The sequence below is a fragment of the Ambystoma mexicanum genome, chromosome 4p (genome assembly GCF_040938575.1).
Source record: "Ambystoma mexicanum isolate Mex_15411 chromosome 4p, UKY_AmexF1_1, whole genome shotgun sequence".
In the NCBI taxonomy this organism is placed as follows: Eukaryota; Metazoa; Chordata; class Amphibia; order Caudata; family Ambystomatidae; genus Ambystoma; species Ambystoma mexicanum.
The window spans coordinates 1027695534-1027839712 of record NC_090927.1 but is presented as its reverse complement, the minus strand read 5'-3'; positions in this window follow the sequence as shown (position 1 = coordinate 1027839712).

Here is a 144179-nt window from a genome sequence, read left to right as displayed (position 1 = left end):
AAAGGGTTACAGTGTCATCAGTGATGATTTCTATACAGTCTACAAGTTACTTTTCCATTGGTTAGAGAGGGGGTGCACATATAGTTCTGTAAGGGCCGACTCCAAAGGATTGGCTGATGACTTTTGTGATGTCATCTTTGATGTCCTGGGTGTTAGTCTTAGCAATGCACGTAGGTGGCGCGAGTTATGGTTGCTTAGCTTACCATAACGAGTGAATGTCAAGGGATTTTCGGTTTTACTTTGAACCATAACATCCCTTTAAAAAAGTATTTTTGCTGAATATATATATATATATATATATATATACATATATATATATATATATGGCAGTGAACAAAAACAAAGGGGCTACACATGTGATATCATCAGTGATGTCACCAATGACATTTGTGATACCATCTTTCATGTCCTGGGTGTTAGTGTTAGCAGTGCACAGTGGGGGGCCAGGTATGGTTGCTTAGCCTACCATAAATGGCGAATTTCAGGGGTTTTTCGGTTTTACTTTGAACCATAATGGCACGTTTGTAAACTTTTTTTAGTGAATTGCACAGGTTTTTAGTAGGGCAACTTAACCATAACGTCCCCTTAACAAAGTTTTTTTTAGTGAATTTGAGGGGTTTTTAGTAGGGCAACTTAACCATAACGTCCCTTTAACAAAGTTTTTTTTTACTGAATTTCACAGGTTTTTATAAGGGGAACTTAATCATAACATCTTGTTAATAAAGTTTTTTTACTGCATAGACACTTTCATCAAGTGATTTTGGGAGATATGTAGTTTAATTTCCTTACTTTATATACATGTAACATAGAACATAATGAACCCCCTCGGTAATGATATTTGAAAGTCACGGACTGAGCGCCTGTCTGCGGACGGGCGCGGACGAGGTCAACAGTACCCAAACAGTCAGGGGGTATCTGAAATTGTACTATTGTGTTATATGAAAAATGCACAACTTTGAACGAGGACACATAAAGACATTATAAGTACTAATAAATAAATAGGTGAACCTAAACGTCTGAAACAATAACCATGCTTTTAATGACCATGTAGAATGAAATGGATTATACCATAACAAAAAAAGGTATGCCTCCAATGTAATTACCTCACAGAAACTGTGCAGCCAGGAGCGACAGTAGATGCACACAGTACAACGAAGACAAATTACAACAAAATAGTAAGTGAACTTCATTTTCTTATATCTGTGTGTACTTTTTTTGTATGAGGGGCAGAAAAACTAATGTGTTTCTGTTGTTTTGACACAGAAATGTGCAATTCTTTGGAGTGGCTGGAGGAGAATTTTCCGATTGGGGAAATGTCCAAAGACAGCGATAATAATGGTACACACTACTCTACATAAGCAAATTAATGGTCAGTATTTTATGGGCATTTAACATATATATATTTATTTTTAACAGACCAGGTAAAAAAGAAGAAAGGCCAACAAACGACACAGAGGAAGACAGGCTGAAAAGGATAGAAGTGAAAATGGACATAGTAAATGACAATGTTAGTTTAAGGCAATTTGTGGAGGAATATGTGAGAGAAAAAATACAATATCACTGTCCCACCTGTACGTGCCCCCTTTCTCCATTTCCTAGTGAACCATCCCTAAACATTCAAGAAGAAAATAAACATTTTGATGAAACACCCATGCCTTCATCCCCTCACAAATCATCCCCTCCCAACCAGCCCGTGTTAAACCCTAATTCCCCTATATTTGTTTCAGTATCTGCTTCCCCCTGTATTTCTCTTTATTGATGTGTGTGTGTGTGTATTGAAAGTATTTTTTATGTTAGTTGTAGTGGAAGGGTTTGAGGCAAAACATTTTTTTTAAAAAGTGTTAAAATGCCCACAGACAGTGCACCTGTTCGAGCTAGCCGTAAACAATAGAATATGAATGTTGTAACGGCAATACACCTACCCATACCAATGACAACCAAGATGGAACTGATCTTAGAACGCAAGTTCTGCGTAAATGAACAGAATGGGACGTCCTAAGGACATTATACCTCTCCGTACTGCTCACAAACGACATAAAACATGTTCTTAGAACACACCAGGTGTCCGGGTTGTCTGTAAATAACAAAATGGGAGTGTCCTAAGGACACTATACCTGTCCGTACTGTCCGCAGCCAAGATGGAACTGTCCGTAGAAAAGGCGCAATGGCCGGCATGTCCGTAGTGAAACAAAATGGGGGTATCCTAAGGACACTGTATGTGGCCGTACAGTCAGCAGATCATGTATGCACATGCGCACTACACCCATAAGTACTGCGAACATTGCGCCTGTCTGTAACGGTCCGTGTCACTTGTGTCGCACTTTTAATTAGTTTCAGGACCCGAACACTGTCCGCAGAACACCCGCGTGCATGCACACGTCTGTTACTCTGCATTTGCTGTCCAGCGGGCACCCATTTCCCTCGTGGATGTGTTCAGGACATCATCATGTGACCGCACCCACGCTGAGCGTGTGGACTCATTTGCGCAGTTTGTCTGCTTCCGCAACATTTCAAAAGAACTTATACAAACAAGGGAAAATATTTTACAGTATAAAATCACCATTTCACATGTCCCATACAATGGCCCTTCCTTTGAACGTATTGTTTAGAATTTTTGCAATGCTTTTGAGTGATCAATATGGTCACGAGCCGCACCCCTCCACCTCTACAAATGGCCACACCCCCAAGCTCATCTTCATTGTGTTTCTGGCTATAGCAGATTGAGTTGTGCTGCCTTTACTTCTGTAATGAACATTAGCCGACTAATCCTTATGGCATCCATGGCTAGTGTTGCTTCATTAGCGTCAGCACCACCCCCAAACCTTCCACCGCCACCACCTCCCCAAGGGCCTGCAGAGGGATATACAGGTGAGGATGTAGAGAGTGAGGAAGAAGAGAATGAGGTGGAGAAACTGCGCACTACAAGCACTCGCCGTGAGTCATGGGTGTGGCGGATGTTTACCGTTTATGGGAACGTACCAAAAGCATGTGCGAACCAGGTCAGGTGTAACCAGTGCAAGTTGGTGCTGAGTCGCGGGAGACCTAGTTCGTAAAGTTTGGGTATGACAACCATGAAGCAACACCTAACTTCGTTCTACAGTGCGGACATTTGCAAGGTGGTGCCATGTGAAGAACGTAGTAGATTGAGTTCCTCCACAGCATTCTCCGTGTCCGATCCTCTCACCACAAGAGACACTCCTGTGGGGGAGCGCATACCTCCAGCTGCCTCACAAGCCATCCGCGATGCTGTTGACCCTTACCTTTCGAGGGTCACAATATTGTGTGTGTACTGCGATGCAGTACTCTGCAGGGGGATAGTTTTCAAAGTGCTTTTGAGGCTACGGTCACAGAGCACCAGAAGAACTGCTCCCTACCTAAGTAAAGCCCACCCTACATCTTTCTCTCTGCACCTGCCCTTTCTTGTCCCCGTGGTTGGTGTCCCTTCCTTACCCTCCTTTGCCCTCCTCTCCTAGTGTGTCATGTGCTCAAAATCAATAAACTGGAAAACAACAAAAATTAGGAAAAAGGCTCTTTTCAGAACCGCCTTTCTCAGTTTAACAATAGAAATATCAAGTGACCATTGAGGCCCCCGCGTATTTTTCAAAAAGTCTGACGACATGCCAAGTCCGTACAAAGGAAGGCAGAAATAGAGCAAAATGAAAATAAAAGTGTCCAAGGTAAGCATCCATATGTAGCAGAGTTTGTAGAGAACATTGGAACAAAACAGCGAATACAGTCGTTTAGCGAAACAAAGGAAGCTTCAACTACCGAAACTTTACCTCCGCCATCAAAATGTGGCACGAAACACAAAACGCTTCACAAAAAATCGGCTACCAGTACTGCTAAAAATGCTCCTATTAATCCTGATATAGTAACAAGAACCCATAGTAAAAAAAGTATTTTAGCAAAATGTTTCACCACAGAGTCCTTCAGAATCTAAAAAGAAGAGGACCGAAATCATCCTCAACCCTTAAAACCTACCGTAGAAAATTAATCCTAAAAGCTCTCGAGGACAGTGCAATCCTTCTCAAAAGGAAGTTGTTTATATTAGTGTTAAATAGGATGAAACCACTAACAAAACTAAGTACTAAACTACACAAGAAACGTATCAATAAACGGAATGTCAACAAAAATAACTTCTTACATATTTGTGAAGGTGAATGGAGTCACACAACAACCACAGAACCATATTTTAATGAAGAAGCATACAAACAAAATCAAACAAACACAATTGCCATCCATAGCAGTGGACGAGGGTATGAAAAAATCAATAATACCATCACGGAACAAGAAACATTGCTTACAAAAGTATCCCCTGAAAACTCAGAATTACCTCTCAATTCGACTGAACCAGACCGTCCAGTATACAAATGGCTGTGCACGTCAATGTCTGACATTCCTATCAAATCTTTCAATTCTTTACGTCAGTTTCTCAATCAGTAAAGGTAAAGACAAAATTTAAATGAAAGTGCTGCAAAATATGGATATCTGTCCAGTGCGCAAATACACAGGACTTCAAGGACATTCATTAGCTTGCATTTCAAGGCCTATTTGCAAAAGCACCATCCATGATATCAAAAGGATATCAATACATCATTCAAATGTAAGAAATCTAGTTTATAAAATATACTATGCTAAAAGTCCAGCTTTAGAATTAGGCAATTTAAATAACACTCTTCTGCACGGTACACCCAAATAACTACAAGAAGAAATCGAGCGTATCCTGAGAAAATATTTTTGAAGTGAAAGCCACATACAAAATGCAATAGTTTTAGAACAGACTAGCAACAATTCTGCACATAGCAACCTTATATTACAAACATACAAAAAAGAAATGCTCAAATTTAAAAGTGCATCGTCTGAAGTACCAAACCATGTGTGTGTGTGTTGCCGCAGAACGTTTTACAAAAGGAACACAAAAAATATAGACATAACATACAAAATAGAAGACAATGAAGATTCCAAATGGTTTGAATTAGCTCTGTACCTTTTAGCAGAAAACAAATACAAATAAGTGAATTCCTAATTTATTGCAGTTACTGCTCTACAAAACTGGACAAAAACCAAAATCCTTCACATGCAATCACAAATAATTTAGAATTGTTCCCACAACCAAAATCCCTGCAACAACTCAATTTGTATGAGAGCATCATAATTCAAACAGTTCACCCATTTCAAGCAATTGTACGCCTTCAACCAAAAACAACAAAATTACCTCCCTCTGAATTGGTGAAAGGCATTCGTGGCAAAGTAGTTTATTTGCCATTAGATCTAACAGAAAATCTACACACTCTAGGAGTGCAACATCCAATAGAGCACTCTCTAATTGTCTTGGTAAATGGTGTACCAACAAAAGACAAATAAAATTGGCAACTGGTGGACGTACATAAAGTTAGACAAGCCTTGCAATACCTGAAAGATAATAACCAATACTACAAAGAAATAAATATTGAAGAAAGCTTAAGGGAAACAACTGAAATAATTCAAGAGTCATCAGAAACTGGTCAATTTGAACTTTTGGATCCTGCTGCAGTATCCACTCTTTTGACCATTGCACAATTCATCCATTGCATTCTAATGAAAGCATAGATGATGCATGAGAAACTTACCAAATGCGACAAACCAAAGGGTCACCAATGAGCATATGGGAAAAAAGTATAGAAGCATGTGCTTTTCCACTGCTATTTCCTACTGGCAAAGGCGGAAGATACGATGATAGACCCAGTCAGATTACGGCATCAGAATACCGCTCATTACGAATGTATTCGCAAGATCCCAGATTTAGACAAAATTTGGAATACATATTCCACCTATTCTTTGAAAATGTACTAGCAACCCTATGTTACGGAGTTGCACACATTTTGAAATCTGGAACCCACTTTCAAAATATGTCAGCTACGCAATTAATACACAAAGTACAAGAAGAAGATGTGGTTTTACAATCAAGTATAAGAAATTGGTTTGCAAACATGCGTAGTACAAAAGAACACTGGTTCCGACGGCATGGAGACGTACGTTGTATGATCAGAAACCTTTGACCACCAACTTGGTTTGTTACACTAAGTTGTGCAGAATATGCATGGGAAGATTTACATGAGTTCCTACGCATATCAAACAACAACAAAAACAACATAGATATATTAACACCTGGAGAACTTTGCTCTCTAGATCCAGTTAATCTGTCAAGATATTTCCATCATTATTTCATTGCTATGCTACACTTTATTTGTAATAAAACTGTTCCTCCCCTCAGAGAAGTGCAACGCTTCTTTTGGAGAAAAGAATATCAAGCGAGAGGAGCAACACATATTCACATGCTTTTATGTATCAAAGTTGCACCTAAATTTGGCCACGACAGTGATGCCACCATTTTGCAGTTCATCCAAAAATATGTCACTTGTGAAATCCCTTCACAACGGACACATAGGGCCTCATTACGACCCAGGCGGTAAGTTACCGCCTGGGCCGTGACTTTACCACCATGGCGTAAACTATGTTTACGCCATGGTGGTTGGCGGACTTACCGCCCCATTCCGACCTTGGCGGGGCAGTAAGTCCCCAATCCCCATTTACCCTTCCCCATTCCCATTTTTGCCCCATAGGGCATAATGGGAGTGGGGAAGGCGTTAATTACGCCACCGTAAATTACGGTGGCGTAATTAACTCCATGGTCCCTTAGCGCCATGGATTTTAACACCTGCTAAAAGCAGGTGTTAAATCCGCCATGGCGCTAAGGGACCTCGTACTCAGGCGGTAAGGGTCGGCGCTGTTTACGGCGCCGTAAACCCCTTACCGCCTGAGTTGTAATGAGGGCCATAGTGACTTGCATGGACAGATTTTAAAATTTCAAAGACACAAATGTGGAAAATATTGTTGTCGCAAATACAAAATCAAAGGGAAATACTACACCAAATGCCGCTTTGGTTTCCCTAGACCAGTTACAGAAACAGGTGAAGTGAACAACTTCATGTCTTCAGTTCGACATAGTGTTAAAGGTAAATCACCTAAGAACACGTATTACATAAAAATAACAGAAGAATCAAAATATATCAATGAACACAATACAATCATTGCCCTCTTATGGAATGCAAACATAGATGGGCAATACATTGCAGACAATTCCACTGCAGTTGCGCTAATAGTGCCATGGTTACCGCATACCGTCTAATGAGGCCCCATGTGTCACTATGAAGAAGGTATAGAAGACTTAACTATACTACAAGCAAAACTTAACAAAGATCAGCGCACCATTTTTGAAGAAGTAACAAAACAAATTGCACATGGTGTATAACATAAAAATAAAGAATGTACCTGCCAAAATTACAAACCTATACTGCTGTATGTGAGTGGTGAAGCTGGGTCAGGAAAAACATTCTTAATCAAAATCATCAGCAAGTTCCTTCAACAACTGACAAACAACAAACTGACAGCTGTTGTAACTGCCCCCACAGGTTTAGCTGCCTACAACATAGGCAGGGAAACACATTATCGTTTTCGGAGATGTTCTACAATTGACACCAGTAAAAGGTGATCCTAGTTTTAAAACCTTAGGGCACAAACTCTGCTATAAAACTGTTGGCAGCATAGGAAATATCAACCTTTGGCAACCTTTCCAATACAGAGAATTAACGTAAAACATGCAGCAATCTGCAGCTCTCACTTATGCCAACATATTAAAAAGTATTAGAGTTGGTGTATTATCTCAAGAAGCACAAGAAATATTGAAAAACCGGCACATTCATGCACTTTATGGCGATAATGCATGTGCTACTGATGTTATGGAACAATTGGTGCACAAAAATGTCAATTGTATGGCCTTAATGCCAACTCTTGCAAGCTGTTTCAAATTCAATGAAACAATGTTAAAAAAAGAAATGTAACCAATAATGGAAATTTGCACCACAGACAAACTAGATGTACATGGTATGACACTACCCATGTGTGAGCAAGCCACGACAAGACTAAATACCTTAGAAAATTCAATCTCCAACACAGCTGGGTTGGAAAAAATATTAAAATTATCCTTAAATTGTAGAGTAATGCTTAAACGTAACCTTGACGTGGAGCAAGGGCTAGTTAATGAGGCACTGGGTACAGTTGTTGGCTTTCAAACATACCCACGTGACAACAACATTCAGTTTGTCAAAATTCGCTTTGACAAACTTTCAGAAGTGTAAAGGATAGGGCGCTCAACTGCTCGATTCCTTCTCTTCAAAGACATGTATGTACAGAGAGAACAATTTTCTCTAACGCTTGCATATGCAGTCAAAATTAGTAAATCCCAAGGTCTTACCCTAGACAAAGCATTGATAGATATAGGAAACACAGTCTTTAAAGAAGGCATGAGCTACGTAGCACTATCACGCTTACATACACTTGACAGTCTATTTCTAATCAACTTTGATGCAAGTAAACTGAACGCTGATATTCCTTGCATTTTAAAATACAATAGACTGCGTTCACTGTACACCCCCCATCTGCAACAATATCCTGTTACAGAAAAAGTAAAACGTGGTAAAAGAAAACTAATTCAAACAGAAATGCAACGCAATCTGATGGCAAATCCTTCAAAGAAAACGAAAGAAGCTAAAACCTCATCAATTACCACAAGCAAAGAAGAACCTATTAGGGAAAGTAAATCAGGTACTTCTTCAAAGAAGGAACAAAAACTCAGAAGAAAGCACTCAGAGACAGAACTAGCTGGTCCATTCAAATTTGCAAATGAAACTGGTGTAAGTTGCTATGCAAATGTAGCAATTAATATACTATTTCAATTGCCATCAATTGTTAACAATATTTACGTACACAGTACAGACCAATTGTGTTTGTAAATGTTAATCCTTCATAGAAATGCAACAGTGTTCACGTAATAAGACAAGAATTGGACTACTGTGCTGGAATGGTGAGATTCACTATAAACTCACAATAAGATCCACAAGCATTTCTAATGTACTTACTACAAGTACTGGAAAACAAAAACATACCTATAAATTAAATCTTCCAGATTTCATACATGTGGAAACATAAATGCACTCTCTGTAACAATGTGATACAGGAACAAATCCCAAATGAGCGATTTTTGTATGTATCCATACTTAATTGTGAATCCATTCCATTTCAGCAACTTGTACAGAATGCAAACCATGGCAGATTATCTACTATGTGCAATTCAGACAATCGTTGGACCTTACTGATACAAACACATAGTAACTACATAATTCTTATACTTCTATGTTATAATGCAGATGGTACCAAAAACAACTGCAATCTGACTGGATTCACACACAATCAAATGTCACTTGGAAAGAAAACCTTTACAACAATAGGCATAATCTACCACGCAGGAGCTACAACCAATGCAGGTGACTACACTGCACATTAAAAAGAAATGTGGATGGTTCGAATGCAATGATAGCACCATTACTCTAAAGCAGAGATTGCAGCTAATCTTACAAATGCATACTTAATCTTCTTAAAGCCAAAATTTAATAACTAATTTGTGCTTCAACATTACCAAAAAATTAAGTAAAAGTCTATAAAGAGTTAGAATACGCCAACAGGTATCTAACGGCCCAAGAGTGTATAACAACCACACAGATAAATGAATACCACAGATCCGTAACAACAAATGCACAGTTAGAATACACCAACAGGTATCTAACTGTTGTTAAAAATCTGCAATAAGGCAACATAGATAACATTAATCAGAAAGAACAAGGAAACACTCAAAGAAAACAAAGAAATAGTTTGTAGCATAGCAAATAAAGTTTTTTTTTAATCCAACAAGGATTTTTTTCCCCCCGGACCCAAGGATTTGAAAAACAAACACAGAAACTGAGCAAAATGCACAGTACACTGGTTTGTAAACTAAATATGAGTGTAAGAATAAAGCTAAACTGTCTATTGTACGATGTAATAAGTCTTCCTAAAATACAAACACTAACATGCTCTTTTCTTTTATCACAGAAACTAAAAAAGGATATTTCCACCAAGTACTAAAGTCAAGTAAGAAATATATGGATTCTGAACAAAGTAAACAGTAAGTATAATTACAGTCATGTCATACATATTTGAATCTACACGTCTAATCTATGGCAGTAATATGGTGTAGTGCTGTAGGCTGGGCCTAGAGTCTTGAATGTATAACCTACCACCTACACCCTAGGCCAGGCAACCAAGACTATAGGTCCTACCCACAACCATTGCAGCATATCAAAACCATTGTGCTTGTAATTTCACTACTTATAACTTTACTCTTGGGTACATGGTCTGCAGCCATGCACCTAAGACGCTAGGTCGTGCACGCAACCACCGCACCACAGCACACCCATGTTCACTTATAACCTCACTGCTTATGACTTCAGTCTTGGGTGCATGGCCTTTGGCCATGCACCCGAGACTCTGGGTCCTGGCCAGAACCACCACAGCATATCGCACCCATTGTGACTTCAACTTCACTACGTATAAAGTTGGGTTTGGGAGCATGGCCTTCGGTAGTGTGTAATTTTTGTTCGCAAGGAAGGTAAAAATGGTAAAAATGAGCTATGGACAGTCGCGGTTTACCTAATTGTTCGTAAATACACAAACTGGGGGTGTCCTCAGGATGCTGTCCGTATTGTACTCTGTCTAGTTGAATGTGTTCTAAGAACACTCGCGGTGTCCGGAAATGGTTGCAATTTGAGAACGTTGTTTGTATTGTTCGTTGTCAGGGTGAAAGTGTTTTAAGACCACTCCTTTTGTCCGCTAATAGTACAATTTCCTATGGGCGTCAACCGACTTTTTGTCCACTAAAGAAACGATAAATCCGGCTGGTGTGCGCCGACATTATGTGATAATCCTATGACTGGCGCTATTGACCTGGCTGACTTGCTTTTGCGACACTAAATCATATCTCCCGCCCCTAAGCCTGATATTATCAAAGCATTCATATTCCCCGTCTCTCTCTGTGACGTTACAGGGTGCGTCATCAAATGCGCCCAGTCCTCTCCAGTCCTAAGTGACTTTACACAGAACCCGGAAGACAACACATATTATGTCACAACACAGCGCGCCACAATTCGGAATATGAAACAGTGATTTATAAGCAAACAGCAAGATTGTACATTTTGTAAAGTACATTTATTTGACATCAAATGTTTAGAGAATATTCAGCAATTTGCATTTGTCTTTGTTGTCGATCCGTAAAAGTTCATGTTGCGGCACGCAATGTTCCTTTGCGGTACAGAGGGTGTTAGATCAGCTTACAACTCAGTGCGCCACAATTCGGAATATGAAACTGTGGTTTAAAAGTAAACAGCAGGATTGTACATTTGGTAAAGCGCATTTATTTCACATGAAATGTTTAGTGAATATTCAGCGATTTGCTATTGTCTCTGCTGTCGATCAGCAAAAGTTTATTTGGAGCCACGCGTTGTTCCTTTGCGGTAGATAGGCTGTTGGTTTATGATAAAAGCAGTAAATGGTCACTCTGATAATCAGAAGGTTGCTCCAAAAACGAGCCATTAGACCACCCTATTGGTTGGTATGTTGTTTGTAGCCGCTAGTACTGCGTAAGGGCATATTGGTCCTTGGCGATTGTCCCATAAAATGGTGAGGGTCATGAAGTTGTATATTTGGACCTGCACCTGGCAGTTGAAGACCCCATCCGCTGGAGTCTGTAAATCGTGGCATAGACAAAATGGGGCCACATACCTGTTTTAAAAAACATAAATTAGTCTCACTAGCCGATCGTCATTAAAAATCATCATTTTATTTATTAGGGCGTGAAACTATTTGCTATCGAAGATAGTGCAACAGAGTACGTTAATAATAAAATAATAATATTTTCCAATTCATACAGCGCTAAGAACCGTGAGGTATTTAAGCGGTGCTTATTATTAACCACGGTGTGTGGTGCTCATTTATCGACCACGGAAGGATGAAAGGCTGAGTTTGGCCTTGCCGGGATTCGAACTTGCGTTAGCAAGCTGTGCACGGATGTCAAAGCGAGTGTTGTACTCGCTGTGCCACTTGACAGGCTACAGTGAAGTGGCACAGCGAGTAGAGCGCTTGACCGCCTATAGACCGGTTACATTATTTATATTAACCCACCCTGTGTCGTCTGCCTTTTTCAGAGCCCTCTAAACAACTGGGGATCAATTCGGCGGTGATAGTGCGCGGTAGAAAACATTATGCCACTTTCAACGAACAAGTTCAACTTGAGCGGTCTTTATTGCTACGCTATTGTAATTATATTTGGTATAAAATAATCTAAAGGGTTACTTACAGTACAATTGCAATTTCCATTGTCTACGAGTGGTACAGTCCCAAAATACGACTCTGCGTGTGCCAACGATCTTTCGCATAGTGATATAATATATAAAAGTGGTTTTGTTTCATAAATTTCATCCTTATCTTCCCTTACGTTTTAGCAACACTCCTTCAAGAGAAGTCTTTCATCACAATCTCTGTCTGTCAAGGTCAAAACACAATACAACCTTATAGTCCGCTTCGTGAGCCTCTCCGGTGCCTGAGAAAAAAATGGAAGCAGCTGACCTTCACTGTGAACGAGCATAAATTCTTACTTTGCAACATTCTGTGTAAAGCCATCTGTGAGAAGTTGGTTTTTGCATGCCATGTTTGTATATTGATTGCGTGATATTAAAAAAAGTTTGTTTAAGGGATGTTATGGTTCTAAGTACAGCCGAAAGACCCCTGAACATCACAAGTTATGGTAAGCTATGAAAAATAACTCGCGCCACCACAGTGCACTGCTAAGACTAACACCCAGGACATCAAAGATGACATCGCAAATGTCATTGATGAAATCACTGATGACATCACATGTGTATGTACTTTTCATGGAATTTGTGTACTAGGGATTTTTATTATAATGTTTCGAAAAAAGTGTCAAGGATATTGCAATAAATATCATACCGTTATTAGCGCTTTGAACGATGCATTGATATAAATAGCATTGTATTATGGGATTCTATCTAGTATACTGAGCTACTAATGGAGAAACATAGCATTGTGTGCAGAGTACAAGATGAAAGTATAATATTTGTAATGTTAATATGTTGAATAATGAAATGATAATTGTCCTGAAATGTTCGAAAATTCACAAAATGGGGGTGTTCTGAGGACGTTATTCGTATTGTGTGATTGCTTAGCTGTATGCAATGAGGGAATGGCACAGAGAGTAAAGTGGACGCCGTCCGCGGACACCGCGGCTGTTCGTGGACAGGGCGTGCTACATCCGGGTTTTTCCAGGAAATCCAACATGAAAAGTGTTGAAAGAGACTGTGTGTGGTGAAAATGGCAGAAGTGGAGAAAGTCAGGGTGTTGGTGCTCGGAGATTTGTTTGTGCATGGTTTACATCAGTACGCTGAATGCAGGCATGTTGCAAAAAACTTTGATGTGAAAGGAGTGGAGGTGGTGTGGAGCACTGTGCCTGATTGCAATGTATAGGGAATTGTACAAGTTTGTGAGGATATGGCCACAATGAACAGTCAGCATGTGGTAGTTTTGCACTAAGGTGCTTTCCATTTGGGCAACGTCAGTGCCCCTACTTTGTTGGCTGATTTGGAACGCTTGGTTCAAGCCATAATGAAGATCCTTCCAAATGCGAAAGTAATTTTTTCTGGATTACTCCCTAGGGCAATATAGGACAATAGTTCAGTTTTTTGTCCTCAGCAAAACATTGCTAGGTGTGTCATCAACCGAGGCATGTGTGCCTTCATGCTTAGAGCTGGTATGTTCTTCTGTAACAATGAGAATATTGATGCCAGTAATGCTGTTAATTTTAAAGAAGATGGCATTTCTTTATCTTTTACGGGAAATGCCTTTCTATTTTGGAATGTAAGGGTTGCTTTGGAGAAGGTTATGTAAAGATTTTAGGAGTAAAGTAAGAAAAAAAACAAGAAAAAAATACAAAATAACAGGTGTCTGTCAGAGCCAACTTCAAAGGGGAAATGGGGCAAACTATTTAAATTTACATTCACCACGCTCAGATTTTCGATGTGTCCGTGGACATGGCGGTAGTCCGCGGACATGAAAATCACTACGAGGGGGTTAGTATGTTCTATCTTACATGTATATGAAGTCAGGAATATTATGGTTAAGTTGCGCTACTAAAAACCTATGAAATTCAGTAAAGAAAACTTTGTTAAAGGGACGTTATGGTTAAGTTGCGCTACTAAAAACCTATGAAAACATTTGTTAAAGGGACGTTATGGTTCAAAGTAAAACTGAAAAACCCCTGAAATTCGGCAATTATGGTAAGATAAGCAACCATAACTCGCGCCGCCACCGTGCACTGCTAACACTAACACCCAGGACATCAAAGATGACATCCAAATCAATTGCACAGTCCTCGGGCCGATGTGGAGGCAATTTGGCATGCAACTGTTCCTGAAACACTTCTGTAAAGGTGGAGCAATAGCTGGGAAGAGCATGAATACCAATGTGATGATTAGTGAAAATCTTTACTGGCTGAAGATCTTCCCTGCCTTCCACAGGAAGACAGTTTGTGGTACAGAATGAGGAATGTAAACTCAACTGGTTTTCAGTCCAATTGACCCAGGGGTTGTGTTTGCGAAGCCACGTGATGCCCAGGATGATAGGGAAGTGTGCAGCCCTGATGATGTCAAACCTCAAAATCTTAGAATGTTGATAGATTCTCATGGAAAGATCTTCTGTGGTATGTGTCAAAGGGCCTGAAGAGAGAGGGGACCCGTCTACTCCTTCAACCTTTTGCCCCTCCTTGCGGGCGATCCGACTTAGCCCTTGCTTATCGGCCCATAAAGTGCAAATAAAGTTGCCTGCGGCACCACAATCCAATAGGGCTAAGGTTTCCACCTGTTTTCCCTTTAAGTCTAGGATCACTGGAAGTACCATAAGTCTGGAGTCTTCTCGGAAATCAGGAGAGGAAATGGATAAGGAAACATAGGGACGTTGAGAAGAGCTTGGTAACCCTCGGACACCAGTCCCTATTTGTGCCGAGGGAGCTTGTTTCCCGACCTCCTACTTGGTAGTTCAGTGCAGTCCTTGAGAAGATGTTGATCGGAACCACAATATGCGCACAGACCCTTCTCTCTTCTTCACCTTCTCTCTGCCGCGGATAAAGGGGCCATGGTGGCACCGATCTGCATTGGTTCATCTGAGGTTGTCACTGAGGAATGACCCAGGAGAGAGTGCAGAAAGGAGTCCGAGGAGGACCCGGAACCTCTCTGTTTGCGTCGCTCTAACCTTTGTTCTTGAAGCCGTTATTATATGTGAAGAGCGGCAGCTAACAAGCCCGCAAAAGTGGGTGAGCGAGGAGATCTGGCCAGTTCATCCTTGATCTCTTCCTTTAAACCCCTCCAAAAAATGGCGTACTGCGCTGTCTCAGGCCATCCTGCTCCGGCTGCTAGGGTCTTGAACGAAGAGATATATGACAGGACTTCTAAATTTCCCTGTCTGACGTCCAGTAGATCTTCACAGGCCGTGAAAGACAATTCAGGGCGTTCAAAAGTCTGCTTAAGTAGATTCCGAAACCCTACATAATCCTGAAGGATAGCATCGCCGCTAGTAACCAATGGAGTAGCCCAAGTTAGTGCATTTCCAGTCATGTTAGAAATTAGAAATCCAACCTTGGCCTGGTCCGTTACGAAAGTACGTGGCCTGAAGGTGAAATATACCGTGCGTGCTTCCAAAAATTCTTTCACCTTATTTGGAGAGCCGTCGAATTTACCTGAGGAAAGTGCCATGGGTGGTAGTTCTGGCGGTGAGGGTTCTCTTGCTGTTACCATTTGCTTGAGGAGCGCGTTTTCTGTCTTTTTATCCCCTGTAATTCTTGGGACATGGCTTGAAAGGCTTTCCATAATTCCTGGACTTGCTCTTCAGCTGACATCTTTTTACTCTTTGGTGTTGCAATCTGTGCTATCTTGATTCCCTTAGTTCCCTTTGTTCCCTCCTCCTTCCCTCCTTCTGCACTCTCCTCACCTGAGCTGCCAGAATTGTTGTTCGTAGACTGTAGATTCCGACTGGCCAGGTAATCCTTCTCCCTTCTTGGATGAATGTGCTTGTCACGGAAGGAAGCCACAGTTACCGCTAGGAAACAGCAGTTCCGTGGCCCCTTTTCCGGAATCAAGCCAGAGGAAGGGAACAACCCAATCGGGAAGAAAAAATCCTTCGTAGTACTTGAGTTCACTTCTTTTTCCTCTCCGTAGGCGTCGGTGAAGGCAGAGCAGAACGTGAACGAGCAGGATGACTTGAAGGTCGGGCAGCACCTCTGAAGAAGGCAATGAAGGAAAACAGCGCTGGCAGTAGGAACCTCCAGAAGGCAAGCCGAGGACGGGTGAGACCGCCAGTAGCTCCGAAAGAGGGAGCCGAATCTGGTAAGAAAGGAAGCGAGGACAGTAAAAGTCCGGGGAAGTACAGCCAGGAGGCAGAGAGAAAGGAGAAAGAAACAGGTAAGAAGGAGAAAGGTAGGTCCGGAGAAAATAAAGAACCGGACCTAACGAAAAACACTGAAGAACGCTCAAAGGAAAGCATCAGAAAAACACTTAGCGGAAAGAGCGAAGCGGTGGACAGTGGAGCGAGGAAAGGCTGAACCCAAGCAAGGAGAGCCAAGCCTCGGAAGCGCATAAACCAGGAAGAGAGACTTCCGTAGTGGGTTGCAACGCAGAGTCTGCTGGGAAAGAGGAAGTATTTAAACTCCCCATCAGGCACCGCCCACAAGAATGGCCGAGAATGATGACCATAGAGAGAGGACTAAAACACACCACCCCTGTGCCACCACCTGTAGCGCAGAAGAATCTGCCAATCGCGGCGGCGGCGGATGACAATCTCCCTGTGTTGAATCATTATGTGCACACATAGTTCCATTATTATCTCCCAATCAGAGTCACTGAACAGCTCTTCGTCAGTAACGTCTTGCAGCGCTATGTTTGGGTCTATATGCAACACTGTTCTTCACTCACATCCATGCGTGTCCAGTCCTATTGCCACAATACATTTGGCTGATACCTGCACCCCCTGTAGGTCAACTGAGAGGAAAGTGCCGGGCATAATTTCTGTGCTTACCACGGGGCAAAAAACGCAATTGGATGGCACCCTCCATTCTTTCCATGTTATTTTAGGCACCACTCTAGCTAAAACCTGTATCCCATAGATGAACATGTTGATGCCCATGGGCACCCCTCGCACCGCAACTTCATTTGTCATGGTACTGATCATCAATACTGTTCTTATTGGACATACCCCTGGGGTGGAACACACTACTCCTCATTCTGTAAATGAGAGGGTCATGTTAAGCTTGCTAAGGAGGTCCCTCCCCAGCAAATTTATGGGAAAATCTTGGTGGTATAACAGGGGTGCCCGCACCGTTTTTCCTTCCACCGTTATATCCACATTTGTTGTGCAGGGAACCTTCATAATTGCCCCAGAAAATCCCTGTGTTTCCAAATTCCAGTCCTAGAGAGGAAACCAGCCTTCCATAAGGCATGATTTTTCCGCTCCTGAGTCCGCCACGAAGATGAACTGCTTGTTTCCTATCTCCCCCCCCACGAGTGGTTCCTCTTCTGGATGTACAGTAGTAGATAGGAATGGACACGCAAGTACTCTTTGTGGGATGTCCTAATCTGGGTATGTGTTTGATCCTGGGACGGAGAAAATGCTTTCTGCAATCACTGCTGTTCCGCGGAATGGCGCAGGTGCACCATTGGTGGTGGCAGCAAAAATATTTGGGTGGGCGTTCCCCATGGTGTTTTGGCGAGCTACTTGGGGCTGAATGCTCTGCTGTGGCACTTGTGGTCTTTGTTGAATTGTTGTGTTCCTTGCTAGTAATCATTATAATATTGCTCCTGTTGTTTGTGACCACCCGTTGGCAATCCATAAGGGCTGCCCAGATGAGGGTGACCAAATTGTTGTTCATTTCCAGTGGGCGGGGGCCCTTGATAATATTCCTTGTGTCAGCTGCAGTATTCCCTTGAAAAATGTTGCCTTCTCCCACAATTCCAGCATGACCCTTGGCCCCCTCCCCAGGCCCTTTGTCATACAAAACCCCTACCTCCTTGACCTGCGAACCACCCTCTCTGCCCCCTTTATCCACCTTGTCCTCTTGTAGGCCTTACCTGCCATTAGGGACCCTCGTATTGCTCCTCGCCAGCCCATTGTTCCTGCCCGTTTGCGAACTAGATTGGTGGCATCCTTGCCAGTGAACCTCCTGACCCCTCCTCTCGGTCTCCCTGTCTCTCAGTGGGAAGGGTTGCTGTAACCGCAGTAACCTTCACCAGTTTATTCTGTAGAAGCTTGGCCTTGTCTGCCAGCCTCCTCGGTGCAATTTCTTTTTCTCTTTCTTTGATCTTCCTACAGTAGTGTACTATAATGCACTCATCTTCCAGCCCGCTAGATGCATTTCTGGACGGGAGTGGGGATGGTGTTGGCCCACCTGACAAGATCGATGGCACCTCCCCTCCTCCAAGATGCATTTGGCCTCTGCCACATAATGCTCTTAATCGTGTCAACTCCGTCTGTGTTGAGGCAAGTTGCCTTTCTAAATCACCAGTGAGGTGTGCAAGGTTTAGTGGAGGGGCACTTGTGGGTCTGTACAACCCACTAGGATCCTTTGGAGGCAGGGCTGTCACTGCGGGAGTGGAGGGTGCACTTGATGCAGGCAAATAAGATGGGTTACTATATCCCGCAGTTGGCCTAGTTCACAGTGGGTAAAGCCTAGTGAGTTCTTCGTCCCCTGTTTTGACAATTTTCCCCTCAGCTCCTTCTACCCCTCCCCTGCTGGCACTGGTGCCGTTTCAGACAACACTTCCTTATCTGTACCGCTGGTAGGGGATGTTTCCTCAAACATCCTGCAGAGGTCTAATACTTCGCATCTATTTTGAAGTTGCTTTCCCTGATACTTTGCTAATAGGTGGGTTGTCACAAGATCTAATATTCGTTTGTCAAATGACCCTCCTTCCGACCATACTTGGGATGATCCCTCCCCCTTTATCTTGGTGAGCTACTGTTCATGGTATTTCTGAATGTTCTCACTGTACAGGGGCTGGTGCTGGCAAATATGGGCCAATGGTGTAAATCTCCCCATGGCTCCCCTCTTCACTTTTGGGTCCACTCGTGCATGTGTTGTGCGTCAAAGATATAGTTGAGAAATACTTTTGTTTAGCGTATAACACTTCGAGAAACACTGTGCATGTTGCAGTAAAAAACCCTTTCACTTACACCTTCTTGATTCCACCTAATCAAAGACAAACTTTATACTGATTCAATATATACCACTTACACATATACTTATTAGACGTACCAACACAATTGACTTCAATGACATTTAACATATAACATAGAATTGCTTGGTTTCTAGCTATACTCCCACCCTGTCCTAGTTCATACTATCATATTCTTCCCCCCACTCACTCTCCCTGCCTCCCTTCCCTGAGCCCCTTCGGGCTGACCTCTAAAAGAGTTATGCGCACAAAAAAAAAGAATTTACTAATATCTCCCGAGTCTAGTCACTACACAAGACTCCTACATTGTTTCTATTTTATCTCCACTTATTTTCTAGCACTGGTCGAGACAATGCTACACAGCGCCGCCTTCCATCCCCTTTTAGAGCTAGGTTCCCATACTCTTCCCGTATTCCGTTACTTCTGTATTCACAACCTAATGGCCATATAAAGGAACAAAAAGAAAAAGCCTACCAATTACATTCGCACAAGCCCTAGGCTCTAAATCTGACTCCACACTATTCTCTCAGCGTTACCCTCAGACCCGTTACCTTTTTAAACTTCCCTATTTTGAGATTCTCGCAACCAATACTCACGTTTCCAGGGTAATCTGAGAGCCTCCATTCACGGTCTATCCACAATTGGGGCCGCACCCCAACCAAGCCGTGACCCGCACTGGTGATCAGTCGGGTATTTGAAATGGCCGGGACCCTTGGAGCCTCTCTTTGTGCGTGCACTGGTCAGCCGCAGGAGGCAATGGTTTTGCTAAGGGGCATCGAGGATCTCGCCGCACAACAGTCTACAAGTTACATTTCCATTGGTTAGGCAGGGGGTACACATATAGTTCTGTAAGGGCTGGTTCCACGGGATTGGCTGATGACTTGGCAGGAGGATGGGTATCACGTGGTCCAACTGGGCCGATCCGTGCGAGATGAAGGTTGGGTTGGGTCCGGAGAGGCAGCGGGTGCTCGTTAAAGTAATCTAGACACATATCCTAGACATGCAGTAAATAATGATCATCACTGTACCTTTAAAGTATGTATTACAGGCCTATAAATTGTACTCATGTGTTTGCACTATCCCACTTTGGGTCATTAGCGAGTTGAAGGGTGTGGGGGTCTTGCCCCTGAGGTAACCTGTGGGGGTCGGGATTGATAGCTGTCAGATATAGCATATCAGAGCAGGAAGGGGGTGGAGTGACACATGTTAGTTTAGGACAGAATATACTGTGACAGGTGGTCAGCAATGAAAGGTCACACTTCTGGTACATCAACAGAATAGCTTTGGAGGGGCACAAGGTTGAACAGGCAGTAATTTTCCAACAGCGGGGGTGAGAGGTGCAGAAGTAGGTTTGTTGACATGGTTGATCTACAAGTCATGGTTCGGCCCGGTCACACACATGACAGTGATCTCAGAGGAAGAAATGAAATGAATACATTGTTTGTTTGCAACATCGTGTCTCAGAGCATCCGAGAGAAAGGGACTTGGGAGGCACAGGCACGGGAGGAAAGAGGTGGGGGCTGTCAGTGCTCGCTGGGTGCGTGGCACTGCTGAGGGGAGAGGACACTTCACAATACCAGAATGCGGCCTTGTCCAAAGATGGAGTCAAGGGTACACAAAATGGAGTCCAAGTGTGTCTTGCAATAGCCCCACCTCTAGATATGCCAGGGCCCTGTCCCCTATGGCCGCAAAAGGGCAAGGAAGGCATCCCCCCACTAGTGCAAGAGCAAGTCGTCCCTTTCGCATAGAATGTATGGGAGGCTCAACCGACCCCTTCCTTCCTTACACAGTGTGAAGTACAATGTGGGCATAAGTGTCATTCTGTGTAATGTGCATATTTTTATTTTTACGATAAAAAAAGATTAAAAAGTAATTAAGTCTCATATTTATTTCGCATTCAGTCCCTTTCATTTGACATGCTTAGGGAGATGCAGCTGTCTGGTAAGAAATATCTCACAGTAAATTAGCTGCTGTGAGCTTTTTATCTAGAGAGATTGAATGAATGTGCAGTATTTCAATTGCATGCTTTAAAATTGTTGAAACTCAGCCAAAAGGGAGTAGTGTGGTATTGTACATAAGGTACCACAGGAGGGCATGAGCCATCTATCCAGTGTGTATCAAGTCAAGTATTTTGTTTGTTGTTAGTGACCCTGACAAAAATAATTATTAGTCAATATTCTGAAATCAGTCTCACCACTATAAAAATACCACCATTAAAAAAATACCACAAAGTAATAGCTATAACCCTAAAATATATCCAATATATGTGGTGTGTTGTCCATTGGGAAACTTTGAAACAGTTAGTGGAAGTGGCCTTTCATTCTAAACCATAACCATATTGTGCACTCATTAAATTAGAACGTGAGGTAGTGCAGTACTGTGTGCTCATTTGACTCACATATGCCATGTCCCACATCCATGCTGAGTTTTCTGAATCGTCAAATTATCTCGAGGCATTTTGGTCCTCAGAAAATGTGACAATATGGAAAGATAGAATTAACACAGAGGTAGAGCAGGAGGCATTTGATGAAGGAAGCATTGTGCAGGTGTGCCTCCTTTGGCTATTCCGAGCACCAGAACGCAATTAGGAGAAAAGCTGCATCATCAGACTATGTGCAGAACTGTGGTACCTCCCACACAGGTCCATAAAGATGCAAGCGAATGACAGTGAAGTTATAAGCAAGTTACAATGCAGTTTGGACAATGAATGTGATCAGATGCAGAAGTTAAAAGCGGAAATTAAAACAGAGGGAGCTAGTCACGCAATTGAAAGCAAAATACAGCAATCTGGCTTCTCAATTACTCGGAGAGAGAAACAATTTAATGAGAGGGAGCAAGAATTAACCCACTCAAAAGCAATTTTAGATTAAACAAGACAAGATACAGATGATTCTATTTTGAAAATACAAGCCCTTAGAGAAGATGGCAAAGAGAATGCCATGCTATCGAACAAGATATATTTAAATTACTGGAAGAACATGACAAAAAGGCCAAAGCGCTTATTCAGTATCAGATACAAATAAATGAATTGCAAGCAATATTCAATAAGGTCAGGGATGATAATTCTGATCTCTGTCATGAGAAAGAACAGCTTCATGGACAGTACAAGAACTTAGAAGAGCAAATATGTATTCTTAAGTCTCAGGAAAGGCAATAAGGCACTGCATTCAATGGAACTGAACTCAATGACAGCTATGGCAAAGGAAACAATGTAGCAACAGCTGTCCGTGTGGCCAGACCTAGTTATGGTGGGTTCTGAATCACTGACAAATATTCACATGCATTCCTGCCCACAAGAGAACAGAAATGAGCGACAAAATGACACACACCAGAATGCACCATGTAGTCCTATAAAAATGATGAAATCCATCAAGACTTTAATTAAACCATTCAAAAAGGGAGGTGAGTGTTGCATGAAAGACCATTGAGAAACTGTTCACGATATATTAAAAGCCCTCCAAATACCTTGGGAACAATACAGACAGTACTTTTACCTAACCCTAGATTCAGCAGCTGCTAGTGGCATTCGTGGTCTCAATGAACAGGAAAAGGGTCATGGGCAGACTTTGAGAAAGAGGTTTCACATCAATTCTCACCTTACCAGTCTATAAAGTATGCCAAAAAAGCATCTTATTTTATGACCGCAAAGCCAAATATGTCCCCTTGCCAATACCTTCAAAATTTGAAAATAACATTTTCACGCTTTGATGTGGCCTTTAAACCTAACTCTGTAGAATTTAAGACTGCATACTTTTATGGACTTCAAAAAGAAATTGTATCCCAGTTAATTTGTGCATTTGACAGGGAAACGGTCAGGCTTTTTTCAAAACTTATTTTTTTCCACGGAAGCTGCTGAACCCCCACAGCCCCCTATGAATGCTGACCTCTCTACTGATAATTAACAGTGTAGCTGTTAGCATTCCCAAGGGAAAGGGGGAAAATGGGACAAAATAACAAACTCCAGGTCTTGTTCTGATTCTTGAAGCCACTCAACCTATTGGGGGAAAAACAATATAAACAATATTTTGTTTACTAACCTTTAGTTGTTCCAAACTCTATTTCCCCTTCAAAATTGCATCCCAGATTAAAGAAGAAACACTTCACCATACCTGATATCCTCTTCTCTATACTTGAGGATTACATTTCTTACTGTGAAATATTCTGAAAGTCACTAAATAGTGTCTCTCCTGTTTTAAAACTCCTTACTGGAAGACTGCTGAACAATGTTCTTGAAGTAGTCAAGTATAAACTCCTTCTGATAAAAACAATTATTATGCAGTTCCAAAAGAAAAAAGGTTGCTCCCTAATTCAGATTGAAAACTTTCTGAAAAGTATTTGTAAGATCTTCTTCAAACTTGTTGTTTATATAAAAATGAAGTAAGATAAATATAATTTTCTTCTTTACTCAAAATCGGAGAAAAATCTCTTCTGCGCATGCACAAATTTCTAATTTCCTCCTTATGGATGTTTGCACGTTTATAAACAATTCACCTTGCCGAGAAGCGTCTTTAGTTTAATACACATGCGCGGCAGGAAAACAGTTTTCAATCATAAAATATTTTACTTGAAGTATTTGGCGTCCGCATAATAAATAGACTTGCCGGGAAACGTTCTTGGATTTATACGCATGCGCGGAAGACTACTGTTTTCAGTATTAAGATGTTTCCTTTAGTCTTTGCGCCTGTGTAGAAAAATAGTCTTGCCAGGAAGCGTAATTGGATTAATACGCATGCGCGACAGAATACTGTTGCGGGAAGTGTCTTTAGTTTTATCATGCATGCGTGTGTAGAAATACTGTCATCCGACTGCAGCAGGTGATTCCCATTGAATGAAGAACACACGCATAAGTTAGGATGTTAGTTTAACGTACCGAACAAACAAATCGTTTTCAGCATGAGTCTTCAATACTTTAACCTAACACGCTGTCACTTGCGCAGACAGCGTAATACTTCTAAACTGAAAACCGAACGAAAAGGAGCACAAATAAACACACTGCGCTCTGAATATATGTTAAACTACTTCTCATAATACCGTAACATTAACGAAAAGCCATTAACTAAAAAAGAAAAAACGAACGCGCACGCATTACAGCACAAGTATTTAACGCAATGCGGTTAATAAGAGAAAGGTTTAAATCCAAATGATGAACGCTCTCAGAAATACTTTCTTTCCTCTAAGAATTAGATTTTGAATGTAAACATAAAACTGAAAATAGAATTAACACAGGAGGTTATAATCTTTTCAATAAAATGAGCTGATGAAGTAAAATAAAGTCACTTAGCTTGCTTCTTTCTTCATAAAATGATCTCAGGAATGATTCCAAAACTCTCCAACCAAACTCCAAAATTCTGATGATTCAATTTTAGTAAAGGCCCAATAGTTAATCTCAAAATGTACCAGCTCTTCTGCTGGGCTGCTGACAATGAAAGGCAGTTTAGAATGTTCTAACAATGCCGTTTCTGAACTTCTGACCAATCAGGAATGTTGCTTGAAATCACCATCTTGGCTTGGGAATTTCTCCACACTCTGTACTTCAAGGTTAAGACCCAAACCATTTAGCATATTAAACACACATATACTTCCCCACAATCAACCACAGCTCCTGAAACCTGGTACCCACAATCAACCACAGCTCCTGAAACCTGACAGAAACCCACTAGAATGGATAATTGAACAGGGGACCAAACTGTATGAAGTGATATTTAGTCAGAGAGAGGATGGGCCTCAGCAGTAGGAGACAAGAACAAAGTCTAAAGAACCCACGCCAGCGATTCTGGAGGGAAAATCTTTAAAGATGCTGCTAGAATCAGCCCAACCTCAGGCAAGAAACAACATGACATCTAGCCAAAGGGGCATGCTTCGTAAGAAGACATTACCCCAAATTCCTATGTTCCACTCCATTGATCCCAGCAATAAGAATTCTTACATTAGCCCTAGATATTTGGGTTATTCTCCCAGAGTGGGATTTTGCCACGATTTAGCAGACCTAAATAACAATCCAAATCAAATGTACAATGGTTCATACCAGACACTATGTGCTCAGAGTAGATTTTACCATAATACAATGGTATGTGTCCACCAAGAAAGACCAAGATATGTGGATAGATTAATTGAAAATGGAAACCAGCATAGGGGACAATTGCCACCAAATGAAAGACAAAATATGAATGATGTCTCTCGTCAATATAACCAACCAATACCAGCATTCGACCATGGTCAAAGGATGGTCACTCTGCGTTCTCCACCACCTGTTTCACATGAATTCCGAAGCAACACAAATAGAAATCAATCTCCTGAGAGGTACCAGAACCGGTCTAATCAGTGTGAATTTAATCATTACCGGCCCAGGCCACAAAGAGAGGAATTCAGAGACATGGACAGGTTTCAATGCTTAGAGGCCCAAGTCAAAATGATGTCTGAACAGATAGGAAAGTTATGTGCAGTTCAAAAGCAACAGACATGTCAAGGTACAGAATGTCATAGGAGTGATCTTGTGCATGCTAACAATAAGTGACTATTTAATTATCTCTGCACTGATGAAAACACATATGCCTATGAATTACCTTTGAATAACGGTTCTGAATTGTTTATTGATTTAAAAATAAGAAAACAATCTAATGAAAGTGAGACAGGGAATATCAACACACACACAAAAGGAGTAGGGTTCAATTTAGAGTTGAACCAGACTATTCCAGTGTGTGAAAAAGAACAAAAGGGGGAAATGAACAAGTAAAACCCAAAGAGCAGAGAAGCAGATTTAAAAAAAAAGCATACAATGTGAAAATACAACACAAGACGAAGAGTTAGGATCAACAGATAGACTATCCTTACTTGGTACTGTTGATACCCATGCAGAGGAATCAGTAACTCAAAAGGAGGGTGCAGGTCAGTCCCCTGAGGAGTATTTTGAACCATGGATATTCCAAGGGACAGAAATGACAGGCTCCATGCAATACACAGATAAGTGTCATGCGTCAGAAGTTGACAGGCTGTCATGTGACACTTGTTAAAATACCCAGTCAAAAGGTTGCAGTGCAGAAATAACTGGTGAGGACCCAGACAATGAGAAAAGCGTAATAAGAAATTGGGGTGTGAACACTTGTGGTCCAAAGTCAGAGGGGCAGTCAGCAGCTCACTCCAAATGGGTTATGAGCCCAGGAGAATGGACAAAGACATTGAAAATAAAATTGGCAAATAGAAGGGTATGATGTCATTTCATATGCTCATTTGCCTAGCAAAGAGTAAAAAAGAGCTAAGGAAAGGACGTCCTGAAATCAGAAAACATTCACACTTTTTATGTGTACTAGAAGAGGTTGAAGATAGCTACTATGCTCCTAATACAATTTAATGTAATGCATTTGCAATGATTGATAGAGGTACCCAAGCAACAATAATGTCAAAAGAACTAGTGAAAAGTATAAATGTAGGGAGATCCCCACAAAATCACATAAAGGTGAGACAAAACGAAGGCCCTGTTCACAATTTCAATGGAGAAAAAATACCTATTGAAGGTGTCACTGAGGTTGACATAAAGATACAGAGGCAACGGATGAGACAGGAATTGTTGATCACATCCATTAATTAAACCTTTTCTCATAGGGACAAATTGCCTGAAGAGGTTGTTGCCCCTCATTGATGGGGTCATTGAGTATTGTGGTCCTCAGCTAAAAAGCTATTGTGACCCAAGAAAATAATGACACAAAGTAACAGTTTAAAAGAATGCCACACTGTTGCTAAATCAGAAAGTGCAGTGGAGGTATAGCTTCTGAATGTCTGTGTGCCTAGCGTTACTGTCATTCCCATGTGTCAGGATGAACTTTGAGGAGAAAAAGTGAAGCAGTCTTCGGAGATTTATTTGGACCACAAGAAAAAATGGCAAACAGAAATAGATGAAAACAAATTGCATTTTTATCTAAATGATGAAAAACACACACCAAATGTCACTCCAGAGATAAATAAAGAAAAGCACATTTCAACCATGTCAGAAATACACATGGGAGATTGGCAGCCATGTATTCCTATCCATGTAAATGGGCATTCTAAAATGATTGAAGCCACTTTGGCACTTGAACATGAAAGGAGTTTCATTAATGAAAAGGTACTCCGGCAAATAATTGACAGGGAGGATGTCCCAAGGTTCAGAATAAAGAATCAATACATTTTTGGCCTAGATGACCCCAAGTTGGGACAAAGAATTGTGGGAAGATGCATGTTAAAGATTACAATAGGCCCTAAGACTATTCATCACAATCTGTGGATCGTGTGTGGGACACAAGGCACGTTCTATTTGGGAAATGACATCATGCACAGGATGTGTATGGTATTAGACTTTCTAAATCAAAAGATATTTAACCCTTTGGCCCTTTTAATGCAGTAACTCTTTATTGTATGAATTGGGATGCAGAATTTACTCTTACAGTAATGTAAGAAGAAAAAGAAAAATAGAGGAAATTTGCATAATATTGTTGTAAAGGACTGTTTTATTTGGCATTTTCATCGTGCGGCCATTTTTTTAGCTTTTTAATACCTGGAGCTGCATTGCTATTTTGAAAGCACTCTTTTTTTCCTACTATTGCTGCTTATTTGACTGTTTTTGGCCCTTCCAAGATGGCCATCATGGTTTTCTTTGTTGTGTAGGCAGCCTGTGCTGAATCATCTCTCCCTGTGCTGCACTCCAATTGGTTGCTGAGTGTTTACTTCCATCCAATCAGGGACCGGTAGGCTTCAGCCGTCCCTCTCAGCAAAGTCCCACTTCCAAGGCCCACTTCCAACGCCCCTGTCTGCTCCCTGTCCGCTTCCGGAACGCTAATTGGGGTCCTCCCTGCACTTTAACCACAATGATGCTGCCACCTCACTCCTCTAAGAAATCCGGACTGCCTTGACTTTGCCACCTCCAGAACTATGGGTTAGTTCCCTCCTTATGGACTCACTTCTACTGCCTTTGACTGTCACTGTTCTTTCTGCTTGTTGCTCCCATGTTGTCATCCTGCTGCACAGTGCTTCCTAAAACCCTTTGCTAACATCCAATTCCAAGATTGAAAAATTCAAATCTTGCTGTTTTTGCTTTGTACTAAAAAGTCAAATCTTGCTGTTTTTGCTTTGTGCTAAAAAGTCGTATCTTGCTGCCCATTGCGAAATTCTCTGTATTTTGCTTGTATACTGTTTCTTCTCTGTAACTTGCCAGCCCAGTGACCTCCCCACTCTCTTTTGTCTCACACCTACCTGCCTTAGCCCCACCAGTTTCTCCATCCTCTCCTTACTTCCACCCCAATGGCGCTTTCTGTTTCTCCTATCTTCTCCAACTGCTTCTCCATTGGCTATCCTTCCCTTCTCACTAAGTCTGGTAGGAAGAAGTTCAAAAAGGATATCTTGGCCTCTAAACCTGGTCTTCCTATCGCCGACACCTACTCCATTGCTTCTGCCAGACAGACCCTTACCAACATCCTCTTTGTCGTTCCTTCGCTAGATCTATGGACTCCTCATATGGTCTCTGTGCTCTGCCGTATCTCCTCCTTTCCCATTAATGGTGGCACTCGCTGGGAAGTTCTCATGGCTTCCTTCGACTCCTCTAAAGTCATAATTAATGTCTACCTAAATGGCACTGTCATGGTCCAAGGCCCTCAGGCCAATCTCCTCCTCTTTGATAGGCGCTTCCCTCGCCTCATCAATTTCCTTTCATCTCCTGCTGTCCCCTCCTCTCCCCCCTTGGCTACCTTGCCCTCGCTCTCCTCCTCCTCTGCCCCTCCGAGGGCTCTTTCTCCTCCACAGGGCATACCTCTGAACTGTACCCCTCCCCAAAAGGTCTTTAAGGCTGACAACCTTCTTCATATTGCCACTCTCAACTCTCGCTCTGCTGTCAAACACTCCTGTGACATCTGCCACCTCCTTGAAGAACTAGACCTTGATGTCCTTGGTCTTACTGACACATGGTTCACAGCCAGCTCAGTCACGAGCTTTGACACTCTCCTCCTTGATGGCTGCAAGATCCTCTCAGCACCCAGATCCTCCCGGTCCGGTGGGGGGGTAGCCCTGATCTTTACTGAGTGGATTCCTGCCTCTATCATTCCCACTCAGACCTACTTCTCTTTTGAATGCCTTGTTTGTAGGCTTTCTCTCTCACCTACCCATTCTCTTACTGTGGTTACCATCTACCGGCCTCCTGGTCAAATCACCTAATTTCTCTCTGAGTGAGCAGACCTCTCCTCCTCCCTCCTGGCCTCTACCACACAACACCTCCTCCTTGGTGACCTAAATATACATTTAGACTCTCCTTGCTCCTCCTCTGTACTCTTCCGTGACCTCTGCGACTCCCTCTCCCTGTCCATCCTCCCCACTGACCCGACTCACTCTGCAGGGCACACACTCGATGTCTTGATCTCCTCTGACTGCCCCCTCTCCATCCCTCTGACCACTCCTCTCTCCTGGAGCGATCACTCCCTCCTCTCATCTAATCTCTCACTCTCTTCCCCCCAAGCCAAGCCTACCACAACACTGCCACTTACCTTCTCGGACATCCGGCCCATGAAGCGTGTGCCAGTTGAGGCTTTGCAGCCACTTTCTTTCCACCCCTCCACCTTTGGCTGTCTCTCATCCTGATACAGCCCTGTCTCTGCTCTACTCTTCAATTTCTGATACGCTTGATGCTCTTGCCCCTGTCACGAGGATCTGTTTGAAGTACAAAGCCAAGTGCATTTCCTGGTATGACTCTGACCTAGCTACACTTAAACGTAAGTGTAGAGCAGCTGAGAGGAAATGGAGGACTTCCTGTTCATCCTCTCACAAACTGGCCTGTTGCCTGCTACAAAGGCAATACAAACTCTCTGTCTTCACCAAGAAGAGAGTCCACATTCAAGCTCGTGTCCCTGCGGCATCAAACAACTCAGCCAAACTCTTTAAAATCTGCAAGGAGCTGGCCAACCCTGCTGCAGTCTCTACCCCTCCTGTTGCCTCCCAGGCTCTTTGCAATGCCCTTGCCTCTCACTTCATTTCAAAAACCCAGGACATCCTGTCCACCATCTCCACCCACACTCCTCCTCTTCCCTCTCCATCTGTGCTTGCTGACCCTCCTTTAGCCGCCCTCCCACCATCCTTCTCGTCCTTTCCTCTTTTCACCCCTGACGAGGTTGCTAGACAAGTCCGATCTATGAAAGCCTCTTCAAAACAGGTTCATCCCTGTTCCTCTAAAACCATCAAGGACCACATTGACACCCACGCTCCGGCCCTTGCTGATTTTTGCAACCACTCCTTTGCCTCTGCATGCTTCCCCTCTCCTCTGAAGCACTCCTTTGTGCATCCTCTTCTCAAGAAACCCACAGCTGATCCTCCTTGTCCAGCTAATTATCGGCCAATTTCCATTACTCCCTTTCTTGGCAAACTCCTGGAAAAGATGGCCCTCTCTCAGCTTAACCTTCATTCCAATTCTGTTGGCTGTCTCCATGACCACCAGTCTGGCTTCAGAGCTGCCAGAAGCATGGAAACTGCTCTCCTAAACATCTGTGAAGATCTGCTCACCAATCTTGACTCTAACATTCCATCTGTCATCGATCTCTCTTCTGCCTTCGACGCGGTCAACCATACCATCCTGCTCAACCGGCTCTGTGAAAAGCTGGGTATCACTGATCAGGCTCTGGCCTGGCTGACCTCTTTCCTCTCAGATCGACCCTCCCAGGTCCAACTTGGTTCCTTCCTTTCATCTATCTTCCTCTCTACTTGTGGTGTTCCCCAGGGGTCTAACCTCTCGCCCTGGCTTTTCAACCAATACCTGGCAACTCTCACCCACTGCATTGCCATTTTCTGCTCAAATTTCCAGTGCTACACTGAGGACACTCAACTCATTTTCAAGCTGCCCTCTGCCACCTCCTCTCCCTCTCTCATCTCTGATTGCCTAACTGCCATTCAAGATTGGTGTGCCGCCAATGATCTTTGTCTGAATGCCAGCAAGACGGAGATCTAGCTCATCGGCACACCTTCACCATCCTTTCCCCTCACTCTCTGGCCGGTCTCCCTTGGCCCTCCTCCTACCCCCACCTGCGAGGCTAAGAACCTCGGGGTCATCTTTGACTCCACCCTTTCCTTCTCCGCCCACATCTCTGAGGTCTCTAAAAAGTCGAATTTCTGACTGCACCTCCTCAGAGGTACTCTGCCTTTCCTCTCCTTCCCCCAGAAGCTCATGGTATCTCAAGCTCTGGTTCTCTCTAGCTTGGACTATTGTAACAGCCTCTTTCAAAATCTACCTGCCTCTACTCTCCGCCCTCTGCAACTAATCCAGAACAGGACTGCGAGACTTGTCCTTGGCCTCAAACCCTGGGATCGTATCTCTCCAGCTCTGAAATCTCTCCACTGGCTCGCAGTGGATGCAAGGATTAAATTCAAAACCCTCTGCATTGTCCACAAGGCTTCCTGAGGCCTGGGTCCAAAATACCTTCAGCTATCCCTCCACAAATACCTCCCCTCTCGAGCTCTTCACTCCTCTACCTCCAACTCACTCAGGGTCAGTCGTTTTTCTAAGAAACGAGCTGGGGGTAGATCTCTGTCTTCGACTGGGGCCTCCCTCTGGAACAGCCTCCCTGCCACTCTAAAACTTGAGGAGAACCATCTCCGGTTCCGGAAGCACCTCAAGACCTTCCTCTTTTCTTCCGCCTTCGCTCCCCCTCTCCCCTGCTGATCTGTTCTCTCTTGGCACAATGCACCTGGCCACCCTCTGTCTTTTCGGCCCAGGTAGCTGCTCATCTTGCCACCCTCCCGCACTGCCTCCGGGCCACCCCTTGCACTGGGGTCTGTGTCTGTACCCATACAGCCTTTTTCTTCCTGCACTTATCAGACCTACCCTGTCTGCTGCCTTAAACCTAGCACTTGCAAATTGCTGGCTGCATTACCACTGTTTGTTGCCTTTATTATTTATTTATTGTTATTTATCTGTTTCTCCTCTGCTTCGCACTTTCCACCTCTCCCCCCTTCCATGCACTTTTCCCCTCCCCCCTCTCCCATGCACTTGCGCGTTCTTAATGTCACTGGTCCTAGTAGGATGGCTGTTTTGTTCTCCCCTGTTCCCCTCCCTTGCCTTGTCGCGCTCTGAAACACTTTTGTACGAGCGCGATAGAAATAAAATATAAATCAATCAATCAATCAATAAGACCGACTCAGGAAGTTGGCAAACATGACTGCTTTTAATATCAATTTTCTAAAACAGGGAGTACACCAGACATCACGGATGTCTCATAGCATATCTCTCAACATTTTACAAGAAAAAATACACATTTATAGCAAAAACTAATCATCATTGACGTCATGCTATGTGACAAACTAAGAGAACTTATCTCGGATTGTGGTTGGCCTACGAGGAATATCTAGGAATACTTTCTATGGGAGAAAGGATTATACTTGGGTCTCAATAGTCAGGTGGACAACTATGCCCATCCCTAGTCCAAGTCGTCTTCATTGTAACCAAATGCACATCATTCCATTGGGTCTCAAACCATAGGGCCCTTTACTATGTCACCCTCTATAATTGGTTGGCATGCTTGTACCCTTCTGGAATATTCCGCTCCCTAGTAACACCCAAGCTGGTACCCCAGGTGCTTCTGGGTGGACTTGATCATGCCTTTCCACCCAATTAAACCATCATCCACCATCACTCTTGCTGTCTGCCATTCGAATTGTCTTTGAATTTGGCCTTGCAAAGTATCCCTACGTCTGAGAATAGAAGGGAGTGTGAGCACATTCTTATCTTCAGTCTCGGTGAAGCTTGCCAAAAGTGTATTTCCATCTACCCCATGTGACAGGAGATCATGTTTTAGCTCCTTCTTCGTATTTAATACTATTAAATGAATAAAACTTTGGCACTCATAGTGTTTTTCCATTGCCCCTCAAACTAACTTGGAGCTAGAAACAGTTCCATTAGGCTCTTCAACATATGCTTCATGCAAACTGCAAAGACACTGCAGTCACATAGCCCAAACTGCTGGCTCCACAATGCACAATAATAATATCTGGATGTTTAAAGAGAGCCATACGCTCACAGAATGTAAATAAGCTATCCCACTTTATCCCACAAACTACATACCAGGAAACTTCCACTTCTCCCAATCCAATAGTAGCTGAGATGCCTCAAGATTCAGTATATGGATCCAATGCTTCAATGAATGGCTCCAAGAATCTCCCACCATCTACAAACTCTGCTTCCTTAAAGCCATAGCGTCTTTGCTGCACACAACAAAAAAGGAGTTGCTACCCTGTTCTACAGGAGTTCTTCCTGTACACCACAACCATGAAAGCTGATAGGCTATTCCCTTGATGTCTGCGGACATGTATGACTGTCTGCAATCTCTGCAGTCCCCTTTCCATGCCAGGCATCCTTAAAGGAGCCAGATGACACGCTGATGTCTGCAGACTACCGCAGTCTCCACGGACACGGTAGCACAGGGCAGCCCTTCTACCCTTTTACTTTTATGTGTGTAACACTCCCTTTTTGTCTGCCTTCAGTCACACATCCATCCACCAATCACATCCAAAATCTCTAGATATCACCCTGTCATCTCAGTTCAACACTTCAGATTTACATTTCAACTCTCAGAGTAAATGCCTCCTGTTACGCAGAGCCACCTGCATCAAAAACTTCTGTGTAACGCTTTAAGATTTCTATTTGCAGATACCAAAACATCTGCATCTAACAAGACATAGTATAGGTATGCTTATAATTTGAAAAGTATTTTCTTTCAAATACACTTTTACAAATATATATGTATATACAGGTTTCCCAACACTTAACTTGTAATCTGCTTCTCAATAAGCATATTTTCTTTTTTAACCACTCTATCAAATGCCATGCGTTGCAGCACTATGCGCCTGCTCACAACATCTGCTTTTCCTTTCTTTTAGAAAAGGTTACACACAGTGCTCCTGGAAATGCACATATGCATTTTTTTTTACTTTCAACAAAATGCTCCTAAAAAGAAATATTTTTAAACGCCCAGGATTTTCCATGTTTTATTCCATATAAATGTCATAGTTTACAACCTTTCTCATTACATCCCTTATAGTGCCACTTTTCTCCACCTGCTCACACATATGTGTACACTGCCAAAGTTTCTATATAGAACATGTCACCTTGCATATAAAGTACTGTTCTTTCCAAACAAATATTATAAAACACCAGACACTGCTCCAACAACAATCTGCCATTGCATTACCACTAGGCTACAGTTTCCCTATTCTTTAAAAACACATTACACATATCTTGCGCCACAAACACAGCATGTCTCTTATCAAAATCACCAGCACAAAACTAAAGCAGATATGCTTCTTTTTTACACACCCATTTTTACCTGTTCCTCACAATGTCCTAACACCACTAGTCATAGTCAATTTCATCTAGGCACATAGTTAAAACGATTTACTACACCACACATAAAACAACTTTATCAACTAATTTTCCCAACAACTCCTCCTACCTTAATAAACAACAACCAATCTTACTAAAAGTACTTTATCACATATACCCACTAACTTTCTTTTACAATTACTCAGAAAGTTGACAGCCATATCTACTAAAGAAAGAACACTCTTCACACCCTACAAAGTAAGTACATTAATATAGCATGTTTATCTATCTAATTGTAACAGTGTACGTTCACTATACATCAGCCTACAGTATTTGTTTGTACTCAACAACATTATATTTCACACTTGCTCATTATCTTGCAACATTCACACTCTTTGTATTTCCATCTAAACATTGTTCTTTACTCAATACACCACCCATGCCTTACTACCTAACAACACATTCATCTCTCATCAACTTATATACCACACTTTATCTTCCTTACTATTCCATACCCCCACTCACATGAGCTCCTAATTCCAACCCAACAACTTTCAAACTTATTACATTCCAAATCACTAACACACATTTGCACACATACAAACACTTTCTCACCCCTTTTCGATTACACCCAAAACATCCTCATACCTATGCAATACATCATACCATTATAACAACCACTGTTTTACTCAAAACATCATGTCTGTACTTATTCACTCACATCACTACTCCCTTATACACTAACCCAACTCATCACTCATGCACAGCCTCTTACTCTTACAACCTTCCCAACCACACCTATCATCCCACTGCACAATCACACAAAACTCTATTCATCTATACCATCACCCCCACACACCCATGCATAAAACAGGCACAACTTTCGAACACAAACTTTCTTTCTTTCCAGAATGCCTACTAAAACACCAACTCCATAGAAAACAAAGATAAGATAGAGCACATAAAAATAAAAACAAGCCATATAGTAATCCACCTCTAAAACAATGTATATAAAACATTAAAACAAAACAGCTAGTATCCTCAGTCAACAAAACTAAACCAGCCACCACTAAAAAAACTAAAAGTAAAAAATAGATGTACACACAAAAGCAGACCTACTAAAGAACCTAACATTATATCAACCAATGTTAACGTAGCCACTGTAAAGCAATACTAAGCATGTATATTACAAAAAAAAGTAGAGTTCTTAACAATCCTATAAAGACAGCTATAAAGTCACAATCTACCCTTAAAAACGACCTCAGAAAACAAATCCTCAAAGCACTAATTGACAGTGCAAAGAGAGAGTTGTTTATATTAATTTTAAACAGAATGAAACCACTAACTAAATAAATCAATATATTACATAAAGTAATTCTAAACATATGCAATGTCAATATCGATACCTTTTCAAATGGAGAGAAGTTGCATTCACTTAAGAGACTGGAAAATGGAAGGTACTTAGTGACCAAGTAGCTCAGCGGCAACGTGCTCGCTTTGGAAGCAAGATGACACGGAGCAACACAGGTTCGTTCACCAGATCCACGCTTAGACACCTCTGGGTATTAAGCGCGTTATAAATAACCTATCATATAATAATGTTTTCCAAGCAGAAAAACGTGTGGACAAACTACGAAGGAAAAGTGCCTCTTCACTCTCCAGAAAAAAGTCTTTAGGTGTTCAAAAGTCTTTAGGAGTTCAAGACTTAGATGCATGTTTCAGAAGGCAGAACCAGACCCTTCCACAAGACGCATGAGGTTTCCTTCGAAGCCAGTAATGTCAAAATTACATCTTCAAAAACAGAAGTCCTGACATCCAGAGAAGGCCATTTGGTGGAAGACTCTCTCACTTTTTCAGAAATGGGAATGGTAGTCTGCACATGCCTGGGCACTTCAGACTGTTTAATGGGGATACCAAATAGTCCCCCCAGTGCAATCAAGACCATACGGTCTAATGGCCATGTCAAGAGTGATCTGGGAACTGCTAGACAAAATGGTGATTGTGAGGGTGCCTCAAGATCAGCAGAGCCAAGGGTTCTAGTCTGTGGTGTTTCTGGTCACAAAACCCTCAGGGAAATTCAGATTGATATTGGATCTAAAATCCATCAATATGCATGTAAATGGGGGGTTAAGATGGAAACCCTACACAAATGTATACATCTAGCAGTGAAAGAGAAATGCTGGTGTCACTATATCTACAGGATGCCTACTACTATGTGGCAATCAAGTCGACCAAACAGACATTTCTAAGATTTGCTGTAGGGGAAGTCATTATCAATTTCAGGTTGTTCACTTTGGGGTGAAGACAGTGCCAAGGGTCTATAGGAAGTTAGTTTCTGCATTGGTGTCTGACCTCTATCTGGAGGGGATTGTCATGACCCACACTCTGAAGACCCCCTGGCCAACCTATGGGCCAGGGAGAGTCTTGATTCCTGCCCCCACTAAACCCAAGAAATTGCAGCATAGGCCTTTTGAATATGTACTTGTGCTTGGGAACTACTTTTCATTAATGCCAGTCATGTGGAGGCATCCTCACAACCTGGCTCCTCGAAACCAGGCTTCCAGTGTTGTATTTTTGGGTGTGGTACCATGGGGACTATTTTACCTGGACTTCATTCTTGAAGCTATTTAAACCACACCCAAATAGACTGACATGCTTCGCGTTAGTTTACATTACTGCAACGTAACACTCACCGTGTTCAGCTTCAGCCACGAACCTCGTAAGGACAGCACCTGCAAAGGAAAAGAGAAGACATTGTGAGAAAAAGACAGCAGTTTACCTGAACCTCATCACCAGCGGTCCGCAGCTCTTCCGACCATCATCCTGGAACCAGCGCTCCCCCGGATTGACGGACCTGTAATAGAGAAGAAACAAGGCATTAGACATTGTAAAATTAACGAACTGTCCCTTAAGGCTTACCTCGCCGGCCGCTCCTCAATCAGCATCACGACGGAAATTCCATACTCCGGGCGAGTACCGCGACCTGTGGAGAGGAAAAGATAACAGGATAGCAAAGGCAAGGCATCTTAAGCGCAGCGCATAGCGCCTACTCACCGCATCAAGGTGCTCCAAAAACGCCCATACTTACCGGCGAAACACAGGTTCCGCCTTGCCACATATTGGACTTCCGCGTACCTAGGAAGAAAAAGACATTGTTTAAAAGGCTTGCAAGAACTGCAATATTCACAGCAATAAGACCTACCTGAAAGACTCAAGACGGGCTGGCATCAGTGAACTAACTCGATCGCCATTGCCCACCAAGCTCAACATACCGCTGCCAAGACAGCAGGACGGAGAACCCGCCAACATCTAAAACAAGGTGAGGAGAAGTCCAGAAGGGTCGCTGACCTACATAGAGACGGGAGGCTGTTTACCCCGGTTGCCCAGTCCTGAACATAGCTTACCTGTATTCCAGGCAGAATTCTCCCACTGGTCGCATCTGGGCATCACAAGGAGGGACATCTGAACCCCAACTGCTGAGTGGCGCCCCCGTGGAACCAGGTGAGCGTAACAGGGATTCAGATATTGCCCTAACTACACAATTGGTTGATCAGGGCAGACCGTAGGGTGGACAGCACAATCTCACCTCCTCCACGTGTGCAGAGCTTTTCAAGATTAATTGTGTCTGATAAATTAGCTGAAATTTCATCTGAAGGTTTGATCTTCATAGGGGCATAATTCTGCAGCAGACCAGGTGAAGTATTTCTTCATCAGGAAAGAGCTATTCGCCTTCAGGCGGTTCTGGACAAAATTCTGAAAAAAAGATTGGACTTCGGCACAAGATCTTCTGATGATTCAGGGTTTCATAGTATCTTGTGTCTTCTTCATGTGTTGGACTAGTCTTCAACTCAGGCCCCCGGTCTCCCATCTCCTAGTTCATTGTCTATCTTCATCCACAATGTACGATTCCCTAATTCTGGTGATGCAGGAACCGAGAAAATGACTGGGTGGATGGCTGTCATGGGAAATCAAAGAAAAGGTATTGCCCAGGAAACTCCCATAAAGACCATTCTTACCACAGATGCCATCAGCCTGGGTTTGGGGTCTACTCCGAATTCTATTTTGTTTCTGGAAAAATTGATCCGGGAGAGTCTAGTCAGATTCACCAGTTGGAGGGAATGTTCTGCCATTGGCAGGGCTCTAAGGGAATTCTACTGGGAAACAAGGGGCCTGACTGTGCTGGTCAGGATAGACAACTACATGGCCATGGCATATATTAGCCACCAGGAGTGGGATCGGGATTGTCTTCCTTGAATTCCTTGGAGTTAAGTTCCTTGGCAGAGAATCATCTAAATATCCTAGAAGTAGTTCACATACAGGGGATGGAGTATAACAAGGCAGATTGTTTCGGCAGAGTAATCCCCCAACCTGAGGGGTTATCTCTATCAGAGAGGACTTTCTCACAGATCTGTTGAAGATTCGGGAGTCCATTATAGACCAGTCCGTCTTCTCAACTTCAGTAAAAGTCGACATATTCTGCTCTTAGTTTCACAAAATGGAGCCTGAAGTATGTATGGATTGAACCTGTAATACCCATGGGTGTTGCTCTATGCCCTTCTCTTAATCCCCCTTATTCCAAGGGTGATACAGAAGATGGGAGAGTAGGTTGACAGTGTTTCTTGTGATCCCCTATCGACCTGAGAAGAGATGGTTTCTTGCTCTATTGTTCTCCGTCCTTTCAAGGACCCCAAGGCAGACAAAGCATAAGCTTGGTGCGCCATTGACATGAGGAAAATTGACCTTGAGTACATTGATAGGACTGAGGTCTATAGGTAAAATGACAGTCTTTTGGTGACATTTGGTGCTGTTGGGGCAGGAGGCTGGAAGGCTTCAGTGGTGACATTCAGCTGTTGGATCAAAACTGTTTTTAGTTCAATGGTATATAAGCCATCTGGATTGCCCATGACCCATCATGATCGACTAGAGGGATGGCAGTTTCTTAGCAGATGCTCAGGGTGTTCCTGCACAAGAGATATGTAAGGCATCCATGTGGGTAGAACCAAATACGCTCAGAAGACACTATAGACTGAACGTGGGTAACCCCTGTGTGGCTCCTTTGCAGAGGGGGGTTCTCCCGGTTGGAACAGAGTAATTTCCTCTAGTGTTATATTAATGTGTGTGGTGATGGGATGCAGCAACACTCAATATCAAATGGGTGTCTTATTGAGTCCATTTCATGATGTACACCTTGAGTACATCACAAAGGTAAGTACCTGGATGAAGAAGATTGATGTGCAGGTACCCTTCATTACTCCTAGTCGTACTCTTCCTCATCACAGTACTGACAACCCTCCTCGCCCACCCTGAGTGCGGAAGGTCCCGTGATCTGGAATGGAAATTTGCAACTAAGGATTATGGGCATGTGGAAAGTATCATACCTAAAAGAAGAAAAAAGGTTCCTGTGAGGGAGGCAAGTCCTCATGGGTAAGTAATGTGAAGAGGTTGAGTAGGACTGGAGTAAGGAAGATTAATGGTAAGTAATTTGAGCATTATTTTATGCCACAGAACATTTCTCTGTTTCAACAGGATGCACAAGAAACTACATTTCTCATTGACAAAGCTTGATTTCGCATTGATGGCATTCGTGTTTTTAGAATTTCTTGTTTGTTTCAATGCTTTTCAGTACGCTGCGCACATAGCCTATACCTTTTGACCCCTATTAGTGAAGCTAGACATAAGAAATTGGAGGAAAAGAAATGTTTTTTTGTAAGCTTCATCTCAGACTATTGCCACGAGCGGCCACCTTCACATGCACACATCCACTGCATCTGATCCCAAGGTTGCCTCAACATGTCTCCTCAACTCCTCTTAATCAGCTTGGGTAAATGTCAAGGCGTTCGGTCTCACAGTGGCTGGACAGGCTATGATATAAAAAGGTGACGCTGCCCTCTCAGATCTGTACTAAACGTCCTCCGAGCTTTGGTTTTAATACCTCTCTCATTCCTCTGCAGTGTTTGCATTTTGATCCGCAGCGAATGACGTTTTCTTTGTACCTTGCACTGAAATGTGCATGAAGCTTAATTTGAAAGCCATGTCCTCTCTGCCGCTACTAATAGAAACATTTATAAGATTCAAATTCAGGTGCCTTCGTTTTGATTGTTCTCATATTCTTATTATGCTGTAACTGTCTGGCATTTTTTGTGTACGCAATGTTCTAGCAAACCACGTCAACAATACCTGGGGCTTTTAATGGTTGCTGAATGAAAGCCATCAATAATAGTGACTTTTAGAGACAAAGGAGAATAATGGAAACATATGCAGACAACAGAAACCTGAAAATTAGTCAATCAAATATAAATGTTGGTTTTCTTCTCCACGGAAAGACAAAAATGTCCAACGACTGGCTAATAATATATCGCTTGAACAAGCTTACTTTTTCATTTTTAATTGATTGCTGGTTCACCAAGGTCAACGACATTAAAGTGATGTTACTAATGATATCATTGCTGAAATATTATGCATTTGCATAGTTGGTGACGTCAGTAATAGAATTGATCACTTTGTTGATGTACTGTGACATGTGATCTTGGTGATTTAAGATTGTGTGACTGGTTTGCATTTCACGTTTCCAACCATCGGGAGCACGTTAAGTGAAACTTAAGCGCAGCTGCAATCTTTTGCTCTCTAGATGTTTTGGACTAAGAATCCCATGACCCCTCAACATTCATTATGCTGGCTAAGGATGATGGAAGTTGTATTCCATAACATATGGGGAGCCAAAGTTTGCAGACCCCCTTAACCATTCCGCTTAACATTATTTCCATTCACTTGTTACAACATCAACAACTCGTTATGCACTGAAATGGACACAAATGATATGTACAGCAATTGTGTTTACATGACATGGAAGTTCGGTTCCTGAGCAGAGCCTATAATTTCAACATTATTTTCAACTCTTTTTTTTAAATAATTCGCTAAAATATTTATAAAGACCTTTAACCTTAAAATTACATTAACTGGGGTTTTAACATGAATTTCAGTTATGTCGCGTTTATACTGCATCAAATCACTACTGCCGTAGTATTAGAGCGTTTGGGTGTGTTTTTTGAGTGGCGCATTGTGCCCCTGCCTGTGTTATCCAGACACACAAAGCGGGAAAGAGATTCTATGAACACAGGGAGGGCAGGATGCAGCAGGGTAGCTTGACACTCCTGTTAGTTGTGCCATGGTTCTGTAAAAGGGAGAAGGTGGATACGTCCTTAAGAGTTGTGATAATTGGGTTGTGTTTCCCAGCAAATTTGAAGAATTGAAAGTTGGTACACAATACAATGTTGGATGAATGAGGGCCAGAGAGGGTGCCTGGGCAACACTGGAAATGTGGTGGCTCATTTACCCGGGCTTCTCTATGCATAATACCCAATGCCACATTCCAGAATGTTTATTCTGGAATGACACAGCGTTGTGCCTTTCACGGAACTAGGCTATCAAATCACAGTAGGCATAGCTATCTATAGTGACAATATTTAACCTGAGCTTCCTATGCAGGATGTGTTCATTGGAGTATGGAAAAGGCGGTGGTGGATGTGCAACCAATCAAGGTCGGGATAAAAGGTCTGTCATGGTAAGCTACCATGATTTGACTGTTACCATAAGGCTATGACAGACTTTGTACAGCAATGCCACCCACACTTGTGTATAGGCACGTTATAAATGTCATATCATATCATTATCATATCATATCATATCAAATCACACAATGGAGGAGCAGTTAGGCAAGCGTTCATGTCACAAGCCAGGCAAGCATGAATACCAGTGCACCTCAAAATGTGCACTGAGGAGCCAGACAAACTGGTGAGAATGGGTGCATTTGCCATGTTCACAACTGTGAGGAACTGTCATCTTGTTATTGGACAGTAAAATGATGCGGGTAGTTCCATCTCCAAAAGGGAAATCTGCTGATCAGATTCCCCTTTCGTCAGCTCCACGCCAAAAGCATGGTATGTATCCGTAGCCTGCTGCATTAGTATCCTGAGTTGCTACCACTGGTACTGAGCAGGTCCACAGGTCACAGATGCCCATGTGACAGCGACAGTGACAGAAAATTCTGTGCCGCACAAGGGTGGCATTTAAGATATGCACCCTCTACCCAAACAATGATGATAAATAGCCCATGATGGTGGCAGGATAATCTCTAAAATAATGCTTTAGCTGAGTTTAGGCATAGTGCATCATACTACTTATGATCACGGCTGCCACATTTCAAGGTATATTGCACATGTGCCAGCACCTTTGAGTCAGCTATGCTGTGGAAGGTGTTATTTATTCTGGTCAGCCAGGTGAAGCCCACCAAATGGCAGGACAGGAACATGGAGGGCCAAGCCTCCTCTTTAATCTCTTTGTGAGGGCAGGTGACACCCTCTGCCTGAGACAGCCACACAGTAGGCAGCTGTCCTCGATGTGGGGATCAAAGTGGCAAACCTATTCAAAAAGAGTAGCCTCACACCAGGTAGCTCTCTAAAGGTCTTTGTTCTTAGTAAGAAGGGAAGGGGGCAGGATAATGATAAGCAAGATGGCTCTGGTCAATGGTAGCAGACTTCAACCATCTTGATTCTCACTGTCCCTTTCTCTCTTTCCTGTCCCCTCCCCTTGCTATGGAGAAAAGCTCTTTGGGTGTGACATCAAAAGGGCAAAGTCTGCTATGTTCAAGGTAAGGGATTGGACCACTAAAGCAGTCTAGCTTCAGCCCAATCACCTGAGGACCTTGACCTTCAAAAGAAACGATATCCCACCTCTTCGACCGATTTACTCAATTTGTCTTGGATCCTTTAATGCTACAGAATTGTTTTGAAGATCTCACTTTTCTTGCTTTGGAAGTTTACACTTTCCAAAGTCTTCAGCCTGCGGTGAATAAGGAATCATCCAAAACAGAAGAACGATCCGTTCCCTATACACTCCCAGTGTACATCAGGAGTGACCTCTACTGTGGATCAGGACCTACAACTCAGCACCAGAATCTCCTGAGCTGGGAGAGTGGATCCTGAACTGAACCACCCTATTCTCGAGTCCCCCTGAGTGTGCCTCACAGCAAATGGAGGACCAGACCAGCCGGAGCTCCCTGTCCTACCCACCAAACTCATCTCTCCATGTTCACTACACCTGGAAAAAGAGGGAAGTCACTGGTGCTAGTTGATACACTCCTCCACCACTTCGAACTTGTTTGCACTTTAAACCAGAATGACGCAGCATAGTGTCCTAGCTAAAGTTAATCACCTGCTAGGCCTAAAGTGACTGCTCAATGCCGGCACCTGAACCAAATCACTGGAGAGTCACACACTGATTCTCACAAGGGGTTACAACCACAGCTCGAACCAGCCAGTCCTTCAACTGCCGCCTCATCGATTGCACATCAAAGCACCCATGATCACCAGTTCGAGGTCCGTCGCCTGCCAACTGGAACCACTGGAGTGTCACTCATTGACCCTTCCTGCCTGCTAAAGCCAGACTCAGCCCGGCCAACCGTGTTGCTGTGGCCGCCTCTACCTGCAACTTTGAGGGCCACACCTCTACCACATAAAGCACCCGATTCCGCCCCTACTGGACACCTGCTAGCTGTTTGAGCCCACATGATCCAACATGCCCAAACTGAACTTGTTCCACTCACATCTTAATTCAACACTGGGTCTGACTGTGTCATCCCACCAAGAACTGAATCCAGGTACTGTTGACTCTAAAGTGCCCCCTCGGTCCACTTGGACCCTAGAGACTGGTTAGGTCATTATCACTCCTGTTTTCAAACAATATATCCATTTTGTGGCTTTTGAGTTACATACCACCCATGGAACTATGCTCAGAATATTACATCCTCCAGTCACTTCAGGGTTTTTGTACAATTCGTTCTACATGCAGATGGTGTGTTTGATTAAAGTATATATATATATATATATATATATATATATATATATATATATATATATATATATATATATATTACACAGCCCGGGTAATTATGGTTAAGTTGCTGTTTTCCACAGGAAGAGCACTTTTTGGGTGGCTTATAACTTCGCTACCCCTGGATGAATCCTCACCAAACTTTGCAAACAAGTATATGGGCCACTCTGAATTTCTTTGCAAAGTTTGGTGAGGATTCGTCTAGGGGGGAAAGATTATAGATGGGGTCCCAAAACTTATTTTTTTCCCATAGACTAAATGGGGGAATCTGTGGCTTCACCCTTATTTTCATATGTACTTGGGTTGTATTTCTGCTCCTGTACTTATTCATGTACCTTACCCCATTCCATCATGGCCACCAGTGTATCTACTTGGAGCCATCAGCCTACAGAGCTAATCCACAGAGTAATAGGACTGCTCTTGTCTGTATTTCTATCAGTCAACCCTTTCTCCCCTGACGTGATCAAGCGCTCAGTGTAGAGTGAAACACATGTTTTGCAGGTCGTGCACCATGGCGTCCTGCCTCTGTTTGTCTTTGTGTTGCTGCTGCTTGTTGTGCTTAATATTTTGTACAACTCTTTTTTTGAAACATTAAAAACATCTGTATTTACAACACAGTGTTTTCAAGCTTTTGTCCGTGAATGTGGAGTTTGCCATTTGTGCCTGGCCTGCGGGAGTGCGGTTCGCCTTTTCCTCCTTTCCTCCTCCTCCTTGCTGGCACATGTGCAATATATATATATATATTACACATCCACTGTAGTGGCTATATAGTTATGGTTAAGCTGCTGTTTCCATAGGAAGAGCACTTTTTGGGTGGCTTATAACTTCGCTCCCCCTGGACGAATCCTCACCAAACTTTGCAAAAAAGTATATGGGCCACACTGAATTTTTTTGTAAAGCTTGGTGAGGATTTGTCTATTGGTGGAACTGTTATAGGGAGGGTCCCAAAATGTGGACGGACTTTCACCAAATATGCGGCAGGAGCTTAGTCCCGAAAGTGTGCTTTTGTAAATTTGGTGCCAATCCGTCCAGTAGTTTTCTTCAAAACGACCAAAAAGTAGGTCTAAAAAAATTAGTGATATCTATGTCCGCTCCGTGGTTACACTTCCATGTTCACTCCGCGGACAAGATACTGATTGGCTAAGGGGCTGGCGTCATGACCGCGGACACGTGACGTCTCTGCCGATTGGTTGCAGAGAGCCGTGATGAGCATCAGAATGTGTGGATGCGCCCGACATCTTGGATCCGAAGACAGCGCGATCGCCAACAGAGGCGAAATGTTGTTTCGGAAACTGTTTTGCTCTCCTACATTGCTTGGGGAGGTTCAGAGAGTAAGAGATGGGCGGAATACTGTACTTGTTTGGGCGGCAGGTATTAATGATGTATTCTCTATGCCCACCTTGTTCGGGATGTTTGTAGGTGCAGAAAATGAGGGGTTTAATAAGGGTAGTATTTCAGTCCGCGCTGTGCACAGGCACCTTGAAACTGTTCTAAGGACACGCGTGGTGTTAGCGACCATTAAAATTGAGAACATGTCGTCATTACATTATTTTTTCCTATGGGTGTGCTATTGACTAGTACGTTGCCATGGTTGTGACATCCTGCAGTGGTTGTGGCCAGGGCCTAGAGTCTTGGATGCATGGCCGTAGGCCATAGGCCGAAGGCCATACTTCCAAGACTGTAGGCCCTGGCCACAACCACCGCAGCATTTCACAGCAATGGATACACCTGTAGTATTGATTATCGATTAGATGGTTGTGGGGAGTGTGTACAGTCTTGGGTGCATGGCCGAAGGACATGCACCCAAGAACAAAGTTAAAAGCACTGGAGATATATGCCATTGCACACCACACATTGTAATATCTATGGACATACAGCTAGGAGTCTAGCCTCTGGCCAGAACAAGAGAAGCATACCACACCTATTGATACAACTGTACTTCAGCACATCACTCAGGTGGTTGTGGGCAGGATGTAGTTTGGGTGCATGGCTGCAGGCCGTAGGCCATACGCCATACTCCTAAAACTCTAGGCCCTGGCCACACCCATTGCAGCATATTAGAAAGGCACGTTATAGGCTGTGTTGTTATGGTGAAGTTGCTGTTTCTATAGGAAGAGCACTTTTTGGTTGCCTTATAACTGCGCTCCCCTTGGACGAATCCTCATCAAAGTTTGTAAAAATAAATATATCGGACACTCTAAATTTCTTTGGAAAGTTTGGTGATGTTTAGTGCAGGGGGAAATTATAAAGGGGGGTTCTCAAAACGCCTCTTTTCCCTTTAGACTGAATGGGGGAAAAAGTTTGTGCCCGAGAACATGTGGCGCTTTCCCTGACTGGTTGTGGAACAGCGTAAAGTATGTTAGCTTTCTTCGGTGCCCCCGCTGTCTTTTATTCATGTTTTGGTGTACGCGGACATCACCAGAAACACATACAAAACAAGACAGCATTGCACGTGTCACACTTCTGTAATACTATTTCAGAAGGTGTCCTTTGAGGGAGGTAGGTTGGGATGTGGGAGCACAAACTGAAAAAGTGGCGTTTTCTTGTCACCAAAGTCATATGTTTAAATGGAGGTTAGTGCTCACTGTACCACTACCAATTAGTGCGTGCAGGTTAAAATGTTTTTGGAATTATATTGCCGTCAGACTGGGTCCTAAGTTTTGAAAACTAAGGCCACCATCTGCACTCTTTGCTGGAAACAGCGATTCTGGAGGTGTATGGGAGTAGCGGTTTTCATAATTGGATTTCAATATGTTGATACAAAGTAAGAATGTATTTGGCTTCTGAGTGAAGGGCGCATGAGTTGCTTTTTTGGTTGGATGCTCAATACGCCCGCGTATCCGAGTTTATGTATAAGGGGCAATTGTTTTTTGACCTTCAGTGAAAGGGAAAGCTTTGAAGAAATTCACGGAATGAAAGGGTCGAAAAAAATATCAATTGATAAGGTTATGTTTCAAAAAAGTTTGTCAGGGACATGCACTATCAGTCCACGAAGATTCTTCGATGCAAACACATTGGTGTCTGACTTGCAGAAAAAGAATGGAGGCAGTAAATATTATATAACTTTACTTTTACCCACTGTACAGCGAACCGCGCTTTATTTTTACATTACCGAAAATCTAATTGTGCCAATATAACTGACGTATTATCTTTCTGCGCTGTTACATTTTTCCTGTAATATTGCAAAGAGTGCACAGGTTCGGCTTTTTTGTATCAGTTTGCACGTTCTTTTCGTCTTGTTTGCAATCACAAGACATCATTTTTTTTAATTGTTCATTAATTTTGCTTTCATAACTGCATTATCGTCTTCCTGTGTAGTTGGCATTTTTTTTTCTCTTATTTTTTTTCTCTTATGGTGCATGCAGAATCTCGGCGTTTGTAGCCTTTTACTATAGGTACACATGGTCATTAGTAACATTTCAGTAAAATGACATGTTTGACCAGTTACATTTGTGTATTACTTTTAAAAAATGTTTTGTCTTTTTTAAAAAAAATTGGAAGAGGTTGGTTATTGACACGTATTTTCTGTAACATTTCCCGCCCAGGTACATATTGCCATACTGTCCATGCCATGTTTTCCAGATACCGAGTGAGGGCTTTTTCGGCCGGCAAATACAACTGCTCGTGAGCGGTTGCCTGTCCATAACAAATATGTGGGATGACACCCTAAGCCCGCTTTGTCTGTACACTGAACTTGCTATTCGGAGCAACATCACATCATTTATGGTGCTGTAGGCTCAAGCTCATGGCGCCTTCTTGGAAATCTCTGTGTAAACAAAGCGGCTGCTTTAGCCAAGAACCCAACATTTTTGTATGGGAAAAAACCAACGTGTTCCTCATCTTTAACATTTGGTCTCTGACAGTTTGTTGTAAAATAAACCTACTTTACGAACTCTAAAATGTTCACGTTTTCTTTTACAGTCCAGTCTATTATTTCGAAATGTAAGTTATTAGGTTGTACGTCGCTGTATGTTTATTTACAGGTTCTGCGTCACGTCACGTACTTGTGCTTTTTGCAGCCTACCATGGAAAGGGAAGAGGGACTATGTATGAAATAACCGCCGTCCCTTTCTATGGTGGCCATCTTGAAAAAGGATTTTCTTTTGTAATCCGACCCGCCAAAGCCGCCCCGGTTTGTAACAAGTAATCCTCCTTTTTAGTAGCACACGTTAGTGCTTTGCAAATTTGGACTATTACTCGCAAAGATAATTGTGTCTATGTATTTTATTGAGAAATATGCAATAATTGGAGTGTATGCAATTATTTTTTTAATGTTATTTACACTGTGAAAGGTCGCTATTAACGCATTATTAACTTTGTTTACAGGTGGCTTTATTTTTTGGTATGGCAGGTTATAAGGCAATTTGCAAACGGCAATGAGCAAAGAGGCAACAAATGGTAATATGGGTCGGTAGATGTACGGCGACAACTTTTGTGCGTTTGTTATTTGCAAGGTAGCTGCACTGTTTCTCATGCTTCTTCATCACAGCAATGCTGCTGTTTCTTAGGGAGGAAGGATGCCTGATGTGATTTTCAGATAAGTACAACTTTTGCTAAAGATATATAATGTGTAGAGCATTGGTAATCGCTGCATACCAAAACGTGCCTAACGCAATATAAAATCTATTTCTACACTGTCCACGAGGCATAGATCTTACTGTTAATTGTGTACTGATTCTGGGACATCGCTGCATACCAATACGTGTTGGCATTCTGTAAGGGAAATGTTGAAGTTGGACGTTCCTACATCAATATAAAATCTATTTCCACACTGTCCACGAGCCATAGATTGTACTGTTAAGGGTGTACTGATTCTGGGACATGTCACCGTGCTGTACACCCGCATATTGTCATGTGGCATTCTTCGCAAGGTGTATACTGTTTAGGAAAAGACCCTTGCTAAAGGAACGTTATGGTTACGTTGCCCTACTGAAAATCTGTGACATTAAGTACAACATTTTTTTATTAACAAGACGTTATACTTAAATTGACCTACTAAAAACCCGTAAATTCACCAAATAAAACTTTGTTAAGGGGACGTTATGGTTAAGTTGCACTACTAAAAACCTATGCAATTCACTAAAAACACTTTACAAACGTGCCATTATGGTTGAAAGTAAAACCAAAAACCCCCTGAAATTCGCCAGTTATGGTAGGCTAAGCAACCATACCTGCCCTCAACACTGTGCACTACTAACACTAACACCCAGGACCTGAAAGATGGCATCACAAATGTCATTGATGACTTCACTGATGATATCACATGTGTAGCCCCTTTGTTTTTGTTCACTGCCATATATATATTTCAGTAAAAAAAAACTTTGTAAAAGGCACGTTATGGTTCAAAGTAAAACCAAAAAACCCTTGGCATTCACTAGTTATGGTAAGCTAAGCAACCATAACTCATACCACCTACGTGCATTGCTAAGACTAACACCCAGAACATCAAAGATGACATCACAAATGTCATTAACTTGTAACCATAACGTCCTTTTAACAATGTTTTTTTACTGAATTTCATAGATTTTTATTAGTGCAACTTTACCATAACGTCCCTTTAACAAAGTTTTTTCATTGAATTTCATAGGTTTTTATTAGTGCAACTTAACCATAACGTCCCTTTAACAAAGTTTTTTCATTGAATTTCATAGGTTTTTATTAGTCCAACTTAACCATAACATCCCTTTAACAACATTTTTTCAGTGAATTTCATAGGTTTTTACCAGTGCATGCTATTTTCCTATAACTTACTAATATCATATTTATCAAATATAACAATATTTGTGTCCAATTTACATAGCGTCACGTTAAAACTCTGCCATTTCCCATCTGCTAGAATCATTGTGAACACTTCTATGCACTTTTTGCAATTATTTCAACTAGTTTTGCATCCGTAGATATCTACGAACATCTGACTTCATTGCGGACCTTCCGGACAGTGCCACATGACCATATGCTGGCCCCCGGCATGATGACGTGTCCAACAACCCGTCTGCACTTCACGATAAGATCCGTCCTTCACGGACAGTTTGGAACTGCATTTTCTACTGATCTAGGAATTTTCAACTTCAAAATGTACTCATTAACTTAATCATAACGTCCCTTTAACAAAGTTTTTTTCACTGAATTTCATATGTTTTTAGTAGCGCAACTTAACCATAACATCCCTTTAACAAAGTTTTTTCACTGAATTTCATAGGTTTTTAGTAGCGCAACTTAAACATAACGTCCCTTTAACAAAGTTTTTTCACTAAATTTCATGTTTTTAGTAGCACAACTTAACCATAACGTCCCTTTAACAAAGTTTTTTCACTGAATTTCATAGGTTTTAGTAGCGCAACTTAACAATAATAACTTTGACTTTATGTACATGTAATATGGAACATACTGAACCTCTTCTACTGAACTTGATGTCCGCGAACTCTTTTAATGTCCGCAGACATGTTCGGAGAACAGTACCACTACCTAAAAACTCTGGGGGGGTATGTTTGATTGTTATAGCATAACATAGGAACATTTACAAATTCAAAAAGCAACACACATACACATTATATGTAGTAATAGATAAGAAATGTAACCCATATATATAACACACTAACCATTCATTTAAATACAATATGTTCTAAAATGGAATATACCAGAAGAAGATAAATTGGCTTCCAACATAATTACCTCACAGACACTACAGAACTAAGAACAAGACCAGACCTATACAGTACTTAGAACATATTTTACCTGAAATAGTAAGTGTACTTTATTTAACTCATATATTTATAAGCTTTCTGTATTAGATACAAAACAATATAATATCTTTTTTTTTCTCACAGAGATGTCTAGTACTCTGGAATGGCTGGAGGAGCATTTCCCACATGAGGAAATGTCACAAAATAGTGAAACTAATGGTAAACACTTTACAATATAAAGCATTTAATCATTATTATTTTATATACATTTAACATATATATATATATTGTTTTGCACAAAGCATACCAAAATAGAAAATACCTCTGAAGAAGCTGTTATGGAAAACACGCTTGACAGCATAAAAGAAAAAGATGATTTATTGTTGACCAATTTTAATAATTTGAAAACTTTTGTTGAAGATCATTTTAAAACAAAAACGTCATACCATTGCCCCACATGTACTTGTCCCCCCTCACCATATCCCAGTCAATTATCCCCAAACCCTCTCCATAACCCAAAACGTTTTGATGAGACTTCCATCCCTTCTTCATCTGATACCAATCATGTTGAAACCCCTAATTCTCCTGATTTTGTTTCCGTTTCTGCCTCACCTTCTCTGTAATAAATTATTAATATATGTTAAATAAAGTTACATTTTGATATAGAGTTGTAATTAGTTTCCGTTTAAAAAACAAAAAAAACAATGTAGGTGTCCACGGACAACGCGGGTGTTCTGAAATGTTCGTAAATAAACGAAAATTGAGCTGTCCTGAAGAAAACTATACATGTCCGTACTGTCCGCTCAGCAAGTTGAAACTGTTCTAAGAACACAATTGGTGTCCTGAAATGTTCGTAAATAAATGAAAATGGAGGTGTCCTGAAGAACAGTATACCTGTCTGTACTGTAGGCTATCAAGTTGAAACTGTTCCTAGAACACAATTGGTGTCCTGAAATGTTCATAAATAAACAAAAATGGAGGTGTGACGCACTTTTAATTACTTCAGGACCCGAACATTGTCTGTAGAACATCAACGTGCATGAGCAAACCAATGTCTGTGCATTTGGTGTCCTGCGGACAGCCGCTTCCTTCGTGAACATGTTTGCGAAGCGATCATGTGACCGCGCCCACGCTGATCGCGTGTTCTGAATGCGGACACTGTTCGTGTCCCCGAACAATTTAAAAGTACATTTTCAAGTAATCCACAATATTTTTCCATAAAAACTCACCATGGCACAAGTCCCACATAGTAATCCTGAGTTTCTACATACTTTTTGAAACTTTTTGAACCTTTTTTTGTGTTCGATCTGTCCGCGGACAGCGCGCATGTCCGCAAACTGCTTACAAGCACCCCTATAAAAAACCACACCCTAGAGCTTATTCTCATTGTGTTTCTGCCTTTTGCACAGAGCACAGCAAATTTTGCTGCCAACTGCGAACTGCAGATTTCCATCTCATCTTTGATGGCATCCATGGCTGCACTACTGGCACCTTGTGATGCACCTGCTTCAGCACCACCCCCACCCCCTCCACCACCACCACCTCCCCAAGGGCCTGAAGAGGGGAACAGGAGTGAGGATGCAGAGGAGGAAGAGGAGGATGAGGAGAATGAGGTAGAGGAAATCCCTACTACCCGCACTAGGCATGAGTCTTGGGTGTGGCGGTTGTTTACCATTCATGGGAATGGTCCTAAGGCTCATGCAAACCGAGTCACCTGCAAAGAGTGCAAAATGATGCTCAGTCGCGGGAGGCACGGTTCGTACAGCTCTGGGACCACTACCATGAAGCGACACCTGAGGTAATTTCACTCTGGGGCTATTCGCAAGGTTGTACCTTGCAAAGAACTTAGTAGGTTGATTTCCTCTACTTCATCCTCTGGTTCTGCTCCTGTCATGACAAGGACCACCTCTGTGGGACAGCGTCTTCCTCAGGCTGCCTCACAGGCCATACAGAATTCTGATGACCCTTACCTTTCGAGGGTCACAGTTGTATGTATGTACTGTGACACAGTATTCTGCAGGGGGGGGCGACTTTGCAGTGCTTTTGAGACTATCGTCTCAGAGCATGAGAAGACCTGTTCACTACCCAAATAAAACCCACTCTACATCTTCCTCTCTCAGCTCACCCTTTCTTATCCCTGTGGTTGGTGTCCCCCCTTTACCCTCCTTTCCCCTTCTCTCCTAGTGTGTCGTGTATAAAAAAATAAATAAATAAATAAATAAATAAGGCTCTTTTCAGAGCCGCCTTTCACAGTTAAAAAATAGAAGTGAAAATAAATGAAGCAGGGCCCTTTGTATTTTTTAGAAGACCGTGGACAGTTCACGGACATCAAAAAAATTGGGTTGATACCCTATCATAACCATTGCAATTTTCTCTGGTAGGAAGTGGTGGCTCTGAAAAGAGCCTTTGGGAGGTGTTTGTATGTCGAAAATTATAAATACTTAACACCTACTTCAAAATGGATGCTGTAAATCTAAAAAAGGTTGTAATGCATTTTGTATATTTGTCAAAAAAATCTGATTGCCAGCATAAGTAAGATGGACTCATCTCTGCGAAAAATGTATGTACTACGAAACATAATATTTTCATTATGAAAAGAGGACATGCCAAAATCTCTTAGAAAGGCAAATACAGCCTTATTAACATTGCGCCTTGCTTTTTCCATTTGTGGACCATATGAAGAAGAACAAAGCCACATTTGTCTCTGTGCAATCCGTGAAAATATTACTTGAGAATTAGGAAACATGTCCATGACCTTCCCAAGACCTTCTTTCATAGAAAGTTGCAAAGAAATTCCAGACACGTGTCCTAAACTGTTCCCTCCACAATGAATTACAATTATGTCTGGATGTTGCTCTGTCTCCAAAGTAGCACAAAGAGGTAGCAAGTCCAACCACTTCATTCCACGTACTCCATGCCAGTGTACTTCCACATGTAGAAATCCAAGATCTACAGCTACTCCACAGCTTTCTGCATGCACCTTCAACCAATGTATCCATGAATCTCCCAAAATCCAAACAATCTGTTTTCTGAAATACACAGCCATAGCTATCTCTCTCCTGGCACAACACACCCACTAAACTTTCCTGACCAATCCCTTTCAGTGCTCATTCTCATTTGCATGACTTCTGAACCCAAAAATCCCCGGAAGTAACACCCGATGGCCGCGAACTACCGCCATGTCCGCTGACATATTGTAACATGAACAGCCCTTCTACCATTTCCACTTAACTTTCTGTGACATTCCCTCATTGGATGTAGCTAAGAAGTCACATTACCATCCACCAATCACATTCAAGACCTCTACATCTAACTGCATCATCATAGATCAGCACTGCAAATGTACTGTGAATCTCTCTGAGTACAACAGGCTGATTCATGGAAGTTGTGCGCCGAAAAACGGGGATTTGTGCGCCAATTCTGCCCGCAAATCCCCATTTGTTAAACAGGGATTTGCGGGCAGAATGACGCACAAATCCCCGTTTTTTGGCGCACAACTTCCATGAATCAGCCCCTATGTGTCATATCATTGGCAAGCAACATCTATAAGAAATACTGTACAAGTCTCCAAGATTTCTACTTGCAGCTCCATGCATATCCAAATGCATGAACACAAACTACAGGTATGCATATTTTCTGTACAATACATGAACACATTTTCAAACTGACTTAATATTTTTGTTTTATTTCTTTATTTATTAAATTACTTAAATTTAAGCATGACATTGAGGCACTATTACCTGGAAGAGCTTAGTTACAGAAATAGTGGTATTCAGTGGTACATTATGAATTTCACAAACATAGTAAAGATATTTTGTTTGCTAAAGTTAGTAATTACAATACAATTTGTTCATTAAGAATATATCATATGTATTGGACTTGTGCGATGTATATTATGTAAATAAGATATTTTAATGGTTTTGAGGAAGGCGCTAAGGATTTCAATTAAAAAAATCAATGTCTAAATTAAAAACAGTGCAATATACAAACAAAATTACTAATTTGTTTCTTTTACAATTGCAGTGAAGACCATTCTCCTGAAAAGAGGCAACTGAATTTGAAGAACAAAGAAGAACTAAGAAGTAACCTGTTCATTTTAGAAAAAAAAGTAAGTAGAATATCACAATAATATTTGTATTATTACTGAAACACACTGTAAAGTTAGTTCATGCTATTTCTGTGTCTAAAAATAGAGATTGTGCACCATTCTGTCCAAAAAAAACCATGTCTTAAACAGCGATTTACAGACAGAATGGCCCACAAATTCCTATTTTTGGACACACAAATTACCCAACTCAACCGCTACAATTTGGATATTATACAAAAAACAACTGTTTTAATTGTATATATCAGATTTACTATTTGTACTTCTCCACAACACTAGCTTACTTTTTTCTGGCATCTGAACCCCAGTTTAGTAGCATATAAATTCAAGAATACCCATCCCTACTAGTTGTAGTTCCCAATGCACAATCACACACCATTACATACATCTTTATCAACTTACTCAAACACTCATGCACACAGCACACATACACTGCAGAACACCCCGACCCATACCTTCTTTATTTTTTTCAAAAGACCCTAAAGAATGCCCACCAAAAGTCAAGTCCGTAGAAAGCAACGCAGAAGTAGAGCAAATGAAAATAAAAGTGTCCAACATAAGCATGCATATCTAGCGGAATTTGTAAAAAAAAGTTGAAACAAAACAGCTAATACAGTCATTTAGTGAAACAAAAGAAGTTTCAAGTGGAAAAACTTTGCCTCCTCTATCAAAATGTAAAACAAACCAGAAAACAATTAACAAAAAATCAGCTATCACTACAGATAAAACTGCTTCTATAAATCTTGATAAAGTTCAAAGTAAGCATACCAAGAAAAGTATTTTAGCCAAAATGTTCCATCAAAATCTTATAAAAACAGGAGAGAAACCAGGTTCATCCCTTAAAACCTATCGTAGGAAATTAATCTTAGAAGCATTGATAGATAGTGCAATTCTTCTCAAAAGAAAGTTATTTATTTCAGTGTTAAACAAAATGTAACCACTAACAGAACTAATAACTAAATTACAAAAAAGACTTCTGAATAAACTAAATGTCAACGGAAAGAACTTCTTAAGTATCTGCGGAGGTGAATGGAATCACACTACGAGCACAGAACCATATTTTAATGAAGAAGCGTACAAACAAAAGCAAACAAATACAATTGCCCTACATAGCAGTCGCCAAGGTTATGAAAAAGTGAATAATACCATAATGGAACAAGAAGTACTCCTTACAAAGTATGCCCTGAAAACTTAGAATTACCCCTCCATTCAACTGAATCAGAACATCTAGTGTACAAATGGCCATGCACGTCAATGTGTAACATTCCCAAATAATTTTTCAAGTCTTTACGCCAATTCCTCAATCAATATGTAAAAAGTAAACACAAAATCAAAATTAAACTACTGCAAAATATGGATACCTGTCCAGTGCACAAGTACACAGGACTACAAGGACATTCATTGGCCTGCATTCCAGGACCTACTTGTAAAACCACCTTCCATGATATCAAAAGGATATCAACACATCATTCAACTATAAGAAATCTAGTTTATAAACTGTACTATGCTAAAAGTCCTGCTTTAGCACTAGCAAATTTAAATAACATTCTTCTACATGGTACAGCAAAAGACCTACTTGAAGAAATTGACCATATACAGAAAAAATATTTTGGAAGTGAAAGCCACTTACATAATTAAATAGCTTTAAACCAAATTAGCAAACATTCTACACATGGCAACCTTTTACTAAAGACATACAAAAAAGAAATACTAAAATTTAAAAGTACATCAGCTGAAGTACCAAACCATGCGTGTGTAGGTTGCCGCAGAACTTTTTATAAAAGTAACATAAAAACTGTAGACCTATCATACAAAATAGAAGACAATGACGATTCTAAATGGTTTGAATTAGCTCTCTACCTTGTAGCAGAAAACAAATACGAAATAACTGACCCCTCAATACTTTGCAGTTACTGCACTACAAAACTTGACAACAACCAAACTCCTTCACGTGCTATCACAAATAATTTGGAATTATACCCACTACCAAAACCCCTACAACAACTTAATTTATATGAGAGCATCATAATTCAAACAGTGCACCCATTTCAAGCAATAATACGCCTTCAACCAAAAACAGCAAAATTACCTCCCTCTGAATTGGTAAAAGGCATTCGTAGAAAAGTAGTTTATTTACCATTAGATATAAAAGAAAATGTGCATATTCTAGGAGTTCAACTTCCAATTCAGCAATCTTTAATTATCTTAGTAAATGGAGTACCTACAAAAGACAAAACAATATGGCAACAGCTGGTAGATTTACATAAAGTTAGACATGCCTTGCAATATCTTAAAGAGAATAATTAATATTACAAAGAAATTAATATTGAAGAAAACTTGAAGGATACAACTGAAATAATTCAAGAAACACAAGAAGCTGGTCAATTTGAGCTCCTAGATCCTGCTACAATATCCAATACTTTAGACCATTATATAATTCATCCTTTACACTCTAATGACACCGTAGAAGATGCACTGGAAACGTACCAAATGCGTCAAACAAAAGGATCACCAATCAGCATATGGGAAAAAGGTATAGAAGCACGTGCTTTTCCTCTACTCTTTCCTACAGGCAAAGGAGGAAGGTATGATGATAGACCTATTCAAATATCAGCTTCAGAATACCGCTCATTACGGATGTATTCTGAAGATCCCAGATTTAGACAAAATGTGGAATACATATTCCACCTACTCTTTGAAAGTGAACTAGCAACTTTATGTTACGGAGTTGCACACATATTAAAATCAGGATCACACTTTCAAAATATGACAGCTACACAATTATTACAAAAAGTGCAACAAAAGGATGAGGTTTTACAATCAAATATTACAAATCTATTAGCAAATATGCGTGGTACTAAAGAGTACTGGTTTCGACGTCATGGAGATGTACGTTGATCAGAAACCTTGGGCCACCGACTTGGTTTGTTGCATTAAGTTGTGCAGAATATGCATGGGAAGATTTACATGATTTCCTATGCATATCAAACAAAAACAAAACAAACATAGATATACTAACACCTGGAGAACTTTGTTCTTTGGATCCTGTTAATGTTTCAAGATATTTTCACCATCGCTTCATTGCTATGCTACATTTTATTTGTAATAAAACTTTTCCTCCCCTTGGAGAAGTGCAACACTTCTTTTGGAGCAAAGAATACCAAGCCAGAGGAGCACCAGATATACACATGCTTTTATGGATTAAAGATGCTCCTAAATTTGGTCAAGACAGTGATGCCACTGTTTTACAGTTTTTTGAAAAATATGTCACTTGTGAAATTCCATTGGAAGCAACAAATAGTGATCTTCATGCACACATTTTACAATTTCAAAGACACAAATGTGGCAAATACTGTTGTCGCAAATACAAAAAGAAAGGGAAATACTACACCAAATGCCAATTTGGTTTCCCTAGACCAGTTACAAATACAGGTCGAGTGAACAACCTCATGTCTTCAGTTAGACATAGTGTTAAAGGTAAGTCACCTAAAAATACATATTATGTAAAAAGAAAAGAAGAAGAAAAATATATCAATGATTACAATGCAATCATTGCCCACTTATGGAATGCAAACATAGATGTGCAGTACATTGCAGATAATTCTACTGTAGTTACACGATATGTCACAGCATACTTAACCAAAGCAGAAAAGACAGAGCTCCAAGACCTCTGGAAAGACCTGTCATCAGATAAAACAGTGTCTCAGAAATTATATAGTTTGGGCATAAAAATGCTCTCCCATAGATAATGTGGATCATATGAAGCAGCTGATCGTTTAACTGGTACTGCATTGTATGGTAAATCTGAAAATATAGTATGGCTAAGTCTTGGTCCAGCTAAATCTAGAAAAAGAGTTCTAAAATCCTACGAAGATATAGAAACAATAGCTAAATGTGATCCCAACAGCCAAGACATTTTAAAAAACAATTTATTGGACACATACTACCCAAACAGAAGTAATACTTTGGAAACCATATGTCTATACCACATAGCCCAAAACTACATATACAAAAATAATATAAAACCTGATGAAAAAAAAGGTAAATACAGAGTGACAAACTGTGAAGGCAGCTTAGTTAAACTCACTAAACCAAATTTAATGAATCATATCAAATTGTCATTAAAGACTCCTCAACATAAAGTAGTATATTATATGTCCCTGCTGCAACTCTTTAAACCATGGAGAAAAGAAGAAGAAAAACTAGATAGCTATGACTCATATGAAGATGCTTTCAAAGCAAATTAAAGCACTATAACTGATGTAAACTTTACACAGTACAAAGCAATGTTGCACAATGAACAGCAACATGAAGAAGAACTCCATTCCCAACTAGATAAAGAAACTCCTGACAGTAGTCAACCTTCTGTAACAGGAAGCCAAGAACCACTGGGAGAACCACTAATAATACATGAGGCAGAATTAGACATGATAGAAGTAGAAAACACCATGTGTCAGTATGAAGATAAAGAAGACTTAACTATACTACAATCAAAACTAAACAATGAGCAGCGTAGCATTTTTCAAGAAGTAACAAAACAAATTGCACATGGTGTACAACATGAAAATGAAGAATGTTCCTGCCATATTTATAAACTTATACTACTGTACGTCAGTGGTGAAGCTGGTTCTGACAAAACATTCCTAATCAAAATCATCAGTTAGGTCATTCAACAATTGACAAACAACAAACTGTCAGCTGTTGTCACTGCCCCAACAGGTTTAGCTGCCTACAACATAGGTGGTGTCACGTTACGCCGATTACTAGTATTGCCAGTAGAACACCAGAACAAATTAGACTATTACAAATTTTCTGCAGAAGCTGCAATGGAACTACGCAGAGTATTGAAACAAATGAAAATGCCACTAATAGATGAAGTGAGCATGGTCTCCAACCTAATGTTGGCTTTGATTCACCTCAGATTACAAGAAGTACTCAAAACAAACTATGAAGAGCTCTTTGCAGGAAAACACATTATTGTTTTCGGAGATCTTCTTCAATTGACACCAGTAAAAGGTGAGCCTATTTTTAAAACATTAGGACACAAACTCTGCTGTAATACTGTTGGCAGCATTGGAAATGTCAACCTTTGGCAACATTTCCAATGCAGAGAATTAACAGAAAACATGCAGCAATCTGCAGATCTCACTTATGCCAACATCTTAAAAAGTATCAGAGTTAGTATACTTTCTAAAGAAGCAGAAGCAATATTGAAAACCCGGCACATTAATGCACTTTATGGCGATAATGCATGTGCTACAGATGTTATGGAACAATTAGCCCACAAAAATGTCAATTGTATGGCCTTAATGCCAACTCTTGCAAGCTGTTTCAAAATCAATGAAATAATGTTAAGTAAAGAAATGCAACCAATAATGGAAATTAATGCCACAGACAAACTAGATGTACATGGTATGACACTACCTATGTGTGACCAAGCCACAACAAGACTAAATAGTTTAGAAAAATCAATCTCAAACACAGCAGGCTTAGAAAAGATATTAAAAGTATCCTTAAATTGCAGAGTAATGCTTAAATGTAACCTTGTCGTGGACCAAGGACTAGTTAATGGAGCACTGAGTACAGTTGTTGGCTTTCAAACATACCCACGTGACAACAAAATTCAGTTTGTCAATATTCTCTTTGACAAACTTTCAGAAGTAAAAAGGATAGGATGCTCAACAGCTCGATTCCTTCTCTTCAAAGACATGTATGTACGCAGAGAACAATTTTCTCTAACTCTTGCATACGCAGTCACAATTCATAAATCACAAGGTCTTACCCTAGACAAAGCAATGATAGATATTGGTAACACAGTCTTTAAAGAAGGCATTACCTACGTAGCACTATCACGCTTACGTACACTTGACAGTCTATTTCTAATCAACTTTGATGCAAGTAAAGTAAACGCTGATATTCCTTGCATTTTAGAATACAATAGACTTCGCTCACTATACACCCCCCATCTAAACACATATTCTGTTCCACAAAAAGTAAAATGTTATAAAAGAAAAATAAATCAAACAGAAATGCAACAGGATGTCACTGGAAATCCTCCAAAGAGAGTAAAAGAAACTAATACCTCATCAAATACCACAAGCAAAAAAGAATCAATTAGGGAAAGTAAACCAGGTACTTCTTCAAAGAAGGAAGACAAACTCCAAAAAAAGCAGTCAGATACAGAACTACCTGGTCCATTTAAACTCTCAAATATAGTTGGTGTAAGTTGCTACGCAAATGTAGCAATGAATATTCTATTTCATTTACCACCGATTGTTGACAACATTTACTTACACAGTACAGACCCATTGGGTTTGCAAATGTTAGTACTTCACAGAAATGCAGCAAATGATCCTGATAACACATATATTGTTTATGGAATAAGACAACAATTGGACGACTGTGCTGGAATGGTGAAATTCACTATAAACTCACAGGAAGATCCACAAGAATTTCTAATGTACTGGAAACCAAAAACCTACCTATAAATGAAATCTTAAAGATTTCATATATGTGGAAACATACATGCATGCACTCTCTAAAACAATGTGACAGAAGAACAAATCCCCAACGCTTTGTATATATATATCAATACCTAATTGTGAATCCATTCCATTTCAGCAACTTGTACAAAATGCAAACCATGGTAGATTATGTTCTACCTGCAATTCAGATAATCACTCCACGTTACTAATACAAACACATAGTAAATACGTAATACTAATGCTTCTATGTTACAATGCAGATGGTACCAAAAACAACTGCAAGCTGACTGGATTCACACATGGTCAAATATCACTTGGTAAGAAAACCTTCACAACAATAGGTATAATCTACCACGCAGGAGCCACAACCAATTCAGGGCACTACACTGCATATATAAAAAAGAAATGTGGATGGTTTCAATGTAATGATAGTACCATTACTCTAAAGCAGAGATTACCAGCAAATCTTACAAACACTTATTTAATGTTCTTGAAACCAAAATTTGATAAATAAACTGTACTTAAACCCTAAGTAAACTTGTAGTAAAACAATGTAAACTGTTAGAATATTCCAAAAGCTATCTAACTGCCCAAAGATTTTACAACAGCTAATCAGATAAATGAATACCAGCAAATTAGAGCAACAAATAGACAGTTAGAATATGCCAATTGGTATCTAACTGTCCCAATATTTAACAATATCCAAACAGATAAATCAATACCACTAAAATATATAAGAAAAATAGGCAGTTAGAATACACCTACTGGTATCTAACTGCTCCAAAATTTTATAATATCCAAACAAATAAATAATATGTTACTGCTCCAAAAAAATGCAACAAGCCAATGTATAAAGCATTACCCAGAAACAAAAAGTGAACACTGAAAACAAACAAACAAATAAACTGTAGCATAACAGAAAAAGGTTTTTTTTTAATCCAACATGGATTTTTTTTTCTCCCACAGACCCAATGATTTTAGCAACGAACACAGAAACTGAGCAAATTGCACAGTACTCTGGTTTCTAATCTACTAAATATGAGGGTCCAAAAAATAATGTTGATTATACAATGTAATAAGTCATTACAAAATACTAATACTAACATGCTATTTTCTTTTATCACAGAAATTAACAAAAAATACATGTACTCCAGTTACTAAACCAAACAGTAATGATATTATACACTCTATGCCCTGGCCACAGCCATCACAGCATATCACACCCATAGTATCTTATAACTTTGTTCCTTATAAATTTGTTTTTGACCCAAAGTTATAAGCAACTATAAGTGTGATATGCTGCAGTGGTGTTGGCCAGGGCATAGAGTGTTGGGTGCATGGCCATGCACCCAACACTCTATGCCCTGGCCAAAACCACCGCAGCATATCACACCTATAGAGTCAAACATTTCAACTATGGCCTATGGAAACTTTTAATGTCCGCGGACATTATGAGTGTTCTTAGAACACTTTCAACTTGCCAGCGAACAATACGGACAGCATCTTCAGGACACCCCCTACGAACATTTCAGGACAACGTGAGAGTTCTTAGAACACTTCCAACTTGACAACGAACAATACGGACAGCGTCCTCAGAGCACCCCCATTTTGTTTATTTACGGACATTTCAGGACACTGTGAGAGTTCTTAGAACACTTCCAACTTGACAATGAACAATACGTACAGCGTCCTCAGAACACCCCCATTTTGTTTATTTGCAAACATTTCAGGACACCACGAGTGTTCTTAGAACACAATCAACTTGACAAAGAACACCATGGACAGCGTCCTCAGAACACCCCCATTTTGTTTATTTGCGAACATTTCAGGACACCGCGAGAGTTCTTAGAACACATTCAACTTGCCAGAGAACAATACGGACAGCGTCCTCAGGACAGACAGCGTCATCAGAACACCCCCTACGAACATTTCAGGACACCACGAGTGTTCTTAGAACACATTTATCTTGCTATCTAACAATACGGACAGTGTCTTCAGAACACCCCCTATGAACATTTTAGGACACCGCAAGTGTTCTTAGAACACATTCAACTTGCCATCGAACAATACGGACAGCATCTGCAGGACACCCCCTACGAACATTTCAGGACAACGCAAGTGTTCTTAGAACACTTTCGACTTCACAACTAACAATACAGACAGCGTCCTCAGGACACCCACATTTTGTTTATTTGCGAACATTTCAGGACACCGCGAGTGTTCTTAGAACACATTCAACTTGCCAGAGAAGAATACCGACAGCGTCCTCAGGATGAACAGCGTCATCAGAACACCCCCTTCGAACATTTCCGGACACCACGAGTGTTCTTAGAACACATTCAACTTGCTATCGAACAATACGGACAGCGTCTTCAGAACACCCCCTACGAACATTTCAGGACACCGCGAGTGTTCTTAGAACACATTCAACTTGCCATCGAACAATACGGACAGCGTCTTCAGGACACCCCCTACGAACATTTGAGGACAACGCGAGAGTTCTTCGAACACTTTCAACTTCACAATGAACAATACGGACAGCGTCTTCAGGACACCCCCATTTTGTTTATTTGCGAACATTTCAGGACACCGCGAGTGTTCTTAGAACACATTCAACTTCACAACGAACAATACGGACAGCGTCCTCAGAACACCCCCATTTTGTTTATTTGCAAACATTTAAGGACACCGTGAGAGTTCTTAGAACACATTCAACTTGCCAGAGAACAATACGGACAGCATCCCAAGGACACCCCCATTTTGTTTATTTACAAACATTTCCAGACACCGCAAGTGTTCTTAGAACAGTTTCAGCTTGCTTACGAACAAAACGGACACATATTGAGTACTCAGAACACCCCCCATTCAGTTTATTTAGAACATTTCAGAGCACTCGTGATGTCCGCAGTCAAATCGAACACAACAAGAACGTCTACCACATGAAAAAACACAACTTTCAACCTATCTCATACTCTCCCAACCTCCCCAAACACTCCTACACACCAACACACTCTACAAAATACAAATTTTGAACCAAGTTTCACTGCGCTGTCCGCGGACGTCCGCTAATCCAAGATGGCGGACGCCACCGAAAATCTGACGCGCTTCACGCTCCACACCGTCCAATCAGCGAACACGTTGCATGTCCGCGGACATGACGTAAGCTGATCGGCCAATCAGGACACTGTCCAGGGAGCGAACAGGGAAGTGTGTCCGCGGACTGAACACCGATATAACTAATTTGTTGTGACCCACTTTTTGGTCATTTTTTAAAAAACTACTGGACGGCTTTTCACCAAATCTGCAAAAGCATGCTTTCAGGACCAAGCCGCTGCTCCTGGTCCGAATTTGGTGAAAATATAATATATATATGTATATATATATATATTACACGGGCCACGGTAGTGGCCGTGTAGTTATGGTTAAGTTGCTAAACCCATAGGAAGAGCACTTTTTGGACGTGTTATAACTTCGCTCCCCCAGACGAATCTTCACCAAATTTTGCAAAAAACAGTATATGGCCCACTCTGATTTTTTTTTTGCAATGTTTGGTGAGGTTTGGTCAAAGGGGGGGCAAAGTTTGAGGGGGGGTCCCAAAATATATTTTTTTACCATAGACATAATGGGAAAACATTTCTGTCGTGCCCAGAGCCCAAACCAATGGATGTATTTTCACCCAATTTGCGGCAACAAAACATAAGGCAAAAAAATGAGTGATATCTATGTCCACTCTGCGGACACACTTCCCTGTTCTCTGCACGGACAGGACACTGATTGGATAATCGGCTTGCGTCATGTCTGCGGACACGTGACATGTTGTATGATTGGCTGGGATGAGGCATGAGGTGCGTCAGATTGTTTTGATGCACCTGCCATATTGGATGCGCGGACATGCGGTGGAAGTGAGCATAAATCCAATTTTGGGGAGTGTGTTGGTGTGTAAGAGTGCTTGGAGAGGGTGGGGGAGTAAGAGATGGGTCAAATGCTGTATTTGTTTAGGTGGGAGAAGGCTGTAATGTGTTTGCGATGTCCACGGTCACTGTGGTTGTCCGCGAACATACCAACACTCGGACATACTAAGACTGGGCACATTACTGGCTATTTTACTTTGGTATGATGTTGGTTTTGGGTTGTTAGAAGAGCATTGGGTGAAGAGGATATGTATTGAAGAGTTTGCACATTGGTTGTTATTATTTTTTAGAATGTTAATTCAAGTGAACAGGTTTGAGGTGGATGTATTATGTTATTGGGTTGTGGTCATTTGGTAGGTTTTTGTTTCTATGGGTGTGTTATGCTGCGGTGGTTGTGGCCAGGGCCTAAAGTCCTGGGTGCATGGCCGAAGGCCGTAGGCCATACGACATGCACTCAAGACTGTAGGGCCTGATCATAACCACCGCAGCATAACTCTACAATGCTACCAAACATTTTGATTGTGGTATGTGGGCTGCTTAGGGGATATGTTTTCAAAAATGCGAGTACTGATTTCTGTGGTGCTTGGAGATTGGAGAGTCTGAAATAAAGTAAGGGTTGCAAGGAAGGACCTGGTGCTTGTGTTGCAGACTGAAGGGAATTGAGGAGATGTTGTATGTCTTGCTTTACAACAATGAACATAGTTGTAGATGATGTGATAGATATGACTGCACCTGTGCATAGTTGAATGCTGTTGTGAAATCTAGAACGGAATGGGCAAGAGAGCTGTCTAGATTGGAAGAACAGTTTTAGAGGCAGTGGTGTTGTTTGAGCTGGGAGCCTTTGAAATTATATCTGCTATCTGTCTGCATAAATAAAGATGCATGTACTAATCCTGGCTGCGTGTAATTTTATAACACACTAGAAAGCCTTTTCCCATAATAATACTGTTATTTCTCCCATCTTTTAACATGAAATGACACATTGTTAGATAGATGTGTGTGTTGTGTGTGATTACTAATATAGTCATGTGTAAAGGAAGTTGAAATAATAGAATGTATGTGAAATATGCAGAATGCCAGAAATGATAGAATAAATGAAGAAAATAATAGTTTGCACATTGCATTTAATAATAAAATAACATGGGTAAATAAAAATTTGGAGAGCAGACAACTTTGCTAGTGACACTTGATCATAGCAGATGGGAGAAATGACAGTAAGCTTGTTTTACGGGTTGCACAGGGTAAGTGGCGGTTACTCTGTTTATATGCATTTATAGATGCAATATACATGTACCATACATGCCAATCCTCCCGATTTCAGCGCAAGACTCCCGATTTTTCCGTGGAAAATATTTTTATTTTTTTCACGTTCTCCCGATGAAAATACATCTTTGCCAATGCATTCTTATGACGCAAGTGTTGTCTCCCGATTTTTCTGAGGAAATGTCCCTTCCAGGTGGGTCTGAATGTTGCCATCTATGATGTACTGTGCAATAAATAGTCATACCTGTACTTTGTGTTCATGCATGTGGATGTGCATGAATCTGCAAGTAGAAATGTTGGAGAATTTACTAGTAGTTGCTGTAGGTGCTTTGCAGTTACAGCGCAATTCTACTCGGAGTGATCAACAGTACATCTAAAGTGCTGAATTGTGATGATGGAGTTAGATGTAGAGGTCTTGCATGTGACTGGTTGTGTGACTTCTTAACAGTAGCCAATGAGGGAATGGTGCAGAGAGTGAATTGGAAAGGGTAGAAGGGCTGCCCCAGTGCTACTTACGTGCTCCACGGACAGTGTGGCTATTCACAGACAGGACATGCACACCCAGGGCTTCCAAGCATGAAGTGGGAGTGTATTTTCAGGATTAGCCAATCAGGCATTGAGGTTCTACTTCGTATTGAGAGAGGCTGTGTCTAGTGAAGATGGCGGAGGTGGAAAAAGTCAGGGTGGTGGTGCTTGGAGATATGTTTGGGAATGGTTTTGAGCAGTATGCTAAATCTAGGAATGTGGCTAACCATTTTGACACAAAAGGAGTGGAAGTGGTGTGGTGCACTGTGCCTGGTTTTCATTTTCAGGCAATGCTATAAGTTTGTCAGGATATGGCAAGGTATTATAGTCCACATGTGTTTTTTCTGTACTGTGGTGCTTTGCATTTGGGCTATGCCAGTGCCCCTACTTTGTTGCAATTTCTGCAAAACTTGGTTCAGGCAGTCATGAAAGTGCTTCCAAATGTGAAGGTTATTTTTTCTGCTTTGGTACCTAGGGCATTATGGGACAATAGTTCTGTTTTTAGTCCTCAGCAAATGTTGGTAGGTGCTTAATCAACCGAGGCATGTTTGCTTTTATGACGAGAGCTGGCATGTTCTTTTGCAACAATGAGAACATTGACTCTGGTAATGTTGATTACTTTAAAGAAGATGGCATGTCTTTATATTTTATGGGAAATGACATGTTGTTTTGGAACATAAGGGTTGCTTTGGAGAAGCTAATGTGAAGATTTCTGGAGAAAAATAAGGAAAAAAACAAAAAGAAATACAAATTAAAAGGTGTTTCTGAAGCATCTGCAAAAAAACAAAAAAAAGGCTCTTATTAGAGCCAACCTCAATGGGGTACACTATTTACATTTTAATTCCCCACACTCACATTTTTCGTTTTGTCCACGGACACCACGGTTGTCCGTGGACAGCGCGTATTACATGCTGGATTTTTGAGGTTGATAGGGATGCAAATGAGACGTAGCACAACACGGGATTGCTCAATAGGGTTTACTGGGTGTGATGTGTGAGCAGATAGTTTGTTAGAAAGTCTTTTTCCTGAGAGCAGAGGAAATAGATATGGCTGTGTGTTTCATAAAGCAGATTGTCTGGATTTTGGGAGATTTGTGGATAAATTGTTTGGAGGTGCATGCAGATCGCTGCAGAGTTGCTGTACATCTTGGATTCCCTCATGTGGAAGTGTCCTGGCATGGAGTGCTTGGAATGAAGTTGCTGAATTTGGTACCTCTTTGTGCTTCTTTGGTGACACAGTGTCATCCAGACATTATTATTATTCATTGTGGGGGGAACAGTTTAGGACATGTGTCTGGAATCTTTTCTTTTTAGAAAGACACTTTTGTGGGTTGCGCTTCTGGTATAGACATAGTAATCACAAATTCTGTTGTTTATCCATACATTTTGTTTGTTCTTTTATATATTCTTGCTCATATTTACATTACACAATTGTCAATTTCTTGCATTAGCTTTCATGCAATTCCAATTTAGATGTGTCCCATTTGCATTAATTTTCATGCAACTCTGTTTTTTCAATTCATAAACTTATCGATCTTTTCAATTTATTTCAAAATGCATTGAATTCCTTATATTAAATTTCTCTCTTTGTCTCATTTTCATTATTTTCATGCAACTCTGGTTTTTCAATTCACAAACTTGTCATTTATTTCAAAATGCATTGACTTCCTTGTATTAAATTTCTCTCAACACGTGTTTCCCCACGGTATATGCTTGTGGTTCCTCAGGAGAGATGCTAAAGAAAAAGTATGAAAAAAGGAATAGAAAAAATCAATAGATGGATCCAAGTAAATAATTAAGGTTTTGGGGTGGGAGAATAGATTTATAAAATGTTTTGTTTACTCACCTAAATTGAAATGATTTCTTATTCTGCATGTAGTTACATAGTTTCTTCCTGAGATCTTTAAGTATATATATCCATTTGTGTTTCTCTTATTTTTCTTTTTAGCTTTTATTCAAAGATATTCAGAGTACTTATATCTGAAAAAGGTTTAAGGCAAAAAATATGAACCATACTTAAAGTCTATATACTTTGAGTGTTGTATTTTGCTTGAAGTTTAAATACTACTTTAGCAACACCAAAATTATCATGAGTGTCATTTTCTTTCTAATATTACTGCTATTCATCTCAGGTGACAAAGTTTCTGTAGTCTCCTAATCTGACTCACTATTTTCAGGAGGTTAAAGAAATTGTCAACCATTTCCTAACTGTTCTTGATTAGAATTACCTTTTGCTTCTTGGTTGTTCCTTGGTTCGATTGCCTTCGGAGCATGCCAGGATCCGCACTATTTTGTTGTCTAATTTCCTTTGTTTATATAGCCTATAGTTAAAGGCTGGTTGCTTTGGCTACTTTGGAGCAATCCTTCTTTTACATTCAATCTTGTTATAATGTCAAGGGGATTATAATTTGGAGAACTATGTTCTATTTCATCAGTGATTTCAGGCGGAGGTAAAAAGAAGTATTTCAGTTGACCAGAATTATTTTATATTCATAAATACAGATATTTTATATCCATAAATATAAATAAAATAATTAAAAAATGGTGAAATAATAGGTGAAAAAGATAAGTGAAAGGAAAGGTTAAAAAACAATGCGATTTTAAAGAAAAGAAAAATAAGGGATAATGATACAATGTGATGTGCGAAAGTCCATAAATCTCAGGCTAAATAATGTGAACCTCAGTGAAATAAAAAATATTTTTTCTCAGTTTGACTGTAAAGACAAAAGCAGTTAGGTGAGCCAATATAGATAGACATTCACAATATGATCTTTTGCTACATTCATAAATGAACTATTTCTCTCCAGATACAATCAATATAGATATACAGTGTGCACATTTAAGACATTTTAGAGCAGAGTTTTTCACTTTTATAGCCAATAGGCCATCTCATTTTCTGAATTTAGGCCAGAGTGGTACGAGTCCAGATTACATATATATTTCGCTTCTTTCCTTCTTAACTGGAGTTCTCTGTTTCCTCCTCTTTCCGGGGTGTCAACTCTTTCTAGGTCAAGAAATGTAATTTTTTTTATTTCAGTTATTTGCTGTTCTTGATTAAAATGTATTGCCATCCGATATCTTATATCATTATTTTGGATGGCTCTCAGATGTTCTTGAAGTCTGATTTTCAATGATCTGATGGTGCTTCCAACATATCTTTTCCCACAGGCACAAGTGATAATATAGATTACATATTTCATATTGCAGTTGATGTACTTTTTAATCTTTTGCGATCTTCCATTTGGTAGCATGATTTCCTTTGTTCCATTTTCAGAGTACAGATTGCACAATTGCACAATTTTCACAGCTGTGGGATCTTGTTGGTGCCGGCTATTTAGGAATTGACTCAGACTTTCAGTTCTGTCTTCTTTAAGATGTCTTGGACTGATTTTTTGTTTCAGAGTTGGTGCTCTTCAATAGATTATCCTTGGTTTGACTTCTATGCTTTGTTTAATGGTTTCATCAGTTAGTAAAGTATTCTAAAGTTTTTTCAGGAGCGTATTTAGAACAAATGCTCCACTATTATACGTGGTGAGAAAGTCTACTTTTGTCTCTGTATTTTTCAATTTTGGTTGGTCTATTAACAAATTTGTTCTTGGTATTTTTTCTGCTTTTCTTATTGCTCTATCCACTTCTTCTGTTTTGTAGCCTCTCTTCAAAAACTTTTCTTTGAGATTTAACACATGTTCCTCATATTTGTCTTTAGAGCTGTAGTTCTGTTTTGTTCTCAATATTTCCCCGTAGGGTATGTTTTTAATTATGTGTCTGGCATGGTTACTTTCAGCATGTAAAACCTTATTTACTGCAGTAGGTTTGATATAAAGATCTGTCAATATTTCTTCTCCATCTGTATAGATTTGTAAATCCAAAAACTCAATGCTCTCTGAGCTTATTTTATCTGTGGATTTGATGTTATAATTATTTGTGTTCAAATACTTTATATATTCTTGCAGTTTGTACTTATCGCCATTCAATATCATTAATACATCGTCAATGTATCAAACCCAGTATACAATATATCTTTCTTTGAATGCTGAGTGTTGCCACGCATGATTAATCTCAAAATGTCCAGTGAACAAGTTGGCGTAAGGGGCGCACATTTTGCCCCCATCGCCGTACCCTGCTCTTGTCTGTAAATAGTTTTGTTGAACATGAAAATATTGTTTGTTAGTGCAAAATGTAACATTTCCAGAATCATTTTATTTTGTTTCAGAAATTATATTGACCTAGATTTAAATAAATAAAAATCTGTTGTTTCCATCCCTTTGAGGTGCTCTATAGTGGTGTAAAGACACACCACATCGAGAGTCACAAAGAGAACATTTCTTTCCCAAGGTATTTCTTCCATTTGTTGTATGACATGTTTGCTGTCTCTCAAGTATGATGCCAGGCTTGTTGTGGGAGGCTGTAAATAGAGATCTATGTATTGAGAGGCTCTCTCCGTTAGTGAGCCTCTCCCGTTTATTATGGGTCTGCATGATGGAAAGTCATCACATTTTTTATGAATTTTTGGTAAAAAATATATGATGGGCATTAGTGTTGTCTAAATAGTTGTATTCTCTTTCTGAGAGTAGGCCCATTTTGTTCCCAGTTCTTGATCATTAAATGCCATTGTGTCTGAAGTTCTTTCACAGGATTCTTTTGAAGTATTGAATAACAATTGGTATCACTCAGATGTTTGTTTCCTTCTGCTATGTAATCTTTTTTTTGCATGAGGACAATATTTCCCCCTTTATCCGCTGATTTGGTTACCCATTGTTGATTTCTTGCAAGAGATTTTATAGCTTTGGATTCCATTAAAGAGAGGTTATGTTTGAATTTGGAGGATTTATTTTTGAGGTACTTTCGTCTTAAATCTTCACTCACCAATTTTTGAAAAATGTCAATAACATTATTTTCTTCCATTCTTGGTATGAATTCGATTTAAGTTTTAAGTTTGATTCTTCCATTTGAAAGGGATTAATATTCTGCTCTTCCATAAACATTTCTGTTGCATAGTTTTCCTCTGTAAGGTTCATAATGTTGAGAGTCCCTTCTACAATTTCCACTGTAAGTGGTGAAATATCTTGTTCCTTCTTTTTTCTTTTTTGTTTGTAGATTCAACAAAATATTTTTTTAATTTTAATTTCCTGCAGAATTTGAACAAATCCACTTGTGTTTGAAAATAATCTGCTTTGTTTGCCTTTATTAGGTACTGTGTTGGGTGTTTTGTCTATTTGTTGTCCTGTTAAATTCAGTAGAAGATTCACTTAGTCTCTTTTCCTTGCGATCGGGTTTGCATACCTTTTTGTTGTCCTTCTTTGTTTTTGTGTTCCTCCTCTTTTTCCTCTCTTGTTTTTGGAAAATTGGATGATGTACTTTCGTTTACGTTGGATCTCTTACCTTTTATATTTATCATCCCTTGTTGAAAGTTTGACGTTGTAATTGTTTTGTGTCGACGAAATTCCTCTAAAAAATTAAATTGTTGCGTTTTATTGGATGTACTTGGTAATTCTTCAGTTTCGTTTTCCACTTCACTTTTGTTTCTGTATCTGATGATTGTGTTGTTGATGATTGTGATATGATACCTTTACTGGCTGTTGAATATATTTTTGATATTGGTCTGATTTTACCTTTAATATCATATTTCCTCTGATACATATACACTCTTTTTTGTAGTCGATTTCATCTCTTAGAAAAGCTTTCTGTTTTTTGGATTTTAATTCTTCAGTAAATTTTGTTAGATAATCATCTAGAATCTGATCATTTTTAAATGTTATTTCTGGAAGATTAAATTTTTCAATTGTCTCTTTCAGTTCTTTCTAGTGCTTTCTCATGTACTAACGCTGAATGATTAATGATTCTAATCATCATGTCCGTGGAGATCTCTGTATGGAGTGTTTCCCAGTCCTGTAATGCTTCTGCATCCTCTTCCTCAAAAGACGGGAAGATACAGATCTGAAGACGTCGTGGTATTCTTGCTAAGTCCATGTACAGAGAAATTTTTGCCTGTATTGCGCAGAGCAAATGTGGCTGTGTTCTTCTTCATTTGGTCCACAATTGGAGAAAGCAAGGTGCAATGTTAACAAGGCTGTCTGTTCCTTATTGAGAGATGTTGGTATGTCCTCTTTTCACAATGAAAACATTATGCTTCGTAGTACACACATTTTTCTCAGAGATGGAGTACATCTTACTTATGCCGGCAATCAGAATATTCTGCGAAATATACAAAATGCATTGCAACCTTTTTTGGAATTACAGCAATCCATTCCGCAGTAGGTGTTGACCATTTGAAGTTTTCAAAACACAAAATGAACACCACAAAAAAGCTATTTTTAGAGCCACCACTTCCTCCCAGCGAAAAAAGTGCAATGGTTGTGACAGGGCAGCACCGCAAAGATTTTAGAGGTTTGCGGACATCTGTGATGTTCCCGAACATTTCGAACACCAAGAAAGGGCTCCAAAAATTCAAAAACATATGCAGATCGCCAGGGACATAGTGTGGGACATGTACAAGGGTGAACATTCCCAGGAAAATACCTTGGATTGCTGAGAAAAACACTTTTTAGGTGTCCGGGGGCCTGGACAGTGTTTGTTACGCTTAACGCGGGTATGGTCACATGATGACGTCGCGGACACATTGGTGAATGGGACGGTTGTCCGTAGGACACCAAATGAGCTGGGTGGGGTCTATGCATGCGTGCAAGTGTTCTACGGACAGTGTTCCCGTCCCCGAACAAAACAAATGTGCGTCAGAACTTTGTGGGCAGGGGTACGGGCTATGTGTTCTATGGACATATTCATTCTGGTTATGGACATTACGAACAGGGGAAATGTTCTTAGGACACTTTATTTTGCATAGATACGAACATGCGGACATTTTTAGTGTTCTGCGGACATCCCCATTTTGACTACGGCCAATTTCGAACAGGTATAGTGTCCTTAGGACACCCCCATTTTGGTTAATTACGGACAGGCAAACATCTTGTGTGTCCTAAGGACACCTCCATTTTGATTGCCAACCATACAAACAGGTATAGGGTCCTAAGAACACCCCCATTTTGGTTAATTATGGACAGGCGGACTTCTTGTGTGTCCTAAGGACCCCTCCATTTTGATTGCCAACAATATGAACAGGTATAGTGTCCTTAGGACACCCCCATTTTGGATAATTGAGGACATCCCAGACAGCTGCGCTGTCCGCGGACTCCCTAACTGCCTTTTAAAAAAAAATAAGATAGAGGAATACACTAACAACACACTTAATATTTTATAATTGTATAAAAGTATAAAAATTATGAAAGAGAAGGGGAAGCAGACACTGATACAAAAACGGGGGAATTAGGGGTTTGGACATGGTGGTAGCGGAGGAAGAGATTGAAGTCTCATTGTAAAGTTTTTCTAGCTGGGGAGTTTTTGGGGATGGTTGGTTGGGACATGGAGAGGGGGTGCAGGTATATGTGGGACAGTGATGTTTAATGTTTTCTTCTATATGGTTCTCCACAAAGTTTTTTTATAAGAATGACATTTTTCATTAAGAGATCAATTTTTAGCTCCATTCGCTGCAGAGCATTTTCTAATGTCCCTCTTGGTATATTATGTTTAATGTCTGTATGGACTGTTAAAAAAAAACAAATTGCTAAGTACACATAAAGTAATGATTATTAATTAGCGTATGTAGAGAAGTGTAGTGTCTACAATTAGTATCACTGTCTTCACTCATTTCATCTCGTGGAAAATGTTCTTCCAGCCATTCCAAAGTACTAGATATTTCTGTGTAAAAAAAATATTAGTTTTAGTGTATCTAATACAGAAAATGTATAAATATATACAATAAATGTAGTGTATTCACTAGTTTCTTGCTATGTTTTGCTGTTACTGCTGAGTAGGTGTCCTGCTGATTTTTGCTGTGCAATTTCTGTGAGGTAATTCTGTAGGAGGCATATGTATTGTGTGTTTTGGTATATTCCACTATGTTGCTTATGCTATGTTATTGGACTGTTAGTGTCTTACATACAAAATGTCACTTCTTATTTATTATTGAATGTCATTTATTTATTTGCTGCTTTTTGAACATGTTGAGTGTTATTTTTGGATGATATAACAATGTAAGATACCCCCTGAGTTTGTGGGTAGTGTTCATGTTGTCCGAGTACGTCCGCGAACAGGCACATGGTCCGTGGATATCAGATGCACTAGCACAGGTGGGGGGTTCAGTATGTTCTATGTTGTATGTATATAAACTAAGGGCATACTAGTAAACATTTATCACATTTACATTATCTTTATATGTAGATTCAGTGAAAAAACTTTGTTACATGAATATTATGGTTGAGTTGCACTAATAAAAACCTATCAAATTCAATGAAAAAGCTTTGTTAAAGGGATGTTATAGTTATGTTGTGCAACTAGAAACCTATGCAATTCAGTAAAAAGATGTTGTTAAAAGGATATTATGGTTACAAGTAAAATCGAAAAACCCCAGAAATTCGCCAGTTATGGTAAGCTAAGCAACCATAACTCGCACCACAACCCTGCAATTCTAAGACTAACACACAGGACATCAAAGATGACATCACAAATATCATTGAGGACATCACTGGACATCAAGGGACACAATTGAGAAGACCTTTGTCCTGTTGAAGGCATGGTTCTGTTGCCATCACCGCTCAGAGAGGCGGGGGATGGCTGATTTACAGGCCTTTGAAAGTTGGCAAGATAGGCCTGGCCTGTGCCATGTTGCACAACATGTGCATCAGGCAGAACATTCCCCTGCCCCCGGACATGGACATGCCTCCGGGACGATGACGATGACAGCAAAGTGGATGCAGATGCAGACATGCAAATCCACAGTCACAAGGATGATAGGGATGGTTGTGTAGCCTGGCAGGAACTAATACAGAATTACTTCTAAGCACACAGCACCAGCACATTAAACAGGCCACACACTGCATGTGACATTGCACTAAAACAAATCACCCCAAAAAAAAAATGAATGTCTGGACACCAATTATAATGCAGAACCATGTGAATGTATGTATGTACAAAGATCAAGTAAAGTGCGGCCCACCACCCCTTCCCCAACTATCCCTCCCCAGCAGCCCCTTCCAACTTTCCCCCCACACCACCCTCCCAAATATCCCTCAACAACCACCTCCCCAACACCCCTTCCCCAACTAACCCTCCCCAACACATCAAGCCCTCAACACCCATTAGTGAGCTACAGTGTCACTGCACATGTGCACCTGGATCACTTTCGTGCCTTTTTTCCACATGAGCTACCCTTCTGTGGTGAGGCTGACAGGTGCAGGGATCTCTGCCTCGGGCTGCTTTGTTGAGCGCAAGCAAGTGTGTGCTTGCAGAGGGTATGGATGTTAGACTTATGTTCATTCCATCAAATTGATTGATTGATTGATATTTTATTTCTATTGCGCTTATACACAAGTGTTTCAGAGTGCGACCAGGCAGGGAAAGTGAACAGGGGAGAACAAAAACAACTATCTTATTAGGTCCAGTGACATTGAGAACGTGCAAGTGCAGGGTAGAGGGAGAAGGGGGAGAAGTGCATGGAAAGGGGAACAAAAGGAGAGTGAGGACCGAGAAGGAAAAAAAACAAAAATAATAATAAAATAATAAATAAAAAGGCAACAAACAATGGGAGTGCAGCCTGCAAGTGGCAAGTGCTGGGTTTATGGCAGAAGGCTGTGTAGGTCTGAAAGTGCAGGAAGAAAAGGGAAGGGCTGTATGGGTACAGATACAGACCCAGTGCAGGGGGTGGCCCGGAGGCAGTGCGTGAGGGTGGCAAGATAAGCAGTTACCTGGGCCCAGAGGACAGAGAGTGGCCAGGTGCATGGTGCCGAGGGAGAGCAGAATCAACAGGGGAGAGGGGAGGAGAAGGCAGGAGCAAAGAGGAAGGTTTTGAGGTGCTTCCGGAACCAGAGATGGTTCTCCTCAGGTCTTAGAGTGGCAGGGAGGCTGTTCCAGAGGGAGGCCCCAGCCGAAGACAGAGATCTACCCCCAACTTGTTTCTTTGAGAAACAACTGACCCTGAGGGAGTTAGAGGTAGAGGAGCTGAGTGCTCGAGATGGGAGGTATTTGCGGAGGGATAGCTGAATGCATGTTGGACCCAGGCCCCAGAAAGCCTTGTGGACAATGCAGAGGGTTTAATGCACGCTTTGCAACTTGTTTGTCCCACATATGTTAGCCCGCAAGGACATTTGATTGCGTATATCACGTTCTAGATGTTGCAAGTAGCATAGTCTCTTAATTTTATCTTTTCTCCCGTTCTGGAGTGGGTTATAGCATCACCTTTAATTACGTTGTCAGCTATTGCATGACAAGCATGGATGTGTCTCTGGGTTTTTGCATATGTCCAGTTGCGTCCTAACAAGAAGGTTGTTTAAATTACTGTATCTTTGAAATGCAAAAATTGGTTTATCAAGAAAAAGGTTTTGCAAATTGCTATCACAGGTGAGTAGCGGCCAGTGTTTGAGTATTGTTTGATTTTGGTTGATTGAATGCTATACTTGCTTACAAATACCATTGGTCTTTCATTGTTCATATTTCCTGTCTTTGGTGTCAATAATGTTTGTCGATCTTTGGTATTGACTTTAATTTTGGCTTCTGTCAATTCAGGTTCTTGGTATCCTCTTCCTTGAAATTTGTTCTTCATTTTTGTGAATTCAGTTTCCCATTCTCTTTCTGTATTTACAATTTACAATCCTTTTTACACTTTTGATTGTTGATGGTGGATGAAAGCTCATTCTTGTTTCTATCAACTGGTTTGTGGTATATATCAGTTTCAAATCCTGGTACTATATGTGTTATTTGTACATCTAGAAAATGCAGTCCTGGGTTGCCAATTTCTGAATTAAACTGTATTCTAGTGTCAAGCATGTTGTGTTAGGCAGAATTACATGAGGTACCCTTTTGGAAAACTACACACAATTAAGGCTACAGGTATAAGCACAATCTCACCTTTTGTACAAGCCTGTACAACACAGTTATGTGGTAGCAGTGGCTGAGCAGCCAGACATATCTCAAGAGGGGTGTGAGCAGACAGAAGACTGGGAAAAAACTCAGCCAGGTCGTGGGGAAGTCGAAATGGGTAGAGCCCCCAGGTCTATCCAGTCAAGCACTTGATAGCTGCTTAAAGAATGCCACAGCAGAATTAAGAGTTTTTTTACTCTTGATCTGCCACCATAGGGTTCAGTAGGCATGTGCACAGAGGAATAGCAAGACCTAAATCCCCTTCACCAACCCGTGCAAGTTGGTGAAATCTGAATCTGAAATACATATCAGCTCATACTGCAAGTCCTAACTTCCCAAAGGATTGGCTCTCATACTGAAGCCACACCAGAGAAAGCAGGGGAAGGCCATCCAGGGGGAGAGACCCTAACCAAGTCTAGATCATTGAGGGAGATTAGGGCCTATCAGAAAAACACTAACCTGGAAGGAGGGACTATAAGATAACACCACAACCTCTTAGTTCTGTTACATGGCATTTTTGAATTTCGAATTTTATTGATATACTTATAGCCAATCTTGGCTTTGTATAACATGGAGCACAATACATCAAATTTATACCAATTTTAAAATAGGTTTAAAATACATATTCAATCACATCACATTGGTACAGTGCCTGAAATGGATAAAGTGCACTATGCGAGACAATTAAAAATCTTAATAATTTTCAAATAAAATGAGACTATAAAATATATCAAATTGATACCATTGCCTATGAGAAAAGTCTCCCAGATACCAGCTAAATTATTCAGATCTACTAAATTACAATAAGATTTCATATATTTAAAGCAAAGAAATATCAAACTTTTGCATGTTATGATCAAATGCTGGAGTGATTTTGTCGCATTAATACCACACAATCGACAACATTGTTGTTCGTGGCTAAGGCCCATCCATGCACCCTTTGTCTCTAATGCTTCTGAGACATTAAATTTCATTATTATTAGTATATCCTGGGAGTTATGAATTAAATACTGTTTGCTAACACATTTTGAATTTTGTAGGAAAGGTTCTTACACTAGGGTAAGCCTTAAAATACTTAGGTGTATGCGTACACATAGCTCTCATAGAGAAATAAGTACCGCTATATGTCTTAGCAGTTAAGGCATTCAAATATCTCTCATAGCCGTAGCTACTAAGTTCCGCTTTTAGCTTGGATTTCAACCTTAACTTTGGTAAGGGATTGGTATAGTCCACCGTCCATTGCATATAGAGATAGTGGAAGGTACGTAGTAGGCCATATGGTTGTATGCCCTCCAAACTCATCAGCGCTTGAACATAGGGTACAAGGATAGTCTCAGTCTGAAGAAAACACAAGTCATGAAATAACATAACCGATTGGCAAATATAGGCTTCATTTACTCCGGTGAGTTCCATTTCTAAATAGATATATTCGATAGAAATACTCTGTGGGAGTCTCAGTAATTTAGGTAACATTTTAGCCTTAGAGGCAACTAGACGTTTACCATACTTATGGCCCCAGATTGCAATGGCGTACATTAGTCTTGCTCATACTTTTGCCGTATACAGCATCAATATTGCCTTAACCGAATGGCCAATGTTTTTTCCAATGTATATACTTAGTGCATTATTTGCTATTGTACAGCGATCTTTAACATTCACCCATTGTGCTTCCCAGTTCAAACTCTGATCTATAATAATACCTAGGTATTTATATGATGTTACTTGTTCTAACCTGGTGTCATTTATTTCCCATATGTACTTCTTTGGATGTTTATTTACCGGGAAGACCATTATTTTACTTTTGGTTATATTTATACCAAGCCCATTAACTCTAGAATAGTTAGCCAGGGTGTCTAACATATTTTGCAGTCCTTTAGGTGTGTAATCCAAAATTAGTAGGTCGTCGGCATATGCCAACCAGCCCATAACCACTGAGCTTATTTTGATGGGATTAGCTACAGTGGTTGCAAAAGCTTCCTGCATATCTGCCAAGTAAAGATTAAACAGTATTGCAGCAAATATGCAACCCTGTTTTACTCCAATACTTGTTGTCATTAGCCCTGACAGTCGCCCCTTAGCGTCGAGTCGAATACGGACATTTGTGTCGCTGTACAATAGCATCAGCATTTTAAAAGACCCTGTGGTATCTCCCAATCACTCAATTTCCGCCAAAGTCGGTTAAGCAAGACCGTATCAAAGGCAGCTGAGAAATCCATGTATGCCCCATAGATATTCAATTCTCTATTGTCTCTTCCATGATCTATTGCAGAAATAAATTGTGGGTGGTGCTAGACTTTGCCCAAAACCCAATTTGATTTAAAGGCAATATTTTCTTTACAGTAATCCAGGTGTTAAGCTCAGTTAGCAATACACATGCAAACATTTTTGAGGATATATCCAACATTGCTAACATGCGGAAATTCAATGGGTTATCCCAAGCAACTTTTTTATGTACTACCAATATATGACTCGTATGCCATGATTGTGGTACTTCTCCAAGTTCACCTATATGAGTAAACAATAAGTGTAAAGCTGCTGCCCAAGCAGAAGGAGCTTGTTTGAATAACACATTACAACTTCCGTCTGGACCAGCTGCTCGTGAGTTATTTAACTTTTCAATAATAACTATGATGTCCAATACTGATGCCTTGCATTCCCATTTCACCTCAGGGATTGGAAAGGTCACACCATCTTGTTCCTCACGTGCAAGTGTGTTCTTCTGGGATGCAATTAATTGGAAGATCTCTTTGCTTCCCATAATATTTGCCAGATGTCAGTGGTATTATTCGATTGGACTAGATGGGCAATCTGTTTCCATTTCTCAATCTCACATTCCCGTTTATGTTTCCTCAACCAGTTTCTGTATTTCTTCTTTGTATTTTTTATTAGTGTAACCACTGTGGTTTGGGGAGGTATACATTTATTTTGGGATATAATGGATTTCATCTCCAATCTCATCAACTTTTTGGCTTGGGCTATCAATTTATCATGGCCGTCTCTTAACAGCATTTTCTTGTTTGACCTCTCAGCACTTGACTTGTATTTGCGAACATCAATCCATTGCAGTTGAATATTACTCATCAACATTGAGTAATTTTCTAATGTATTCGAGTAATGAGTCGGAGTAGAAGAGCCTGCAATTATAAATTGTGGGACTAATTCCATTGCAACCCTATTTGCTTTTTCTACATTCCGGGGATGCCATTGAATTCTATTCTGTGCCTCATTTAGATATAATTCACCATTAGCATCATGTTCTGCATTTGGTAGACATAGAGTAGGAAATTAAAATAATACGCAAAGCGGAAGGTGATCACTCTCTTCACGTCCGACGATGCACAGATCTTTTATATATTTCATGCACTTGGCATTTGCAAACACATAATCAATTGTAGTTGCTGAGTGGCCTTCAATCCGCGTGTATGCTTTCCCTGCATCACTTGGTGTTAGACCATTTAATTGGACTAAGTTGTATGGTGCTAAGCACAATTCCCACATAAGACCTTGTTTATTAACTTTGCCCTCTTTGACTGCAGCAGATTTTTGAACTTTTAAAATATCATTGTGTTTCTCCAACTGGTCAACAGTTGCATTGAAATCCCCAACCAACAATGTCGGATAGTATTTACTACATCTCTTCAAAAGAGATTTCACAACTTTCGTGTTAGCTTTAGTCATACTCATGCTTGGAGGATCATAGATATTTATTAATGCGAAAGATAAGTTATCATAGGTTAACTTTGTAGCAAGAACATTTGGTGTAGATTGAGGTAGCTTTGTAATCATCCAGACTGATTTCACTGTTATTAAGAGGCCACCTTTAGGCCTCCCCCTAGGGCCCTGAGTTGCCACTTGATGGACAGTACTACGACCATCTAGTTGCACTTCATAAATTAGCCATGTTTCCTGGAGCGCTACTATGGTAAGAAGTTCTAAATTAGAGATTAAATCTTCGCCACTAAAGGTGTTTCCAATGATCCTTGTCATTGGCGAACTGCTGCAAAATGGGCTTTGCTGGCAGGGGGTAACCATTGCCAATAGCCTTCTGGTATTTGGGCTAGGTCTTCATCAGTGACACATTGGCCATCTTTGCTATTATTATTATAGCTGCTAACGTTTTTCAAAATAGCATGAGGCAGGAAGTCCTTTAAAGGACATACTTCTGGTTCTTTTACTTGCTTATTTGACTTTACTCGAGCTACAGGATTAACGTGAGACCTCGAGTTGTTCCCTACTAATTGGGTGGCTCGATGTTTGATGCTAGGGATTTTTGCCACAATTGTACTATAGACAAGACAAAGGAGATCTTCTTCAAACCTCATGACAAAATTCATTGTAGATACAGCTCCAAAACATATATTAGTGATATACTTATTACTAACTACCTTTTGGTCTACTAAGCGTATGTCTTTTAAGGTGATCATTCTGAGAGGCACAATCGTGTGCAATACTTGTAAGACAGTTTTCCTATTTAGGGGCATTTGGGCTGATTCATTCGAGATTCGTTTGATACGTATAGCTTGCAGCATTTCCCCTTTATTGTCCGCTGTGGCTAAACATTGTCGAATTCCTCTCTTATCAACTTCATCTTTCTCAATAATCCAGGTGTCAGGAATAATCGATTGAGAGGCTAGAACAACCACTTGCTGCTTCTTAGTGCTGGCCTCTTTGGCTGCAACATTGTGCGATGCTATGTATTGTGTCACTTCCTTATTTGCTGAAGAAGGTGACTTTGTGATATCCACGATTTCCATATTACTATTTGCCTCATCTAGAATCCGTGCCCTAACTTCTATGGCTACAGGTGAAACAGTTAGATGATCATTAACATCTTTATTCTTATCTTTATTTGTGGGTACTTGTTTTTTCCCTTCCCACTATTTTTTTTGTTTTCTTAGTTTCAGATTGTGGCTATACATAAACGCTTGGTGTATTGGACCCAACCCTTTTTTTACTTTAGGCCCGTTTCTTAATTTCTTGTCCACAACCTTAATTTCATCAACTTGGGGGACATTTGCTACTGCTGTTTCAATAATTGTACTTGCATTAAATGTGCTTATCACCTTAGCAATGCCATTAGGTTGCAGTTTTCTAAAGCTTTGATGAATTAATAAAGATTGAACATCTATTTTAGTTTCTAGTAACTCACATTTGGCTATTAATGTTTTTAGTAGGTTTTCAAAGGCATTAAACATGTCATCTGATGTCATACTGCGATTACATTCCAATTCCAATAGAGTTTCTTGGTCATCTTTTTGCGCTAATGAATGATTAAAAAATGCCATATTCCGCGCTAATAGTTCCCCCTTCGGTTTGGGTAGTGTAAAGTCAAATGTGAGTGGTGGCACCATGTCGCTACAAATCATAGCATCAACAGAATGTTCTGGGCTTACCAAAGATTTATCATCGCAGTATTTCATTAGACCCAAGATATTCGATGCCCATCTCTTCTAATTTTGAGGGTGAAAGGTCAATGGTATTAACACTGCCAGAAACATCATTATGAACGATGACATTTGCTACTGTTTGATTACCTAAATCATTTGTGGATACTTTATCTATGTGATTACCTTAGGCACATACGGTGTAGCAGTTGGATCTAGATCAAATTAACAATCTTGTTTTGCCCTGTGCCAACTTCACATTCATCAGTTAAACAAGAAGCTGCAGTAGATGGCACTGGTACACTTAGTATATCGTTTAGCAGCTTTGCACTAACGCATCCCAAATTGCCAATTATGTCTTCAACCAAGACTACCTTTGCCAAGTGGATTGCATCTTCAGCTATGGGCTCAGCCTTCTCAGAGACAGATGTGAAAGATGTAATGGACGAAGTCTTCGAAAAGAATGCAGTCATTTGTTTATTCACTTTAGGCAATTTCATGGGATGGCCAATCACCTTTGGTATAGAAATGCGTCTATTTCTAAGCGTTTTATGGAGCTCGAGCTCTTTCTCAAAATTCTCCATAGCATTGCAGTTAGCACTGTTGACTTCTAAACCACAGAACCGCTGAAATAGAATGATTACTACAGCGATTACAATGGCAATTAATCTTACTTTGTTGTATATTCACCACACAAAAACAAAGCAATTACCGTCCAAATAGATTATTCAAACCCTCTCTTTAAACAAAAACATCACAGTGACCAGTGACAAGCACATTCACCATTGGTTTTGTCACTGATAACCAACTGCCAAAATATCAAGAAAAGGGTGGTTACAACGCTATTTTCAGCGCCCACAACTTCGTAGTAATTCGTTAATATAACATTTTCCAAACATTCACGTTACACCATATTCACAGAAGAATATTGCATCTGCAATTACTTACACTCAGACATCAGCAATTCACTGTTTAACACCACAGATGCTCACACACAGCGAACGTGACTACTGTCAAAAACTATTTTCAGTACAAATACCAACCAGTACTAAAACCATGCGCGGTAATGCGCACTGACTTTATGTTAATACAAGACTATTCATGAATTCTACACTTACTCAGATCTCTTCTGCACTTCACTGTATCGGCAGAAACAGCAACAGGAGCCATTTTCAAGTTGTTTTAACACAGGCAGGCAGGCTTTGGCTTTGGCAGAAGCAGAGCTTAAATCACAACTCGCTCGATGCAGTGGTCGAAGTGTACGAAAAGACGTAGTGGAGCTATGTTCCCTTTTGGCCTGCCCCCACTCCCCACAAACCCCATCGCCACGTCCCCTCCCACATACAATACATCCCCCCAAACACTTGAACCTGCTGTTTAAGGGAAAGTTTCGTACAGTGCACTGAAAGTGCAAGTTTCAACTTCTTCCTACACTTTTATTTTAAAACGAAACCATTGCAGAACGGTTTATTTTTAAAATAAAAGTATAGGAGCTGTAAAAGCTAATTAAAGAAAGTAGAGGAGCACCACTCCCGACCGCTCCCGCTCACTTAGACCACTGGCTCGATCCGCCTTTTAAAGGTGAGCACTGCAGACTTACATACGCTCACAAAAACAAGCTACAATCTAGTATTGAAGTTCAAAACTGCAGGGGGTCAAGGAAGTTGTGCGCGAGTGAGCACAAACTAGGCAGACAATGCCACAAGTTACGGAAGTTAGCCTCAAAGGTTTGTACTGCTGTTCTGCAACGCTGCAAGCAGCCAACAGCTAACAGACCACTTCTGGACCACTTCCATGGAGCGCGCGCGCGCAGGAGCACACGCTCTGGTCAATTTGAAGGTTTCTGGGAAAGTGAGCGCAGCCTAACAAAAAATAGTTAAAAGTGGGTTTTAATACACTATAAATGTTGCTTATCACCAACAATTACTTCTCATTAGCAACACTAGGTGTATTAGTCCATTAGAAGTCCATTAATTGGAGACTGTCATCCATAGGCATACCAAGATCAGCAGAGCGCAACAGAGATTCCCAACAGCTAACAGACCACTTCCGGACCACTTCCTTGGAGCGCGCGCGCAGGATCGCGCGCTCTGGTCAATTTGAAGGTTTCTGGGAAAGTGGGTGGAGCCAAGATCAGTAGAGCACAACAGAGCTTCCCAACAGCTAACAGGCTACTTCTGGACCACTTCCTTGGAGCGCGCGTGCAGGAGCGTGCGTTCTGGTCAATTTGAAGGTTTCTGGGAAAGTGGGCGGAGCCAAGATCAGCAGAGCACACAGAGCTTCCCAACAGCTAACAGACCACTTCACAACCACTTCCTTGGAGCACACATTTTCCTTCCAGAGTTCAGAGGGAGAGGAAGGCGGAGGGAGAGGAAGGCGATTCCTATACCTCGGCCTAATGAGTCACCATCAGGAGGTACACGAAAACACCACCCTTATCAATGAGAAGTTAAAAAAAAGTGGAACTACCCAAGAACTGACTTCTTTGTAAACATGTCAGTAAGCGATAAGAAAAAGCACATTCTGGTTCCTATGTCCTTACCAAGAAGAGTCTGACAGTGGTGTCAGCAGTGGGATTAAGAGCTCCATCAAAGCCCTTGTTAGGACTGCAACAAGGGGCAACAAGGGGCAGAACCTGCTTCAACAACTGCTGCAGATACAGAATAAGGGAAGACAACTAATAATATCCAAGCCATATTGCAAAGTCATACTTAGACTAGCTCATACACTCGGACATCAATTGGCCAAAATAAAATAGCAGAACATTTTGCAGAGATGTTATTGCCCAGGGTACTGTACCAAAATGAACCGATTTTGTGAAACCTGTCTGATAGAATCAAAATGGCCCAATGCTGCTGTGGATTCAGATTTCTTTTTAGATTCAAAACTCGTGGATTTATTGTCAATATAAGTTTTAACTCAGCTAAGTTTCACCATTCGATTTAACACCTGATTGTACAATACCGCCTTAAAAATATCAATGACAAATATAGATGTCACAAAAAGGTTACACAGAAAAATGTAATTGCACAATTATTTTATTTAATATGCATTCCCCATTAGTAATGTGTTCCCGTGTGCAATGTGGTGTGGTTGCTTTCTAGCAAATGCATTCAAGTGAAATAGAAGCTAGGGTAAATTGCATCAGATCAGCAGGGTTGGGTTTAGGGAAGTTTGTTATCAATTTAGAACATGCAAAATTTGTATTTATTTATACAACCTAGCAACATGGTTTTGTGTTTGTCTAAAAGAATACTTAGAATCCCACCCTCTTCACTTTACAGAATGAGAATGTCTTTTACATGGCCCTTCCCTTTCTGCACTGCGGCATGAGCAATGTTTGAATGTTAATTTACATGTTCATAATATTCTATGGCGTGGAAGTGGCTCAGCTACGCTCAGTTTTCTCCCAATGTGTCTCTTTTAAAATGACGAGACATTCAGATGTCTTGGTGTATTAAGGGGGTAATTCATAGAATCCAGCGCACAAGTGGCGCACGCGGCTAGCGCACAGTGTGCGCGTGTGACAGTCTGCACCAGCCGCGTGCGCTAAAATACATTTCTGGGGAGTTTCACACGCGATTGGCCCTGTGCGAGCGGGGTACGTGTATTACTGGGGTGCACGGGAAGTTTCACACGCGATTGGCCCTGTGCGAGTGGGGTACATGTATTACTAGGATTTGCAGGAAGTCTCATACGTGATTGGCCCTGTGCGAGCGGGCTACGTGTATTACTGGGGTTCGCGGGAAGTTTCACACGCAATGGGCCCTGTGCGAGCGGGGTACGTGTATTACTGGGTTTGCGGGAAGTTTCACATGCGATTGGCCTTGTGCGAGCGGTGTACGTGTATTACTGGGGTTCACAGGGAGTTTCACATGTGATTGGCCCTGTGTGAGCGAGGGTACGTGTATTTCGGGGGTGCGCGTGAAGTTTCACACGTGATTTTGCTCTCAGAGCGGGGTACGTGTATTTCGGGGGTGCGCGTGAAGTTTCACACGCAATTTCGCTGTCAGAGCGGGATATGTGTATCCAGTGGGTTTCGCGGGGAGTCCCACACGTGAATTGGCAGTGTGGGTCCTCCCAGGTGTCCCCTCTACCCCCTCCATGGCCCCTGCAGGCAGCCCACACCACAGGGGACTACCCTGCACCCTGGTCATGTCCCGCAGGCAGCCCATCCACCATGGGCATGCCCCCCAGCCAAGCCACATGTCACCTTGCAATATGATCACCAACTCATGTCCCCAAGCACCCCCACCCCCCAGCAGTGAGGGGCACCTGCCAGCAGGCCCCCACTCATGTCCCCCACCACCCCTACCCCCCAGCAGCGAGGGGCTCCTGCCAGCAGGCCCCCACTCATGTCCCCCAGCACCCCCACCCACCCAGCAGTGAGGGGCACCTGCCAGCAGGCCCCCACTCATGTCCCCCAGCACCCCCACCCCCCAGCAGTGAGGGGCACCTGCCAGCAGGCCCCCACTCATGTCCCACTTATGTCCCCCTGCACCCCGCCCCCAGCAGTGAGGGGCACCTGCCAGCAGGCCCCCACTCATGTCCCACAGCACCCCCACCCCCCAGCAGTGAGGGGCACCTGCCAGCAGGCCCCCACTCAAGTCCCCCTGCATCCCCACCCCCCAGCAGTGAGGGGCACCTACCAGCAGGCCCCCACTCATGTCCCACTCATGTCCCCCAGCACCCCCACCCCCCAGCAGTGATGGGCACCTACCAGCAGGCCCCCACTCATGTCCCCCTGCACCCCCACCCCCCAGCAGTGAGGGGCACCTGCCAGCAGGCCCCCACACATGTCCCCCAGCACCCCCACCCCCCAGCAGTGAGGGACACCTGCCAGCAGGCCCCCAATCATGTCCCAATCATGTCCCCCTGCAGCCCCACCCCCCAGCAGTGAGGGGCACCTGCCAGCAGGCCCCCACTCATGCCCCCCCAGATGACATAAAGATGCACAATCATGGCCCACTTCTACACCAAAATACCACAGCACGCCACCCCATTCTTGAGACACAATGATTTCCCAATCCACCCCACACTGACATGCCTATCTCAAGACACAAGCCAAAAGTCAACTATGTACATCAACACATGTCCGTCTCACACACACACACTGGTTGGCATTGATTGTGTAAACCCACATTTTCACATGCATTAACCCAATGAGCGAATCCCACACATGGAAGTAAAATATCAAAATGTATTATGTACAAAAATAAAGCAATGAAATGAAAGCATAACAGAATAGCAAACATGAAATGAAAAGCATGTGCAAAAGATGAGTAAATGAAAAGTATAACCAATCCAAAGAAATCCGAAAGAAAAATAATCCAAACTCTCCCTCCACCAACGCAAATCCAAAGGAAACGTAAAAAGAAAAATCCATTAATCCATGGGGAAATCAAAAGAAAAAGTTCAAAATAATCCATTGTCCAACTATGTACAATCCATTGTCAAGGATCCATGAGCCCAACGAAAGAAATCAAACCTACCTAAGAAATTACCTAAGAAATAAACTATATACAAATGTGTGGGGCATAGTCCATTCACCCCAAATCAAAGGAAAAGGAAAAGGAAACCTAATATGCACTAAAACTATTTACAATGGCGGCGGGCTAGTCCGACGGCTCACTTCCCGATTTCCCGGGCCAGGGCATCATCGAACTTCTGCTCGATGTCCCTGAGGCGGTCCTCGTCCATGGCCCTGAGGGTTCGCTGGGACGATGACATGTGAACCTCCAACTCCCTGCGAATTGCCTAGAGGCACTCGGCCCGCCTCAGAGCCCTCCGCATGGAGTTCTCCGCCCTGACCATTGTGGCCCAACCGCTGCTACACGGAAGACACTTCCAATCCTGGGTCCTCCTGCCCTCTGGCCGATGCATGCCCCTCCGATGTTGAAGGCCCCGAGCCATCATGGCTCCCACCTAGTTGCTGCTGCTGCTGTGCCTGTGCCTGTGCCCTGGCTCTTTCTGCCTGCACGTCCTTTCTGGCTGGGGTGCAGTTGTTGAGGTGGCCATCCCTGCTGGACGTCCGACTCCCGACTGTGGCAGGGATGTGTCCTCCACCAGCCTGGCCGCAGGGTCAGAGGCAGCTCCACAGGGTACCCAGGTGATACATGGGTGGGAAGGTGGCATGGGGGGTTCAGGCGAGGAGGGGGTCGGAACAAGGTGCAGCATACGGAGGAATCCGGCCCTGGTGACCCGTCCCAGTAGGTCAATGCGGTCAACGAGGCATTCAAGATGACGTGCAGTGCCTTCACGAAAACACTGCAGGTCACCTCGCATGCCCCCGTTGACGCAACGCCATCCCACTCAGGACAGGCTCAACCCGGCCCCGGATAGCCACGTCTGCAGGGAGAGGAAGGCCAGTTGTTGTAAGTGGATCCCCTCCCTGAACGGGTCTGGACGTAGGCATCCCTGCTGGTGCGGGATGATGCAGTCACAGGATCGGGGACAGGATTACACAAAGGCACCTCTGCGGCAGCCTGTGCTGCCTCCTGTCCCTGCCCCTGCACTGCACCACTAGCACCAGTGGAATCCCCACCTCCAGACCTCGTGTCTGTCCCTTCCATGGCCTCCTCCTCCACCAAATCCCCCACCAACCTGGATGACTCTGTGCCATCTTCCTCCTGTGGGATCTCAGCTGTCCCTTCTGCTGCCGAGGAGTCCAACTCCGACCTCCACCTCTTGGACCTACCCTCGGCTGCTGTGGCCTGGGACGCGGCACCGGACTCCTCACTCCCTGACGAGATGACAACCTGGGAAGGGAGCCGGGCCTTGCATCTCCAGCTGGCGGTGCGATCCCTGCTGCCTTGCTCCACAGCACCCTCTCTGCCCTCTTCATCAGTTGACGCTGCAGACAGGGAGAGATAGGACACAGGCACCAGAGCACTGTACAATGGACTGATACACACATGACAGTTGCACACGAGTGGCAGTGTCAAACTTCAGACATGGCATCACAATCCCCAACACACATGTCATTTCAACTCACACACATGAGCAAGTCCACAGCAATATCGCACCAGGCAGCACCATCCATACACATACAACAGCATGAGCAGCCGAAGGTGAGCCTGACATCACATGAAACACGGAGAGTACACAAGACATGCACACACGCCACCACACTTACATGCATGTGGACATCTCCACCAACTGTCACAGTGATGAGATCGCCATCCATGTCACATCTGGCATTCAGCCTTCTACATATCAGTGTCACATGCATCCATGTTGCATCACAGTTGCACACTTGTCAAATACACACACATGCACATGTACACAGTGCAGATACATGCAGCTGGAACCAACATCCATGTGTGACACCACAACCATGCCAACATACATACACAGTAATTCAAACATGTGTGCTCCCACATCTGGCATTTGGCCTGCATGCTTACCCACACATACAGCATCCATGTCTCTCACACATAAGAGGACTCACATGTGTCAGCCTCACGCCCCTGTACATACACATCCATACATGGCCCTACAAAAACACATGTGCAACCTGCACACTACTGGCACACCACGACACGCACAGCGTCCAATCAGTATGCATGTACACTTACCGATCGATTCCATATGGGTCTGCCTCTCAAGGTCCTGGACGTGGATCACTGGGCATATGCGTTCGAGGACCCTCATTTGGTGGTCGGACAGGTGGCCCCGGCATCCGCTGCCTTCAAGAGGTGCCGGAGCAAAAACAAAGAGGTGATGGCTGGAAGGTTTAGACTGAATCTTAACCACTGGCATTGCTCGGGGCAACCCTCCAGACCATCGTTCTTCGCCTGCCAAGCCATTACAGAAGGGGAAAGATCATATGCAAATCAGGCTTGGCCCCACCCCAAAAGGGGAAGTCAAGCCCAAACTGCTAGGTCACATCCCTTCTGCACGAGACCACAAGCATCCCCAAACATGTTTCACCCTTGTTGGGGCTCATCAGTGAGGAGTAGCTTGGGTCTCTAGGCCCAGCAGGCACGGGACCCACATATGGGCATACCCGTCCCACTCGGGGTGACAAAGCAAAAACAAAGAGGTGATGGCTGGAAGGTTTAGACTGAATCTTAACCACTGGCATTGCTCGGGGCAACCCTCCAGACCATCGTTCTTCGCCTGCCAAGCCATTACAGAAGGGGAAAGACCATATGCAAATCAGGCTTGGCCCCACCCCAAAAGGGGAAGTCAAGCCCGAACTGCTAGGTCACATCCCTTCTGCACGAGACCACAAGCATCCCCAAACATGTTTCACCCTTGTTGGGGCTCATCAGTGAGGAGTAGCTTGGGTCTCTAGGCCCAGCAGGCACGGGACCCACGTCTGGGCATACCCGTCCCACTCGGGGTGACAAAGCAAAAACAAAGAGGTGATGGCTGGAAGGTTTAGACTGAATCTTAACCACTGGCATTGCTCGGGGCAACCCTCCAGACCATCGTTCTTCGCCTGCCAAGCCATTACAGAAGGGGAAAGACCATATGCAAATCAGGCTTGGCCCCACCCCAAAAGGGGAAGTCAAGCCCGAACTGCTAGGTCACATCCCTTCTGCACGAGACCACAAGCATCCCGAAACATGTTTCACCCTTGTTGGGGCTCATCAGTGAGGAGTAGCTTGGGTCTCTAGGCCCAGCAGGCACGGGACCCACGTCTGGGCATACCCGTCCCACTCGGGGTGACAAAGCAAAAACAAAGAGGTGATGGCTGGAAGGTTTAGACTGAGTCTTAACCACTGGCATTGCTCGGGGCAACCCTCCAGACCATCGTTCTTCGCCTGCCAAGCCATTACAGAAGGGGAAAGACCATATGCAAATCAGGCTTGGCCCCACCCCAAAAGGGGAAGTCAAGCCCGAACTGCTAGGTCACATCCCTTCTGCACGAGACCACAAGCATCCCCAAACATGTTTCACCCTTGTTGGGGCTCATCAGTGAGGAGTAGCTTGGGTCTCTAGGCCCAGCAGGCACGGGACCCACGTCTGGGCATACCCGTCCCACTCGGGGTGACAAAGCAAAAACAAAGAGGTGATGGCTGGAAGGTTTAGACTGAATCTTAACCACTGGCATTGCTCGGGGCAACCCTCCAGACCATCGTTCTTCGCCTGCCAAGCCATTACAGAAGGGGAAAGACCATATGCAAATCAGGCTTGGCCCCACCCCAAAAGGGGAAGTCAAGCCCGAACTGCTAGGTCACATCCCTTCTGCACGAGACCACAAGCATCCCCAAACATGTTTCACCCTTGTTGGGGCTCATCAGTGAGGAGTAGCTTGGGTCTCTAGGCCCAGCAGGCACGGGACCCACGTCTGGGCATACCCGTCCCACTCGGGGTGACAAAGCAAAAACAAAGAGGTGATGGCTGGAAGGTTTAGACTGAATCTTAACCACTGGCATTGCTCGGGGCAACCCTCCAGACCATCGTTCTTCGCCTGCCAAGCCATTACAGAAGGGGAAAGACCATATGCAAATCAGGCTTGGCCCCACCCCAAAAGGGGAAGTCAAGCCCGAACTGCTAGGTCACATCCCTTCTGCACGAGACCACAAGCAAGCCCAGAGCAATGCCAGAGGTCAAGATTTGTTCTAAAGCTTCCAGCCATCAACTCTTTTGTTTTGCTATTGTCACCCCGAGTGGGAAGGGTATGCCCAGACGTGGGTCCCTTGCCTGCTGGGCCTAGAGACCCAAGCTACTCCTCACTGATGACGCCCGACAAGGCTGAAACATGTCTGGGGATGCTTGTGGTCTCGTGCAGAAGGGATGTGACCTAGCAGTTCGGGCTGGACTACCCCTTTGGGGGTGAGACCAAGCCTGATTTGCATATGTTTTTTTCCCTTTTGTAATGGCTTGGCAGGCGAAGAACGATGGTCTGGAGGGTTGCCCAGAGCAATGCCAGAGGTCAAGATTTGTTCTAAACCTTCCAGCCATCAACTCTTTTGTTTTGCTATTGTCACCCCGAGTGGGAAGGGTATGCCCAGACGTGGGTCCCTTGCCTGCTGGGCCTAGATACCCAAGCTACTCCTCACTGATGATGCCCGACAAGGCTGAAACATGTCTGGGGATGCTTGTGGTCTCGTGCAGAAGGGATGTGACCTAGCAGTTCGGGCTGGACTACCCCTTTGGGGGTGAGACCAAGCCTGATTTGCATATGTTTTTTTCCCCTTTTGTAATGGCTTGGCAGGCGAAGAACGATGGTCTGGAGGGTTGCCCAGAGCAATGCCAGAGGTCAAGATTTGTTCTAAACCTTCCAGCCATCAACTCTTTTGTTTTGCTATTGTCACCCCGAGTGGGAAGGGTATGCCCAGACGTGGGTCCCTTGCCTGCTGGGCCTAGAGACCCAAGCTACTCCTCACTGATGACGCCCGACAAGGCTGAAACATGTCTGGGGATGCTTGTGGTCTCGTGCAGAAGGGATGTGACCTAGCAGTTCGGGCTGGACTACCCCTTTGGGGGTGATACCAAGCCTGATTTGCATATGTTTTTTTCCCCTTTTGTAATGGCTTGGCAGGCGAAGAACGATGGTCTGGAGGGTTGCCCAGAGCAATGCCAGAGGTCAAGATTTGTTCTAAACCTTCCAGCCATCAACTCTTTTGTTTTGCTATTGTCACCCCGAGTGGGAAGGGTATGCCGAGACGTGGGTCCCTTGCCTGCTGGGCCTAGAGACCCAAGCTACTCCTCACTGATGACGCCCGACAAGGCTGAAACATGTCTGGGGATGCTTGTGGTCTCGTGCAGAAGGGATGTGACCTAGCAGTTCGGGCTGGACTACCCCTTTGGGGGTGAGACCAAGCCTGATTTGCATATGTTTTTTTCCCCTTTTGTAATGGCTTGGCAGGCGAAGAACGATGGTCTGGAGGGTTGCCCAGAGCAATGCCAGAGGTCAAGATTTGTTCTAAACCTTCCAGCCATCAACTCTTTTGTTTTGCTATTCAAGAGGTGCCGGGCCTTGTCGAGGGTCCTGGACCTGAAGTCCTCCCAGCGCTACTTGACATGTTTGATGTCGCAGAATGACACCCCCTCCTCATTGATGGCAGTCACGATGTCCATCCAGATCCTAGTCCGTCCTTCATTGTCGGCACGCAAACTTCCAAAGAGGGCATCATACTGCCCCAGGACTTGCTCCACCAGGACACCAACTTCCCTGGCAGTGAAGCTGGTGGCCCTCTGCCTCTCTGGCTGGGGGTTGCCAGTGGTGCCAGATGGTGGTGTGCCTGACATGGCAACCCCAGAGGCAGGTGTGGGTGGGCAACTGGGTCCTGGGGCTGGGCTGTGGAGCGATGGTATCCCAGTCAGGAGTCTTCAGTTCCAGCAGGGGGTGGTCACAGCAACTGCACCCCTGCAGATGGCTGATGTGCAGGCAACAAATAGCAGTGCACGTGGGCAGCAGGTAGGCTGGCAGCAGCAGATGGCTGGTGGGAGCATTCTCGGGGCTCTGGGGGCAGTAATTCGGCCTTCTGGACAGGAGCGTGGACTTCCGTGTGTTGTTGCGTGGCCAGCTTGATACGGAGTGATTTGGCACGTGAAAAAATTACACGTCTGTGTGTAAATCGAGGAAAGGCCCTTAGCACGTAAGCGCGTCCGTGACATTACGCGCATGGGCGTTTCCCTCTTGACATGGGCATAGTGGTTCAGCGCGCGTGAAAAAACTGCACGTCAGCGTGTGAATGCGTGTAATCCGAGGAAAGGGCCTACGCGTAAGTGACGTGACGCGCGCGGGCGTTTCCCTCAGCACGAGTTAAAGGTGAGCGGGGCCAGCAGTTCGCTGTACGTGCCTTTCGTGGAGACTGACGTGTGTTGCTGCTTTGTGTTGTTTCGCGCGCCATCACAACTTCACAGCGGATTGAGGACGTATCTCTTCTTTTGGCGGGGGTATTGGCTACGCGTGTTTTTCATTATCACCCTAGTCAGACGGTGAGTCGCACACGCTATTTTTCCCACTGCAGGTGCCCCTGTGTATCGCACCTGTTTTCGAGGTCATAGTAGCCTGCGTGTCCCACGCGTATGCGTTTTTCGTGCTACTGGGTGCCACCGCTTACTGCGGGAGGTTGATTCCACGCACGTAGGCTGCAGGGTTGCATGTACGGTTTTACTGCAGTTTTGGGGTGCCTGAGTGTTGCGTGACCCGTCACTACATCACCGGGGTCACATACAGCCTTGCAGGTGTAGGGGGGCTGTTAACATCTTGCATCCCACCCCCTTTACCCCAATTGTCCAGGACAATTGTGGTGTACACCTCCCATTGGCACTCCTCCATCTGTGCCGGCACTACTCCATCTGTGCCATGGTTGGGAGGCCACCAAAGGTGAGGGGCGCCTCAGCTGGGCGTCCTCCTCGTGGCGGGCGTGGTCAGGGACGTGGCCGGGGTGACCAGGGAGTAGGGCGACTCCAGGGTGTCCAGGGTGGGCGCAGAGGGGGAAGAGGCAGGTGTGCGCCACTTGAGCACGATGTTGTGCCATGTGTCGGTGCAGTCATGCCACCACCCCCTGTGGTTCCGCGAGATGCAGCTTCTGCATCTGGCACTGGCGCCCGTGTGAACCGGCAGTCTGTTTCATCGACTGCCACGGGCTCAAGGGTAGTGGTAGCTGCAGGTGCAGCTGTGGACACCACCACCCAGGCTCAGGGTCTGCCATTGCAGGCTGCGCTGGCACTTGAAGAGCCCTTGGAAGATTTCCAACAGGCCAGGAGGGAAACCATAGGTGCACGCAGGGCTGCCCTGACCAAGACATGTGTCCCTGGGGCAGTAATGTCATCTGCTGCCCGAAGAGCCGGGTGTTGGCAAGTGCAGGGGCAGATGCAGCCAACAACACCCCGGTTGTGAGTCTGCCAACCAGGACAGTCGCAGTCAATGACCCTGCCACAGTGGATGTTGCTGTGCAGGGTCCATTAGAGGGCACCCAGCTGCCACTGACGCAAGTCAGGCCTTTGGTCGTCCCTCCACCTGCCACTCCCTTGGCTCAATCCACCGGTGCTACTGGCCATAGTGATCAGGGCGGCATTTGCCAGTCAGGGTCTGCGCCCCAATCCAAGAGGAGGAAGGCTGCACCTGCAGCACAGGCTAGGACCCCACACACAGCCACGGCCTCCAGCACGTCGAGGAAGAAGCCTTTCTGCAACCAGGAACTGGACTACCTCGTGGACTACGTGCTGGGCCACAGCCGTGACATGCTAGTGGGTCCTAATTGTCAGACTATGGCTGCCCACCGTGATACCCACTGGAAGCAAGCTGCGGAACATGGGAGTGCATCGTCCATGAGGTGCGCACGGCGCAAGAGTGCAAAAAGCGTTGGAATGACCTCAAACTCAGCGCTAAGGCTAAGCGTGCCTCAAATTACAACTTGACTCTGGTGACTGGCAGTGGGTCTGCACCTGAGGAGGAAGACCTCACTCCGCATCAGTCACTCGTTGCAGAGTTCATACCATCTGAATCGGTCGATGGAGTGGGAGAGATGCCGGACTTTGATGCCCAGTCCAGTGAGTGATGTTGCGTGTTTGTTGTGGACATGTGTGTTTTACTTGTGTGATGTGTTGTGCATGACTGCCACTACATGTCACGTGTACATGGTTCTGATGTGCAAGTAATGCAATGCTTCCCTGATGCATGTCTGCTCTACTGGATGGTGGACATGTGGAGTGGACGGGGACTGTCTGCATCACCCCTATTGCACCCCACTCACATGCTGGTCACCAGGATGCCCCTCAAGTCCATGTTCCAGCTCACTGGCCCTTCTGCATGTAGCGTGGGGTGACCTTCCTCTCAGCCCAGGGACTATGTCATAGCATGACTGACGTGCATGTGTCCTCTGCCTGCATGTGGGTACTCCATGTAGGCATGCTCCCTTGCCCCTCCACCCCCCTCTGCACCCCAATTCCACCTTAACACTGGTATGGTTCAATTTTGCCGTTGAGTACTTCCCTGTTCATGCGTCCTGTGTACATGCTAACTTCCAGCAGCCAATCTGCCAGACATATGCTTTGTGCTTGATAAAGGGTGTCTCACTTGGACTGTGCAGAGGTCAGATGCCCCGCAGGGACATGAGTGCCCATTCATGCTCCATGTGTATTCCACTCATGCCCCTATGTGTCCTTGACTAGATGATCATTGTAGTAGGAGTCTAGGGGGACCTACATTGCATGGCATTTCATCAGCCTTCCCATTTCCACTGTGGCTCAGTCCTGCGTCGCACACATGTTTAGGGTGTGACAGTCTGTGTGGGTCACAGGCCTCAGCCTGTTTAATGGCCAATGACTCTGTCCAACTGGTGTAGTGTCTTCTTCACACGTGGGTGTACTCTGGAGGTTTCATCAATTGTCCTGCTTACTGACCCATCATCATTTGCTGTGTTGTCACTTGACTCACATGATGGAGTTTATGCTAGTCTACACTGTCTGTCAATACACAGGTCTATGGTCAGCCTTTTGATACCATGCTAGTCATCCCTGCATTTGCACCTGGGGGGAGGGGTCATTTGCTTGTAGCCATGCTAGCCATTGAATGCACATTGCACGTGATGGCTGAAGTTGACCTTGCACTGCCTTCACATTTGCAGATACACATCATGAAGTTCTTGTACATGTAGACCGTGAGTAACGTACAAAATTGCTGCACTGCATCGACCCACTTCTGTGCAAAATGACACCATTCTACATGCCTAATCACATAAGCAGTGTCAAGTTGACCCAGCATGCATGGCAGGTTCTCTTTTGTGTGTGACATGTCTGCTTGATGTGTTTGTTGTCTGTGTGATGTCTATGTGTGTGTGTGTGTTGTGTGCTTCTAACATGTGTAGTGACCTTTTTTCTCTCTACTTTTCAGATGATGACACAATGGAGCCAGAGGATGTTGTTGTCATGCCAGGCACAGGGTTGTTATCACTACAGCAACCCGGCACAAGTGGGGGTCGTGGGGTGGTAGGCTACGAAAACCCACAAAAGCTACAGTCCATCTTGTCTCTGGCTGGCAATGAGTCCAGCACTGATGACCACTCTGACGTCCATGTCGAGTTGGATGAGCATCAGTTCCATATGTCAGGGGTGAGTGATTCTGATGTGGGCACTCCTCTGTCTGCTACACCTGCGCTGAGGGGTCAAACAGTCTTGGAACCTCCGCCTGTGGTGGATCGGGACGCAGGGTCACCCTCCACACCAGTCACTGAAGTGCCTGGGCCATCACGTCGACGGGGGCATGTAGTCGTGCAGCCGCGGGCGGTGCCAACACAACAAGGACACCCAGTCCTTGGGTCCCACAGGGATCAAGCCCAGCAACGTGGTCGCCGCGTGCAACCGCTGTATACTGAGTGGGAGCAAGACATGACTGCCAATTCTGAACGCCAGGGGGCAGCAATGGAGAACATTGCTGTGAGCGTGGAGCGTGTGGCCCAATACGTGCTCCCCCCTGCTTGGCAGGTGCTTCTCCAGCAACAGGCAGCACGGTCCAGAGCCCGCTCGCTCAGGCTGGGCATGGCAGCCTCAGACAGGGCACGCCAGGCTGAGATGGTGTCTTTGCGTCAAGCAATTGCTGCTCACGCATAGGCACACATGGAGGCCCTGAGGGAGGAGTATGCTTCCCTCAGATCCACTCTATGTGTCCTTATGATGTCCCAGAGGGAGCGGGCAGAGGAGAGGTTTGCACAGCTTGAGCGTACCATCTCGGCTGAGCTACGTGCTTGCTGGGAGGTGCAATAGTTGTCCAGCCAGGCCTTGCAGGAGGAACTCCATGTTACACGTGTAACCTTGTAAGAGGAAGCACGCGTATCACGTGAGGTCCTGCATGCAGACCTACGTGTGATCGCCGCACAGAACCAGGCTCACCCATCCGGCAGACTTGGTGCCGACAAGGGGCAAGCTGAAGCTAGGTGTGTTCAGGCTCCTGTGCCACATCCTCCTTTCCAGGAAGACAGGAAGAGCCAGACTCGGACGACAATCTATCTCCCACATAGGTCGAGCTGTGCAGGCGTTGAGCAAATGGAGTTTTTTTTTCCTCAACATCATTGCATGTGGGTGTTGAGCAGCACCCTGTACCTCCCCCCTCCTGGGTGCCTCCTCCCCGGGTTGTATGTGGCCATTTTTGATTTTTCTTTTAGTTTAGTTAGTTAAGTTTCTATTTGATAGTTAGTTTAATTAGGTAATGTAGGTTTTTCATAGTTAGTGTAATTAGTTAATATAGTTTAAAATTGCTTGTCTATTGTGCTTTCATGTGACAGTGTGGTGCTTTGTGGCTTTTGAAAGCATCCACTGTCTGTCCCAGCTGGGCCCTTCAAGCTTGTCTTATGTATGTGTTTGCAGCTTGAGGTCCTTGACTCACATATGCCACTCCTGCTTCCCTTATCCATGGGCTCGCAAGGATGGTTCGGTGGAACAGCCTATTACACACAGGCTTTGGACTGTCATATCTGTGTCATGTCTGCTGCTGTCGAACTTGTGTTAACACCCCTAGTGGGGATGATAGGGGTGTTATTGACCACTGTTATTCTTTTGCTAGATGGGGGGTTTCATGATTCATGTGTACATTAATTGCTATGCATTGTGTAGTACGTTTCTTATCTTTACTGTACTTGTGCTTGTTGCAATTCATGCCGTAGATAGTGTGTTCCACACTTTGCCTGTGAAAGACGGACTGATGGTGTGATTTCTGATGTACGTCTCTGACATGATCCAGTCATGAAATGCCTGAAGAGACACACACAGATGAATTTAAAGCATTAATCATGTGTTTCATGCCCTTTCTGCAGTGGGATGAGCCTCCAGACTACCTTTGCCAGCAGACATGGGCCATTGGATGTCTGCAAGCTGGACACGTTTGGTGGTGCCGACATACGCATGTGTGCGCAAGCAGAGGCACAGGGATTGCGCTCATACATCGGAAAACAGCTGACATGTTTCAAGGGACTCCAGGCAAGGTGAGAAGCACAGGGGGGCCACAACACAGCAAACCTTCCACCTGGCCAGTTGCACATGCATGCTTATTAGCAGCACTGACGGTGAGCTTGGACAAATATTGGTGTTGAAGAGTATAATCCAGCTGAGATTTGTTGGTGGACTAATGGCTAGTTGATGTGAAAGTTGTCTGGGGCACCTGCAGGGGCAGTGGCACATACCCTACGGTCCACCATGGTCCATTGAGGCATTTGTATTAGCCATGTAGTGTTGCGAGACATGGAAAGAAGCAGCTCACACGGATAGACAGCAAGGGACAGACTCGTGTGCAGTGCATTTCATTTCCATGTCGAATTTGACACATGCACTACCTACTTTATTTCGATCATGGTGGAACACGGCTTGTTCTGAAGTCATACCTTGCTATATGCGTCTGGATGCTTACCAAGGGAACATTGCATGTTGTGTAAATCGTGACACATTGGTCTTCCATTTGCCACGCACCCACCGGCGCCTGACTTACTGCATTGACTGTGTATGAACCATCACAGGGGTAATGTTACGTATGGGTACGAAGCATCCACACCAGATTGTTTGTTTGTAGAGTAGTTTGTTAGTTTGGGGCATATATGATGGTGTGTTTGTGTGTTATGAGCACGCACAGATTAGTAACTGTGGCTCTCTTTGCAGCATTGAACTGCTCCTGTTACCGGACCTGTGAGTGCGCAGACAGGAGGCCAGCACTCACCCCAGAGATAAGTTTCTCTTTGTCTTCCATTTGAGTAATTTGTTGCTATGTGCATGATGATCAATTTTGGTGTACTTGTGTATGTGTTAATGTGAGTAGTACAGTTTTGTGCATTTCCTACTTTCCATTGTGTCAATCCTACTCCCCTCTCCTGCCCCGCATTCCAGTTATCCAGTATAGCAATGCCTGTCCCGACTGCATATCCCTGTCCCTCCTTCCCCACAGGGTCTCAGAGGCCTGTGTGAGTTTGACCTTGCAGGCACCCAGACCACAGTGGGGGTGGTTGGTTCGTGCCACTCCTGCGCCTGTACACGGGAGCTGTGACAGTACACATCAGTTCGTGGTGCATCATTCTGTGTTATGTACCACACATGGTACACATCCTGTTGTGACATTGTTTTACTGTGCTACCTTGGTTGTTACGTCATTGTGGTAGTACTTCAAGTCATCTACTGGAGGCTATTCTGGTTTGTTTTGCTGCCTGCAGGCTTTTTGCTTGACTTCTGTGTTGGCCTGTTTTGAGTTCTCTTTGATGTGGTGTTTTTGCAAGTCAGGGTGGCCTATGAGGGTGCTGGACGGTTTTTGCACACAAGGTGGGGGATGGTGACAAAGGGGAAGGGTGATCCTGTGGCCAGGTGAAAATCAAGGATGAAGGCTACATAACCCAGGTGCAGTTGTTCAGTGGGTCATGGTGATTTGTGAGGGAGGGGGGGTGTTTTGTTGTTGACAGTTGCCTTGCCCTACAGTGTGATGCACACCCTGACATTGTAATTGCAGTATCCTATGTACATGATGTATTCTGCTGATCAATGCCTGTTCATGTGTTGTGTTTACCTTTCAGGTGTGAGGGAATAGTTGTGGCTTGACATGCTGGGGTGTACACATGGTGAATGTTTACATGTGATGTGTGGAGGAAACTGATGGTCACTTGACTGCACATGCATATATTGAGTGCATGTCCCTACTGACCCACACATTCGCACTATGATCCACTACATGTACAACCACTCTTCCATGTACACATGTACACTCAGTTTGCCTTCTGGTGCCCACTGCGTCCCTGCAGCACATGGTATATGACCAATTGTGGATCCTGTACATGCGTAATTTGCTTTTTGATGTAGTTTATCGCTTAGATTTGATGCTCAGGGTGTGCGTCACACACAATGGCTGTTCACTATGCTGTGCGCTGAGCAATGTGTTGCAGGAGGTGGGCACGGCACACAGAAGTTGCAGTGTTGATTTTGCAATGCACAATGTGCATGTAGACAGGCATTCATTGTTATGTTACAACTACAACTGTTGGAATGCATTTGGGTATGACTTCTTTTGGGTGGGAGGTTGTTGGTCAGTCATTTCATCTGATTCCATGTCAGGCATCATTGTGTGATGCCACTTTACATTTTTCACATGTCAATATGTACCTTATTGGTACTGTGTTGGTGTATAGCTATTGCTTACCATGTCATGTTGTGGTTTCAGAGGGTTTGGGTGACATACCAGTGATAGGCTTGGCCTGTTTTGCAGGTCTGTGTGATTCATACCTTGCATGTGTGCCTTTTGGTCACACAGGATTGCTTATGTTTAAGTAGCTAGGGATGCACACAATGTGGCACTTCCATGGCAACATTCTCAGGGTGGTAAGGTTGTGACAGTTGACTGTCTCTTTGTCATCATCGATTGTCACCTGGTATATGCCAGGCCTGTGTGCACTCCACAGGGGTGGGAGTTTAGGTGAAAAATGTGGCCACAAGCTGGGTCTGGGCTTCCTCGCCACGTACCCTGTCCCCTCCCATGGGCAGCGCCTGTGCCTGTGGTTGGGGATGTGGGGGCACCACCATTTCCACCGGTACGCCCTGCCGTGTTGCAACATTGTGCAGGACACATGCTGCCACAATGACCCTGCACACTACTGGGGGTGCATAGAGTAGCTGCCCGCCAGAACGGTCAAGGGAGCGGAAGCGTGACTTGAACACTCCGAATGTGCGCTCCACTATGGCCCTGGTTGCAATATGGGCAGCGTTGTATCTTACCTGGGGTGGTGTGGTGGGGTTCCGGATTGGCGTCATCATGTGGTTGCTCAGAGGGTAGGCACTGTCCCCTGGAGAGTTGATGATTGTTGTGATTATTGGGGTTTGTGTATTTGTGTGTGTGACATGCATGCATGTGCACAGGCATTTGTACTCACCTAGGAGCCATGTTTCGCCATGCTGCCCAGCTTCCAGGGCCCGGCTCAGGGCGGACATTCTGTATATGAAACTGTCATGGGTGGAGCCAGGGTAGTTTGCATAGACAGAGGTGATGATTCCCTTTGCTTCACATACCACCTGCATGTTGATGGAATGCTAGTGCTTGCGGTTTCGGTAGATGTGCTCAGTGGCCCTAGGTGGACGTAGGGCCACATGGGTGCAATCTATGGCACCAAGCACTTTGGGGAAGTGTGCCACCCTGTAAAAGTCCTGGACAACGGACTGCCTTTCTGCGGGTGTTCTGGGCATGTATATGTGCTTGCGGACTGAGGGGCGCGCTGTCTTGATTGCCAAGACCTGGTGTAGGCAGCGTGACTGCGTGGCCTGTGAGACCCCCCCCCACTATGGTAGGAGTCCACTGAAATGACCCAGTGGCCAAAAAATGCAGGACATTGAGCATCTTCTCCAAGGGGGTCAATGCTTGGGAGCAGAGGGTGGTGGATGTAAGTTCATCTTCCCACTCCCTGACCAGGTCTAGGATGATACGAGGTGGAAACCTATACCTGCCGCAGACCTGGTCGTCAGTCATCCCAAAAAGGCTTGTCTGGGGGGAAAAAATGCGTGCCCTGTCTATTCTCCTCCTCCTGCGGTGTCCCACGATCAGTGCTGCGACAAGTGGGGCATTCATCGTAGCGGTATATACGTGTTTGTTGTTTGCGCGCACTTTTATACTGTGCCCTGGGACGCTTCCGCCTGCCTTCCTGTGGCGGACGCATTGACGCCTATGTGGTCTTTTGCCTTGCGCAGGTTTCCCGTATTCTAATCCATGAATACGGGTTGTTCGTGTGTGTGTGGGCGTTCCGTGTAGTTCCCTGCAGTACTTCCCCAGTTACGCCTTCTTTTTCACGTGTTATTCCCCATTCCGCATGTTACACCCACTGTTCTGCCCACTTTTGTTGTGTGCGCCGCGCTATGTGCGCTTTCGCTGTGTGCGTAGCACACGCCGTTTGATGACGTGTGCGCCACGCACAGATTTGGCGCACAACCAGTAGTAAACACGCGCAGCACCTTCCTTGAATCGCACACGTGCGCGTGCGCTTGCTTTCTCATGCTTGCGCCACCTTGTGCCTGCTTGCGCTGGGATTTCCGGCGCACGTTTGTTCCATGAATCGGCCCCTAAATCTCTTCCAGGCTATGGAGCATGCACATCAGTTCATATCCCCATTTGTTGACTAAACCTGTACAAACATGGGATTGCATTTACTTAGCTAGGGTTTACAAACTTTAGCTTGCACTGCTCAGAAGCATGCTATTTGTTCTAAAGTGTGCACTCAGCACAGTAAGATGCTATTTGTTCTCATATAAATCATGTCTCACTTGGGTTTGAATCTAGTGATAAGTAAATGTGCATTTACTACTGAAATGCCTGGCATTCTTTTTTAATCAGTCTTTTAATGGTTCTTCTCCCAGTTCCACCTGCTCCAGTTCCACTTGTTCCAGGGGCTTAGCAGATACATAATTCTAGAGGACATATATTTAAATATATTTGGGGATTTGTAATCACACCTTTGGATTATTTATTTATTTATTTATTGTGCATTTGTAAGGCACTTATACATCAAGTCAATTGTGTTTCAAAGCGCCCACAGGGCAACGGGGAGGGCACATGGCAATGAAAGGCAAATATAATAACAATGAAGAGAAAGAAAGAGGCGGTCCTACTAGGCCTTGTGAGCATTCAGAATGTGCAAGTACAGAGAGAGAGAGAGAGAGAGAGAGAGAGAGAGAGAGAGAGAGAGAGAGAGAGAGAGGGAGGGATGGAGGTAAGTGGCTGGCAGAGATTGCTTGGTATCAGGGGTCAGCTGCCAGTAATTAGGTTAGTTTTAGTTTAGCTTATTATTTGTAGAGCGAACCAAAACCTGAGGTATCTGGGCGCTTGAGCATAGTTGATTGTTACAGGAACATGAACAAAGAAAATGCAGACCTATAGCTAATTGACAGGTGTTACAAATTGGTCAAACATGCCTGCGTCATAATAAATAGAGGTAGGCAGTACACAGTTGGCAGACGAAGCAAGTTACACAGGTTAAGAACTGTTACAACATGGTGAGCTGAACACAGTGGACACAGTAAGTGCTATGTTTAGAATTACTGGTCAAAGAGCCAATCTTTCACTTTGGATCTGAAGGTCCAGAAAGAAAGTTCAGCCTTGATAGCTGGGGTGAGGGGGTTCCAATGCTTAAAAGCACCTAGCACCGGGTAGCTAGTCTTGCCAGAAGTTTTCAGATTTAATTTAGGGATGTTGAAGCAGTTTGCATAGACGGATCTTGTGGGTCTGAAGGATGAGTTCTTAGTGAATTTATCAGCCAGGTATTTTGGAGCTGTATTTGACAGCCATTTGTGCGTGATGACTAGCGTGCGCAGGGAGACTCTGTCGCGCACTGGGAGCCGGTGTACACCATGTCTGAAGGCGGAGGTGTGATTAGAACGTGGGATATTTAGAGCCGACCTGAGTGCATTATTCTGGAGGACTTGTCATTTATTCAGGTTACGTTCGGTAGAGCCTAAGAATGAAGTGTTACAGTATTTATTTTATTTTATTTATTTCATTTGTTACATACCCAGACCCTTGGGTATCACGGCAAGGTTACAGACAGCTTTAGAGTTTCTATGTGATCACTGCGCTGCCCATAACTGCGATGGCCGAAATGCTGATGCCAGTTATGGTGCGGCGCAGTGATCAGGTAGATCACTGTGCCTGCTTCCCCGGCCTGCTTTTCCCTTCCTACCCTCCACCCCCACACCCCAACTTACCTATCATGGCGGCACACTTCTGTGTGTGCCGCCTGCACCCCGCTATCCCTGTGGCATCAGCTCCTCCCACTAACGTGGATTAGAGCTGAGGCCGCAGGGTGCTTTTCTTTTTTGTTGTGTCCCCCGCTTACCCCCGCAACCCCCGACTCCCGTTACGGCACCCAAGCAGAGCGGGGGATACCCCTGCAACCTCTGCTCTGCTTGGGTGCAGTAAATGTAGCCCTCATTTTGTGCACCCCCAAAGTCGCAGTAACTGCGGGGGTGCACAAAAGAGGGCGACATTTTTGTACGATTCCTTTCTTATACATTGTTACAGTGGAACTGAAAAAATTGCATTTAGCCTAACGGCTATAATTACAGCATAATACAAAGTTAACATACATAGAGGAAAGTAGGACACTCACTTATAGTTGCAGATGAAACAGGTCGACAATACCCCACAGCCAATGTTGGTTGGAACCTGGTAGTATAGCATAATAAATCAGTATTGGTTGAACAACCAAGTTTTCAATGCTTTTTTCAAACCTAGTGTGGTTTCCTCCTTTTTAATGCCAAGTGGTAAGGCATTCCAATGAGTGGGGGGCGAGGACTCTGAAACTACTTCCTCCTGCTCTGATGTATTTGTCTTGCAGGATTTCCAAGAGCACCTGGTTATTGGACCTGAGGGTTCTGGTGGATATTGTTTTCTTAATAGTGTTGTTAAGGTAACTAGGGCCTTTATTCATGAGACATGTGTACAACACATAAAGTTTTGAAAATTATTCTGGCTTTGATGGGCAGCCAGTAGTCGACAAGTAAGGATTGCATGCATTGATCAATTTGTTGGTATATGCTGTAGTTGAGGCTGTGATATTGACTTGTTTTTGAGGGAACGAGTAGAGTCTAAGTAGACGCCTAGCGTTTTGACCTCATTGGCAACTTTGATGAGGTTCCTATCAATGTTAAAAGTCTTGTATCGTGTGTCAAGTCTGTTTAGACGCACTTAAGATCCGATGATCAGAAGCTCTGTCTTGTTGTTGTTTAGCCACAGGCTATGGGCAGCCTTCCATGTCTGGATTTCAATGTAAATTTCGTTTAGCATTTTTGAGTCTTTGTCGTAGCAGCCAGTGAGCGTAATGAGGACTTGGGTGTCATCCTCATAATTAGTGTAGGTGACACCCAAGTTATCAAGGTGATCAAAGAGGAGCTTTGTGAAGATGTTATAGTGCGTCGGTGAGACGCAAGAGCCCTGTGTGACTCCACAATAGATGGGTACTGGATCAGGGATCAGTAGACACTGTAGGTGCAGAGACCCTTGTTGTTCTATTTGAAAGAGGATTGGATCCAGCTAGCGGCTTTCAATGAATATAATGCAGCAGTAGTCAAATGTTTGTTAAGAATTTGATGGTCAAGAAGATCAAATGCTGCTGAGAGGTCCAGCAATAAGAAGATGGCCAGCTTGCCTTTGGCTTCATCCATTTGTATTTTTAGGTCCAAGATGACTATTTCTGTGCCGTGCCTTGGTCTAAAACCGGATTGGCGCAGGCCCAGCTGGTTGTTGTCCTCCAGATGCTTTTGAATTTGTAGATAGGCTGATCTATCTAATATTTTTAAGAGGAAAGGGACCGCTGTTATAGTTCTTTAATTGGTAGGTATGTTGGGGTCTAGATTGGGTCTAGAGGAGAGATTGTTAGGGACTGAACAGATTTTGAAGGATGAATTAATCAAGGCAGTGATGAAAGGAGCTAACTCTTTTGCTCCTTCCTTGATAACTGAGGCCAGAGAGGTATCTCCCTTGGGATCCTGATGGTTTTAGTCAAGAGATGATATTTTTAACTTCTTTTGTAGTGACTGGGGAGAAGTGGAATGGGCAGCAGGGAAGAGATTGATGGTCAGACGGTTTGCGAGAGTCAGAACTCAGTGCAAGGCTGTTCTTTTTTGACTGAATTTTTGCTTGTAGTAAGGTTATTTTGTCGGATAAGGCCTTTTGGATGTTAACGCTCCAGACTGCATGTTTCATGCAGGCTTCAGTAGGCGGTGCAGGGGATTCCAATTCCCTTAGAATGGTAAAGAGTTCTTTCGTGCCAGATTTTGTGTTTTGAATTCTGATGTTGTACATCTCTCTTTTAGTGTTGAGGATAGCTGTTTTATAGGTAGTAGCAGCAGTAATAAACATTTCCTTGTTGGGGATTTACACTGTTTTTCTCCAGTTGGCTTCAGAAGATTTTTTAGGGTTGCAGAGTGTTTTTAGATCTGCTGTGAACCATTTATTTAGATGGGCTGCAGGTTTCGCCTTTCACAGTTTAAGAGGGGCAATTTTATTTAGGGCTTGTTCTAGTGTAAGGTTGTACAAGTCTACCAGAGAGGATGAGTCCTTGTACTGGTTATTAGAGAGGTTGGTAATGGGCTAAAGTAAAGGTGGTACGTTTTCTAATGTTATGTTGCCATTGTTTCTTGATATGATTTGTGGGGTGATGGCGTTGGGTGTGTTGATGCTGGTGCTCTCTTGTATGGTGAACGTAATGCAATGGTGGTCTGCCCAGGCGCAAGGCAAATTGTTAAGGATTGTGGTGGTGCAGTTTATGTCTATCAGCCAATCCAGTGTTCTGCCCTAATTGTGTGTCGGCTCGTTGATGGAGTGTTTGAAGCCAAGTTGTGTGATAGAATTTTCTATGACTGTGGCGTTGGAATCATTAAAGTCGTGAAAGCCTAAGTTGAGGTCTCCCAGCATTACAATTTGAGAGCCAGGTTTGGTGTTTTGGGTCAGGAGGAGGGTAATATCTTCCTCGAAGGAAGAAATAGACCGAGGAGGCCAGTAGATGAGATGTAGTAAGAGGGTCCGAGTGGCTGATAGAGCGAGTTTCACTGACAGAAGTTCAGCTGAGAGGAGGCCTGTTTTGGAGAATTCTCGGAGGCCCAGATGTGCTTTTGCTATCAACGCCACTCCACCACCTTTGCCAGAGCCTCTGTCTGCTCTGATGATTGTGTCGTGGTCTGGGAGAGCTAATGACAAGGTTTGTCCTGCCGCTGGGTGTAACCAAGTTTCGATTATGGCAAGGAAGTCTAATTGGTTAGCTAAGATGAAGTCTGATATGTGAAGGGCATGGGCCAGCAGGGATCGTGCATTGATGAGGGTTCCTTTGATAAATGGAGCGTCTGCGTAAGGAGTGGGGGCGTCAGCCTTATAGGTGGAGGGGGTATATGAGTATGCTACAGTGCTGTAGTCAATGTAACAGGTGTGTTCCAAGTTTTTCGTTCATGTGATTTTGGTGGAATACTTAGGTTGGAAGTTGGCGAAGGGATCGTAGGACTAGTTCAGGAGGAAAGTCTGAGATTCCTTGTAAGACAAGTGATAGGATGAGAGGCATGGGAACTGTTATGGGTTATAGGATCAGTCGTTTCCCTGATGTGGTGTTGGTACAGGGAATGGTGCGACTTTCTGGAAAAAACGGGGAGGGCAGGGGAGTGGGTGATGGCGCACGCATCCTAAGCGGGCAAGACCGTACACTACCCTAATAAAGGAGCCAGTTGTGCAGGGCACATCCCTTTTGTTAGAGGTAGCCATACTTAAAGCTAGTAATAGACAGAGTGCAGTAGTGAATGATTTCACTAGCAGGGTGTAAGAATACCACCAGTAGTGAATTGCGAATGGGCGACGTACAGCAGATGCAATTTTGTTCATTTGGTCAGGGGCAGTAATCAGCATTCTAGACAAAATGCACTCTAGATAATCATTACGGTAATCAGTGTTTTCTGGGTCAGCAAGAAGCCACATCCAAGATTCTATCTGGTGGTAGCCCCCACTGTTCTAGGGAAATGCATCAAACAAGGTTCTAGCAAGAAACAGCAGTCACTAGCAATGTGCAGTACTAGCAATGTGCGGCAATCAAGGTTCTAACAGGAGGCAACAATCACTATATTGATTAGGGACAGCAGTCAAGTGCAGGCCTGTGATAGCACAGAACAATGGGTGCCTGAGGCAAGTGCTGGGATTAACGGTGGCTGAGGAAATTGAGGTTGGGAGGCCAGGACCCAGGTGGATACATACAGGCCCTAATCACCAATCTAAGCAACTTTTGCAGTTTAGCAAAGGAGAGAGGGGGGAAGGAGGAGGTGAAAAGGAAAGTCTTGAGGAGCTTCTGAAATTTGATGAGATCAGGCTCAAGAGGAAGAGGAAGGGGAGGCTGTTCCAAATGACGGAACCAGCCAAGCAGCGGGACCCACCACCAGCTTGCTGTTTAGCGAATGGTGCCGGAGGAGCTTAAAGATCTGGAGGCAGAGTATTTAGTGAGAGCCAGTTGTAGATAGCGTGGTCCCTGGCCCCAATCAGCCTATGGATTATGCAGAGGGATTTGAATTTGATCCTTGCAGCAACCAGGAGCAAGTGAAGAGTTTTTAGGGGTGGAGAGATGCGGTCCCTGGCCTTGAGGCCAAGGATAAGTCTTGCAGCCCTGTTCGGAATTAGCTGGAGGGGATGTAGAGAGGAAGAGGGTAGATTAAGGAATAGGTTATTGCAATAGTCAAGCCTAGAGAGTGCCAGAGCTCTAGAAACATTGTGCTTCTGAAGGAAATTGAGAAAAGGAAGGATTGCTTTGAAGAGGTGGAGTTGAAAGTGGGCCTTCTTGGCAAGGTCCCGGGTGTGAGGGAGGAAGGAAAGAGAGGAGTCGAAGATGACTCCAAGGTTTTGCTTCATATGAAGAAGAAGGGGGAGAACCCATAGAGGGTGGCCACAGTGAGGGGAAGAAAGAATGGCAGGAGTCCCAATGGGAAGGGTCTCAGTCTTGCTGGCATTGAGGCAGAGATCATTGGAGGCACACCAAGACTGTATGGCAGATAGGCAGTCAGGAAAGATGGAGGATGTAAGGGGAGAATCAGAGGGAAGTTTGAAGAAGTGTTGTCTGTCATCAGCATAACTCTGGAAGTGATAGGAGAAGCTGGGAATTAGGTGTGCAAGTGGAGCAAGATAGATGTTAAAGAGCCATGGCGAAAGGGTGGAGCCCTGGGAGTCGCCACAGGTGGAGATAGAGGTGGGATAGCAGAAAGAGCCCATGGATGACCTGGGAGGGATGGTTCATTGAGAAAGGAAGTCATCCAGTCCAGTGCCCGCTCTGATATACCTAGGGTATTGTGGAGCTGTTTTATGAGGATGGAGAGGTTGACCGTATGAAATGCAGAGGAGACATAAAGTGGAATGAGAATGGCAGGAGAGTTAGAGCCAAGAGATGCAAGCAGTTCTTCACAGGCATTCAGAAGAGCAGTTTAAGTGCCTCTGGATGCTCGGATTCCAGATTGACGGTTGTGTAGGCAAACAACAAGCTCAGTATGCTGCATCAGTTGGGTGAAGACCCGCTTCTCCTAGAGTTTCCCAAGGACGGGTTTGATGGCGATGAGGCAGTAGTTATCCAGACAAGAGGGGTCTGCAGAAGTTTTTTTCAGGAGGGGGCACACAAGAGAGTGCTTGAGGGAAGAGGGGAAAGATTCAGTAGCAAAAGAGTGATTGCAGAAATAAGAAAGTGCAGGGGCAAGAGAGACAATATTGTCCTTAATAGTTCTGGAAGAATAGGGGGGGAACCTTCATAGAGCAGACAACTAACTCTAGTGACCTCATCCGATGTGATAGGAGAGAAGCAGGAGACCCTTTACGACATTGAACCAGGATGGACCTTCGCAGCTTCTTTGTAATTCTCCCAGTCAGGTAGGTCCCTCTGGTCTCTGTTCCATTCGTCTCAGGGAGCTTTGTCAGGTAAAGTCTCCTTCAGGATTCCTCTTGGACAGAGGCCTGGGTCTCTCTCCTCTAAAATGAGAACTCCTCAATTTGACAGAATGTCCCTGTCTGCATCCTTTAGAATCCCAGAGCTCTCACTTTTCTCCCTGTGGCTTTCTAATTAGACTGTATAGTTTCCTATGCTATATGAATCGACATCACAATTTCTGATTGATGAAATCTTCATATTAGCTGGTTAAGAGGTTCATACTCCGAGATAATATACTACACATTTTCATAGGTCCAAAATATTCTGAACATTTTACAGGGCATGCCTGGAAACATTTGGACTCATATTCATATTCACATTTTAAACTGCATACTTTTGGTGAAAAAGTGGGTAAAAAGCCAGGCAGCTTGCAATTGGTTTTCTATGGTAATCCTAATCCAAGTGAAGTTCCCAACACCTTTTTAAAGATGCCTTCACCCACAATATATGGTAGTACATTAACATATTCACACTGGCTGTGCCCATGCATGTCCATGATGACTGCAGCTACCTAAGCCAATATTCCCATATAAGACCATACTCATGTTTGCTTTGTGCATAATGCCAGCAATGATAGTATAAGAAAACATGTCTAGGCTGGCAATGCTAATATATGGCAACACCCCCATATAAGGACATGCTCCTGTTGCCTTTGCCATTCCAAATGCAATGCCACAATAAGAAAACATGTCCAAACGTGTTGTATCAAAATGCCAGTCTACTCAATTAATAACACATATCATGATTGGTTTATCATAGAAAACCAGCAAACAAATGTCATGCCACAGTAAGAAAGTGCTAGACTGGTTGCACCAAAATGCCAGTCTAGCCACTAAGAACACATATTATGCCTGCTTAATCATGAATGTGCATCAAAATTATGTTTTAGTGCACCCCAACTTCTCTGCCCCTAAAAGTCCCCTCTGCCTCCCACTCCTTCCCCAAAATCAGCTTCTCAGCCGAGTATTAAACATAAGCACACAAACATTCACACACCATTCACTTGCTCATTTACACATGCACCCATACACTCACACAGATGCACAACCAGCAACCCATATATCAAACACTCACATTACATAATATATATCCCCATTTGTCCCCTCCCTCCCAGTCCCTCTCAAACCCCCAAATTCAGCTCCACAGACCAGCATTGAACATAATCACACACGCATACCATTCACTCGCTCATTTACACATAAACTCATTCAGAGTACTGCCCAGTCCTCCATTGAGTTTACACCATCTGAATTCATATGGAAGGAATACACAAACTTGGTGGGACATTATGTTAAAGGGCTGGGAGTTTACTATGTGTGATAATTGCAAAATCATGTTAATACAGTCCAGTATATAGGACAACAAAACCTCCTTAAATCACCACAGCATAGGTGCCATACTACAAAAAAGGGTAAAGGCTGCAGACTTGTCAATTTTGGGGAAAATGTAATGGTCCTGATGCCAACATAAGAAAACGAAATGCTGGCTCATTGGCGAGGAAAATATTGTATCATTGTAGCCATCAGACCAGTTGCATCGAAGGTAGTTCAAGATGAACAAAGAAATGTATTCCAGGTGAATCATGTCAACTTATTAAAATATACTACAAACAAAGGGGCTCATCAGGAGTTGGGCAGTAGCCCTTAAATCTGGTGGTAATGGTATTAGCTCCTTGAATACCACAATACGGATTAGGAGTCGGCGCAAACACTGCTAGACCCAAAAGGAACCGGCGCTATTACAGCCGGCGCAATCACAGCCAGAGCTATTACAGACAGCACTAATAGGGCAGTCAACACAGAGCGCAAAGACAGCCGTATCACAAATGCATGTATGGTGGTATTAACGCTGAAAAACTGTGCTAATACAGCTGCAAATTACTCCCCAGCCTCGAGCTGGAGGTAAATGAACCCAGGTGCCAGGAATCAAGCCACAGGTGAACACAATGCACACTATAGGCCTATATAAGACACATCCAGGCCCCAAACACTGATTCCAACACCATGCTGCAATTTATCGCTGCAGGCTGGGATAGGCAGCTGCACATACTGCACACGGACCTTGAGATGCAGGCCAGCCAGGGCACAGGGAGAACAGGGAGGGTGTGTGAATGAAGAGGAAGAGGAGGAGGAGCAGAAGGAGGAGTAGAGCCCCAACAAGGCGAGCACCCATCCCTAGGGTCAGGCCATCACCCTGGTCCCTCAGTGACACCCAGCTGGTAACTGAGTACCACCTGAACAGGGAGACCATCACTGAGCTGCTGGCCACAATTCATGAAGACATTGGAAACAGGATAAACATCTGTACTGTTGAAGCTGGTGGCAGTCCTGCTGTTCCTGGGGACAGGCGCCTTCCAGAACTCTGTGGTCATGATGCACAGCCCACATTCAGTGCAGTTCTGGGCCAGCTGCTGGATGCCCTACTGCACCATGTCAACCGGCATATTGCAATGCCCAAAACACAGGCCCAGCTGAACAACATGAAGGCAAGGTTCCATGCCACCGCACAAATGTCTAATGTCATAGCAGCCATTGACTGTACCCAGGTTGTGTTGGTGGCACCCAAGGCCCATGACCTGCAGGCCTGACATCATCACCCACTACTGTGCCCGCTACCCAGGTTCCACCCACGACTCCATGGTCCTACACAACAGCACACTGCCAGGATACATGGAGAGGCACAGAGGACAATGGACCCTGGATTGTGGGTGAGTACAACCCCTGCTACAAATGCAAAGTGAAGGACCAGACCAAAAAATGGGGTGGGTGTGGCAACACAGGGATAAAGCATGGCAAGACACATGGATGCACTGGCAGCACCCGGGAAGCACCAGCACAAACGATAAGGGGCATCCAAGGGAACATGCACGCGTCAGACACACCTGGACACACACGCTGACAGACACACACTGCTGCCGACAAAACAACACATCATACCACATGTATCACAATGCATCAGGAATGCAGCACAGCAAAGACCCACATAGCAGCATCCAACAGCATTTCCACCCATGCCATGTGCCCATGTGTAGTCACCTGGTACACGGCACAGAACACCCGCCACATTGCCACAAGATGCATGCATAGATAAAGGCAAGCATGTCTCCATACACAAATGCTGCACGGACAGCACACATTGCATGGGCAGGATATAAACATGCATGCACTCGTCGACACAGTGTGTGAGCATACACATGTATGAAATAAGTGACTATATAATATTGGCATGTAAGTGTTACACCCATGCAGGTGACTCTGGATATCCACAGCTGGCATGGCTGATGACCCCTGTGCGTGATCCACGCACACTGCATGAGACTGCCTAAAACTATGCCCACAGCCATCCCTGTGTATGCACTGAACGCACCTTTGGACTCCTCAAGACATGATTCTGATGTCGCACTGATGGAGCCCTGATGTATACCCCAGACAAAGTTGGTAAAATAGTCCTGGAGTGTGCAGTGCTCCATAACATTTGTCTGAGGAGGAATGTGCCACTACCCTCCGATGTGTATAGGCCATACACAGAGTGAGAGGCAGAAGAACAGCATAAGACAGGAGCCAGAACGGACACTCAGAGGGATGATGTGAGGGATGACATGAGGGAAGGGAGACAGGCACGGCAGGCACTAATAGCCAATTTTTTCTAGAGCAATACCCCGCCCCAGTCTGCCCACCACCAACACCCAGCACACTATCCCTCCTCCCCCCATCCACCACCAACACCACAGCACACAATCCCCCCATGGCCCATGGCCCATGCCCACCACCAACAACCCACCAACAACCCAGCACACAATCCCTCATCCCTCTGCCCCCAGCAACACCCCGGCACACAATTCCCCCTCGCCCCAAAGTATCCACAGCATGGCCACCCAGAGCAAGAGTCGTCAAGTTAATCGATATGTGTACATGGCCTCTTTCCCTGACTCCCAACAGCTGGTGATCTGTTACGCAGCTGGCACAGAAACTGGCACCTAGGGTTGATTTCCTGGGACTCCTTGGTTGGTGTTGTTGACCAGGAAGAGATTGAGCATGCCCCCTGCAGCTGTTGCCGGTGGAGCTCATTCACCTGATGGATCTGCTCAGCAAGGGCCGAGACACCCTCTGTCATCTCCTGCACCCTTTGCCCAATTGCCGTCAGTGCTACGGCACATTCAGTAATGAACCTCTGGGTCCTCGCATTGTGCCACACGTTCCTTCTTTTAGCACCCTGGATCACATCCCATATTGACTGCATATGGCCCGAGTGGTTATGGCTGTTGCCCTCCATCTCCATTTGCCTCGCTTCCATTTTACCCAGCCTCTGAATTACCATGCCAAATGTGGCTGTAGGCTGTGTTGGTGAGGGGGTACATCACATGGGTGTGCTGGCAACAGGAGAGCCAATGGAGGGGGTGTCCTTGTCCGGCTCAGGGTGGTGCATGCGCCAGCCGCGTCGTGAGCTCTGGGGGCTCTGTCTCTGCTGTTGGCCACATGTTGTGTTCCCCATTGTGGCGGTGGGTTGCCTGCGCAGACTGCACCCTGTGTTGCGGGCAATGCCGCAGGGTCACTGTCACTGCTGCTATCCCCCTGTTCCTTCAATGTCTTGGTGGGTGCAGGTTTATCATCTGTGTTGATGTCCACAGCGGCAGAGGTGTTCTCTGGAGCAACTAGTGTGCTCCTGGTGGGCTGGGCCGGGGGTGTAGGCTTGCACCTGCTGCGACTGGGTTAGTGCGCTGTGTTCTACACCTATGGGTGGCATGTCTGCCACTTTCCAGGGTGGTGGTGGTGGTGGCTGTGTCGCGTGACGGCACACTCCCATGCCGGCCATCCCCCTCTTCTTCCTCCAACGCCTCTGGTGTTGCTTGTGTACTTGTAGGGGACATAGGGGATTTCACTCTCTACAAACATATTGAACTGAGGTCACAAGATGGCAGCCGGGTCCTGAGATATGGATACAAGGGAGTACTGCCCATGGTTAACTAAACTTGTCCTGAAGATGATGACACCAATTGCCATAGACATTGAAACCGGTCAAACATTTTCCTTTCACAATATCCACTAAAGTGTATAGGATACATGCTTTACAAACGTTTGACACCTGTTCGGTAAACAAGTGCCTTGAGTATCACAGATCCTGCTCTTTGCCTGCACAGTTGCAAGGAATTTTAGACATCCACTGGAACCCAGTACAAATGCTTTGACAATATATTGCTCTGTTGGTTAATAAATATGGGCTTCACTAGCCACCTAGAAAATTCTCCTCAGTAATGTTCATCTCATGAGCAAGTTGAGACAGGAATGATCCTTTCCTGTCATGGATTACCACTAATGTGGGTTTTTAGAAGATGAATCTAGATGCCAAAGTTGTTGTGCACTGGTAAGTAGGGATAGTTTTCTCTCCCTTTTCTTTTAGATAGGTGGTGCATCACCGTCACCATAGGGACAGCATCCCCTGACAGTGACAGGGTGTGCTTCTTCTTAGGGACAGCTTTAGTGGCCTCATGAGTAGCTCAGGCTTTGGGGAGTGGAAGTGGGACACTGATGGGTGAGACGTGTTAGCCCCCTTCTTATAACACCTTTTTGCCATCCTACCCAGTAGCATATTCAAACACTCTACCTCCTCTCCCTTTTTTCAACACGAAAAAGTTTGCACACTGCGAAAGACGACAGCCAAACACCAGAGCTGTTTTCCTGATATGTCTGAAAACAAGGGTCATGCAAAGTTAGGCAATTGACCAGAATCACACACACTGATGGCCCTTCCCCACAGGGAAAAAAGGTGGAGCACGGGAGCACAATATGAGCAAGGCAGACTGCCCGATGAGACAGCTATCCAGACACAGCAGTTCATGAGAAAGGTGGCGAGACCTGAAAGGCTGACAAGAAGAGAAGCAACCTTGCCCTTTCCAACTCATGCCTGCAAAACCTCTGCAGAAGGAATCGTAAGACCGCAAACAATAGCCCAAGAGTGTTTCTGCAGATGTCAATGGTACAAGGAGTATGTCTATGGTGATAAACAGGACAGAGGGAGATGCCTGCTACCATGGTACTGGCCTTAACTTCCGATGCGAAGAAAGCCAAGTGGTTCATCACAGCCGGTGAGTCGAGGGGAGAACTGATAAAGAAACCGAAATGTGTTGAACAAAAGTAGCAAACGACTAATTGCAGAAAGTACAAATAACTGTTAATGTGAAAGAGGAAAGCCAGCTGCAGATGAGCCAAGCACCACATGGGTGCTCACTCGAGAAAATCTTGCTGATCACCCGATTGATAAAACTACTGTTATCAGAAGGACTTGCGACAAGTGAGAAGAGGGTCAAAGTGGTCATTCAGGGGTCTAGTAAAATCCTCCGTACATTCGAAAGGCTTTGACCGGCAGATGATTGTAAAGCTAAGGGAAGTGAATCCCACATCGTAAGAAAGTGGAAAGAACAGTGTGTTGACAAGAGTGAACCCGGCATGGGGTGTCCACAGTGAACTGTTTACGAGATTAAAATGTGTTAATATCACAAAGGAGATTGTGTGGAAAGCCGCAGTGAACCTGACTGAGGGAAGCAAACATTTGAGAAGGGTCTGAACCTGGAAGAAATGGCATCACCCAACGTACCATTGCAAAGGAACTTTTTGTTGTTATTTTGAACACATCAGCTCCTCGAAGGCAAGAGACTTTTTTACAAAGAAAGAGACTTGGCCAACGACGGTCCTGATAACTAAGAAATGAACTTTCATTTTGTGCTGGGAAAGTTCAAGCGTGTGCTGTGCTCCAGAGTCCTGCCTTGTCCAATGTTCAAAATGTGGGAAAGGGAAACCATGATTACTGCATCCTGATTTATCATTTGTGAACACTCATTTTCTTTCTTGTGAGCCCTATCCCACACTATTTTGTATTTAGCGTAAGGATTGGCAATAGATTTTTCTTAGTATAGCCCCCTTTATTTGACAAGACGCCACTAAGACTGCCTTATTTTGATTTCATGGTCGTAGCTTGCTCCCATCTTAGATTTGGGTTTAGATTTGGCATTTGTCCACCCTACCAATACAGTTTACTAAACTCCCTTGAACTGTGATCACTTGTGTCTGTCTATTCTTGATACCATGCCTTTCTGATAGTTAGTTCGACATTAGTCCCAGGATTGCATGTTTAATGTACAGAAAAGATATACAAACAATGCTGCTGCATATGCCCAGGTGTTTCAATGTTGCTTCTCAGGTAAATTGAGCCTCAGTTGTGATGCAAGTACAATGCCCGAACCATGGAGAAAGGGCTTAGGCTGCGTAAATTGTATTAGTAAGAAGCGCTATTCTAAGAACAATTATAATTTAGTATCAGTGTTTTGCCAATTGGTTTGCAGTCCTGCAAACATATAATTTGTAGTTAGTGCTGACATACTTTAGAAAGCATCACAGAGCCTTACACGATGAAAGAAGGAGCAACAATGTAATAACATTGCTTATTATATACAGAGGTTAGAGCCAGGTTGTGTTTAATAAGTTTTGTGGCTAGCAGCAGTGATTTATGTTGTGCCTTGGTTACATTAAGGAGATCTTAGAATATGCTGTTTTATGTTAAATCTAGGAAAGCTTTTGATAGCGGGTGAAAAGGTAGCTAAAATTTGCAGCAGTGAGAAAGGGTAAGGGTTGTGCTGTAGTAACATGAGGGCTGTGTCCAATGGGAGCAAGAGTTCCTTCATTAGAGGTTGCAGCTTCTAGTAGGCAGAGAATTAGGCTGCTTTTGGAGCTTTAGCTATGTCCAGTTAATTAGAGTTTATGCACCCCCGCCCCAGTGAGTGTGCAGAGAACCAAGGTTAAGGAGGAAGGGAGAAGCGCAATGCAAATAGCAGTTAATTGTACCAGGCCGAGCAGGTCACAGGATCTCAGAACAGAATAATGTTTTTGGATGATTAGATTGGCGCTGCTGCTCTGAAGGACAAATCTCACGAGAACAGAGCCTGGTATTTGCCATTGCCAAGTTGTTGAGCTAGGTTTGTAGTAATGCTACCCCCATTAAGAAGTGGCTGGTCCGTTTGAACTACAAGTGTCTTAGCAAATAGAGCAAATAAATATACGAAATTCATATCCTGAGAGCAGTGTCTTCACTGCGTTTCATAAAGCACCCAGTTCCTAAGAGACATAAAGTAGGAGGCATGCTAGGGAAGTAATGCGTTCAAATGCACGAGTAGCAAGAGATAATGCCAAATAGTACAGCTGCAAGGTTGAAGGGGCTAGCTGGAGTGCAAAATTGTCTGGTCTCATAAGAAAGCCTTTGTATTACAAGGTGGGTTGGCCCTCGTTGTTCACATTTGCTCCCTATTTGGGTCCTGTCGGGGTATGCCCATCACATGTTGCCCAAAGTGACCTTGTGTTTGCTGCTGACTGTACAATTAGGTAATCTTGTAAGGGGTTGTTGTTAGGCAGAATCATGTGCAGTTCCCTTGGGGACCACTGCAAGAAGATTAAGACTACAGGAGTAAGCAGTAAACCCAATTGGTAGCAGTCTGTACCACCCAGATTTACCTGGTAGCTGTGGCTGAGCAGTCAGACTTCTCTCAAGAAGAGTAGGGCAGTATACAGAGGATACACAATAGGGCTAAAAACACAGTAGAGCAAGCAAACACTGACCAGAGCTTGGTATCAAAAGTATATAATTATTTATTTAACACACACTTAAGGAAATACACTAGCGCTATAAATCAAAGCAAGTTCAAACACAATCAGAAAAGTATACACCCCTCCCTTAAGAATTATTAGACAAGTCTAAGTCAAAACACCACTATTTGTAAAAACAGATGCGAGCGCGTAATTTATATGTCACTCCGATAATTAAGTTAAAGGGAGAGAAAAAGGCAGGTCACGAAAATAAAACACTTCCCAACACTTTTCTAAGACCAAAACAAGTTAGTGAAGGCAGAGTCTACTGTAGAGCCAAAGTTCATAGGCCAGGTCCACTTTAAATGGAGCAAGGTGAAATGTGCCCAAGATCACACAGTTTAGAAATGCATTCAAGTCTTTGTAAAAATGTTCAAAAGAGGTTGGGTTGATTCAGAAGGTAAAGTTAGAAGGTCTGGGGGCCAACCCAGTTGGAAAGCCAAGGATTTAAGGGTCACCTTTAGCAAACCGTAGAAAGGGAGGCCAGGTGGAACACAGTACCTTTAAAGTTGAAGAAGCTCCAGCGGTGGCAGTTGTTCCTGGCAGCGGGTGCAGTTGGTGGTTTCGACCAGGGGAAGAGAAGATCTCGTTGAGGAGGAAACTTGGAGTCGTTGCACTGCCCAGGGAAGAGACCAGCCCCGGAGTTCGTCGGTTAAAAGGTGCGTTCCTTTTATTCGCGGTCACAGTGGTGAAGCTTGGCTATCCGGCCGCCGGGGTGCTTGGCACGGGCGATTCGACCAAGAGACATCCTGGAAGGCGAAATGGCGAACTGGTTGATCCCACCAGCTCAGAGGAAGAAGACTCTTTCAGCAGAAGATCTTCTCTTGTCGTCGGGAAAGTGGTGAGGTCGTTGCAGCAGGGCTCCACCGGTGGTGTCGTCGTTGCAGATGGCTCATCTTCTCCCCTATTCGGATTTCTTAGGTCCTGTGGTGACTTCTGAAGTTCCAGTCCCAAAAGCCCTGCTTTTATGCAGAAAAACCCCCATTTAACAGCCTAGCTGTCACTCATACATGCTAAGTGGTGAGCCGGGCGGCTCACCACTGGGCCAATCAGAACAGAGTGTGACTTGAGTTGCTAAGGCAACGCAGTCCAGGGTGCCCATTCCCCCACCCACACATCCTGTGGAACCCAGACAGAGTGGCACCAGTTGGAGGGCTTCTGTGGGGAAGCCCGCCAAAAAGTGGAACAAAGGGCTCGACATTGGTTGGAGTTACAGAGACGGACACGAATGCCATTTTAGAAAAGAGTTCTGGTGAAAAGACCCAACCGGTGATTTTATATTAAATAAATAAACCGCCAGTATCTTTAACATTGCACCAAAAAGTGGTGCGTTTAAAATCAATGGGAAAATCCCATAAGAAATATTCTGGTGGAATATTTTGCGTGGTAACCACTGCCACCAGCCAGAAACTCAACACGGGGGGACTGGACAGTGCCCCCTTGGAAACAGACCCAGGGGCAATCGAATTAACCCCTTCCAGTACTTCCACAATATGATGGTTTGTACTGGTTCTGTTCACAATTTTGGACTAGTAAAGTCAATGGTGGCTTTACATGCCCTGGGAGACAGTAGTCAGTCCCAGGGTATGGAGTCTATGTTTGGGGGTCACTATGACACCCCTGTGTTACTGCACTGAGGGTGCTGTGGAACACATACACTAAAACAGATGATACCCTATGGAGTAAAAAAGACCCCATAGCCCATAAGCACACAATAAGTCAAAGACATACCTCAAATCATGCCTATGAGTGGGAGGAAAAGAGTCTCACTCTTAGCAGGAGAAAAAACAAACCCCAGAAATCCAGCAAAGCTGCTGGGGGACTCACTAGGTTTGGGAAATTAGCCTTATAAGAGAATTCTCCCTAACAGTTGTATTTAGGTATGCACGACCAATGGGGTAACAAACTATAGGGGATGTTTAGATTTCTGTATAGGTGTTAGCCAATGAGGAGCATGGGATTATGTAGTATCCAATATGTTTTCCTTTGTGGTGTTCCTATATAAAAGATGTAACTCGGCATGGGTGTGTTGAGTTTAGGTTCAGTTTGAAGTGTTACGGGACTGACTGACACTCCCAGACGTATTTGCATGTAACAAAACGTCTTTCTTGGTGCACTTCTCATTGATACCCTTGGAATTGCTTTTAGGGATCATTTTTTGAGCCTACCCTACACCTCCGAATCTCTGCTGTGGACGACATGTGTGTACCAGTGTAAGGGTGGGCAGTTTAAAATTGCAACATTATTCACTTGAAACCCTTTTCTGCACAATGTTGGCAAACCAAAGTATACCACCTCAGTTACAACAGCACCAAACTATCAGCTAATGCACTGCCTGCCCCTTTACATATTTCAAGCGGATGCCATGTTTTTAGAAGGCAAGTTCTTGTATGCATATTCATGATGACAGAAGTTCCATGCCAGACTACCTACTCCATTGAAGGAATTTAAGTAACACAGTTGCTTTTTCAAACGTACCTTTTCCTCAAGGGCAAATATTCTCATTATACAGCAAGGTGTTTTCTCCAGGAGAATTGCTAGTTGTGGTTGGTTTCTGGCTACTCTAGACCTTCGTGGTTAAAAGTTTTCTGATCCTCCTGGGACAAGCAATTGCCCAGAAAGATACAATGTATAAAGGAACTGGAGTTTTGATAATTGTAGATGTGACTTGATTGGAGGGACAATTTGCCTGTGGTCAGATCCAGCTCTAAACAATCATGCAGGTACTTTGCAGTTGTATGATTCCAATATGTTTCAGCCTTGAACTGTTACACACTCAGATTTCAAGGTCCTTGACTGTCACATTTACAGAATAACAGTGCCTCGGGCTCTGGTGACATCAGATTTAATTGCTGTGAGGATTCATAGGAGTCTACAGCAAAAGCTGAATGGGTCCTGCAGGCATCAGGGTTGGTGTTAGGCTTTGGCGACAGTTCAAGTGCAAAACAGGACATATGATTCCAAATTCTTACTAGTGGACACGTGTAGGCATCACAGCTGCAGACTTCTCTCTTTGCCAGCTTTGGAGTATTCTGGTTGCAACAGGTTTTATCTGTCATACATTGTTACACGCATGTGACTGGGATTGGTGAATAGGGGAGGCAATGGATTCAGAGACTTTGCAGTGCTGGTCCCTCAGAAACAAGGAAGAATAACACTGGTTTTGGTCTTATCCTGGAAAATAGGGACTCCAGTTCCCCAATGGATTCCGAAATAGCTATACCTTTAAGAGTTCTCCACAAGTATTGCCGTTTGTTTAGCAGGACATCTCTTTAATATTATCTCTTCAAACATTGTCAAAGGAATAGAGAGTGACCTCCCTTTTAAGAGGTAACGTGGTGAGGCAGTGTGCCAAGACCTAAATATTGGGCTTCCTGTAATCAATCATTCTGGCTCCTTCTCAATCACTGGTGATCGCTGTATTCAACTTTTGCAGGCTTCTTATCAAACCATTGATGGGCGTGTGAATTCACTTCAGGTAACGCGGTCAGACTGGCTAGAACGGATCTGGCTAGAACGGATCTGGCTAGAACGGATCTTGGCTTTTTGTGTCTTCAACAAATCCGAGGCAAGTGAAGCAGGGTCAGACATGGTCACCTCTGCATCCCACATACCTTGTAGGAACAATGCCACATTACATGACCCTGCCCTGTATTATCGGAGGCAAAGGGGCAGGCAAGAATTTCAATGGAGAAAAGATATGTTTTGATCCCTGAAGTGAATCAAAAAAGGCTGCCAGCACACAGAACTGTTGTCAAAGTCACCCAGACAAGTGTATTTACTTCAACGTCATTTGATTTCATGGTCATTTTCCTCTTCCCCTCTCACATTTTGTCAATCTCCAGCATTACCAGAAATATCGTCAGTCCTAGTAAGATAGTCGCTTGTTCTGTTCCTCTCCTTCCTCCCTCCCCCCCTTGCCTCACCGTTTATCAACCTCCAGCACTACCAGAAATGTTATCAGGCCTAGTACGATTGTCGCTTGTTCTTTCCCTCTCCCCCCCTTTCCCCTCTCCCTCACCTTTTTCAATCTCAAGTACTACCAGAAATGTCATCAGGCCTAGTACGATATTCGCTTGGTTTGTTCCTCTCCTTCCTCCCTCCCCCACCTTCCACCACCTTTTGTCATTCCCCTGCACTACCAGAAATGTCATCAGGCCTAGTACGAATGTCGCTTGTTTTGTTCCTCTCCTTCCTCCCTCCCCCACCTTCCACCACCTTTTGTCATTCCCCTGCACTACCAGAAATGTCATCAGGCCTAGTATGATATTCGCTTGTCTGTCTTATCTCCTACCTCTCCTTCCCTCCTCCCTGCCCTCCTTTATCTTTGTCAAAGCTCTTGCACTATCTGAAATGTTGTCAGGCCTAGTACCATAGTTAATTTCACATTCTTTATGTCTCAAGCCTTTGTTAGAATATCATTGTATTTTCCCTTGCTCCCTCCCTAGCTTTGAAGTGCTTTGAAACGCGGGTGTATAGGCGCTATACAAATAAACTATCAATGTCAATATGAATTAATGTTCTGACCACTATTATCAAGAAACTGGGACCACATCCGTAGTGGGCAATATCCGTGTTTGCTCCCCTGGTAAGTTCTGGGATCAGAGCGTTCCAGGAAAAAGTCTTGGCAGTGAAAGGAACAATTTGAAAGTTTAAGTGGATTTGCTACATCTTTACAGCTCAGAACCTCTGTTCTTTGAATATTTTCTGCAATATCGGAAGCATAAACCCGATAATGACTCTAGTCACTCAGGCAACATCACATGCCAATTACATTACACATCTTCTGTAGCTCTGAATACTCATCAGAAAGCTACTGCAGTGACAGCAACAGCAGAGAACAAATCCCAGGGTACTGGTTAGTATGAACGCCCACCTTCCACAAATTAAAGTGGCACAGCTACTACCACCTACGTCGCACACTGTGTTCACGCTCAACTAACAGCAGTAAACCCACCTGGATACAAATACATTCTGCCATGTTTATTACGAGCCCTGCTTGCAGCAACTGCTCTCTTTCTAAGCGGTTTTTTACGAACTAGCGCTGTTTTGCAGTGTCCGCTCGCTGGCTCAAAGGCGCCGCTCCTGTGATTTGTCACACGCAAGCAGACTGTTTTCATGAACTACAAATGGTGAACCTTTGTGAGGCCCTAGCTTATGTTGGTTTGGAGAGCACACAAACTAGTTCTTCTAGCAATACATGAAACTAATGCCGGAATTGTTCACCATGCAGCCCGCTCTTGCATCTGTTTTGTTTAGACGGGCACTTTGGGGCTTTACTAAATGTGAAAAATGTGGCAGGTGTGACAACCTAAGTCCGCTGCACGGGTGTTCTGCAGACTGCATAACCCAGTAATGGCGCTCTCGGCGCGCTGAGGGCAGCATATTTCGGCCGGCTGATATCGTTTGCTTTGTACAGTATTGGCCTTTCCTCACAAATGTATCTCAAAATCAGGATCCCGGCGCCCTATATTATTTCATCAGGCCAGTCTGCTCCCAAGCACAGATCGTCCTCAATTGGACAAAAAATTTAACATAAATCTGAGCCGGCTGTTTCCAAAAGCACTCAAAAATCCTCTTTGATTTGACAGAGAATATTTGAACTTTGTGCACCCGTGTGTTCTTTCATTTCTTAAGGTCATATGTTTCAATGTGATTTGTAATACAATCTTTTCTTAGGGATTGCAATAACTTTTTATGAAATGTTAAGCTCACCTGTCTGCACTTTTCACTGTCCATTTGTTCCTTTCTGACGCAATAGAATAATGGCCACCCTTCTCTCCATGGAAGGCTAACTACAATTTAAAAGTATTTCATGTTCTTTCACGGCGTGGAACATTACATGTGAGCGTTATTATGGCCACCCTTCCAAAAATCTGATGTGGCAATTAGAAGGTCATTATGGTGATACATTTACTTTATCAAACAATGCTACTGATTTTTTGGGAAAACTTACTTTTTCGATTCAACCTGTGTGCTCATGGGCGTAATTGAAAATAATGGTGGTTCTCAGGCAAGAAAGTTATGTATGAAGTTGAACAGGGGTTTATCCATGCACTTCTCCATAAGAAATGTGCTGAGCTATCTAGGGTACGGTTGTCCAACTCCAGGCCACGAGGGCCGGTATACTGACCGGTTTTGAGGCTCTCTCATTAATATTCATGAGAAAAAATGTGCATACATTTAGAATCATTGTATTCAAATTTACCTCATGAACATTAATGTGCGATATCCTGAAAATCACAGTGCTCCAGCCATGAGATGCTGTGCAACGTGACAATGAACCTTGAATAGGTTACCCTTAAGACTCAGTCACATGAATACTAGCGCACTTATTAAGATAGTGTTTGGCAGGGAAGACGGATTTGCATCCAAAATGCATTGGCTAAAAGACACTGAGCGAGCCTGTTTGTGTACTGTCTTTTATGGAGTAATAGGCTGTACACCCGCATCCGGGATTCATGGAGCAGCTACTGTCAGATATGTTGGACTCCGCACTTCATACACATTACACTTAACTGAAGCATGTGCAGATCAACCACCCCGGGCAACCACCGAGGCGAGGACGCGCAGGGAAACATGTAAATCAAGGTTGGGAAGGAGGGGGTGCTATTTATGAGCTGCGCTGCACAAAGAGCACTGCACCACCACCCCAAAGTGCAGTGATGGAAAGAGAAATTATTAACTGTGGGATTCTACCGGGGAGGAAGGAGAGAGGGGCACAGGGGGTGGTTCAGGGAGGTGGAGGTACACATGGCAATTTCTTTTTCAGGGCCCCCTTCTTAATTAAATACATTTTCAATTTCCGGAGATTAATTAAATACAGCATTAACAACTGGAATATAACCCAAGAAAGCCCTTTCGTGTCCCCCACTGTGCCTCCCTCCTATCTGCCCCCCCATGAGACCTCCCCTCCCTGCTCCCCTGCCTGGGCTCCCCTCTTCCTAACCCACCCCTTCCCCCCCGCAGCACCTATGGTGCTCTCTGTCTCGCCTATCTTTTCTAACTGCTTTTTTATGGACTTTCCTATCTCTCTCACTAAGTCTGGTAGGAAGAAGCTCACAATGAACATCCTGCTCTCCAACCCAGGCCTCCCTATGGCTGATACCTATACCAGTCCTTCCTCCAGACAGACCCTTACTGACATTCTCTTGTTGTTCCTTCTCCAGGCCTACGGACCCCTCATATGGTCTCTGTTCTCTCTCCTTTTCCCACTTCTCCCATTAATGGTGGCAACTGGTAGGAAGCCCTCCTGGCCCAATTGCACTGCTGCTCTAAGACCATCTTTAATGTCTTCTTAAATGGCACTGTCTTGGTCCAGGATCCTCAGGCCAATCTCCTCCTCTTTGATAGATGCTTCCCGTCCATTATCAACTTCGTTTCCTGTCTTGCGATCCCTTCTCACCCCTCTCAAACTCCTCTGCTGCCTCCTTCCTCTGCCACCTCTTCGGCACCTCCTGCTGCTTTTCTGACAGCCCTGTTGCTTCCCTCCTCCACCACCCTTCTGACACTCTCTTCTCACTCTCTGACTACCTTGCCTTCTCTTCCTTCCTCCTCTGTCCATCCTTGGGCACCTCCAACACTTCCGCAGGGTGTACATCTGGCCTGTACCCCTCCCTGAAAGTCCTTCAAATGTGGCAACCTGCTCCACATCCCTATTCTCAACTCTCTTTCAGCTGCCAAACACTCCTCTGACATCTGCCGTCTCCTGGAAGAGCTTGATTTGAAAGTACTCGGTCTCACCAAGACTTGGTTCACAGCCATCTCTGTCCCAAGTTTCTACATACTGAATATGTCGGTTGCCTCCATGACCACCAGTCTGACTTCAGAGCTGCCAGAAGCATGGAAACTGCTCGCTTGAACACCCGTGAAGACTGGCGCTCCAATCTTGACTCTAATCTCCATTTCTTCTCGATCTATCCTCTGCTCTTGTCACGGTCAACCATGCCATCCTGCTCAATTGCCTCTGTGACTACCTTGGTGTTACTGAACAGGCCCTGGCCTAGTTGATCTCCTTTCTCATCGACTGACCCGCTCAGGTCCAACTGGGGGTCCACATCCCTCCCAGGTGGGAAAAGCTGTAATGCAGCCCAGCCACAGCTCTAGTATGTCCTCAGCCTTGGGCACCTGTCTCCCATGTGGGTCGACCATCACCAAGTCCAGTGATGGTCCCAGGGAGCCCCAGCGGGGTCGCCATCCCTCCCTCGAGGGAAAACCTGTATCCCAGCCAGGCCAGTGCTCCAGGATGTTTGGGGGTGATGTCCACGGCCTTGGGCAGCTGTCTCCCATGAGGCCTGACCGTCCCCAAGCCCAGTGGCAGACCCAGGAAGCCCTTGCCGGGTCACCATCCTTCCTTGGAGTGAAAGGCTTTAATGCAGCCCAGCCAGAGCTCTAGGACGGTCCAGGGGTGCTGGCCCTGCCCTTGCATGGGGGTAGACCACTCCCCAGCCCAGCGGCGGTCATTGGATGACCCGGCAGGGTCCCCGTCCCTCACCGGAGGCAAAAGTTGTAACGAAGCATGGCCAGTGCTCCAGGACAGCCGAGTGTACTGTCCCTGGCCTTAGGCAACTGTCTCCCATGTGGGCTGCGCATCCCCAGGCACAGCACTGGTTCCAGGGATCCCCAGCAGTGTCCCCATCCATCCCCAGAGGGAAAATCTGTAATGCAGCCCATACAGAGCTCTAGGACGACCTGGGGTGCTGACCCCAACCTCGGGCACCTGCCTCACACATGGGCCCACCGACCCTGAGCTCAGCGGCGGTCCCAGGGAGCCCCGGCAGGGTCAAATCCTTCCCCTGAGGGAAAAGCTGTAAGGCAGCACAGCCAGACTGCTAGTACATCCAAAGTACTATCCCCAGATTTGGGCATCTGCCTTGAACATGGATCGACTGCGCCCCAAGCCAGTGGCGGTCATGGGTGGGACATCCTAGCAGGGTTCCCATCCCTCCCCGGAGGGAAAATCTGTAATGTGGCATGGCCAGAGCTCCACTGGGCTTGGACACCTGTCACCCATGTGGGTTGACGGTCCAAAAGCTCAGCAGTGATCCCAGAGAGCCCAGGCAGGGTCCTCATCCCTCTCCTGAGGGAAAAGTGTAGTGACCAGAGCTCTAGGACGGCCTTGGGTGTCTGCCTTGCAAACGTGTCGACCGCCCCCCTGCCCAGCCCAGCGGCTGTCATGGGATGACCTGGCGAGGTCCCCGTTCCTCCCAGGAGGGAAAAGCTCCAATGCAGCCCAGCCAGATCTCTAGGATAGCCATAAGAGCTGCCTCTGGCCTTAAATGCCTATTTCCAATGTTGGTTGACCGCCCCCCAGCACAGCAAGGTGCAACTCCCTCCCCATAGGGTAAAGCTGTAACATGGCATGGCCAAAACGCTAGGATGGCCGACGGTGCTGCCCTGGCCTTTGGTGCCTGTGTTCCATGTGGGTCGACTGCCCCCAAGCCCAGCAGCAGTCCCAGGGAGCTCCAGCGGGGTCACTGGCCTTCCCCAGAGGGAAAAGCTGTAACAAAGCCCAGCCACAGCTCTAGGATAGCTGGGTGTGCTGCCCACAGCCTTGGGTGTCTGCCTTGCGTGTGTGTCGACCACACCCAGCCCAGTGGCAGTCATGGGGTTACCCGGCAGGGACCCCATCCCACCTGGAGGATATAGGTCTAATGCGTCCCAACCAGAGCTATGGGATGACCGGGGGCTGCTCCCAGACTTGGGCGCCAGACTCCCATGTGGGTCGGTCGTCCCCAAGCCCAGCAGTGGTCCTAAGGAGCCTAGGTGCGTCCCCAACCTTCTTCAGAGGAAAAAGCCATAACGTGGCAGACCAGAGCTCCAGTACCACCGGGTGTACTGCCCCTGGCCATGGGCGCCTGTGTCCCACGTGGACCGACCATCCCCAAGCCCACCAACGGTCCCATGGAGCCCCGGCAGGGTCCCCATTCTTCCCTGGAGAGAAGTTCTGTAACGCAGTGCTAGGGAATATTCTCATTTATGGCTAATTTCCCTCACCTAAGGAGTACCTCAGCAGCTTTGCTGGATTTCTGGAGTTTATTTTTTCCACCTGGTAAGAGAGTGAGCCTTTTTTTCCCATTCTTACATGTGTTTTGCCATGTGTATTTCTACTGTTTGTGTGATCTTTGGCTCTGGAGCTACACCACTCCAGGAGCCCCACTTTTTGTGTGTGTTACACAGCACCTTCAGTGCAGTAACACAGGGTCGTCTTTGAGACTGCCCCCTGTCTCCATTTTTCTGGGGCTGACTACTGTACCCCAGAAACAGGTAAAGTTGCCATTAACTTTATATAGTCACTGTAAACTGCAGACCCAGTACACCCCATTTTACATGGAGTACTGGAAAGGGTTAATTCCTACCCCTTTTTGTCTGTGCCTCTCTGAGCTTTATTTTGCTCTCTTAACACTAAGACTTGGCTGGTGGCAGTGGTATCTAGCCTAACTTTTCTACCACGATTATACTATATAAACGTGGTACTGTTTTAGGCTATTATATTAGCCTCAAACTTAAACCCGCATGACCAAATACTTTTTATTTCGGTTCCGGTTGGGTTTTATCACCATTTCTTTTTGTTAAAGTCCTTCTTGTGTTTTACTTTGCGCGGCAAACCAGGTATGCCTCCTTTGTTTGCCGACCTTTGGCGGGCTTCTGTCCAGAAGCCCTCCTTTGGTGTCTGGGTTTCTAGGTGGGCTGAATGTGAGGGAGGGGTTTAGTCACCCCCTGCACAGGGTCTTCTTGGAGACCCAAGTTGCACTTTGTATTGATTGGCTGAGGTGGTTGTCCGGGACGGACAACCCCCCTCATTTTTGTGATTGACAGCCAGGCTGTGTGAATGGGGGATTTTGGCATAAAAGGCAGGACCCTTGAGCTGGAAGTCAGAGTCGCCACTGGAACTACAAAGTATCGAAGAGAAGATGAGAAGAAAACGGCTGCTGCAACTCCCGAGTCCCGGTGAAGCCCTGCTGCAGTCCCGAGCTACCCACCCTTCAACGACAAGTAAATATCCAGTCTGGGGTCTTCTTCCCTTGAGCCTGGTGGGATCAACCAGCTCACCCTCCACAGGCAGAGGATCCTCTTCTTGGTCGAAATCGCTGCACACAGCTGTAGTGGTCCGGATAGCCATCTGAAGAGCCTCTCCTGTTTTAAAGTAGCGCACCTTTTATTCAACGTTGCTTTGCTGATGCTGGCTTCAACCCTCGGTAGTGCAGATCACTCCAGACGTCCTCCTTCTTGTCCCCATGACTGAAGCTTCAGGAATCATGAGTCTGCAGGAACTACCAGGAACAACTGCCGTGGCACCAGCTCTTCTTCATATGAATAAGGTACTGTGTCCGACTTCGAGGAACTTGGGTGAACCCCTTTTACTCCTCAGCAACGGCTTGTACTTATCTTCCTTCCCTCTTATAACTTTTGCTTCCCTTTTGACAATATCTAAGTACTCCTGGCAATCTCGAATCGTGAACTGTTCTAACCTTGTGATCCTCGACAACAGGACCCGTCCCATTGACATTGCTGCAGGCCTATTGACTTTTTAGAAAGTGTCTCCTGATTCTATCTGCCTTGACAAAAGTATTGCCTATGATTTTTGTTCCCAACTCTCTTGTGTTAATTCATGTGCTAAGTGTGTGTAACATTTCTTCTTGCGGGTACGCTTCTCCTTCGTAAGACCGAACTGTCATTACTGTCAAAAAGTGATTGCATAACAACCCCCGGTAACGTCTTTGTTTCACAACACCAGTCCGTCAAATCCAAGGTACTTACCTTGAATTGTTCTGCACAAGGGGAATTGGTTGTTTGTAGTGTATTTGAAATGTGGTTTTAATTTAATAGAAGTGAAGTGGTTTGTGAACAGATGGTCTAAAAATAAATGTACTTTTACTTTTTAACCAAAAAACCTTGAGTCAGTGTTTGCTTGAGTCACAGTAATTGTAGTCCTTTTTGTAATCTCTACTACTGCTCATTTGCTCTTGAGATAAGTCTGGCTGCTCCGCTACTGCTACCACTCTAACTGTGTAGTATGGGCTTGTACCAAAGGTGAAATTGTACTACCACCTGTAGTCTTAATCTTGTGTAGTGGTCTCTAAGGGCGCTGCCCAGATTCTGCCTAAAACGCAGCCTGGACTGAGCGATAGGACAGCCGGGGTTGCTTCCCCCGGACTTGGGCTCCTGCCTCCCATGTCGGTCAAACTCCCTTGGAGCCCTGGTTGGTTACACGTTCTTCTCTGGAGTGAAGAGCTGTAACATGACCCTGCCAGAGCTCCAGGATGACCTGCAGTGTTGCCCCATACCATGGGCACTTGTCTCCGATGTGGGTCAACCATTCCCAAGCCTAGTGGAGGTACCAGGGAGTCCTGGGGGGGTCCCCATCCCTCCCAGGTAGGAAAAGCTGTAACGCAGCCCAGCCACAGCTCTAGTACAGCTGGGGGTTATGTCCCCAACCTTGGGCACCTGTCTCCCATGTGGGTCGACCATCACCAAGTCCAGTGATGGTCCCAGGGAGCCCCAGCGGGGTCGCCATCCCTTCCTGGAGGGAAAACCTGTAACCCAGCTAGGCCAGTGCTCCAGGATGTTTGGGGATGACATCCACTGCCTTTTGCAGCTGTCTGCCATGGGGCCTGACCGTCCCCAAGCCCAGCGGCAGATCTAGGGAGCCCTAGCTGGAGTGAAAGGCTTTAATGCAGCCCAGCCAGAGCTCTAGGACGGTCCAGGGGTGCTGCCCCCACCCTTGCATGGGGGTAGACCACTCCCCAGCCCAGCAGCAGTCATTGGATGAGCCAGCAGGGTACCCATCCCTCCCCGAAGGCAAAAGTTGTAACGCAGAATGGCCAGTGCTCCAAGACAGCCGAGTGTACTGTCCTTGGCCTTAGGCAACTGTCTCCCATGTGGGCTGCGCATCCCCAGGCACAGCAGTGGATCCAGCGGTCCCCAGCAGGGTCCCCATACATCCCCAGAGGGAAATCCTGTAATTCAGCCCATACAGAGCTCTAGGACAACCCAGGGTGCTGCCCCCGGCCTTGGGCGCCTACCTTGCACATGGGCCAACCGACCCCGAGATCAGCAGCGGTCGCATGGAGCCCTGACAGGGTCAAATCCCTCCCCCGATGGAAAAGCTGTAGGGCAGCACAGCCAGACCGCTAGTACAGCCAAAGTACTGGCCCCGGATTTGGGCATCTGCCTCACACATGGATCGACTGCTCCCCAGCCAAGTGGCAGTCATGGGTGGGACATCCCAGCAGGGTTCCCATCTCTCTGCGCAGGTCATAACTGTAATGTGGCATGGCCAGAGCTCCACCAGGCTTGGACACCTGTCACCCGTGTGAGTTGATGGTCCCAAAGTTCACCAGCGGTCCCAGAGAGCTCAGGCAGGGTCCTCATCCCTCTCTCGAGGGAAAGGTGTAATGGCCAGAGCTCTAGGATGGCTTTGGGTGTCTGCCGTGTAAGTGTGTCGACCACCCTCATGCCCAGCTCAGCGGCTGTCATGGGATGACCCGGCGAGGTCCCTGTTCCTCCCAGGAGCGAAAAGCTCCAATGCTGCCCAGCCAGATCTCTAGGAAAGCTGTAGGAGCTGCCTCTAGCCTTAAATGCCTATTTGCAATGTGGGTTGACCGCCCACCAGGACAGCAAGGTGCAAGTCCCTCCCCAGAGGCTAAAGCTGTAACATGGCATGGCCAAAACTCCAGTATGGCCGACGGTGCTGCCCTGGCCTTTGGTGCCTGTGTCCCATGATGGTCGACTGCCCCCAAGCCCAGCAGCAGTCCCAGGGAGCCACAGCAGGATCTCCATCCTTCCCCGGAGGTAAGAGCTGTAATGCAGCCAAGTCAGAGCTCTAGGAAGGCTGGGAGTACTGCCCCCGTACTTGGGTGTCTGCCTCGTATGTGGATCGCCAAACACTAGCCCAACAACAGTCCCAGGGAGCCCCGCTAGGATTCCCATCCCTCACCTAACGGTAAAACTTTAACACAGCCCAGCCACAGCTGTAGGACAGCTGGTTGTGCTGTTCCCGGCCTTGGGTACATGTACCCACTTGGTTTGACCATCCCCAAGTCCAGCGACAGTCCCAGGGATCACCAGCAGGGTCCCCATCCCTCCCTGGAGGGAAAACCTGTAACACAGCCCATCCAGAGCTCTGCGACACCTGGGAGAGTTGCCCCTGGCTTTGGGCATCTGCCTTGCACATGGGTAGACAACTCGCCAGCCCAGCTGCAGTCATCAGCTGACCCGGCAGGGTCTCTGTCCCTCTCCAGAGGGCAAAGCTGTAACACGCAGTGGCCAGAGCTCCAGGACAGAGTTTGGTACTGCACCTGGCCTCAGGCACCTGTCTCCCATGTGTGTTGCTTATCCCCAGGCCCAGTGGTGGTCCCAGAGAGCACCGGCAGCGTCTGCATCCTTTCCCCAGAGGCAAAAGCTGTAATGTGGCATGGCCAGAACTCCAGGAGAGCTGAGGGTTCTTTCTCTGGCCTTGGGTGCCTGCCTACCATGTGGGTGACCTGTTCCCAGGCTGAGCGACAGTCCCAGGGATCCCCAGCAGGGTCCTCATCCCTCCCCGGAGGGAAAAGCTGTAATGCAGCACAGCCAGAGCTAACAGACAACTGGGATTGTTGCCCCTTGCCTTGGGCATCTGCCTTGCATATGGGTTGACCGCCTTCCAGCTCAGCGGTGGTCGCAGGGAGCCACGGCAGGGTCCACATCCTTCCCCAGAAGAAAAAGCTGTAACGCAGCCCAGCCAGAGCTCTAGAATGGCCGGGAGTGCTAGCCCAGGACTTGGGTGTCTGCCTTGCACGTGGATTGACTGCCCTCCCAGCCCAGAGGAGGTCAAGGGTAGTCTCAGCAGGGTTCCCATTCATCCACGGAGGGAAAAGCTGTAACGGGGCATGGGCAGAGCTGTTTGTCGGTGTCAGACAACTGCCTACCCCCCCCAACATTCTCCCACCTTGACCTTCAGATGAGCTGTCACAGAGATCGGAAGTCCTCTTCTGGCGTGGTTTCCTGGTGTCTGGATCCTTCTTGTCCTTAGATCTCTTGTCCTTCTTGTCGTGCAAGTAAGGTCTAGCTCCCTCAGAGGAGCCAATCCCCTAGACCAGGGAAAAGGCCGGTTGGCAATGATAAACCCTGGTAGTTGGAAGCTCTTGCAGTTCCGGAATCTTTCTGAATGGCAAGTTCTTGGGTTGTGTGGCAGTATCTGTTTCCACAGCAGGCAAACGAATGCTGGTTGTATGTGACCCACTGAATGTTGGGAGTTGAAGTCCTGCTTCATTTAAGAGTATGATTTCCACAGCATGCAAAACGGATGCAAGGTGAAAGTGGCCCACTGGATGTTGGAAGTTGAAGTCCGCTTCAGGTAAGTGTACAGGCCTGTCCACTAAGAGTGCGAACAAGGACTGATAGCTGTTCCCCAGAACAAGCGGCCCGCACCGTAGAATAAAGAAGAGGGAGTAGCAGCACAAAAGGCAGAGACAGGCTGAAGAGCTAGGACGCAGAAAGCTATAGGGACAGAAAGGTGAGAGAGAGGACAGCAGAAGGCGGCGGTGATAGTCCGCTGGGAAAGGCGAAGTGGAACAGGAAAAGTATAGAAAGAAACTTAAGTAGAAGGATCGGCACAGAGGAAGAGAGTGCCGACTGGAAGGGGAATTCTTTACAAGAACGGACTTGAAAGGGAAATGATCAGGCAATGATGGAGTAACAACGGTGAGGAAGTGAAATAGACTGTGTGAGACACAGCAGCGTTGGAAAGTCAAAGGACGGATACAATGCGCTGTAGAGGGGCGTGCCACAGAGATATACCTACGGTGGCCATATTGGTGGAAGACTAGACTGCTCCGCCGGTTCCCCTTTGTATTCTCTAATATTTCCAGGAATGCCATAACTTCCACGGGCGAAGCCTGACATTCGGCTGGGGTTGCTGCCCCCAGCCATGGACATCTGCCTTTCGCCTGGGTTGACCATCCCCCAGCCCAGCAGCAGTCCCAGGAAAGCAAGGCAGGGGGCCCATCCCTCCCTGGAGGGAAAATCTGTTACACAACCCAGCCAGAGCTCTAGGATGGCCTGGGTTGCTGCCCCCGTCTTTGGGCATCGCAAGTGGGTAGACCTCTCCAAAGCTCAGCAGCAGCTTTTGAACAACCCGGTAGGGTCCCGTCCCTCTCCGGAAATGCAGCATGGACAAAGCTCCAGGACAGCTGAGGGTACTGCCCCTGGACTTGGGTGCCTATCTCCCATGTGGGTTTGTGCATTCCCAGGCCCAGCAGTGGTTGATGGGAGCCCTGGCAGGGTCCCCATCCCTCCCCAGAGGGAGAAGCTGCAACGTGGCATGGCCAGAGCTCCAGGACAGCCCAGGGTGCTACCCCCGGACTTGGGCAACTGACTCACTCGTGGATCGAATGCCACCCGGCCCAGCTGCAGTCATGGGATGTCCCAGCAGGGTTCCCATCCCTCCATGGAGGGTAAAGCTGTAACGCGGCATGGCCAGAGCTCCAGGATGGCTGGCGCTGCTGACCCCAGCGATGGGCATCTGCCTCTCACATGGGTCAACCACCCCCAAATCCAGCAGCCATCCCAGGGAGCCCCAGCAGGGTCCCTATTCCACCCAGGAGGCAAAAGCTGTAATTCAGCCCAGCCAGAGTTCTATAACAGCTAGCGGTGCTGCTCCTGGCGTTGGGTGTCAGCCTTGCATGTTTGTAGACTGCCCCCCATCCCAACGGCAGGCATCAGATGACCCAGCAGGGTCCTCGTCCCTCCCCAGAAGGAAAAGCTGTAACCCAGCATGGCCAGAGCTCCAGGACAGCCAAGGGTACTGGCCAGATTTGCGGCGCCCCATGTGGGTTGCGTGTCCCCAAGCCCAGCGGTGGTCCCAGGGAGCCGCGGCAGGGACGGCCATGGGTGCTGCCCCAAGACTTGGGTGTCTGTCTTGCATGTGGGCGAACTGCACCCCAGCCCTGCCGTGGTCATAGGTTGACCTGGTAGGGTCCCCTTCCATCCCTAGAGGGAAAAAGCTGTAAAGTGCACGGCCTGAGCTCAAGCACGGCCAGGGGTGCTGCCCCCAGCCTTGGATGCCTGTCTCCCATGTGGGTCAACAGTCCCCAAGACCTGCGGTGGTCCCAGGGAGCCCTGGCAGGGTCCCCATCCCTCTCTAGAGGGAAAAGCTGTAACGTAGCCCGGCCAGAGTTCCAGGACAGCCGGGGATACTGCAATGGTCAACGTGCAAAACGGCCCCCAACCCCAAAATCTTTTCCCTGGTGACTTAGATCTCCTTACTGCTTCCCAGGGATAGCAAATTGGGACCAGCCCCTCTGTTGGCCCCAAGAGTACCACTGCATAAGCAGTGGCATGCGTTTTAACCTTTCTTGGGGGCAAATTGGTCCAAAACCGCATCAATCATTGTTCGGGGGAGGGGGGCTGCTTGGCATAAAGGGGCCCCACATTCCCAAAATCAATTCCCTGGTTGTCTAGTGCACCTTCTGCTTCCCTAGGGTGGCAAAATGTGGCCAGATTTTCACCCCCCCAGGGAATCAGAAAGGATCTGGCACTCCTGTGGGGGGATTGCTGAGGGGGCTGGCCCAGATGCATGGGGACAGGACCCTGATGTCCCCAACTGTGCCTCACCTAGAAGTGTGCAATGTTGTTTTTCCTTCCATAGGGGCAAATGGGTGTAAAACAGCACCCATCTGCCCCCATAAAAGGCAAATAAACATGGTGCCATCTGGATTAGCTTTTTTAGGGTGGGGGTTAGGGGCTGTTTGTCCGAGGGGGCCCTGCACCCGAAATTAATTCCTTGGTGGTCCAGTGGGATTGCTGTTCAGGCATTGAATGATCCATAGAGTTTTCCCTTTCCAATGAGCCCTCCCCATGCAAATCGGGCAAAACATGCCCAAGCAGCACTAAAACATATGTTTGCTATATTTACATGCTGAAGTGTTTAAACTTCAGCATGTAAATATCATTCCTGATGACATCAGTGCACTTAGTGTGCACTGATGTCATCACGGCGACCCGCTGATTCCCATGGACGGAAGGGAAAGTCCTGCCCTTCATTCCTTGGGGGTCGGGAAGATCGCTGCAGCAACAGGGAGAGCGATCCGCCCCCTGCCCCCAAAGGTAAGCACTGCTGAGGACTAGCTATCTCGTCCTCCGCACTGGATGTTCTAGTACATCTAATCACGTGTGCAAAAAACACTGCAATCCACAAACAGTTCCTAAATATGTATATCTTCGATACTTCAGGTGGGGAGCAAAACTATTTCTTGGTTGGATCAAGCCATGACCAAGCCAGAGAGTCAGATAGGCTCTAAGAGCCCAACGTCAGCTGTGTTACTAAAATAATGGCTGTTTGAATCTTGCAAACAAGACTCCCATACCTGGTAGATGTGTCCACACACTGTCAGAAGATGCACAGAGTACCCTAGGTAGGTTTGGGGCTGCTTTGCTGATATAAACAAAATCAATATACAACAGGCACGTTATATATGAACAATGGAACAGGAAGAAAAAGCAGACTGCAATGGTGAACAAGAACGGATGGGGACCATGTACTGGACAAACAATGAGGAATGCCACCAGGGATGTCATGACTATCTCCCAGCTTAATCTTCACACTGAATCGGTTGGTTGTCTCCATGACCATCAGTCTGGCTTCAGAGCTGCCAGAAGCACGGAAACTGCTCCCCTGAACATCCGTGAAGACCTGCTCTCCAACCTTGATTCCAACATCCCTTGTGTCCTCATCTCACTTGATCTCTCTTCTGCCTTTGACATGGTCAATCATGCCATCCTGCCCAACTGTCTCTGTGATAACCTTGGTATCACCGATCAGGCCCTGGCTTGGCTGACTTCTTTCGTCTCCAATCGACCCTCCTAGGACCAACTTGGGTCCTTCCTCTCCTTTATCTCTATCTCTACCTGTGGTATTACCAAGGGGTCTAACCTCTCTCCCTGGCTGTTCAACCAATACTTGGCACTTCTTGCCCACAGCATTGCAGCTCCCTGCCCCAACTTTCGGTGCTATGTGGATGACACTCATTTTCAGGCTCCCTTCCACCACCTCTTCTCCTTCTCTCATCTTGACTGTCTGTGTGCTATCCAGGAGTTGTTTGCCGACAATGATCTCTGCCTTAACGCCAGTAAGACTGAGATTCTCCTCATCGGCACACCTGCTCCTTCCTTTCCTGTCACTCTCTGGCCGGCCTCTGTTGGCCATCTTCCTGCTCCCACCTGTGAGGCTAAAAACCACAGGGTCGTCTTCGAACCCACACACTTCTTCTCTCCTCACATTTCTGACGTCTCTAAGAACTCACAATACCAGCTGTACCTCCTCAGAGGTATTTTTCCTTTCCTCTCCTTCCCCCAGAAGCTCACTGTCTCCAGAGTTCTAGTTCTCTCTAGGCTGGACTACTTCAACAGCCTCTTTTTAAATCTAACTGCTCCTACTCTCTGCCCTCCGCAACTCATCCAAAACAGGACTGAAAGACTTGTCCTTGGCCTCAGTCCCAGAGATTGTATCTCTCCAGGACTGAAATCTCTTCACTGGCTCCCAGTGGTGGTGAGGATTAAGTTCAAAACCCTCTGCATTGTCCACAAGGCCTTCTGGGGCCCGGGTCCTCAATACCTTCAACTCTCTCTTCCTAAATATCTCCCTTCTCGAGCTCTTTGCTCATCTGCCTAAAACTTCCTCAGGGTCAGTCACTCCTCCATGTAACGAGTTGGTGGCAGATCTCTTTCTTCTGCTGGGGTCTCCCTCTGGAACATCCTCCCTGCCTCTCTGAAACTTCAGGACAACCATCTCTGGTTCCGGAAGCACCTCAAGAAGTTCATCTTTGCTCCTGCTTTCTCTCCTCCTCTCCCCTGCTGATCTCCTGGCTGAAACTGAAACTGCATTGGTCACCTGGCTACCCTCTGATCTCAGGCCCAGGTCCCCTCTGTGCCAGTTGCACACCTGCACTGCCCCCTGATAAACCTTGCACTCCGGGACTGTTTCTGTATCCCTACGGCCCCTTACTCGCACTTGACACCTGATGTCTGCACTTACCCTTGCACTTGTCACCAGCGGGCTGCACTTTTTATTTGTTGTCTTCATTTATATTACTGTTATTCTATGCACTGCACTGCTCTGCCCCCTTCCCTTTTCCCCTCACATTTTTCCCGTTCCCCCCTCCCCTGCACTTGCACAATCTCAATGTCACCTGGCCTAGTAAGATCATTGTCTCTGTCTTCCCTCTTTTCCCCCTCCCTTGCCTCTTCGTGCCTTGAAACACTTGTGTATAGGCGCTTTATAAATGCCATATCATATCACAGGTCGGAAGTGAGACTTCCCACAAAATTAAGAAAAGCTCAATCCCTCCGTACAAGTTATTCTTACAAGTACCACACCCTGCAAGGCCACAGAAGGGGTCAGCCAGTGTGGTTTCTGTATCTCGACCCTGTGGCACAAACAAGGAGTGTACCTAGAGGAAACACGCCTGTGTGACACATGCCAGGACATGCAGGTGGATGCCTTGTGAGGGAACAGAAAGCAACTCAGTCTAACATCAAATACAGTACAGGCTATAAGTAGGACGATACAAAGGAAAGGGCAGATGTTGCCCCATAGGGTATAGGAGCCAATCTCTGTACAAAGGAATAAACAAAGGCATGGGGATGGACATCATAAAACACTTACCAGACAAGAGCCCAAAAAGGGAAACAAGAATTCATAAAAGGAAATCAGGAACTAGAAATGCTGAAAACTGGCACATATAACTGTTGCAATGTAACTGAATTAAGGAACAGGTACACGGCAACAGAGGCAGGTAACTGGTACAGAGAAACACGGACAAGGTACTGGAAACAGAGTCAGGGTACAGGAACACAGTAACTGAGCAGGGTACTGGTAAAAGGTCATTGAATTTAGGTAACAAATTCAAACTGGAAAACTGGATTGGAAAGACATAAACTATGCAAGGTAGGCTGTGGAACACAAGACTAGAACTAGGGGAATGGTACAAACAAAAGCAAGGAAAAGATAGTCTTATTAAGTGCGTTAATGCTTGGGAGTAATTAGATCTGAAAGGACAAGGGAGGGGCAGAGCAGGGAGCAGAAAAGGTGACTGAAGGTAAACCGTGCAAGTAATATAAGATGAAAGCTCTAGGGACACAACACAAAAAGCAGGGGTTGGGAGCTGCAGGAAATCAACACACACAACAGGGCTTAATAACCGCAGGGCCACAGCACAAATGGAAAAAGAAAACACACTAGCAGCCCCCATGGTTGTATATGGCTGAGCCTTCAAGGCAGGGCTGTAGGAATTAGAATACAGAAGCAGGGAAACAGGGAAGAGTTGCAGGCAAAGCACAAGGAAAAATGATCATCAATGCAGAGAGTGATTCCAAATGGTTCACAGCTGCACAAGGTTCATCATTATATGTAAGAACAGGGAGCTTTGGGGCATGGAAGCTTATAAGCAGTTCTAAGAGGAGGGCAATACAGGGTGGAGCTGTATGTAGTGCTTTAAGTGGGCCATGGCCAGCTTGTGCTGGTAGTCTCCACAAAGTGGGTTCTGAGCTGGGGCCCTGCCGGGGTCCCTGGTACCACCACAACATTGGCGGGATGCATTATCCTGCCGCAGCCTCAATGGGAGATGTGCCCGCCATTAAGTCAGTCAAGCTGACAGAAGTGCCAGCTAGCCACTGCAACGCTGCGTTTGTGCTGGCACTTCTGCCAGTTGCTGTAAATTCCTCTGGTGACCTTTCACACGAGGGGTCACCAGATGGAGTTGCTGTCCCTTTGTTTCCCCAGGTCCCCGAGGCGTCTTTAACCCTCGGCGAACCTGGGGATTCCTTTACATATTTAGAGGTTTGTAAAAGATGGCTTGACAAGTACACAATTCAAGCTATCTTTTATAAAGCTTTGCTGACGGACAAAGATGCCTTGGATTTGTCCATCGTAAAAGCTTTATAAAAGATGGATTGAATTGTGTACTTTTCAAGCCATCTTTTATAAACATAGAAATGTTTAAAAAAATGGCTTGAAAAGTATGCTAACCAAAAGGTATGCACACAAATATATAAATGTTATGTATTTATGTGCGTACCTTACTATGGTTTGTGTACTTTGCAAGCCATATTTTATTAAAAGATATTTATAAAAGATGGTTTGCAAAGTACACAAACCATAGTAAGGCATGCACACAAATATATACATGCTTACATGCATGTATATATGTGTTTGCCTACCTTACTACAGTTTGTGTACTTGTTTAGGCCACTCCCATCCCACAAGCTATGCCCCCAAATGAGCACCCCCCCCTCGATTTCTTACCCCACTTAAAGCCCTGGCTGCATGATTGGGTTGCACACAAGCAGTCAAATGTGTGATTATTGGAAATACCTGGCGCAGACTTTGGGAAAGGATCCAATGCTGAAAAACCCTAGGAGATTTTGTATAAAAAGAAATGTACAGTTATTGCTGTGATGTTGTGAGTGTTGCATTGCATTGAAATGTGTTGTTCTCCTTCCAGTCACATTGAAACATGTGTGCCCACAACTCAGAGTCCATAAGAGTTTCATGACTGGCCTGCCAGGTTTTCTAGATCTCTTGTTGGTGTCTTATGGGAATTGTAGTTACTGTTTCTGGAATTACAGGCTGATGCAAGGAAATATTACATATTGATTCTGGGTTTTCTCTGGTGGTGGTTGACAATGCCCCACAAGTCTGCAGACAGCAACCCTCAGAGGTAGAGATGTAGAGACATGACAAACACATCCACAACAAAATATATACCTAACCTCGTGCCTCTTAATCACCCAAAATACAAAACTAAAACTTGGCATCCTGCCTCGTCTCCACCACAAAGCCCACCATGTACATGGAATTCCTATTTTAGCAGATATGATACAGTAGCACTAAATTAAATACCCAACATCAAGCAGTTTAGTTCAGTGAAGTTGGGATTTGATCCATGTTTGCAATTTAGAGAATTAAATATGCTCTCAGCTATCGCTGGCACAAGTAACATACATGCCAATAAGCACAATTCCACTCAGTAGGTGCTAGTTCAGTTCTATTTTTATTTCCTTGCTTTCTGTGACTTGTAGTGCTGAAATTATCTGAGAAATCTAAGATAGGTTCTGTAAGATTCTTGAAGGCACATATTGCCTAATGGTGGAGAGGAGCGGATCAGGTTTAAAGCTATGGATAGGTTTGTGGGTGTGTGCCTTTCATAGACAAATGCCCATTTGAGTTCAGGGAAGTAGGGGATTTCACACGCAAATTAATTCACCTTGGAGGACAATGATTAATATTTACCATACTTTGTGCATCTGTTGCAAAAAGGTGCTAAAAAGGTTTTACCCTTTCAGATGCTAGTGAGCGCTGAGGGGTGCTTGGTAAAACTTATTTTACCCACTGCGAGTGCTCATCAATAATAGTACTTCACTTCCAACACTCCCCCATCCCCTCAATATAACCATGTACAGACCAATAAACAAAACTCTCAGGGCCAGAGTGTACTCCA